The sequence below is a fragment of the Rhamphochromis longiceps genome, linkage group LG1, assembly GCF_057381845.1.
Source record: "Rhamphochromis longiceps isolate RC_006_pf linkage group LG1, R_longiceps_female_GT1.1, whole genome shotgun sequence".
Taxonomy (NCBI): Eukaryota; Metazoa; Chordata; class Actinopteri; order Cichliformes; family Cichlidae; genus Rhamphochromis; species Rhamphochromis longiceps.
The window spans coordinates 3,836,622-3,978,781 of NC_140557.1; the positions used below are offsets into that span (position 1 = coordinate 3,836,622).

The 142,160-nt window shown below is 41.8% G+C and overlaps 8 protein-coding genes and 1 long non-coding RNA gene across 11 annotated transcripts; 7 read left to right on the forward strand and 2 right to left on the reverse strand.

Moving 5' to 3' along the window:
• The first annotated feature begins 18,816 nt into the window (after nucleotides 1–18,816).
• Nucleotides 18,817–35,030, forward strand: zdhhc1 (zDHHC palmitoyltransferase 1). 3 transcript variants are annotated; one of them, XM_085408442.1, is made up of 11 exons: nucleotides 18,817–19,379; nucleotides 20,280–20,631; nucleotides 21,252–21,427; nucleotides 25,964–26,065; nucleotides 26,636–26,760; nucleotides 28,058–28,213; nucleotides 29,337–29,452; nucleotides 29,563–29,651; nucleotides 30,872–30,989; nucleotides 31,171–31,249; nucleotides 33,104–35,030. In XM_085408442.1, the coding sequence occupies exons 2-11, from the start codon at nucleotides 20,413–20,415 to the stop codon at nucleotides 33,610–33,612; spliced, it is 1,689 nt and encodes a 562-aa protein (XP_085264568.1). In that variant the 5' UTR covers nucleotides 18,817–19,379; nucleotides 20,280–20,412; the 3' UTR covers nucleotides 33,613–35,030. The 3 variants fall into 3 exon arrangements, with proteins under 3 accessions (XP_085264568.1, XP_085264631.1, XP_085264702.1); XM_085408505.1 differs by having other exon boundaries at nucleotides 18,817–19,213; XM_085408576.1 differs by having other exon boundaries at nucleotides 33,107–35,029.
• A 7,428-nt stretch (nucleotides 35,031–42,458) lies between these two features.
• On the forward strand, nucleotides 42,459–55,185 carry tppp3 (tubulin polymerization-promoting protein family member 3). Its single transcript, XM_085408680.1, has 4 exons — nucleotides 42,459–42,568; nucleotides 46,217–46,418; nucleotides 50,853–51,006; nucleotides 53,387–55,185. The coding sequence occupies exons 2-4, from the start codon at nucleotides 46,231–46,233 to the stop codon at nucleotides 53,579–53,581; spliced, it is 537 nt and encodes a 178-aa protein (XP_085264806.1). The 5' UTR covers nucleotides 42,459–42,568; nucleotides 46,217–46,230; the 3' UTR covers nucleotides 53,582–55,185.
• A 13,009-nt stretch (nucleotides 55,186–68,194) lies between these two features.
• Nucleotides 68,195–88,813, forward strand: LOC146678131 (transient receptor potential cation channel subfamily M member 1-like). Its single transcript, XM_085411876.1, has 27 exons — nucleotides 68,195–70,403; nucleotides 71,558–71,750; nucleotides 71,831–72,044; nucleotides 72,153–72,277; nucleotides 72,397–72,568; nucleotides 73,178–73,352; nucleotides 73,648–73,771; nucleotides 76,172–76,244; nucleotides 76,627–76,727; nucleotides 76,908–77,072; nucleotides 77,218–77,352; nucleotides 78,415–78,465; nucleotides 78,746–78,886; nucleotides 78,985–79,014; nucleotides 79,092–79,384; nucleotides 79,560–79,788; nucleotides 80,025–80,153; nucleotides 80,224–80,370; nucleotides 81,895–82,023; nucleotides 82,860–83,111; nucleotides 83,414–83,588; nucleotides 83,959–83,979; nucleotides 84,446–84,590; nucleotides 85,912–86,117; nucleotides 86,374–86,506; nucleotides 86,723–87,099; nucleotides 87,188–88,813. Exons 1-27 carry the CDS (start codon nucleotides 70,231–70,233, stop codon nucleotides 87,778–87,780), a joined length of 4,701 nt encoding a protein of 1,566 aa, XP_085268002.1. The 5' UTR covers nucleotides 68,195–70,230; the 3' UTR covers nucleotides 87,781–88,813.
• A 1,684-nt stretch (nucleotides 88,814–90,497) lies between these two features.
• Nucleotides 90,498–105,375, reverse strand: galr1b (galanin receptor 1b). The gene is made up of 3 exons (XM_085408772.1): nucleotides 104,601–105,375; nucleotides 103,134–103,199; nucleotides 90,498–91,907 (listed from the first exon to the last, which is right to left on the reverse strand). Exons 1-3 carry the CDS (start codon nucleotides 105,288–105,290, stop codon nucleotides 91,590–91,592), a joined length of 1,074 nt encoding a protein of 357 aa, XP_085264898.1. The 5' UTR covers nucleotides 105,291–105,375; the 3' UTR covers nucleotides 90,498–91,589.
• LOC146678133 (uncharacterized) lies at nucleotides 99,949–103,900 on the forward strand. Its single transcript, XR_014912023.1, has 2 exons — nucleotides 99,949–101,209; nucleotides 102,508–103,900. It is a non-coding gene; the product is annotated as an uncharacterized LOC146678133 (long non-coding RNA).
• Nucleotides 105,376–120,752: 15,377 nt separating the features above from the next.
• Nucleotides 120,753–122,773, forward strand: LOC146678134 (chymotrypsin B-like). The gene is given in 8 exon segments (XM_085410713.1): nucleotides 120,753–120,813; nucleotides 121,099–121,202; nucleotides 121,289–121,368; nucleotides 121,768–121,849; nucleotides 121,931–122,111; nucleotides 122,352–122,485; nucleotides 122,613–122,679; nucleotides 122,682–122,773. Coding segments are annotated over 8 exon segments (801 nt in total).
• A 5,189-nt stretch (nucleotides 122,774–127,962) lies between these two features.
• LOC146678135 (chymotrypsin A-like) lies at nucleotides 127,963–129,825 on the forward strand. The gene is made up of 7 exons (XM_085410724.1): nucleotides 127,963–128,053; nucleotides 128,187–128,290; nucleotides 128,378–128,457; nucleotides 128,641–128,719; nucleotides 128,805–128,985; nucleotides 129,215–129,348; nucleotides 129,596–129,825. The coding sequence occupies exons 1-7, from the start codon at nucleotides 128,002–128,004 to the stop codon at nucleotides 129,755–129,757; spliced, it is 792 nt and encodes a 263-aa protein (XP_085266850.1). The 5' UTR covers nucleotides 127,963–128,001; the 3' UTR covers nucleotides 129,758–129,825.
• A 5,821-nt stretch (nucleotides 129,826–135,646) lies between these two features.
• On the forward strand, nucleotides 135,647–137,679 carry LOC146678136 (chymotrypsin A-like). Its single transcript, XM_085409018.1, has 7 exons — nucleotides 135,647–135,737; nucleotides 136,206–136,309; nucleotides 136,397–136,476; nucleotides 136,660–136,738; nucleotides 136,824–137,004; nucleotides 137,234–137,367; nucleotides 137,450–137,679. The coding sequence occupies exons 1-7, from the start codon at nucleotides 135,686–135,688 to the stop codon at nucleotides 137,609–137,611; spliced, it is 792 nt and encodes a 263-aa protein (XP_085265144.1). The 5' UTR covers nucleotides 135,647–135,685; the 3' UTR covers nucleotides 137,612–137,679.
• Nucleotides 137,680–138,018: 339 nt separating this feature from the next.
• On the reverse strand, nucleotides 138,019–139,281 carry agrp (agouti related neuropeptide). The gene is made up of 3 exons (XM_085408893.1): nucleotides 139,098–139,281; nucleotides 138,682–138,779; nucleotides 138,019–138,577 (listed from the first exon to the last, which is right to left on the reverse strand). The coding sequence occupies exons 1-3, from the start codon at nucleotides 139,234–139,236 to the stop codon at nucleotides 138,386–138,388; spliced, it is 429 nt and encodes a 142-aa protein (XP_085265019.1). The 5' UTR covers nucleotides 139,237–139,281; the 3' UTR covers nucleotides 138,019–138,385.
• Between the last annotated feature and the right edge of the window lie 2,879 nt (nucleotides 139,282–142,160).

Below are 142,160 nucleotides of genomic sequence, written 5' to 3' on the forward strand. Positions count from 1 at the left end.
GATCTTGTATGCATTGCACATTTACTTCAGGATTCCTTAACTGAATGTGTTTCACATGCAGTTTTGGCTCCAACACATTTGAAGGCAGATAACTGTATATAAGCCAACGTGTTGCATGGTCAACATTTCTTTGAGTTTAATCACCACTTTGTCAATGCTGGATTTTCTCTATTAAAATAAGTATCTTTGTAAAGAAATAAAAGGCCATTGATTTGGTAACATGCATTAATATCTATTGCCAGCAACAGTGGGGAAGACGAAGCTGGATATTGAAGGGGTGATGCTGAATGCTGTCAGTGTGCGTGCTAGAAACCTTGGATATCAGAGAAAAGGGAATGATTTTTAATGGAAAGTGGATAGAGTGGTAGAGAGCGTAGCCGCTGGGGAGTGACAGGCTGTTGAAGTTTAGTAAGAAGAGAGTTGGTGATCAGTGAGATGGAGTATGGCTTCATGCTTCAGTACTACAGATGTGTTGTTTGCTTTGAGTGTGTTAATGTAAAGGACGAAGGAGCTTCACTGTGTCTTTGTGGATGTAAAGAAAGCATAGGATGAGCTGCTGAGAGAGGAACGGTGGTTCTGCATTCACAATAATTGATGGTACATGACATTTGGAGAAAAGAGGAAAATCATGTCACCAAGTGTTCAGCACAACAGTCCCAACAATACTGAGTGCTGAATGTGGCAACCAACTGCTGGGAAAATTGCAGGGACAGAGGGAGGAAAGGATTCCAGTAAATATAACAAGTCTGGAGGCAGATATCCCACACTCAGTCCAGAAATCAAAACAGTAAAAGGATTCAATCATTTAAAAAAAGCCAAGCTTTTACCACAGCTCAAGGATCCAAACCAGATCTCAGAACCAAATCGACTCAAATGTGTAAGGTGGCCATCCCTCACATGAAATTAAAGGAATGTACATTTAAAAATGTACTTCCTAAGTTATATATATAAGGACACTAGGAAAAAGAGGAAAAAGACAAAGGTATCAGATAAAGCATCCTGACCAACTGTATAACAGTCTGGTACGGGAACTGCTCTGCCTCGGACCGGAAGGCGTTGCAGAGGGTCGTGAAAACTGCCCAGCGCATCGCCGGAGCACCACTTCCTGCCATAAAAGACATCTACAGGAAGCGGTGTCTGAAAAGGGCTGGGAAAATCATCAAAGACCCCAGTCACCCATCACATGGACTCTTCACCCTCCTGCCCTCTGGGAGGCGCCACAGGAGCCTCCGGACTAAGACCACCAGGTACCGGAACAGCTTCTTCCCCACAGCTATCAGACTCCTGAACTCTGCCTCCTGACATCTGACCCACGTTAAACTCATGGACTGAACATACACACACCCACAATGGACAACTGTACCCTCAAACACACAATAATAACATGGACTGAACCACCACTCACAACCACCAGCACTTTATATAGCCTCTGTAGAAACTATCTACACCCTCACTTATCTTAACTGCACTACTGTATAGCTCTGTGTAAATAATCATTCTGTACATTCGATAATCTTTAATCCTACAACTGTTTACAACTTGCATAGTTCCCATTTCTGTATAGCTGTATATCCCAGATTCTGTAAAGTTATTTATTTCATATTCTGTATAGTTTTTCATATTTATATCCTGTTCATATCCTGTACATAGCTTGTACTCACTACAGCCTGTACATACTTATAGTTATAGAATATTCACAACATACTTCATACCGTGTACATTATAACATACCATAATAGACCCATTTCTGTAATATACTCACATATCTATATTATTGCTAATATATATTGTAATATATCTATATCACTAAAGCACTTCTGGATGGATGCAAACTGCATTTCGTTGCCCTGTACCTGTGCATGTGCAATGACAATAAAGTTGAATTCTATTCTATTCTATTCTATAAAAAGAAAAATGCACAAAAAGGTAAAATCTGTAAGAAATAAAGAAAAATGTGACTGCTAATTTCTTCAGTTTCTTCAAACCACCCGCAGAGCTTTACTTTACCAATAGGAACACAGCGGATCTGGTTCTGGTTCTGGAGTATTCCTTTTTAAAGATTCTTCCAGGAAACTTTGTTAACAGAGTTTGATTCAGTCGTAATACTGTCAGAAATTTATGGCCTTTTGGCTGCAAACATGAGACATGAACAGCTGAGGACAATTATGGGGTTTAATTTAATGTTTCTGATTTCGGAAAACAGCTGCTAAAGCTGTTAGAGGAATTAAGTAAAGAGTTTTCTTTTATCTTTTTATCCCACTGGAACACACTGCATGTTAAGCCAAACAGTATGGTGCACAACTGCTTTTGTGAAACCTGCATGGTGTAGACCTCTGGTTCCTAACACTCTGAAAAGATGACAGGACAGCAAAAAACAAATCAAATCAGGTTCATGAAACCTCCTTTAATCTTAGCCAGGACTGGATTATGAAGCGCAGTAGGTATCTGCCTGAGGGGCCGGGCCTGGACTCCAGTTATGCACAAAGCTTTTGTCGTCATCATTATTTTTCTGTTTTTCTCTCCAAAAGTTGTAAAGCTTATGTAACACCAGCAGAAACTGATATGAGCCAGAGAACAGGCGAATCTTGGGCATTAATATTAGCAGGGCCACAACTGGAGCTCAGCCTGAGTGAGACACTGATTGGAAATGTGCCACAAAACCAAAACTAGGAGCTAAAAGAAGTTAAAAAGCAGCAGCAGCGTTGGATAAAAAATATCTCAGACCTATGTTAGAAGTATTTTGTAATGCGTGTAATTTCAGATGAAAACATGAGGGCGAACATGTTGCTGTGCTTACTCCAGTCTGACCTCCAGCAGACAGCCTTGGGTACTAGCAGACAGGGAGGAGGTGTGGTTATGTGATGCCCTCCAGATTTTGCCCCAGAGAGTTCTGGGAAGCGGGAATCCACAGGCCCCCTGGAAGGTCCCCTCTTTGTCCCAGCATTCGTTATCACGCAGCGGAGACCTCTGCCCCAGATATTTGTCCCATCACTCTGACCAGAACAAGAAATCCACCTCCTCACAGGAGTAAACAGTAACCAATGACTGGTTGATATTCACTATTAGTTCACCAGTTGGTGGCTCATTGAACATCTGGAACTAGCAGTGTATTCTTTCACATGGTCAATTGCTAAATTACACTTCTTGGGTTTTTAGACGTTCATCTCTTTTATCAGTTTATACTTGAAATCTTTCAGTTTTGATGGAGCCACTGATTAATCAGGAATGTTGGATTACATTTCCCACCAGCTCTTTGATCCTGTAATTGTAGTCTGCAGAGTTCACCAGAGCTGGTCTGAACTGGACCGACCTCCTTCCTGAGGAAACCACAACATTGCTGTTTGTTTGAGTCCCTCAGGTCTCACATTTTCCTTCCTCCATGCTCACTGGATGTCTGAGAGCAGACAAGGTATCAGGTTTAATAAAGTCAGTAAGACTCTGCCATAATGAATCAGTATCGCACAGCACAAAAATACCCAAATGCTGTTTGGGTAGTTAAGTGTAAGGAGCAGCAGCTTTGGTGGCTTCTGCTATAGTTTCAAAAGACCCAGCAAAAATACTTTTGTTAGGAAATTGTCAGAGTAATATCATAAGGGGGAAAAAGGCAACTGAGTGATGGATCCTACCAAAAAACGTAATATCATATACAACACTGTGTGGGGCTTCCTTCTCAGAATGGTACAAACTAAGGTAACTAGAACAAAAAGAGAAGTGTGTTAGAGACCCAGTTTTACACTTAAGCACATTTATGTAGCCCGGCAAAATAGTTGCTACATAGGACACAATAGCAGGGGTTCTTGCAGCGATTTAATGGCTTAGAGATAAGATTCAAACCGGAAAGAAACACAAAATACCCAATGAAAAAATTTGCACAAAAACATATGGCAGTGGCTCTGGCTACATACAAACAAACAAAAGAACAAATTATCGCCAAGCCGAAACCACCAAATCATTGCAAAATGCCTACAAGCACTTACACTTCAAGGCAGTTTCTCTAACTTTATGGGCTCAAAATGTGGTCATAAATATTTTGTACTTGTAAATCAGGATTTGTATGTGTAAAAAAAAATTGTGTGTGCGTAAAAAAGATTTGTATGTGTAAAAAAGATTTGTATGTGTAAAAGAAATTGTGTGTGCGTAAAAAAGATTTGTATGTGTAAAAAAGATTTGTATGTGTAAAAAAGATTTGTATGTGTAAAAGAAATTGTGCGTGCGTAAAAAAGATTTGTATGTGTAAAAAAAATTGTGTGTGCGTAAAAAAGATTTGTATGTGTAAAAAAGATTTGTATGTGTAAAAAAGATTTGTATGTGTAAAAGAAATTGTGCGTGCGTAAAAAAGATTTGTATGTGTAAAAGAAATTGTGTGTGCCAATCACAGAGTCCAATTTACCATCAGGGTGTATACCTCACCCCTGACGTCGTTGCCCACCTCTCAATTTTAAATACACGTAGACATTGAGGGCTAGCAGGAGGGACTATGCGCTTACCTGCTGCTCCATGGCAGGTAGCTCCATGCCCTCCTGGGTTTTAATTGCACCTTAGAACACATATGCATCAACACTACAATGAGCGGGTGGAGGGAGGTTTGGAGTCTTCTCCCACCCCCATTCTCTGCGGCCTGCTGGAGCGGGAGGGCTAGTAGGAGGAGTTGGCCGTCCGACTGCGGTCTGGGGTGTGGGGCCTCCCTGCTGCTGCGGAGTCGGGGTGGTCTGCTTCTCCCCACCGCAGGGAAAAGGGTAACACCACCTGGGTCTGGGTGCAATTCCCCCCTCCAGGGGCAAGGGTACCTAGACCCGGTTTGTAGAGTACGCTTGGGGAGTGTGATCGTGTGTACAGCGTCTCTTTATGTCTGTCTCCACGTTGGTTGAGTGTGGAGTGAGTGCATATGAGAGCATGAGGGTGGGAATGGATGTTTGTGTCTGTGTGTGCCTGTATGTCTGTGTCTATATGTCAGGTTGGGTATCAGACGCCACCTCTCTGGGGACACCTCAGGCCCTCCAAGGTTTGGAGGCCTATCTCCACCCACCACCACTTCCCCTGCCGGTGGCGGACTCCCTCAGGTGTCGGTGTGTTGGTGGTTCTTTGTGTCTGGGGGTGGGCGTCCGGGTACACACCGGCTCACTCCTTGGCGGCCGCTTGTCGGGGCCTGGGGCCTGGGGCTCGCTCGGGCCCCTTTGGAGGTGGGGTGCCCCCGGCCTCTCGGCCTGGGGCTCGGTCACTCAGGCACAGCTGGGGGCTGGCGGAGCTCACGGGCGTGTCACTGCAACTCCCCCTGACTTCTGCTCCGCGGCTGCTGGGCGAGCCCTCATCTGGGACTCTCCTCAGCTCTTACTGGAACAGTGGCGCGGCTGCCCCTCTGTTGGTCTTCCATGGTCTCTTGTGTTCTGGGGGCCTCTGGATGTCTGGAGTTTTGATCTCCTCCATACCCGCTTCACACCCTGGAGGACGGGGCTGTGGCCCCCCCACACTCCCTAGCAGATCATTACATGGAGAAACCTTTGGAATGCAAGCATGCTGATCCACACAGGTATGCACACATGGGTATTCACAGACGCGGACTAAAGCTTTCTTGGCTGCTACCTCAAAGCACACTGTGCGCTGTCTATCTTGCGTGCTGCACAATATCGTTTATTATTTAGTAAATATTGATATCTATGGCTAGCTAGTTTATTGTGATGGTGCTTTGTTTTCTCTATTATTATGTTGCTCTTTGTTGTTTGCTGTCTCCTCTGTTTGTTTTTTTTGTTTGTTTGTTTTTTTTTTCTCCATACAGGTGACCCAGGAGTTCTTTTTTTTTTTTTCTCTCTCTTCCCCCCCCTTCTCACCGTCTCTTCTCCCCTTTGGTTTTCTTTCTTTCTCTCCCCCTCTTTCTCTCATTCATTCCCCCTGTCCTATTTATTAAAAAAAAAAAAAAAAAAAAAAAAAAAAAATGACAAAGGATGAACTGAAGCTCTGCCATCACGTAATGTCGCATACTGCTGTTTCTGATGTCATTTTAAAAAAAAAGAAAAAAAAAAAAAGAAATTGTGTGTGCGTAAAAAAGATTTGTATGTGTAAAAAAGATTTGTGTGTGGACTTAGCCAAAAAAAACCCTGCAAGTTACAAGTACGGATTTTGACCCTATTTTTCTTCCTTTCATCTGATTGGTCAATGTCATGTCAATCACAAATGTAACAATCCAATCAGAGAACAGATGGGTTTGGCTGTCGGAGGGGCGCTTTTTTGAACTGCAGGTCCTTGAAGGGTAGCAGCTAGGTCCCCTAACTTTCAGTAGTTGTTGAAAGGAAAAATGTGGTACATCAGTGGTTAGAAATAACATTATTACTTTAGGATTAGTTTAACACAACGTCAGGGCTGACCCGGGACCATTGCTGTGAGTCACAGTGCGCAGCATAAAAGTCCTTTCACATCAGACGCAGGATGTGCTGCTAATGCTAACTGCTAACTAAAAGCAAAGGATCCAGAATTTGTTGCTGGCTGCTGGGCTCTGTGGGTTTTTGCAGCAGCTCTACCTGTACTAGATGCACCTGCTCCTTGTCTTTTCTATCTCTGACTTTATGTCCTCTACAAGAGTTTCTGTTTTTTTTGCTAGTTCTTCAAATGTTCAATAAAAACATGTATGCTAATTCATAACGAAGAAAGCTTTGTAATGAAGACTGTCATTTCCAAAACACTGCCCGCCCCCACCCCGCGGTCCGCAGCGCTGTTGAAAAGGCTGTGGAAGTCCCTGTATTAAACACGTAGACCTGTGACACAAAAATCACCAAACTCGGACAAACACAGACTGTTTTCCTTCGTGGTGATGAAGGAAAATGCTGGGTTGGCATGTAAAAGGGCATTTATTCCCTTCAAAGACCTGCAGTTCAAAAAAGCCAAACCTATCTGTTCTCTGATTGGATTGTTACATTTGTGATTGACATGACATTGACCAATCAGATGAAAGGAAGAAAAATAGGGTCAAAATTCGTACTTGTAACTTGCAGGATTTTTTTTGGCTAAGTCCACACACAAATCTTTTTTACGCACACACAATTTTTTTGTACACATACAAATCCTGATTTACAAATACAAAATATTTATGACCACATTTTGAGCCCATACAACTTCACATTTAGACACACTGGAACTGCAGACTCTGCATCTTGCTACACACGTAAAGACTCGTGTTGCAGATACCGATTGCTAACAACGGCTACAACATATACACAGTCTTGTTAAAATATTGCCTTATAACTTTTTTAAATCAGAGCTGGCAAAAGTACAAAGATTCTGTACTTAAATAGAAGTAACATACTACTGTTCCAAACTACTCCAGTAAAAGTACAGGCCCTGAAATGTACTCAAAGTAAGAAAGTAAATAGTAGCTGTTTGGAGGACGTTTCTATTTTTGTGTAAAGTTAACTGAACCTTGGGCTGCGTTAACATAATGATAAAATATTATCAGTAGACAGGAATAAAAACGTTAGTCTAAGTAAAATTAAAAAAAAAATCTAATTACACTCAGCTTGAATCTACAGAAAAAGAAGGAAAATAAAAAATATTTTCCATTGTCTCCATTGTAGAGGGTAACTTTTCCTCTAAACAGGAAAACGTGTACAGTCAGGTGTTAAAGTGGATTCAGCAGGTGGGGGAACACTAAACTGGTTGTAATGGCTCAGTGTGGGGAACAGAATCAAACTCACAATCATTTCTATTGACAGCTCGAGGAGATTTTCTTAGTGTACAGGCTGTGATCAGCTGGCCTGCTGCTCTTTGTGGATGTGCACAACTGAATTCAACCAGATGTGAGCAGATGTTTGATGAGTTGTCCTGGCTGATTTCCATCCCCTACACTGACAGTGCAACGTTTATGCTGTCTGTTTTCTAGATGGTATGAAGTTGGTATGAATGTGGAATTCAGTCAGTGGATCTAAGCATCATTCACACCGTTCCTTTACTTTAAATCCAGACAGACCCAATATCTGATTTTAAAACATGCAGACTTACATGTAAACTTTAAATGAGCAGTTCCTTCCCTTTAAAGCTAAGCTCTCTTCTTCCTCTCTTGTCTTTCTCCATCTCTGAGTGAAGTTAGCTCTCTCTCTTTTCCCTTCCTGTGAAATACAGCAGCTGGACCTTTAGCTAGCAACACACTGGGAGACAAACTGCACACAGTTTGTGTGTTTGCTGATGTTTGTTGAGCTGATAGTAACGCTGCATTTGAAATTACCTGAGACTTAAAAAATAAAGTCACTCCCTTCATGTTTGCTCCTCTTCTGTAGAGCTAGCTTGATGCTGAAGTACCAGGAACTTACAGACACCTGCAGCTGTTCTGGTGTTGTTACAACCCCCCCACATAAAAACTAAAAATCACCGTCCCACTTTTAACCCCTGACTTTGTCACGTGATCTCTTTTTATGCAACATCCTCTGGCGATTAATAAACAAATTGTGTGTTTCTGTTTTTCTGTTTAGAATCAATCATTTTGAAGTTTGAAGGCTCACACTGATGAAACAATAACTGACCAAAATGTGTTAAAGCAAAAGTAACGAGCATGTTTTGAACATGTAAGAAGTAGAAAGTGAGTTTGGCTTCCCTTCCTAACTGTATGTGTTATTTCTAATGTTTTTTCCAAAAGTTACCTTGTGGTTATCAGCTCATTTGGTCATGAATCAAAACCAGCCCTCCTCCTCGTGGCTCTTTCATGCTCATTAACTTGGTTGTTTTACTTTGGGATAAAAATAAACCAGTGCTGTTGCTAAGAAATGCTATGCCAGATTTTCAAAATAAAAGTTATTTGCTTCCTTGACATTTTTACAGAAGCTCTGTGTGTTTTTTTAATTGTTTATTTTATTTTATTTTAGAAGTAACACATAAGCTCTGTGTTACTTTGAATCCCAGTGACACAGATTTCTCTTTTTCATGTCACACTGTTTCCCACTGGACTGAGAAATGGACAAGAGACAAAAAAACAAAGCATGCAACTCTTGGCAGTACGAACTGAAAGGTCAAAGGTCAAGAACTTCAGAAATCAGAGCTGATTCAGAAAGAACGTGTTGCACAGCCACAGTTTCAGCTGAGTGTAACCAGAACCGGCGCTGAGAACTCAGCATGAGGACACAGGCTGCTTCCAAAACACCTGCTGCTTTTCTTCTGCACTACAGTGTCCTTTTTCTACATTTAGATGTCAGGAAAAACACGCTGACGTGCTCGTCCGCACGCCTATGTTTGCCTGACTGAGCAGCTTTAAGAAGAAAACAATAAACGGGACAAGAAGACGTCAGTGAAGCAAGAGCTTCTTTATTTCTGTTCAACCTGCTACAATCATCACTCGATGATAATCCAATAATAAATAATGGTTTCGGTGGTTAATGTGTCAGCAGGGTGAACATGTCCTGTACATGTCCTCTGAATCATCTCTTTTACAGTTAATGTTTGTGAGGACAGCAGCAGGTGATGTAATGAGTTCAATAAGAGCACATGAGCTCACGCTGTCCTATATTCACCCTGAGCCAAGAGTATAGTGCCAGCACATGAAGAAAAAGAAATGACTCTGACTCTTTGTTAGAGATGAACTGAGCGACCCTCATGGACAGCTCATTAAACTGTCACATCTCATTAATACGCCGATAAGTCTTCAGTTTCAGTCAGTCCCATACTTGCGACCGTCTCAGAGTGATTTCTTTTTATAAGAACAATTAACTCCTCCTGTCTGCTTCCACACTCTCACAGGGGCCGCGGCATTTTTAGCATAACTTAGAACAAAGACTGGAAGCAGGAGGAGACTGTAGGACATCCACAAGTAGGGATACAGTCAAGAAGTCAGGGGTCATCCTTTATTCTGCAAAGAACACGCACTGATTGGAAGATGACCCAATTTTCCAACATATGTTTAACACAAAAAGCTTTTTTGAGAACTGAGACCAGTTGGACATTTCATTAATCCGAGAGAAACAAGAGAGTCATCTTCACTGGATTTTTTTCTCTCTGCTAGGAGTGAAACGTGTAACACATCCATACGTGAGTTCCCCAGTATGAGTGCAACCTAACAAACCAGCTTTTCCACAGAGGCTGAGCTCACACGGTCCTGACCTCAGGCTTCACTTTGTCTCTTTTACGCTCCATATTTTACCCCATGGCTCCTCTGCCTGGCTCTCAGCAACTCCTCCCTCTCTTTATAATATTTATAGATGTGCTGATTATTTAACACAGTTTGCTGCCAGTGCTGACACAGTATTTACTTCTGTTCCCCTAGATACTGTATGTGCTGCTTGCAAACCCACCTGTGCAGCAATCAAACTGGAGGTCAGACACTGCACAGGTCACCTCGTGGCAGACTCTCAACGCCTCTAATCATTTCCCTCTTCTTGCCTTTTTCAGCTCACTGTCTGTGACAGATGTGTTTCTGCTTCATTTCTCTTTCAGTAAAGACATCAGGAGCATATGCTGATTAGCACATATGCTCATAGACATCATGATGTTAGTCAGTGGTTAGTAGACTTCTGTTGAGAGTGTTTTCACAATCACCATCTTACTAGTTTGTAACTGGATATGCTGACACTGCATGCTCACATGGTAGTTGGTAGTAGGGAAGGCCCATCTGGTATAACACCCTGCTTTATTGTCCATTTGGACTCTAACAGGGATCGTAAGTTGCAAAATAAACACCATGTTTTATTAAGGCTTAGAAGTTGCAATTAAGTCTGCAGAGCAGGAGAAGTTGATAGATAAACAAACGTGTCTCTCCAGACTTCATTCTGCAGGTTTAAGGCTTTTCTGCATTGGCTTTACTTTTCAGATCCCAGAAGCAGTGTTGGGAAGGTTACTTTTAAAATGTATTCCACTACAGATTACATGCCCCAAAATGTAGTTTGTAACGTATTCCGTTAAGTTACTCAATGAAAGTAACGTATTCTGAATACTTTGGATTACCTAATATATTATCATGCTGTTTACAACTACATGAATGTACTATTGCTGTGTGATTTATTACTATTACTGGAGGTAAAGGGACCTCTGGCTAATACGTCGGGTTCATGTCAGGCTCATAGCCGAAAAATAGCTTTACTTTGTTGTCTGGGTCAACTTTGCTAACGAGAGACAGAGAGAGGCGTTGAAAGGCTGCTCCAATGGAACTTATTGTTTTGGAGGAAAACACGAACACGGTGTACAGTCGAGTCTTAACAGCTTACTTACAGCTGGGCTCGTCAGGCACTCTTCTTGGCTGCAGTGGTTATTATTATATTTACATGCTTCCAGCTCCCGTTTTTCCTCGATGACAGCTCGTACTTTTTCACTCTCCTCGCGCTCACAGACACATAACGTGTATGGCAGTCCATTCTCCCTGCAACACGGACTACACTGAACATGATGCTACATTCTTTAGAGCCTGTAGCATTCTGCCTATTAGCTTAGCACAACAACAACAAAAAAGCGCTCTCTCACCCAGGAAACACACAGTCGCAGAGAGAGCTTTACCCTGTAACCAACCCTGTAACAGAACATAGCTGTCAAACAAAACCCAAACAGTCCTGACCCGCAACAATATGAAACAGGAAAATACTGCCGTGTAATCCCTTTATTTCAACAAAGTAACTGTATTATAAATACCACCTTTTTAAATGGTAACTGTAACGGAATACAGTTACTCATATTTTGTATTTTAAATACGTAACGGCGGTACATGTATTCCGTTACTCCCCAACACTGCCCAGAAGGGATTTAAATTCATCATGAATGTGCTTAAAGGACACCAAATTTCCTCCCCTTTTTAGGAGAAAAGGATTCAGAGTCAATTTCTCTAAATTCCAGAAATTTCTTATAAACCCTTTGCTGGTCAAAGAAAAGTTGGCCTGCTCCTCGAGTCAGAAAATTGCTGATGTAGGTTCATCCACAGCTGGAGCTCAAACAGGCCAAGAGAGGATGTAAGTCTGTGTTTTAGGAGGGGCATATTATTAGAAGGGGGGATAATAATAAATTGCTCTGTGGGGATTTGCGTTCCTTTCTTTGCACAGTGAGAATTAAACTCTGTGACTTTGCAACGCAGCCAGTTGGTATCCCACAGAGCTTTGAACAATGGGAGTTATTTCCATCACTTGGCTCAGGGCTGCTGCTGCTTCTGCTGGAGGTGGTGGGCGTGGGGGGTGCAGCAGGATCGTCCGACCACATATTTTAATCAAGAGGAACATTTGAGGTCGTCTCCCCCTCCGCGCTGATGGAAACGAGCTGGATTTCCTCCACTGCTATTCTGCCAGAGTAAACGCTTACATACACGGCGGCCAAGCTGCGTGGAAACACCGACTGTTGCTCCCAGCATCTACTGCGTTTGCACTGTCCAGTAAACTGCTGCTTCATCTCAGTGGAAACAAGCAGCTGCCAGCAGCTCAACCCACTGACCTAGCTAATTCTGGACCAGATCCACTGCAAAACATCTGAGGACACGAACCGGACTGGAACTTCCTACAAACCGAATAACGAACACCATTTAACCCTAAACTTGACCTATTTTGTTTCCCCCCTATTTTCTGTCATATACATGCTGTTACAGTGGTACTCATATTAAACATGGCCAGAGTTTCAAATCATGAGGTTAACATGCATGCAAGTAATTCCTTTAAGGATGTAAGTGATCCTTGTGATGCCAGTGAGAGTGAAGATTATGGAGATGGTAATCTTGGGCACACAGCTCTCCCTCTTATTGGCACCTTATACATAAATAAAGAGTTATCTTATCTTATCTTATCTTATCTTAACTTAAACCTCAAACGTTATTTTATAGCCACAAGCAGAAAGTCTAAGACTCATCTCAGTGAATACAACATCTAAAGAGGATGCCACACCCATGTTTTGGTTACTAGAAGAAGTTTCTTCCTCTAAACAGTAAAAGAAACTAAAGGTCGAAAAGAAACAAAAAAGTGGAAGAAGCCTGAGCCAGCCAGGCATCGGGCCGTAGGACCCAGAACTTCCCTCTCCAAACAAATGAGGTAACTGAAGCAACAAATAAAGCAGCAGAAAACAGGCTACATCCATCTGAGGAGTAAAGAAAATGAATCCCCACAACGAAGCAGGGATCTGAGGATGCAGCTTGGTCAGTTTTCCCAGCATGCTTTGAACATGGGCGGGGGGGTCGTTGATCACTCCACCTGGCACACCTGAGAAAAAGAGACGAGGTGAGAATAAAGCAGAAAAGAAGAAGCAAAGAGGAAGCAAACACCTTACATTATATGTGTCATTTCATTGAGATGCTCGCCAAACCATCTCCCAAGAGCTGATTGGTTCGATGGCCACTTCTTGCGCAACATACAGTGGAGCTGTTCCCACATCTTAGTAGGGAGATCCAGTAACCATGGTAACCTAATTACCCGTGACCTCATTACATATAGAATACCAACTGCCTGCTGCAAAGTTGGGAGCTGTGATTTGTCTCATTGTCCTGTTGTAAGAGGAAACTGGTTCCAATAAAGTGAACTCAGATTAAGCGTATGGTGTTCCAAGACAAACAGCCTCTCTCATTCAAGGTCCCTTCATCCAGTGCAAACCTCCCACTTTACTACAACAAAAGTAACCCAACACTATCAAATTACAAGCTTTTTAAAATCAAATTCTGGCTTCAGGGCTCCTGCAGCATCTTTTCATTTGTTGAGTCTCACAAACGTACTTATTTATTTATTTTTTAACTCAGAGCCTTCAAACTTAAAGTTGTCCTTTGCTCATGCTCAGTGCGCTTTTCTTTCCAGCTCTGCTAAAAAGGTCAGCTCCAGATTTATCCAAGGGCATCTTGGTCTATGGTTTTGTCATGTTTGACAACACCAGAACAGCTGTGTTGTTTAAAGACTGCATGAAAATCATCTGCAGGTTTGTGCTGGATAAACAGGTTAGTTTGGTGTACTGTGATGGATTTAAAGTAAAGAACTGTGTGTGACTGGTGCACAGTGGCTGTAGTTTCATGCTCAGATGAAGTGTAGCAGAGATTCATATGAATTTTAGCTGATGATGCTTAGATCCACTGACTGAATTCCACATTCATACCAACTTCATACCATCTAGAAAACAGACAGCATAAACGTTGCACTGTCAGTGTAGGGGATGGAAATCAGCCAGGACAACTCATCAAACATCTGCTCACATCTGGTTGAATTCAGTTGTGCACATCCACAAAGAGCAGCAGGCCAGCTGATCACAGCCTGTACACTAAGAAAATCTCCTCGAGCTGTCAATAGAAATGATTGTGAGTTTGATTCTGTTCCCCACACTGAGCCATTACAACCAGTTTAGTGTTCCCCCACCTGCTGAATCCACTTTAACACCTGACTGTACACGTTTTCCTGTTTAGAGGAAAAGTTACCCTCTACAATGGAGACAATGGAAAATATTTTTTATTTTCCTTCTTTTTCTGTAGATTCAAGCTGAGTGTAATTAGATTTTTTTTTTTTAAATTTTACTTAGACTAACATTTTTATTCCTGTCTACTGATAATATTTTATCATTATGTTAACACAGCCCAAGGTTCAGTTAACTTTGCACAAAAATAGAAACGTCCTCCAAACAGCTACTATTTACTTTCTTACTTTGAGTACATTTCAGGGCCTGTACTTTTACTGGAGTAGTTTGGAACAGTAGTATTGGTAGTATTTGTATTCCTACAGTTCTGTATGACAGGGGTAGGCAACTCCAGGCCTCGAGTGCCGGTGTCCTGGAGGTTTTAGATGTGTCCATGATTCAACACAGCTGATTTAAAGGGTTAAATGACTCCTCAGCATTTCTTGAAGTTCTCCAGAGGCCTGGTAATGAACTAATCATTTGATTCAAGTGTGTTAACCCAGGGTGCGATCTAAAACCTGCAGGACACTGGCACTCAAGGCCTGGAGTTGCCTACCCCTGCTGTATGAAGTCACAGAACAGAGCCTGTGATTGTGGATGGTTGTCAGTCTCTCTGTGTTGGCCTGTGACAGACTGGTAACCAGGCCGGGGTGTATTTTGGTTCCCACCCTTCCCAACTTACCTGAAAACCTCCCTGACCCACTCTAACATGGTCTCAGTTGCAGACTTACCTGCCCTAATTTAGAGGGCGCTTACCTGAGTGAAATCTTGGCGCTGGAATGAATTGAACTTGAGCATAACCAGTTGTTGCTCCTACCTGAAACATTCATTAAAGCTCATTAAACAGTTTCTTCCAATATTATATTATTATTCTGATTGAATTGTCATTTGCTTTAGTTGTAACAAACCTTAAGAATAATTAAAACAGTTGAGGTGAAGGTGTATATACATTTCACAGCAAGAGAAATGTGGCTGTGAAAGGTGCTTTTAGATCAAGTCTAGCAGCTCAGCATAATGCCCATCACTGGGTATTTTTTGGCTACTTTGAAATATTATCTAAATTTGCTGTAATTTCAGTGATCATAAAAACAGAAAAGTTGCTGACTTTGCCCCAAGATATGATTATAAAAGCTTTTATTCACTTGACATCATGCTTCTACCCCAGCTTTGCTGTTACACAATCCTCTCATCGATTTCATTTCCTTTCAGTGCCATGCCTTTCTTTTATAATTTCTCTACTGCTACCACCGTCTGCCCTGCACTCATCCATCATTCTCCATCACTGCAAACTATACCACAATACTGCAAACTACCCAGTTTAACCTGTACTGTCTGTTCAGTATAAACTTTAAATAACATAGAATTATCATAATTAGTTTGTTTTCAAAGACGTTTCTCACTCTGAAATAACCAGATAACTTCAGCAACACATCATCTGCAGAGCCACTCACTGATTTAAAAAGTCTAACATGAGTGAGGACTTCACATATGAGCTTTAAATGTCCAGTTCATCACAAAATATTGTGTCATATTCCTCTCCTGTCCTCTCAGCCGTACGCCTCCCTCCAACTCTGAGAGGAAAGTTATCAGAGATTAAGGATTTGATTCTTCCTGTTAAATACAGCCGCTTTACATTCAGCCATCAGACAGGCTGTGATCCAGACTGCATAGAAGCAATTAGCCTTATATTATATGAGCTGTTCCAAATGTTGCAGTTAAATTTATCTGTGACTTGAAAAAACTTAACTCAGTTTCAACTTGTTCATCTACAGTAGAGTAAGTGAGATGCCAAAGTATTGTGACCACAACTTTATTGACATCTGCACAGAGGAACACATGACCTTTAACATGCCACCTGAGCTGCGAGCCTCCCGGACTTTGGGCTTGTTTTAAAAACCTTTTTGCAAGTTTTAACAACAGCGTAATATCAAAAGCTCAACTTGTGCTGAACATTTCTGCAGTGCGGCAAAAGTTTTATTTCCTTTTGGTCATAAAAAGTATAACCTAGTTTAACGCCATTGTAAGAGTGTAACATCAGTAAAACAATGATGTTAAAATAAGATAAGATCAGATATCTTGAAGGATCGTGCATTCTTCACGTTCGCTTGTGTGCATAAAGGTAGTTTCCTCTCTGGAAACTCAGTGCTGGCCACCTTCCATCAGACCTTGAATCTGTTATGTAACCTGCAGACGAGTCAAAGAGCCCCGTCATATGGCACCGCTGCAGGCCCCTGTGGGACCCACATTTGTCAGTGAGGTGCATGTTTGTCGTTTTCTGCTCACTGTGGGAGTCAGAACCAGAATAAGCAGGTTTTGTAGGAGATCCTAAAGTTTCCATGTGGAGCATCCGACAGCGGCACAGCTCAGGGGTCGGCTGGACCGAAGCTACATAAACAGTTAAATAATATCAGGAGAAACTTTTCCTGCATCTTTTATCACATGTTTCAACAGAAATATGAAGCATCTGCACTTTGGATCCCAATTTCTTGATTTTCTTCTCACAACATGACGATGAATGAATCTTTTGACCTTTCAGGATGTTGGTTGAGGAACTTATTAATTTGTTAAATAAAAAGGATCTAGGGTGGCCCAGTAGATCATGATATGAGATTTTCTGGGGGGGCAAAATTTCCCAGTCTTCCCTGCGTATCCTTGCCTTTCCCTCCTCATTGTTTCAGTTTATACATCCTCAGTTCTCTTCTCACCTCCTCTCCTCATGTTTTCATCACTCCCACCAGAGAAACGAGTGGAGGAGGCATATAGAGGACTCCAGGAGAGAGGAGTTGAGGCAACCCCCACATTTAACAAAATGATACATCCTTGCTTTGGACATGCCAACAAAACAACTACAGCCAGCCTATTTCATATCTAATGTCAGGATCAGCTGCACGCATGCTGCATAAAGAACACCCTTCTCCTTTGGAACTTGGAGAAATTTTGCAGAGTTCTCTGGAAAGAAAGTCAAATGAGAAAATTGGATAGAAAAAGCCACATTCCAGATGTACCCACTCACGTTGGCTACTGTAAACAATATGCCAGCAAATGAAATATTACCAGAGTCCACAAGAGCCATGAAAAAACAGTGTAGGAGGCTGAAGGTACGTAAGGCAGCTTTAATCGGATTAACTGTACTTTTTCATGTGCATTGTTCCAGTATAGTATCTGGGTTAGGTCATGTCTACAGGATGCCAGATATCACGGCTGAGCTCCTCGGGGTTACTTCATTCATAAAGTTACATGAACCAGTAAGAATTTCATTTTGTGAAAAAACAACAGGTCAAATGATAGATAGATAGATAGATAGATAGATAGATAGATAGATAGATAGATAGATAGATAGATAGATAGATAGATAGATAGACTTCATATAACCGTAAAAGTCTTTACTTCTTCCTACTCCCTTTTGAGGATTACATTTGAATTACTCATATAGAGATAATAAATACATTGGGTAATTTTTAAATGTCCATTTATGTCAGTTGTATTGTATTCTTTTGAATATTCACAGTAAACTTGTATATGTGCATGTCACAAGCTGTTCAACAAACTTCACGCTTTTTTCTTTCTGCTCAAAGAGTGAAGAATGCAAAAGAAAAGGACAGAATTTGCATAAAACAGCTACATTCCAGATGTGTCTGTTCAAGTCGACTATTGTAAATGTGCTACGCTCCATGCCAACAAGTGAAATATTACCAGAGTTCACAAGAGCCATGAAAAAACTGTGTAGGAGGTTGAAGGTATGTAAGGCAGCTTCAATTGGATTAGCTGTACTTTTTTTGTACTTTTGTATGTAGTGAATCCGTGTTGTAATCTTTTTTAAATTAATTGCTTTGATCTTAAAGTAACAATTTAGTGTTGCATCAAAAATATAAATGTGAATGTATGAGATTAAAGACCTTACATCTTTCTTTTTATATGCTGTATATGCTGTATTTGCACATAAAAATACAGCATTAAAATATATAAACACTTTTTAGCTTGCAATACTTCTCAGCATTTATCTGATCATCTTATAATGAGAAACTTTTCAAAAAACGACCAAAAACTGAGACTGATTTAGTTTATACTAAAAAAAACAGCACCCTTTTACCAACCACTGACAAAACTGAGGTTACAGCAAAGGGTTTTTGAGACGAATGAAAAAAATAAACAAAACTAAGTGAAACATCAAATATAACACGGGTGGTAAAATGACAAAAATAAAGTATTAATAATTAATAATTGATAATCATATTAAAAATCGAAAACTTTAACGAGATAACAGTGGATAATAATAATAATGCTAATAATAATGCTAATAATAACGAAAATTGTAAACGCCTGAAGAGAATGGTTCTAGTTCACATATACAAATATCAACATAAATAAATACATAGCGGCGTTCTGTTGGTCGTGGATGTGCCGCCCTCTGCTGGATGCACGTCACTAACACAACTATCAGTTCCCGGAGCTCGGTTTTTACATTCATATAGTAGGCGGGGTCAGCTCCAGTTACCAATAGGTGTGGACCTACGGCGTTACCAGGGAAACGGTTTACGAGGCTGGAAGACGCTAGGAGACTGTGGAAGGCAGCAGCAGATAGGCTAACGGGTATCATGCTAGCAGGCTAATGGGATCCACAGCGATCTTAAATTTTTAAAACAGTCGTTCACCTTAAATATTAAACGTTACGCTCTGCGGTTGATTTGCGGTTACCCTCCCCCCTCCGTCTGCCGGAGTGAGAGCAAGCATGGCAGCAGCGGTGTCCCGCTAGTCGCGTCTCGTTAGCAGCTTAGCACGCTATCTGGCGAGCTAATCAGAATTGTATACCAATCACAGTTTCTCCCTGAGCACCGGTCTCGGCGAGGCCGCTCGACAGTGGATGAGCTCGGGTCCAGGGATAAAACGAGGACTGCGGCTGCCGACCAGGATGGATGTGAGTTAACAGCTGGAGTACTGGGACGGTGTGGCCCAGATCTGTGGATCTCTGGTTTACCCAAGAGCAGCCCCCTTCCCCTGGGACAAGGGGGACGGCAAAGCTTCACGCCGCTGCTCAGGCCCGGGCTCCGGGATGAGATGAGGCTCGGGTACCGGTTAACCAGGTGGGCTGCCCTCTCGTAGAGCAGGAGGTCCGGTGGTGAGATGAAGCCAAAAAAAATTGTCGATAAATTATGTGATGCTGTTGTGAGGACTTCATTTTTTTTTTTTGCACCATTCACTCGGTTACTTAATGAATGAACTGCTCCTCAGCTGCAGCATGTAGAAGGCAGTGTTGTCTGGTTCCAGCTGCTCAGCAGGAACGTTTGAAAAAAAAAAATCATGCATGTGGAATCAAACACATAAACAATTTCCCCCTGATTACACTTTGATAAATTCAGGTATAAGCCAGTAAAATAACAGTCTGTGAAACCATCATTACTCAGATGATGGATTAGTTGAACAGAGACAGGAAAAACAGGAGCTGGAAAACTTACAGCTGAGGTGATTGGATTACGAAAATTATCTGCATCTTTTCTGATATTCAATTAAAGACCTCTGCTGTTTAATAATCTGTTTACTATCTCAGCCTGCTTGGACAAATCCAAGCTGTATGCAGACTTTTGTCAAAGACAAACTGATAAAGAAATTAACCAGCAGATGAACTGATCATGACAATAATCAGAAAATGGACCCTGGATAAAAAAAAACAACTCATAACTCAAATACCGGTAAAAAATGTAACTTATTTGATGATATGAATAATTTAGGGAAAGGGTATAATTGTTTTATTAAGACTTCAGAGACTCCACCTCACCCCAGATGTTCAGATTACAGAAAGGTGGAAGCTGAGGGTTTGTGGAAAACTGATTGTGGCTAATTGGGCTGATGGTCTCAGATCACTGCTGTTTGCAGCTGTGTGTTGTACAGTGGGACACACGGTTGTGATGCTGCAGAGCTGTTGTTGGTCTGTGTGTTGTTGTTTGAATCAGAGCCTCTGTTCTCTCTCTCGGTTTCCTTTGCAGCTCAAACTCATTGATCATGAAGCGGCTCTTTATGCAGCTTCAGCCTGCGGTTACTCTCTCGCTCATGTGATGGAGACCACGCTCTGTGCCTGACAACAAACGGCAGCTCTTTGATGCTGGATGCGCGTTCGGGATGGACGTGTGCTGTAGGAACCCGAACCGGACGGCGCCGGTCGGTGAGGACGGCCCACGGCGAGCTGACGTGCTGCTCTGCTCTCGGACCAACGGTTGGAGCTGGCCTCCGCACCCCTTCCAGCTGCTCGCCTGGCTGCTCTACATCTACTTTGCCGTCACCGGGTTCGGCATATTCGTCCCCCTGCTGCCTGCACATTGGATCCCTGCGGGCTACATCGTATCCTTCCACTGCGTGGACAGACCACCACCGCACCACTGGTAGCGAGGTGTACAGATAAACACATGTGAACTTTCTACACCAGTAGCATTTTTTTCTATGGAAAAAAAAGGGAGGTTTTCCTCAAAATATAGTAAAACGTCTTTCCTTAAAATATAGTGTTAGTTTAGTCAAAGAATAGAGCAAATTGTCTTTCAAAAGCTGACGATGCTTTTCCTCAAATTATTACAGCTTTTATCTAAATATTTCGCGTTTTTGTCTTCTAAAAATTCCAGTTTTTATTATTTTAACTGGATCGTAATTCAGGTGAGTTCTCAAATTTGTGTCCCAGATACTTTGGTTGTACAGTCGACAATCTATAATTTATTCATTCTGTCTGCTGCTTTATTTAGCACAGCCAGTGTAAAGTCTGGCAGTGTTAGGGAGCTGTTTTTGGTAGTGTCTGATGCCTATGAAAATATGAAAAATGACCCCTATTCAAAATGTAATTTCCATATTGTCTGATAGCATTGAGTTATTGTTACTGAGGGGACAGACAGTGATTTCAGGTCTTTTCTTTAGGTGAGGTGTTACAGTGTTGCTCTGGCGTATCTGTGTTTGATTCCTGATCTCTGTGTCAGTGTACGGGCATCATGTTTGTGTGTCACCTGTTTGTCCACGTCATGGCCGTGTCCATCGATCCAGCCGACTACAATGTCAGAGCGAAGAGCGTCCGAGGCCCGGTCCCCGTGTTCGACCGCTCCAAACACGCGCACGTCATCGAGAACTGCCACTGCTACCTGTGCCAGGTCGAAGTGTGAGTAACAAACAGAGGCTTTTCAACGCATGTATGCTGCATCATGTTATCGTTCCCGAAACTGCCGGATACCTTCATCCCAATGATAAAAACTCTCAAGTGCTCTCTAAGCTTGTATTTTAACATTTAGCTGTTTTATGGTCATTGTTGAGTTTTGTTGATGAGTCAGCAGCAGCGGTGATAAATCTGAAAGCTCACAGCCTCTTCAGATGGGATGCTGTCGGGTTAGTTCGATGCACTAATCTCAGGGTGAGTCTCAGCGTGCTGTGGAATATTTTTTTTAAAAATAGGGATGTGTACAGATCATCTTCAAATTTTGTAATTACACTTGCTGTTGAGCAATTTACCTTTTAGAGCAATACACATTATTTTCTTCTTGTTTATTGAAATGTAAAACAAGTGATTTTCACTTTTTATATAAAATGTGTTGTTTGTATGATTCTAATGTATTAATTATAGTGATTATATTGTTTCTGAAGTGGACGCTAGGGTTTGGTAAGGATATAGCTTCCAAATTCTGTCATGTTTTTTTAAGGGAATTTGCAAAAATTATATTCATGATATAAATTATATTTATGAGGATACAGACAAAAAAAAAATTAAATGATCTGTAATCGCTTGCAGGCAGCTGCATTTTTTATGCTGGCAAAATGAAAAATATTTTTCAGTGAGTTACTGTGACCACCTAATGCAATGGGTGAATCTATTGCTACAAGGTGCAGCAGCAGCATTATAGTGCAGTAGTTTTAAAAGAGATGGTCGCTGAGTCATTTGTTTACTTTTGGGTCACACGTCACCAGCTGTTGGCTGGTTCAATTTGGAGGTATATCTCTGGTGAAACATATTTGCCACAGTTGTCCATCTCCAGCAGGAGCAGTTTTCTTGCTTATTTTTCTAGTAGTACTGTGCTTTGTTGGAGGTTGAGGTGAGCACTGAATTGTAAGTGGATGCTGACACGTGGCTTTCGCTCTCAGAGATCCCTGGGCTCATCTCGTTGTGCACTAGGAAAAATAAACACATGATCTTGCTATGATATCATGATATGACACTTTTATCTAACTTCAAAATTTAAACCGATGTTATTAGGGGTGATTCAGTATGGCACACCCTATTGGACCCAGACAGCTGCAGACGGATACTCATTTGTGTTGTAAGTCTTCCAAGAGATGCAGGCACAGTTGTTGCATTTTAGCCTAAAAGGCCTTTATACCCCTTCATGTGCAGCAATATGGCCCAGGCAGCTATTTCAGTTGATGCCTTGGTGTTGGCTGATACCTTTAGATGAAATCAGGTTTTGTCTAAGGTCTCCAAAAAAACAAAACAAACAAAAGGAACCCCATCTGTTTTATATTTTTTGTCATTAACCCTGAATGATCTGGTTAATCAAAACTACCACACTGTGGATTGCTGCCAGCAGATGGTGCTAACACTGGCTGAAACTCTTTCTGATCAAGTTTCCCCATTGGCTGTTAGTAGCTGAGATTTTGTAGCTCAAATTGTCCTTTTGCTTCCTATCAAGCTAACATTGCAAATAGGTCACGGAGGTATGTTTACTTGAGCTGCTGTTGGAGTTTTTATTGGCATGTCCCTGCTGGGTGTCTCTCACAGGAGGACAGTCTCTGCAGGTTGCACAAACACACACATGCAGACACAAACTGCTTGTCAGCTGTTAGCAGCTTTGGTGTTGTTGGTAGCAACATGAACATGAACTGAAGTTTGCTTCATCTTCTGAGCTGCTTGTCACATGGTCTGGATTTGCACTGTCCAATCAGACTCCGGTGTTTTTAAGTATTTTTTTAAGCATGTTTGTTTATCAGGGGTCTCTCTGCATGCACAGAAAAGATTTGTTCCATAACTAAAGTGAAGGTGTCATGGATTTATTTAATTTACAGCCACATACTTTGCATTTATTTATTAATGCCACAAAGTGTTACTGATCTGAAGTCGAGGTCACAAAGCTTCAGCTGAAAGAACTGAAAATGTGTCATGTTAAATTTAATTTTAAACCCATGATGGTTCCTTCCCTCCAGTCCACCGCTCCTTGTAACCTTTTTAAAGCATGCTCTGCAGTCATGAACCCTTTGAGATGTTACCTAAGTGTCCATCTCCGTTAGATCAGAGCTCATATGGTCTTTAACCTGCCAGGCTGCTTGCATAAAGTCAGTGTGATGTTCAGGACATTTTATGTCCTGAACATCACAAAAATCGATTTTCCGATGAAAATCGATTTTAGCTTAAATAAAGCGATATCGATTCATTAAAATCCTGAATCTATTTTTAAAAATGTAGGTTAAACCTCACAAAACTATTTCAGCAACCACCAAACAGCTAAAACAGTAAATGAGAGCAGGTAAACGGATTCTGCAAAAAGACGTAAACACAAAGCGTGGACCTGATGCATCAGAATCAGTGAGCTGTGGGCTTTCTCACCAGACGGCACGTATGCGGTCGGACACATCGTCGGGGCTGAAAACTGTCACCTCACACATTCTGATGCGTCAGGTCCGCGTGTCGTGTTTACTGTTTTTTTTTGCGCTAGATTCTGATGCTGCAGGTTTCATCTCTCTCCAACCAAAACTGACTGAACCAGCAGCAAAAGAAGATCCAAACTAAGCTTCACATTACGCTTCAGATAAGCATCGTCATGAATTCTGTCTTACTTTTGCGGTTTTGCTTCCACCACAATAAATTCACACTTCCTGCACAGCTCTTTCTCTCTCTCTCAGTGTACTTTAAGAACAGTTTCCCATCTAAAAATCACAATTTTCTGCATTATTCGCTTGCTTATTACCCACCAGTTTACCATTGTGCACAGCGCTGTCGGCCGCTGTTTTTTTTTTAAAAAGACCTCTGAAAGAAAAACTCATTTCTGCTGTTCAATTCCGAAGAAATGTAAACTTTTCAAAATGTTCTACTGCAGAATATTTTTAAGGTTATCTGCTATAAAAAGCCAGGCCAGGAAAATCTCCTTCATGTTTTTTGTTTTATCCTCAGTTACTTTGACACAAAGACATCTGCTGTGATGCTCACACCTCTGATGAAGTCTCAGAAGTGTCAGTACTGATAAATAATCAGAATTATAATATTTCTGACTGTTTGAGGCAAAATTTCCCTGATTTGAATCGAAATCGTGGATCAAATCGAACCTTGTCAATCAGAATCGAATCGATTCTAGAAATTGATACCGGGCCCTATTGTGCACACTTAAATCTAACAATATTTCTTAGAATTTGAATCTACACAAAGACTCTGAAAGGGTCTTTGTGTAGATTCACTGTAAAAACATTAGATTTTTTTTCAGACTGTTGATCTAAAGAAACAGTTCAGGCAGTCTGGTGACTCTCCAGACTCTGCGTGTTTAGATGTAAGAAATGCCGAGAGGAATTAGCTGTTTCACAGTATGCTCACACAAAGGAGGTGCACATGTTTCGGTTTAGCGTGAGCTGATTGTCATCTTTGATATGAATCAGAACTGACCTTCAGAGAAACAACAGTTTGGGACTTGCTTCCAGTTGTCTGTACATCTGCACTGCAGACAAGAGCTCTTCACCACTGAATTCTGCTGATTTTAAGTCTCCATTTAAATATTTTACTGGCTTCATTAATTGCAGTGTTGCATAGTCCTCAGCAGCTGAATGCAGCTCAGTTCCTGAGTAAATAATAGAGCTGCTCATTGAAGCCAGGAGGTGATGAGCTGAGCTGAACTGCAGTGACAACCTCTGAGGAAAAAAAAATATGGGTCAGTGGGCTGGTCTCAGGAGGCCTCAGAGAACTGGGTCACAGGGGCTCTTACAGACCGTAAACCCCCTCTCAAACCTGGATCTGATCTGACATTGCTTTGCGCAGCACTCCCATTTCAGAATAAACATTGGGACCGGATATGAATACCCACAATCCTCTGGATCTGCTGCAGAGAGGGAGCTACACATTGACTCAGAATCTGAAAACTAATTTTAAAGGTGGTTTATTATGCTTGTTGTGCTGCTCCATGAGTAGCTTTGCATGACTCCCAGTTAAAAATGATGTTATTTATCTTTGCAGTTCATCCCCTGTCTGAAACGAGCTTTTTGAGCTTTTTTTTTTGAGCTCTTTTCAGTTTTCTATTTTTCTTCTGATTGGTTGCCCCTCAGAAGTTTGTGCAGCTGGTGGGCGGGGCTTCTCACACAAGTAGAAAAAAGACTTTTATCTCATGTGCACTGACCTCATTATTCCTCAGTTTTATTTGCATATACGGCCTATTTACAACGCCAGGATGTGAACTCTGGGATTGGCTGTTTAAATAACAGTTATGTACCATTTTGTGTATTAAGAACCTGAATTGTGTTGGAAGTAAAAAGTTCTCATTCACACATTAAACATCCACACACATTAAAACAAACTTGACTGGTACTGTTTTACCAAAGCAGTAAAGTCATCAAACGTGAATGTGTTTCAGTTAGATTTGTATCACAATGCGTGCTGTACATTCTGTATAGTAGTGCTAGTACTAGGCTGCACTTCGTTGTAAACACAGATATATGTATGTGGTTGTTTCAGGGGACCGAAGTCGAAACATTGTAGCGCCTGTAACAAGTGTGTGGCGAACTTCGACCATCACTGCCGGTGGCTCAACAACTGTGTGGGCAGCAGGAACTATAAGTGAGTACTGGTTAATTTTCTGTGGAGTCAAACAATGAAGGATGCTGTCACCTGACACTGGTTCACTCCCAGTAAGACAGCTGTCTCTGACAGGGAAGTGAGGCTGATATACAGCTCTGTGCAAAGCACTGAATCTCCTTTAAGAAAAGGAGATTCTGTTGCACCTGTACGTGCACATCTGAGTCTTTCCAACATTAAAAGTCTTTAAAACAGGAAAGTCACGACCGCAACACAGACAAACTAACAGAACGAGGCAGCTGCCATATGATGGGAGTGATGAATCAGAGGAGGATGCGTCGTGTCTGATGTGACTCAGTGAGGAGTCGGTGTCTGTCATTGTTTTTATAATTCTGTGCTTCTGCCTGTAATGATGAAAGTGTCATTAACTGAAAACCGAGTTAGAAGCATTTCCAAAAGTCTCTTCTAAAATACTGGAGCAACATAGACATGGGCTGCAAAGATAGCAAATGTTATGTATTTTAAATATTTTAATCAATGTTTTTGAAATATATATTTTGTACATTCATGCCCATTAGGCGTGTGTGCTGAGCAGTGCTGTGTGTCCTGCAGGTTGTTCCTCCACAGTGTGATCTCAGCTCTTTTGGGAGTTTGTCTCATTCTTGTTGTTGCCTCCTACGTCTTCATCGAGTTCTTTCTGGACCCCACTAAACTCCGCACCGACAAACACTTTCTGGGTAAGATTTGACCTCTGACCTTGTAAAAAAGCTGTGAGTCTATAGTGTTTATTAAAAATTTTAAAAGAAATCTCAGTTAGGGTGTTCAGAAATCAAGAAGTGGAAGCTGAGGATCACAATGGGAAAGAAAGGTGATTAAAGTGACTGAATGCAGCATGGTTGTTTGTGTCAGGTGGGCTGGTCTGAGTAGTTTGTTTCCTACACAAACCATCTGTGGGTTTACAGAGATGGGTTGAGAAAGAGAGAAGAGAAGAGAAAGTATTCAGTGAGCAGCAGCTCTCAAGGGGAAAATACCAGAGGTGAGAGGAGAATGGCCTGGCTGCTTTAAGCGGATAGGAGGGTCACAGTAACGCAGAAAATCACTTGTGACAACCAAGGTATGCAAAAGAACATGTCTGAATGCACAACATGGGCTACAGCAGCAGAATGCCACACTGGGTGCCACTGTTCAAGAGAGAACAGGAAACTGAGGCTCCTGCAGGCTGAACAGAATTAGACCAGAGAAGATTGGAAAACTTTTGCCTGGTCTGATGAGTCTCAGATGGTAGCATCAGAATGTGGAGTGAAAAGCACGGCGTCATCCTGCCTCATATCAACGTTTCGGGAAGTTGGTGGTATTATGGTGTGGGGGATATTATCTTGGCACACTTTGGGCCCCTTAGTACCAGCTCAGGATCAGTTAAACCCCACAGCCTACCTGAGTGTTGTTGCTGACCATGCCCATTCCTTTGTCAAGAAGCACAGGTGAGTGATACTCTGAATTTAGCAGCTTCACAGTGAATGGAGTAACCTGCAAACTGAACTGAACTGTGTGCAGTCTCAGCTGCAGGATGAGAAAGCATGCCCCCTCCTCTCAGTGTTATCTGCAGGCGGAGAGTCCACATCCACAGCAGAGGGAGGAAGATCAGGAGAGTGAGATGACTGATGTCTTTGTCCTTCAGTCTCGTGTTTTCATGTGAGGAAGATTATTTAGTTTGTCGACAGCTTATAGTTGTTTCAGTGAGTTTAGGGTGATTTTTGCTGTTCAAAAGGTCACTGTTGTCTCTCTATAAATGACTTTTTATTATGTTTCATCGTGAACCTGAAATTTTGTTAAACTAAAAAAGGAGGAATATTAGAAAGATCATTCTGACGCCCCCAGCCAGCTCACAGATACAACGACAACAACTTTTAAAGCTAAACAAACTCAAAGTTATACCTGATGTGCTTGGATTTTCCTGATATATTGGGGTTTGGTTATTCAGCCATTAAATGAAGAAATGCTGTTTTCACAGTTGGCTCTTCTTGTGTCCCGCAGTGAGGAATGAGACGGGTGTGTGGTTCGTCTTCCTGCCCGTCGCGCCTCTCCGGTCAGCTGCACCAGTGATTCCCGTCCTGGCTGCCATCACAATCGCTCTGGGTCTTCTGTCCTGCGTGTTGCTCTGCCACTTGCTTTGTTTCCACATCTACCTGAGTAAGAAATAACACACCTGCCTGTCTGTCCACGTGTCAAATCTTTGACAAGAGGAAGCTTTTCTTTATTTTCTGCCCAGCAGTTAATGTTGTAATGTCTGATGTTCATAATAAATATTTTCAAAATTCAAAACGTATGTAAAAATGATCCCAGTGAAGCTCAGCCTCAGACATATTCTATAACATACCGATTTTAGTACATCACAGATTTAAGTTTCTGTGGTGATCTGCTGCAGGTACAGCATGCTTATGAAATGCAGGCAGTGCAGTTCACAGGCAACACGTCACGTTAGTCTGTAGAATGGCTTCTGTATTTATGACAGTGGGGCAAAAAAAAGGTCCCTTCAAAACAGCATTTTCTTTCAAAGTAACTAATAGGTTTTCCTGTTTCAGAATCCATTTGTTGTCTTTAGGTTTTATAAAGAGATAACAATCCACAAAACTGTGAGTTTGCATCAGTTTTACTACTATTTTTATTTTGTAAACAATCAGATATTTACGTGAGCATTTTATAAAGGTTTTGAGGGGTAGCACTGGGGGGCCATCAGCATTTGTATTGCTTTAATAATTCCTTTTCTTCAGATTAGACCTGATGTGCTGCTCAGTGGGAATTGAGCATAAAATCCACAGTCTGCCTTCTTTGTAAAGATTTATTGCAGAGTTCATTTATTTAAAAGCAATATGAGGCTTCAGCAGTCTGAGTCAGACACATCACTCGTCTGCAGCTCGATAAAACCAAGAGAGAAAATTCAGTTAAAAAAAATTCTCTTTAATAACTTCACTCACATTCAGGTGATGCTGCCAGCATATCATACGTTTGGATATTTATTTGTTTATTTAGCAGCATGAAGGAGCTATAAAGAGCTTTTCCTTCCTCGTGCTGTCTACGCTCTCACAGAGGTTATTAAATCTTTGTTTCTGACCTCATGGTAATGCTGCAAGACCCCGTCAGTGTTTCAGAACAAATCCTGTGGGTGTGTGTTTTGTGTTATGTGTGTGTTTTTAACTGGTCCTCTGAGGACATTTAGTCCACTTCCTCTTTCTCTTCACAAAGACGGACCTTTAAAGGCCATGTCGGGGTTCAAGGGTCTGGGGAAATGTATGTTTACGTATGTGTGTTTCAGTGTGGAACAGGCTCAGTACGTACGAGTACATAGTGAGGCAGCGCCACCGTGTGGACAACAGAGACTTGAGGAAACCGGGATCTGTGAAAGAGACGGCAGCTCCTTCAGTCCTCAAGGTGACTGACTGGCAGGCGAATAAGCTCTGTTAATAAAGGGAGAAAGAGTCTGGTTTGGGTGGGGTTGAGTTCAGGCTCTGAGTCTTTGTCCTCTGCTGTCCCCTCATCAGGATGTGAACTACTCAGGGACTCTGGGTTACACCAACCCTCAGCTGGACGTGCAGGAACCTACTGCTGTGGCCGTGCGAGGAGAGGCAGAGTAAGTCTCTCAGCTCCTCCTGTTCTGGTTCAGATGGCCGGGTCCTACTTAAAGCCGGCGCGTGTGATTGGCTGAGATGAACTGACCGGGTCCCGACACGTCTCAGTAAACAGCTGGCAACAGTTATTTCACCACACGAGGAGGCCGGACCTCGTCGCCATGGACACGGTTTTCTTTGCAGAAAACAAAGTGCAACATGAAATTCTTTGGCTTCAACTTTCAGGAAGCAAACAAAGTGTGGATTGTGTGTGTGTGTGAGCTAAAGGGAGGAGGCTTTTTGTGTGTGTGCGTGTGTGTGTGACAGAAAGGCTTGATAAATAATCCCACTCACTTTAACACTTGCTCTGAATCCTGTCTATCTGAGACGTAGGAAACCTTTTTTATAGTGGAGCAGGAACAGTCAGAGAACAACGTGGAGGGCACAAAATAAAACACTGACAAACAGGGAAACTAGTTTAGATACTTAATCACACGTAGAATCTGTCGTTGTCCAGTTAAATTGTTCTAGTTCCAGTGTGTCGGGTCATTACAGAAGCACAGCGTTAGTGTGATCTGTGAGCGACCGACAGGTAGATTATTTACCTGCACTGACAGGGTTCATTGGTCGACGGTGAGACGCTGGAGTGCTGACCCTGAGCCACATGCCTCTCCACAACAGCTGTAATAACCTTTTTCTTTTTTCTGAGCACGTGTCTTCTTTACCTGAGGTTTCTCCCAGTGAAGGAGACGAGTGTGCTACTTTTTATTGACATTATTACCTCTTTTACACCAACACGGTGCCAATGCAGATCTAGCTCCGTGTTATTGGTTCCAACTTTGTGCTCCACAGCTTTGTTGTACCAAGCTGGTGTCAGCTTTTTAACATCAGCACCAGGCCTTTATTTATTTATTTGGTGGAAATCTGAGGAACTGGCTCTAGATCGGGCACCAGCACTGTGCTGGTGGAGAAGGAGGTCTCTGTATTAAGGGGTGATCTCTAGTGTTCACAGAACTTTGTGTATGTGTTTCTATTCTATAGTCATTAAAGGTAAAGTGAAATATTTAAGCCCTTTTGCTGTTGATGATTATGGCTTATAGCTCATCAAATCCAGTGTCTCAAATTATTAGAATATTTCCTACGATTTGCACAGTATCCAGGTACTTTTTTTTTAGATGCACTAGTACAGCCTGTAGTACGCAATCAGATAATCATGCATTGTGTGTGTGTTTGTGTGTACCAGGTTCCTTGCTAATGGTAGAGTGAGGACTATGTCCAGTCCTGTCATGGAGGAAGAAGCTCCGCCCACTGTCTCTTCAGAGATGAAAGCCATAGCGGCACACACACATCGACACACACAGGTAAAAGCCCACAAACCACACACCCGATAACAGGTTCAGTGTGATGTTGCACAGACTGTGGAGGTCTGACGGATCAGGAGAAACTTTGGATAAATTTGTGTATATTTGAAGCGAATATGAGAAAACAGCAGTGAGGGAGACCGCACTTAAAAACCTGCTTTGTATTTTTATTCTTCTGCAGAAGAAAAAGAAGAAGAAGGTACGTAAAGTCCCAGCAGAGGTGACCAGAGAGCGCTGCCCAGCCACAGCCCCGCCTCCCGGTATGGCCTCACCTGTCTGTACATATGAAGGCACTTTTGAACACACCGTGTTCTCTAACCTGAACCTAAAGGCTGTCAAAGTTCCGCTGCTCTGTAGCAAGCGTCTGCTCTGCTTTCCACTTAAACGACCTCCTCTTTGAAATTTACTGGTGTTAACCTTGCGGTCCTGTGGTGCGTTCACACACAGAAGTGAAAGTCTGACAGCAGAAGCTGCGATGTTAGAAAACGGGCTGACACAAATGTCATGACACAAAGCCTTGGGCAAATAAAGGTGCTTCATTTGACCTTACAGCAGAGGGCAGTTTCAGTCAGTTCAGTTAGCATAGCACACTGAACTATAAATATTTTCCTAATGTTGTTTTTGGAAACTAAAATAAGAGAAATTTGTTTACAATTACAGATCCGAAATCTTACATTAAAGAACAAATCCATTCACAGAATTTGTTTGGAGAGGTCAAACTTATTGGCACCAGCTGATTAAACAAAGTGAAAACAAGTGAAGGCTTAAAAAAAAGAATAGAAAAGAAAGTTACTGAAAAGCTGTTGGGATGAAAGAGCTAAACTAATCAAAAGACAGAGTTTGCAACATTTTGAGTTTGGTCATATCCAGGCTGCTTAATTTAATTAGATTTTCCTCTGAAACTGTTCAAAAACAGGAACACTCAAAGCTTCTGTCCGTCTGCCCGTCCCGTGTTCACACAGCAGATCCTGTCACCTTAAGTCAGGGAGGAAGAGCAGCTCGACAACGTAAAAAAGCAAAACAAACTGTTAGATTTGAGGTGGGAGCACTGATTGACCTAAACCTGAACCCTTCCACCTGTTTTGTTTCTCCCTTACTTCCACATGTGCAGCTGTGCACACTGATGTTTCAGCTGCACATGTGACCTGCCTCGGGTCACTGAGTGCAGACAGTCTTCAGGTAGCTCCCGTCTAAACTTTGAACTCCTTTAACAAAACATGTACCTGTTCTCAGGATCCCAGCTGTCATTTATTAATTTTAGAGTCACACCAACAAAGGTTTTACTCTTCTCATAGATGTTCACAAGCATCTTGTTCAGACCTGTAGTGATGTTGGAGCAAGTCCAAACGTGGTGTAGATTTGTGGTGCTGCTGTTTTGGTTATTTCACTTCTCACATTTGCTGGAAAAACCTGGAAAAATTGGGGGGGGGAATAGATAACCATAAACAGATGCTATCTGTAGGACAGCTAAAATGTTGCTCGCTGTATTAAATCAGAATAACAGACAGAAGTACCCTATGTTTGTTTTCTCTCCTTATTTTGGATGATGAATCATTGTAGCTGCTTCCCAAACATGCATTCATTCCAAGAGCAGCAAGACTCCTAATGACTCGTAATAGGGTGATCATTTTAATTTAATGTATTAAAGAGAATGGTTGGGTGGGATGAATGGGCACATATGCTAAAAATATAGCTCGATTGGCAAGCTATTGGTGGCAATTCTGACCATCGTTAATAGCCGAGATCTTCTTCCATTCACACAGCCTTAACCTCGAGGGTCCCCAACTCTCCAATCAGGAAAACATTCAGGTGTTTTCCTTCAGGTTAGAATCAGAGTCTCAAGTGGCATTCAGTCAGGACATGCAATGACTCTGAGCTGTGGGATTTGAGCGACTGATATCAGGTAGCGTGGGAATGTGTATTTTTCTGTTCCTGGATCACAGAGCTGCTCCTGCACAGAATAAAGCCTTTACAAATATGAAACAATTGCATCGATGTCTGGCAGAAAGCCTGAAATATGTCCTTAAATGTTCTAAAAAAATGATGACATTAATAATTTCCTCTTTCTTTCCTAAGAAAGTAAATTGTTTCTGACTCTGTCTCTTTCTCTCTAGCAGAGCCCAGCAATGTGTCCACTGTGTCCTTGGGTCAGCGGCTTCCTTTCCCAGCATTCCCCCTGAGGGCCACGCTGCTCCCCCTGGCCCCCACTTCAGGCCCCGTCCAGGCTGCCGCCCCTCCCGCCGAGTACCACTCAGATTCTGCTGAGTCTCTGGAGGAGATCCCGGTGGCGTTGGCCAAACTGGGCTCTTCGGCCTCTGCTGCTACAGCAGACGCGTCTTCACACAGGCCTGTCCCGGCATTCCCTCTGCCCTCACCACAGCCCAGGACTAAAAGGAAGGGCGCCTCCTCCCGCGCTAAGAACGCGGCGGAGCTGAGGTTCGAGATGGCCACCACGCACCCTCCCTCAGTGTTCGTTAGCCGGGCCAGCGGAGAGGCCACTGAGCCCCTAGAGGAAGTCCTCAGCCTGGGCAGGAGGAAGACTGGACTGAGGCCCAGACCCGGGTCCAGACCAGCGTCCCGGGCATCGCTGGGCTCAGGCGCTCCCTCTTGGATGGAGCAGTAATAAAGCAGACTGCTACTCTTTATCTTTTTACAATCACTTACTGGCACAACTATTTTACTTTTATTCTGAAGGGTTTATATTGCTCTATTTATTGATTTACTTTAATTTTGAAAGCCAAAGCCTGACTTCCTGTTTAGGTCTCGGTAAATGAAGTGTTTGTGGATGTTTGTGTGTCTGTTCCTGTGGAGACTTTATGGACACCTCCCAATTGTTTTTCACTGTTTCCTGTCAATCGGTCCTCTGCTACTTAACCTGGTCTCCATGGTAACTGTGGGCCACAGAGACACCAGGTGCTTAAGAGTTTAAATTTGAACCCCAAAAAGGCCAATAATGAGTCAATGAAGTCATCAGTAACTAATCCGATAAGTACCACTAAGCTAGAAAATGAAGCTCAAAGCTTCAGCAATTACATCTTATCTTATTTATCTTATGTGAAATCTGTAATTTGGATTTTCTGACACTCGTCATTTTTCAGCCAATCACAAATGCTTTAAACGTCTGCCGGGTGTAGCTTACACCCGCTGCTACACTGCAAACTGCGACACCAGGTTGAATCCTATTAAAGGAGCACTTCAGCATTTAGTTCATTCCAGATATCGAACATCTGAATTGGTGATCTTTAGTTTTCTTAACTGGAAGCTAACAGGCTGTTGCTGCGTAGGTAGTGTGCAGCGTGGGCGTGGGATCAGAGAAAATGTCACCACGTAGCTCTTTCAGCCGTCACGTGTGAATGAAGCAGCATAAAGACATGAAAGCTTAGAACGGCTCTTTCTTAACAGGAATTAAGTTTTTCAGTAAATGTTGAACCGCTCCTTTAAATGTTTCATTTTTTCAGACTCCTCCTGAAGTCTGTGTGCAGCTGGACATGCTGAGGATGCTTCACCTGTCAGCTGATTTAACAATAAAGAATGAAAGCTGGTGCATTTGTTACACGTTTATATCCAGATGCTGGTCCGGAGATTTAATTCTTCTTCGTTTGCTGCACTTTCAGCTGTGCCTGCTTGTTCATTCCTGAAGAGTCATGACAGCAACTGGGTTTTCAGATCAGAGCCACAGTAATTAGTTGATTAAGAAGCCTAAAATCAATCAATTCATAAAAATCTTCTGTAGCCTTATCAACACACATGACTACGATAAAGCATTAAGCTACAAATTTTGGTTTTGTATATGTAAATGAGTAATCCATCCACATAAAAAGAAGAAATTAAATGCAAATGAAGATTTAAGCTTGTATCCTGCTAGTGAAGCACTCAGAGTATAGAAACATGTATATAAAAGATGGGCACACACCATGACGTCACTCTGTTCTGTGAACCTTTTTCTCACTGTTTTAAGCTTTGATTTGAGCATTTTTGTGATTGCTGTCTTTTTTATTTGGAGTCACAAGTGACCAAAATTGTTAAATAAATTTGAAATAACATGTAATTTCAAACTTACTGCTGTGTTTCCATCCTTTCTCTTAGCTACTAATCCAGTTCAGGGTTGTGGGCATGCTGGAGCCTGTGCCAGCAGCTATGGGGTAAGAAGCAGGGGTAGAGCCTAGATTGGTCTTATCAAAGGTGTTTTATTAGAAATAAGTTAATGTAAATCATTCCCTTTATTTGCAATAAAAGGTCACAAGAAATGACTAAAGAAACAGCCCAGGGAAGTAGTGCAGAGGAAGACGGAGAAAGCGATGGTGTGAAAACATCAAGAAGTGAACATGGAAAACTTTTCCAGATAGTGGATTGGTATCCTGCTCGTGTGCTCAGTGCTTTTATAACTCCACGGGGAATTAAGGGATCAAGACATGACAGGATGGGAATTTAAATGACCTCGTGTAGCCCAGTTGCAGATCCTTCACAACCTTCCAGGCAACTCTGGCCCACAATTTGGAAATCATTAATTTAGGCAAAAGAAATGCTGCTTTTCTTTCTCATACAGTTTGTGGATTAAATATTTTCTGAGTTTGGACTGTCGGTTGTACAAAAAAGCCCATTTATAATGAATCAGAGCTCTGGGGAGCTGTGCTGAACATTTGTGCCGTTTTCTGATGTTTAATAGTTCGAATGATTCATTGTTAGGAAAGTAATTGTAAGTTGCACTGTTTTGTTTTTCACTCTAATGGTCCCATTATGAGTCCCGAGGGTCAGCCTTCATGCTGCAGCTGTTTGTGTTTCCAAAATCAGAGCTGCTCAGCAAGAGGCAAAAGAGCTGAAGGTCACAGGAACACACACACACAGTGGTTACACACACCACAGGGATGATTTAGACGTTAACTTAATGAATCATATTTATCACCACGTATCTGCCAAAGCTTTTATTTTGACAGGCTGATAATGTGTGCGTGTGTGTTGTTGCATGTCATCATCCCTTCACGATGTGAGGAGGAGTTGCCTGGGCAACCGGTCAAGACAACATCATAACAACGTCAATCAAAGAGGAGTGGCAATGAGAAGTATGTGACACACACACACACACACACTCATTGCTGGGTGTTCCTGTGGTGACACCCGAGAGCGGTCACTGAACACACACACACTGATGTTTGTGAGTCTCTGTCAGCAGCCGCATTAACACGCTGCCGCCTCAAACGTCAAATATTGTCATGTTTTTGCAGTCAGCTGTCCTCCAGTTATTCCTCCACCTGCTCCCTTTAGGAGCTGCAACACTACCAGAAAAAACAGCAGCTTTTTTTACAGTACGCGTGGAAATCAAAGAATGACACGACTCTGCCCGTGAAAAGCAAAAACCTTATCTGATTTTAGTTTGCCTGATCTCCCTCTAAGGTCATCCTCTCACACATCTCTGGACAGCTTCCAGCATCTGTAGTATTTTTAGATGCTTCCCTGGAAGTCCTGAGTGAAAGTGGTCAGCAGAGGTCTTCCATGGAGTGATCAAAAAATAGCAGATGTGCTGAAAGTGGTCCAGAGATGGAGCTTAAAAATGGAGATCAGGACATTTGAGTCAAAGTTAGAGACCTTTGATTGTAGCTTGTATGCTTAAGTAAATAGATAAATAAACAGATGTGATTATAGGTGTATAATTGCATATGTTTGTTATATTCATATCAGTGTGTACAAGTAAGGCGAATATTGATATTATTCATTAGAAAGGAAGGATAAGATCTATCTATCTATCTATCTATCTATCTATCTATCTATCTATCTATCTATCTATCTATCTATCTATCTATCTATCTATCCATCCATCCATCCATCCATCCATCCATCCATCCTCTGTTTTTTCATTTGAATATGTGAACAATATTCGATGCCCTCTGACTGAAAAAAATCCAAAATATTGCATTCATGAAGGAAGTCTGGTGACTTTTTTATATTTTTATATATTAATGCTGCCATGACTAAACATGCAGACAAACGAAGAGTGAATATGAACACTCCAGCATGGAGGATGCCAGAGTGCGGCTATGGCTATTTCCTGGAAGCTTTGTTCTGGCCAAAGTCTGACGTCCTCTCCAGTCATATGGCTGTGTCCTCGCAGGTTGTCCTGGAGACCCTGATCAACATGATGTAACCGAACACCAACAGCTGCTTCCTGCCGACACACCCGCTGCCATGAGCTCACTTCCTGCCGCTCAAAGACACACACTCACAGTCTCTGACCTATTGTTCTTTGCGGACTCAAAAAGTAAACAGCGTGTTTATCCTCCTAAACAGGATGAAGAAGACATCACAGCTGAGCTCACTCAGCCCATCAAAGTGGAAAACCAAAATTATTCTGACAGTGACCCGAAAACCAAATAAAGAGCGAGATGATGAAATCATTTAAATTTTCATCAGTGTCCTCAGTATCTGTCAAACAAACACATGATTGTTAAATAAACTCTTGTGGAAGAAGAATCATGCGGTAAATTAATGAGGCAGCAGATAATCTCATCTGTTCTTCTGGAGCTGATTGATCTGCTTTCAATACGAATCATCTTCAGATCAGTCAATGAGGTTATCAGATGTTATAAGAGGCAGCAGCAAAGCAGACGAGACATACTGCAGCTCATATTTCTAAAGAGAGAAACTGATGGAACAGCTTCAGCTTTAGGCTTTGTGTTGAATATCTTTTTATAGGTGATAATTACTGTTATTTCTGTTATATCAACCGTTCTGCTTCCATCAACAGAAAGTGAGCAGAGTCCATTAGCTTCTCTCTGAGCAGCCAATGCTAAAAGTATGTGAGCCGAACAGAGAGCAGGTCAGTGTTGAGTGCAGCAGTGCACCTGTTATACTCTGACAGTTTCCCCACGCTGTGAGAGACAAACTGGGAAGCTGTGTGTGAAAAAACAGGGCAGCAGCATCTGTCCTGTGTGAGGGAACGTTCTCATTTCCACGCTGATGAAAACCACAATAATTTCATTTTATCGTGCTTTTATTAAAGCTGGATCGTGGTTTGGATATTTATCCGTAAAGAACAGAAACTCACTTAATCACGCTGTTAAATGGTCTAGCAGGCCGCTTGCTGAGCCACAGCAGAGCCCCGTGCACCAGTTACTCTGACTGGCTGCTTTGATTTAACCCTTTGTCAGTTTAACCGTCCTTCTTCTGGACGTCGTTCAGATAAACAAACAGCAGTTTTCTTCTCCTACGTACTGTGTGCATACCAAAGTTAACATAGTTAGGCATTTTCTAATTAGGTTTTATTTATTCAGTTTTGTCTCAGTTACTGGGCTTGTTTCACTTTAGTTTTTATTGCTTGAGAATGCTTTGCTTTTATTTTTATTAGTTTCAGTGTTAGTTTTAGTATTTTATTGTATGGAGACATGTGGCACAGGCAGTATTTAGGAAAATCAGCACAGTGTGACATTAAAAACACTGAACTTTTTGAAGCAGTTGACTCTCCGCAGATCACACTTGAGTAGCTTAATAACCTCCAAAATGAGGTCAGGTCCAAGGGCTGGACTGAAAATGAACAAAAAAGCAGCCAATTTCCAAAGAAAAACTGAAAGACCTTCAAAAAGCCTGGAGAACTATTGCTCAAGACCACTTTAATAATTACAATTAAGTCTCCTTGGAAACAAAATATTAAAAAATAAAGAGTGACTCACTAATTTTGCACATGACCGTACATGCATCTTTTATATACAGTCTGTGAATGAGAGCCTCAGAAATGTAGTTTCTGTGGTATTCACAGATATTTACAGCGTTTAGGACGGTAGCCTCCTGAAACTGTTGTGGTTGTTGGTTGTTTCGTATCATTCACTCTCGTTTATTTGATCTGATGGCAACAAAGGGGACGGCCCTGCATTTTTCTTTCTGTCATCCTGGCCCTTCATGCAGCACTTCCTTTCTGAGACAAGCTGTTTGAGCTTCTGCCTCACTAAGGCCTTTCTTCTTCTTCTCTCAGCTTCCCTTTAGAGGTTGCCACAGCAGATCACCTGCTTCTATGTCATGCTATCCCAGGATCCTCCTCTGTCACACCAACCCTCTGAATGTCCTCCTTCACTACAACCATGAACCGTCTCTGTGATCATCTTCTTTGTCTTCCTGCCTGGCAGCTCCCTCTTCCACATGCCTTCACTCTCTTCTGATTGTTCCACTTCAGGAAGCCTGATGGAGGGTTTCCTGAAGCTGGTGGTGCCTCAAGCAGAGCGCCATGTGACTAAAACTAAATAGCTAAGAATTCAGGGTGCCTTTGTTTCAGCTTCTTTTAAAATGCTGCCTGCCAAATCGCTGTCAGCCACTTTGTTTACATTTTCAGCGATCGGTCTTGAGATGTCTAACTTGGAAATTTCCAGTTCAATTTGGTTTCCACTGAACAAGAAAGATGCTGAGATTAAAGTGCTCCCGATGAAAGCGTCTCAGCTGTTCTTTGTCTTTGTCGGCCTGTTGCACCGATCAACCTGAAGTTTCATTAATTTCTGTTATTAAGGTGACGACTGTCTGCAGCGTTATATAAGGAGAGAAATGTTTATGTGAATATGGTGCTGAGAAGAGAGACGCATTTCAACCGTTTCAAGCAGAATAAAGAGCTTTGTGTTTTCGGTATGAATGTCAAAAATGCAAAAATGCAAATTTGCACATTTCCTTTTCCCCTGCTGAAAAGAGAAAAATATAAACCATAAAAACTTCTGGTGTCTGAGAGGTTCCTTTCTTTAAAATCAAACAAATACAATTAAAGCGCATTTTTCTGTTTTTAACAAGTTGAGCAGGACATGAAATGCACTGGAGTACCTGCAGATGTTTGCAGCAGCGTGTAGGCCTGCTGATCCCGTCTTACTGGATTCTACATGACAAACATCAAAACACTGTTGCCATGACAACAGAAACACAAACAATGATTTAATCTGTCATTGCATGTCCAGCAGGAAGTTTCAGTAAAGTTCAGTTTCCTGCCACAAGAAGAACTGTTTGTGCTGCATCTATATTTCTAAAAACGTTCTGCAGGTTTTTTCTCTGCAGATGGAGAAGGGGAAATAAAACATCACGTTTGTGCTGCACCGTGACCTTTTGACCTCTGCATTAACTTCAGCTTCTGGTTTAGTTTGAGTCATATCCTTGTATTTTTTGTTTTTGAAAGTTCTCATTGACAAGTTCAGCTTCACGTTTTAGTCTTATCTTCTGTACAAAAGCAATAATCAGTGAATTCTGTTCTGAATAACATAAACAAAACAGTTAAAACCAGGTGTGTCAGTCTGGCCTATCAGGAGATGCAAGTTGGCCCACTGGATGAAAATTGAAGACAAGTTACTATTATTTTTTCAATAAAATAAATAAAATAATAATTCAATAAAATGCACTGTTATGTTATTTCACAGTGAAGTAAAATAATGTTTCATACTGTCCTGTTTCAAAACACAATATATGTGATGGTTTTGTGCCTTCAAAGAGTTGCTGTAGTTTCAAATGTTTGTGTAAAAAACATGGAAAAGTCACACTTATTTTCTCAAGAGATGTCACTCAGCTCATATTCTGTTTTATAAATATGCATAAGGTAATGCAAAAGTTTTCCTGGTCCAGACGTGCCTGAGATCAAATCAGGGTTTACGGTGCACCGTGGAATAAAATGAGTTAAAATAGTTTCACCCTTCTGCTTCTGCAGCTTCTGCTCTGAAACACATTATGAGTCTGCACATGTGTAGCACCAGCTGATCCCAGCGCAGCGAAATCGGTCCGTGTTTGTGTTTCGCTCATTTATCAGTGTGTGAATGAGTTTGCAGTTGTGCTTACACAGAAGATGTCAGCCGAGAGCGTGTGCAGACATTCTTGCACACTCAGCTGTAAAAATGTGATCGTATGCAGACCAGACTGCCTCCAGGGCCTGAGACTTCTCAATGGATGCAGGCCTCGGTGCATTCTGGGAGTGTTTACACCTGTAGTAATGCCATGAGTTTATGACATTTCACCAAGCTATGATTTTATCACGCCGTCTGCCTGTGGCTTTTTAGGACTCTGCACTCAGTGAGAAGCGAAGTACAGCTTCAGTAGAATCAGTAAAATCATCGTCAGCAACAATAACGTGAAGCAGTATGTTTTTTATGATTTTATCAGTCTCATAGTTGTGGAGGAGTTTTGGCCCACTCTTGTTTACTGCATTGGCTCAGATCATTGAGGTTTGTGGACATTTGTTTTTGCCCAGCTCTTTGAAGGTCCCACCGCAGCGTTTCAGTCAGACTCAGGTCTGGACTTTGACTGGATCACTGCAGCAGCTTGATTCTTTTCTTTTTCAGCTACTCTGTGCGAGATTTGCTGCTGTGCTTTGGCTTAATCACCTGCTGCATGACTCAGTTTGAGTCAAGCTTTAGCCATCAGACAAATGCATTCACGGGCGAGCGACTGAAAGGCCGTACCACAGTGACTGCAAATTATCGAGGTCCTGTGGCTCAAAACAAGCCCAGTTCATCAGCCCTCCATCACCCTGATTGACAGTTGGCATGAGGTGTTTGTGCTGATGCGCTGTGTTTGGTTTTCCCACACATTGTCTGTCTGAGGTGACACTGATCCAGAAGGCTTTTGTTCAGATGCATCTTTGCATGCAGCCGTGCTGCAATCTTCTTTTAGAGAAAAGAGCCTTTCTCCTGGCAACCCCCTGAAAACAAGCCATACTTGTTCAGTCCTTTTCTAATTGCCCATTTCATGAACTTTAACATTTAATATGCTAACCGAAGCCTGGAGAGTCTGAGACAGAGCTCTTGGTTTTTTGCAATTTCTCTGAGCATTGCATGAGCTCAGGGCGAATTTCTGGGACATGGCAAGAAGATTACACGTGTTTACACACATGTAAGTCGTCCAGAACATCAAACTGATGAAACTCCTGCTTCTATATAGGTGCTTACACTTGTTGGTGATCAGTTAATCATGTGCACTTGATCAGCAGCACCTGGCTTCCTATGGTAGAAGGAAGGGTGCACTTGCTTTTTCACATGACCGCATGTCTCCTTTTTACCTTAGAAATTCTCCAAAGCACTCTGTGTTTGCCTCTCTGTCACTGGCAGCAGTGATGCTGCCTTTCAGCCACTCGCCCGTCATTACGTGCAGCTTTGACACAGAGAGGAAGGGGCCAGACTGCAAAGAGTATTTACTCAGAAATCTGTCATCATAACTTCATTAAATCTTATTTTCAGCCAGTGTATTGAGCAGCTGCTAAAACCTGCCAAAGGCTCAACAGAGTGTTTTTCTTGTTTTATGTTTACACTTTATCCAGCCTTTAATTTCAATTAAAGCATAAAAATCTGCATGCAGCATTGTTATATGATCATTATGGCCTCTGACCTTTGACCTGCAGCTGTGGGAAACTGCAGGAGCCTGCATAAGCGCCCTGCCGTAGGACCAACCCTCCCTCTCTCTCCCCCTCTTTCTCTGTTTTATTGCCCTCCCCTGATGTTGGACAGGATGTCGCCAAGGCGACGGGGTAAACAGATGATAACAAGCCCTTAGCTCTTCAGAACTCATTTGAATGCTGCCACCGCTGCTGAGGGCCAGAAGAGGGAGAGCAGAGGCAGACGGAGGGGACTGAAGACAGACAGGTAGGAAACTGCAGGAGACACATGCAATAAAAAAAAGAGAGAAATCGTGGAATTTAAGAAAAAAGTTTTAGAGAATAAGACTCAAAGATTGGTTGTGGTGCAGATGTCAGAAGTGCAAAGCAAAGAAGAAGAATGGAAAAATTAAGAAGAACAAAAAAGTAGAAGTTGATGTGTTTAATATAAACAGAAGGACAGTTTTCAGATAAATTTTTAAAATCTTCACGCAGTCAGTGCTGGAACAACTTTTTAGTTTTATTCCAGAAACTTTTTCTGCACTGATTGAAGATCAGAGTCGGTTTAATTTCAGACATGCACAGAGAGCAGAATGTTTGGAGTCTGCACAGCTGGAAGCTTCAGTGATTCATCTGCTGTGTCTTCAATAATGCTGCCACTTATCAACTTAAAATGTCTGAAAGAAATAGCCATGAAGCGTTCTCGCCAAACAAATATTCAGATCTCACAAAAAACAGCAAACAGCAGGATCCTTCACACCAGACAAGATGTTTGATTACAATTTGCTAAAAATTGCTGGCTTAAAAAGTACAAAATTAGAAAAGCGATGTGTGCATGGGATCTGCTACTGAACACAAACTTGCAGGGATTTAAAGTGCAGCCACATGCTGTCATGTTTTATGAATTTTAAAAGTGTGGACAGTCGGTAATCTGTTTATTTGTCTTTGCATAGTGACACACACACACACATGCACACACACTGACTGGCACGCCCATACACTTTACACAGTCTGTGTGGCCCCATGACTAAAACGCACTCAAACTGAAGGAGAGCTGCTGCTAGAAACAGAGCGTGTGAGCCTAGCTGAGCTTTGTTTTTAACACTGAGACAGGACTGAAGTTCCTACTATTGATTAACAATCAAGTTTTCAATATCTGTCTGTGCGTCTCAAAGCAAAAACATAAAGGAGCAGTGAAGTGTCAGAACCCAGCCTTTTTTCCTGGGTTTCACCCAGGTGCAGCTTTTCCTACCTGCCTGCTGATAATTGTGCATAGAATATTTGTTTTTTCAGGAAACCCAGGAATTACAAGTGCAAGTGATAGGCAGATGCTTTAGGCAGTAAGCTACAGTCAGGATGCTTTTGTAACAGGCTGTTGGTCACTATGGGCAGAATAAAGACGGCGAGATGTGGGCAGCCCAGTCTATCGATGGTTAAGGAAAAAAAAAAGTAATTTTCACACATAAATATTGGACAATTTCACAAGAATTAGTTCAGGAGAGTGTCTGAAGTTCCCCTTTCTCACATGGAGCACCCAACAAGTGCTAGCATGAAGCTAACAACGTTCTCACTACAAGAAGTCCTTTTGCAAATCTTACGTCACGCTGACTCTTTACCACTGTTCCACTGTTTAATGTCCCATATAACTGCGTTGAATGTTTGTGTCGGGTGGTATCGTAAAAAGTTCCCAGCTGCAGTGCATGTTTTAAATTAGCGCTGCAAATTTTGATCTGAATTTATGTTTTTGTGTTTTTCATTATTTCTGTCAACGATAATGCTCAAGAAACACAATGAGGATGAGAAAAAAACTGCTACGCTTCAAACTGTTAGTCTACCTTTGCACAGGGAGGTTTCGCTTGCTGTTTCTGCCAGATGTGATGTCACAACTGCTGGCGTACCATTTTTTTGGTGCCATTTCGGCTTGTTGTGCACCACCCAGATTTTAACTTTAACCTTACTGTTTCATCTTTGTTTTATTCCTCCAAGTAAGCAGGGAATTTTTCTGAGCAACGATACGTGTTTCTTAGGAAAAGACTACAGTGAGTTAAGTTCAAGTACGCTGACGTTAACGTTTATGTAAGCAGTGACCTTGGTTTTAACCTCGGGGCTGCAGCGATCTCCCATGTCACCTTCCTCTTATTTCTAGAATTTCTAGAATCGCATGTACCATGATACATCCGATTAATATTTGGTTATAGTCTCCTTTGTCTCTAACGCTCCTGCATTTCTCCTCAACCTCTGTGCTCCTGTTTTAACAGTTATTCATAGATTTGAATGTTTTAACATGTGATCGTTAAATGTCAGTCTCTGTTGGGATTAGTTGGCTTGGGAATGGTTTGTATCAGAGTGAATCATTCTACCACAATAACAGCTCAAACTTGACTGAACTCAGAACAGTCTTAACTTGTTGATGAGACCAGATTAAATCCTGCTTTGATCTGTCTTCAGTTTTAACTGCCGTGATTGTGGGATTTGGGTTCAGAGATGACCGACTTTCAGTCTTGCACCTGAACACATCTGATAGATGTTAGACAGTACCTGCTGTGAGCTAATCCAGAGTCTGACTCCTTGCAATTAAACTATCGGTTGATTTTTAAATGTGTGATTTTGTGCGATATTTTCTGTTTTCTAAAGAAGCGATACAAATCGCTGCTCATCACAAGAGGTCAGTCCCTGAAGATTGTTACAAGAGCCAATTGAATGCAGAGATGCTTCTTATGTTGAGACGTCTAAAAAGAGACTGCAGCGGAGTTGCACTGATCACTCTTCCTAAAAACAAAAAGCAGGTTTAATGAATCAGCTTCCAAATAGAAGAGATTGCTTCACATTAAAACTGCAGCTGCCTCCACTGCCTGGAATCTGACACCTACACACCAGTTTTAATGCACAGATGCACTTACACCTTTCACACACTGTGTGTGCGTGCGTGTGCGTGTGTGTGTGTGTGTGTGTGTAAGCAGGGCTCATATTAACTATCTGTACTATAACTTCAGCCGCTATGGCCTGCAGCAGCTCTGATTCAGAGTTGTGCAAGTGGAATTTTCACCAGAAGCAGCATGACAAGGAGACACAAGTGTATTTGGACAGAGATGCAGCCAGTTCTGTTTCCATGAAACCCACTGTTTGGGATTGCATCAATGTGTGTGTGTGTGTGTGTGTGTGTGTGTGTGTAGTCGCACAAGCCTGAGAAACCACAGTGAGGTCACGTCTCACACCCTACACACACACACACACACATATTCTGTGGGCACATGCACACTTCTGCTGGAGCTGCAAAATGATCAAAATGATCTTCATGTCCAAAACACCTACACACAGAAGCAACAACTTCTAGCTGCTACTGGCACAGCAGAAGGTTTCCCAAAGGGAAAACTAAGCATTGTTTCCAAGAACCATTCAGAAAGAGGAGCTTTGCACAGAGAGGAGGAAATATCCACTCTGGTTTATTTTACAAAGTGCTGTGCACGACATATTGACCTTCAGGAAATAACAGGATAGAATCTGTAATGAAGCTGTGCCAGAAACTGCAGTTCCTCTAATGGCCACCGGAGGGTGACTTCAAAAGCGAATCAATCTCCACAGACGCTCATACATGAAAAAACATAATGGCAGCCTGATCTGGGTGTGGTTGCTCTGACTCCGCCGACACAGTCACCTGTTCTCTTGGCCCATCTGAACCACTAAACTGGATCTGTCAACCACAACTGTGATGTTGGTAACTGTTGAAGCATTTTAATTAGAATTATCTGACAGTGTGTGTGGCTCCAGGTGACTACAGGTGAATAAACTAAATGAACAGCTGTAATACATATGGCTTTGATTTATAAACTCAAAATGCTCTCATAAATCCTGTAGGGGGAGGAGATTACCTTCACACACGATCTCCAGTGTTGTCCTCTGCTTAATTTTATTGTAGATTATCTTTTCATCATGGCGGAGAGTGCAGACATGGAGCAGCTCCTCACAGCTTTCAGGAAGTTTGCAGTCCATGGAGACACAAAGGCAACAGGCAAGGATCTAACCGGGAAGAACTGGGCCAAACTGTGCAAAGACTGCAAGATCACTGACGGCAAGAACGTCACCGGCACTGACGTGGACATCGTCTTCTCCAAAGTCAAGTGAGTGTTCACATCAGCGCCAGTGTCAAAAGACTGCATAAAATGCAGTTCCTCTAATGTCCACTTGAGGCAGGCTCCAAAAGTGAGAGTCCCATTTTATAATCCCCAGCCTCACAGTAGAAATGAACTGGTTAACTGTCATCATTAAAATGTGCAGCCTGGAACAGAAAGCAAATTTTTCCCAGCTTTATAACCAAGTTTGTGACCATCGGCTGATGAACTAGCGTCTCATCTTAACATGGCCAAATCTACGGAAGAGGATTAGGGCCACTGGGGAAAAAATAATAATTCTGACTTTAATCTCAGAATTCTGACTTTTTTCTCAGAATTCTGACTTTAGTCTCAGAATTCTGACTTTTTTCTCAGAATTCTGAGAAAAAAGTCAGAATTCTGATTTTTTTCTTCCAGTGGCCCTAATCCTCTTCCGTACAAATCTCTCTCCAGAAACTCAAAAGGATTACAGAGGTGACTTTACACAACACCCTGCTGGTGACATGTGCCTTTTGAGTACTGGAGATATTTTACTGTGGTATTTGAAGACCTGCTGGTCCACACTGAATTTGAGGAAAATTGAGTACCATTATGCTGATGAAACAGCAGTGCTCCACTGTCAAGGTAGCTGTCACATTTTTATTGCATATGCACATTTAATGTGGATGATGGGGAGCTCAGTGTTTGGTGCAAACCTTGAAGGGCTTTGTGCTCGGACACGCTACAGATCATGGCTAATCTGGAAACGCCCTTTTAGAAGCGCCGTTCAAGCCTTGCTTGTAATGTGGGACAACAGTGCGTGCAGGGAGTGAATGTGTCCTGCTCTTTAACAAAGGTGGGGCGATTATTCGAACTTATATTTGTAAAACCACCTCCCTTAAAGTCTTTTGTTGCCATATTGTATGGAAACACGTGCATAAATCTTACCTCTGAAAGACTTTTTGCTCCGTATTTAGTTTTTAAGTCAGTGTCTCCTCCACACGCCCTGATAAAACTGCAGCACTTTAGTCTATATTCGAACACAAATGTAGCACATAATTAGTTCAGGCAGAGCGCTGAAGTCATACTCCGAAAACTGATGAGTGTCATCCATCACATGGGTGTAACATGGATGGGACTGGCGGATAAAGACAGTCGTGGAACTACATTATAAAACTTAGTAACAATAGTACATCATTGTTTTGGGGGACAAAATGTTAAGCACTGGATGAAATGATTGATGTCAAGTATTTCTTTAGAAACAATAACATACTGGAAAAATAAAAATAATCTTAATTCTAACCAATATAGAAATTATCTATTAGATTACATTAGTCTTGACACAGCCTCTGCCACCACATTAGATCAATTGCTCTGGGCCCCTTTTATCAGCTCCATCACCTAGTGGGGGTGGGGGGTCATAGTTTGGTCCCGCCTTCACTGTTGTGATTGGTGAGGGGGTAGGGACAGGCTTAGGGCGTCGGGGGGTTCCCCGGAGGCATCTTCCTTGGGGAGCTCAACCCGGGGTAGCGGTCACGTCCGGTTGGGGGCTCTGTTGGCTCTCAGGTGACTGTTTCCTCGCGGCTGCGTGCAGCGGGGCTAGGGGAGGGTCTGTGCTGACGGACGTGGGTTACTGACCTGGTAGCCTGGCTGCCCCTGGGTGGGTCCGGGATGGGCGTGAGGTTCTGGGGGCGCTCCGTCTCTGGGCTGGGGCCCGGGCCGGGCCTCGGGGGCTTGGGTCCTGGTTGGTGTGTTGCCGGGGTTGTGGGCGGGTGGGTGCATGGGGGCCCGGCCCTGGAGCAGGGTGCCGCCGGTGCGTCGAGCCGCCTGGGGGGCTCTTCAACTGGTGGGGGGGATGGTCACATCTTGCAGGAGCTTTCTTCTCTTCAGGAACTCTCTGCAGGAGGGGGAGATACAGGAGAGGTGGAGGAAGATCTCAGCCTGGGCGTTTACCGTCTTATGTAGTCTGGAAGATGTGTGGATGGTGGGGTGGGTGCAGTTTTCTCTGTGGTGGGGTTGGGTGGACTGTCCAGGGCTCTGTGGAGCCGGGGGGCGCTACTGCACTGGGCCCCGGTCTGATGGGCCTGGGCCCCCCTTCCCTGGCGGGTCGCGGAGGGTGGGAGTGCCTACTGGGGTCAGCGGGGGAGCTGGCCCCAGGGAGGGGTTACCTGCCCCTCCCTTCCTTCCCTCCCCATCTCCAGCTGCCTCCCTCTTCCCGCTCCTCCACAACCACCCACACATGCAGGGCCTTGGAGTGGGGGTATGTCACCAGGGTGCAGAGGAGGCTACCCCCCCCCCCCCCCCCCCCCGTCCCCTTCTGGCTGCCTCTGCCTCAATTTTATCCCACAACTTAGACATTCACATTATTCACACTCTCATTACACATACATATAGGATCTTGGGGGTGGGCACAATCACGGAGTCCAAATCACCATCAGGGTGTATACCTCACCCCTGACGTCGTTGCCCACCTCTCAATTTTAAATACACTTAGTCATTGAGGGCTAGCAGGAGGGACCATGCGCTTACCTGCTGCTCCTTGGCAGGTAGCTCCATGCCCTCCTGGGTTTTAATTGCACCTTAGAACACATATGCATCAACACTACAATGAGCGGGTGGAGGGAGGTTTGGAGTCTTCTCCCACCCCCATTCTCTGCGGCCTGCTGGAGCGGGAGGGCTAGTAGGAGGAGTTGGCCGTCCGACTGCGGTCTGGGGTGTGGGGCCTCCCTGCTGCTGCGGAGTCGGGGTGGTCTGCCTCTCCCCACCGCAGGGAAAAGGGTAACACCACCTGGGTCTGGGTGCAATTCCCCCCTCCAGGGGCAAGGGTACCTAGACCCGGTTTGTAGAGTATGCTTGGGGAGTGTGATTGTGTGTACAGCGTCTCTTTATGTCTGTCTCCACGTTGGTTGAGTGTGGAGTGAGTGCATATGAGAGCATGAGGGTGGGAATGGATGTTTGTGTCTGTGTGTGCCTGTATGTCTGTGTCTATATGTCAGGTTGGGTATCAGACGCCACCTCTCTGGGGACACCTCAGGCCCTCCAAGGTTTGGAGGCCTATCTCCACCCACCACCACTTCCCCTGCCGGTGGCGGACTCCCTCAGGTGTCGGTGTGTTGGTGGTTCTTTGTGTCTGGGGGTGGGCGTCCGGGTACACACCGGCTCACTCCTTGGCGGCCGCTTGTCGGGGCCTGGGGCCTGGGGCTCGCTCGGGCCCCTTTGGAGGTGGGGTGCCCCCGGCCTCTCGGCCTGGGGCTCGGTCACTCAGGCACAGCTGGGGGCCGGCGGAGCTCACGGGCGCGTCACTGCAACTCCCCCTGACTTCTGCTCCGCGGCTGCTGGGCGAGCCCTCATCTGGGACTCTCCTCAGCTCTTACTGGAACAGTGGCGCGGCTGCCCCTCTGTTGGTCTTCCATGGTCTCTTGTGTTCTGGGGGCCTCTGGATGTCTGGAGTTTTGATCTCCTCCATACCTGCTTCACACCCTGGAGGACGGGGCTGTGGCCCCCCCACACTCCCTAGCAGATCATTACATGGAGAAACCTTTGGAATACAAGCATGCTGATCCACACAGGTATGCACACATGGGTATTCACAGACGCGGACTAAAGCTTTCTTGGCTGCTGCCTCAAAGCACACTGTGCGCTGTCTATCTTGCGTGCTGCACAATATCGTTTATTATTTAGTAAATATTGATATCTATGACTAGCTAGTTTATTGTGATGGTGCTTTGTTTTCTCTATTATTATGTTACTCTTTGTTGTTTGCTGTCTCCTCTGTTTGTTTTTTTTGTTTGTTTTTTTTTTTTCTCCATACAGGTGACCCAGGAGTTCTTTTTTTTTTTTCTCTCTCTTCCCCCCCCTTCTCACCGTCTCTTCTCCCCTTTGGTTTTCTTTCTTTCTCTCCCCCTCTTTCTCTCATTCATTCCCCCTGTCCTATTTATTAAAAAAAAAAAAAAAAAAAAAAAAAAAATGACAAAGGATGAACTGAAGCTCTGCCATCACGTAATGTCGCATACTGCTGTTTCTGATGTCATTTAGAAAAAAAAAAAAAAGAAAAGAACAATAACATACACCGGGGGACCAAGAAAATAATGGAAATGTTTAGGGACCCGTTTTGAACTATGCCAAAGATTTAGACCTGCAATAAGAAGACTTTTTGCTGTGTTCCTGGGATGGACGTTTTTGAGGAATTGCAGTGCGGTGTATCAAAGGGGCAGCTGTTGTTTGTTTTCTGTAGTTTTGTTGCTCTACTTTTAGTTACTTGAGTTCTTGTTGAATTCCCAGTCACCACAATTACTCTGACAGTTGTGCCTGTGTTCAGCTTCCCAAACTTTTCTCGATGAAACAAAATATCTGTTTAATAATTTAAAAACAGCTAAAAGACATTTTCCAACCAAGAGAATTAATAGTACAGTTTAGACTCTGAACTCTTCCATGTCTGTGTTCCTTTTGTGTATTTCTGTACAGACAGAAGACGTCTCGGGTCATCAACTACGAGGAGTTTCAGAAAGCTCTGGAAGAGCTGGCTCCAAAGAGGTTCAAAGGTCAAAGCAAAGAGGAGGCACTGCAGTCTATCCACAAGCTGGTGGAAGGCCGAGAGCCTACCAACGTTGGTGTGACGGTGAGACAAGATGCTTGTGTGCCTGTTGTTTTAAAGCTCTAAATCCCACAATAAAGATGCTCAACAGTAAAACAGGAAATTGTGATTCTATGCTATGTATATTTTGTGAAATGCATCATTTTTCTTTTTGTGCATATGTGTAAAAACAAAAGCAATGAGTCTCCAAAAGAAAAGACTTAAAGGTAAGTGATAATGTAGTTATATGGATTAAACCACACTGTCATACTAAGCCACACCCATACTTATATATAATAGTCCCCTCCATGAATCGCCACCTTACCGTGGTGGGGGGGTTTGTGTGCCCAAGTGATCCCAGGAGCTATGTTGTCCGGGGCAGTTTGCCCCTGGTAGGGTCTCCCAAGGCAAACTGGTCCTGGGTGAGGGGCCAGACTAAGTGCGATTCAAAACGTCTATGATTGGATTCATTAAGGACTGAGGACCAGGGATACCAGGACTCCACCCTGGAGCTACACCTGGGGTAGGGCCTCATTTGAGAGGGCAGTAGATAACACAGTGTATTTAAAGTAATGATAAAAAACATCAAGGGGCGAGTGAAGTCGGAAGTTTTATGCAGATGATGCATAAAACTGCATCATCTGCATAGAAACGAATTTTTCTGATCAGTTTAGTCGATTTCCCAGCTCCACACTCTGAGCTACAGTTTGGACAGAAGAGTGTCTGTCTGTGAAAAACAGCAGCATAATCATGAAAACATGATTAGACGAGTATGATTATGTGCTGCTCATATTTTATATTTAGCTCAGCGTTTAATCACCTCAGGCTCATCTTCTCAGTTTTCAGCTGTAGAAAAACAAGTCCTGAGCTGCTCCACAAACAAGCGTCTTACTCTGCTCTAATATTTCAGAGCCATGGCTCAATCACAGCTGGTTCATCCATCAGATCACAACTGCACACATCAAAGAGCTCTTATTTTATAATGATGAGGTCCTCAGAGCCTGAGCCAGCAAGAGAGGCAGTCTGGATCCTCTCCAGATCATTAAACGCTCTTCAGTCATCAGAGCAGATACAGTCAACACTAACCTGACTGACATGCATGCATTACAGATGACAATCCATGAGTAAAAAACACGATCAAGTTACAAGCTTTTGTGTTCATGAAGGAATCAGCGTTATATTATCTATCATATGTCTGTTATCGATTCAAAGTTTTAAAGTTTTCATGGATTAAAGCAGAACTTCATAGTAAGAAGTTCTTGGTGGCTATCTGTGGAGTTACAAATGACACTGCATGTCATTTAAACTTTACCTATCAGCAGTACAATATGGGACTGTTGGTGAAATCCATTGTTTTCCTGAGGTGAAAAAGAACTGTTTCATATCCAGATCTACCCATTCACTCACTATTGGTTCTCACACTGATTTGATAACTACACGACTGTAAAAGGCTAAGGAGCAGGCACCTCTTGCTACTTGCTAATCAAGTGGGAATGGTGCTAAATACATGTGACTTTAAAAACTATCAGATGCTTTATTTAAATGTCCATATTCTTTAAACTTTGGTTTCTACTACCCTTCCTGTTTGCCTTGTTTTGCCTGCTCTGACATTGGGCCTTTTTTTCATTCGCTTAGTTTCCAGTTACTCTATCTTATCCTCATTTCAGCTACCTGAAGAAAACTAATGAAGAAAGCAGACATATTATTCTTGTTGTGGTTTTGCAGTGGAGTCTTCATTTGATGCCCTGGGGCAGAGAGGATTGCATAATGAAGGTGCAGTTTACAGGGACTCAGTGCAGTTAAATGCAGAGGGCTCCGTGTTATCTAAAATGCTGTGCAATGATCAGAATCATAGCTTAAAGCAAACAACAATTTTAATTCCACTTTAAACTAAACGTGAATCAGTAAGAGTTGCTTTCTAAGTGGCGTTTGCGTGTTGCACCCATGGTCGTACAGAAAACATAGAAGTTATGAAAAATAGTTGTAGCCACTGTGATATCACTTGTTGACTTCATGATTTTGCATTTTGATGATTTTTGGAATCACACGTTATCATCAGTGAGTTAAAAAGCAGACGAATAAAACACAACAAGCCAGAATATTTATTGTGTCATCTATTAAAATGCTCTAAAAGGCTCCAACGCCCAAACACACGATCAATAAATAATGTTTAGTGACCTGAAGTAGTGGATGGTTTATGTTAGAGGCTGTAAACATGCTTTGTAATGTTGGATATGTTAACATGGAACTCTAGAAGGGCCAACCTCATTGTGGCCTCAAGTGGTCATTAGAGGAACAGCAGTTTGTGACGCTTCTGCATTGTCTTCATTTTTCCCCTCTTGTTAAAAAAACAGAGACGCGTCCTGAAGCAGGGAAGATATTTTTTCTTTTACTGACTTTAATCTAATTTTTCTACTTCCATCAGAAAGTGGCAAAGACAGCAGCGGTGGACCGTCTGACCGACACGTCCCGTTACACTGGATCACACAAGGAGCGCTTTGATGACAGCGGCAAGGGCAAAGGTCGCGAGGGTCGTGAGGAGATTGTGGAGAACACGGGCTACGTGGGAGCGTACAAGAATGCCGGGACGTATGACACGAAGGTGAAAGCTGAGAAATGAGTGAGCCGGAGGCCGCGCCCCCTGCTGGGAGCTGACTGGAAGCACAGCTCCCCAACAGCACTTAGTCTGGACCAAACCTTGAACTTTGACCCTTCTATGTCTGTGTGGATGCCTGTGTGTTTGCACTGGACAGAGCTTTTGTTCATTCTGATTTGCAGATAAAGATGTGGATCTGACAGAGGTGAGGTATTGGCCTCATATCAACTCATCAGCGCCCCCCTTAGGCTGAAATATTCATCACACATCTGGACTTCTTGTTCATTCTCACTCAGAGCAAGGAGGTGGGTGATGTAATCAGTACCTGCTCTGCTCAGTGATGGTAATCCAGTCTGCAGCATGTGACTCAGTGTTCAGCTCAGTAATAATGAGCTGTTTCTCTGACCTGGCTTCTCCTATTGTGCTTTCAACCCTGTCCAGAGCCTCATTCATGTGATTCAGATTCTTTCATTCTCCCTATGAAGGCACCGGTGCTGCTGCTAATCTGATTATCTCTATAGTTTTTATTTGGTTACACAGAAGCAGACTTAAAAACAGGAAACAGCTTCTGCATTTTCTGGAAGTCATTTTAAATCTAATGATACACGTTTAAGTTTGTTGACTAAATTCCATCTCTGAGGATAACTGCACACACTTTGCTTCCCTTTGAGTCAGTAGCGCCCCCATGGGGAGGCTTTTGTATTTGTCCAGCTGAATGTCCACTTCTCTTACGAGTCCACTCATGATACTATGCTATCACAATAAGTCACCTGTGATAATGATGGTATCACGATACAGCAACTCGTGATATTTGACACAATGTGCAACAATCAACGATGCAGAGAAAAATGTATTTATTCTCTGCTTTCATCTTTAATAACACAATAACACAATAATTCGCTGTCCACACTGTTCTGGTTCACTGCAGTTTAGGGAACGTCCCTGCTCCCTCTTCCATTTCCATGAGGAGTCATGAAATGCTGATTCCAGGAATCCATTTAGCACACCTGCATGTTTGAATAAAAATCTCAGTATGTGCAGCTGGTGTACCAATAGCATCACAGGAGGAAGCAATAAAATATCAGGACTGAAGAAGCTTCTTGGATGAGAAGTGAGACGTCTTCACGAAACTTAAAGGAGTCCAATCGCTTTATTCCCAACCTCCTTAGACTCTCTATATCGCATTATTGAGACTTCACTCCTCTGCTGTTAGCCTGAATAACTATAGTGACGGCTTCATTGCTCACCTCCTTCTATGAGGTTCATGTGTCTGAATGGGGCTGTAATTTGTGTGTAAAGTCGTTTAGCAAATTAAATTCTCACTGCCCATTACAAAAAAAGGTGTTGACTTATGAATACTTATAGTACATATAGTATATTCAATCTCCTGCAAAAAAGAAAGTCAAACAAACCAAAAAGCTCAATCATCTCTGGATCCACATCAGATTAAGATCAAACTGTTTCTGCAGCGCTGAGGCTTCTGAAGCCATGTTTGCATTTTTTTAAATCTTTTTTTTGTTATATATAAGTTTTCAGCCTGATTTTTCTTCTGCAAAACAAATATTTTGCATCTTCCCCAAGAGCTTTACATGTTAATTATTGTTGTTGATGCAGTGTAAGTAACTTTAGTGAACAAATAAAAGCTTTAAAATGGTTTTCTTGTTTCTTGTTTTTTTTTGTCCCAAAAGGCATTTGCAGGTCAGTTTTATTTAAAGTAATGAGAGAAGACAGTCAGGGGGATGAGGAATAAAGATTTTTGCTGCAAGAGTTCAGCTTTTGCATTCTTTTATTTACATTTTACAAGCCGTCCAAACTTGTTTGGGAACAGGTTTTGAAAATCCTAAGGCTTCCTTGTCTGCATGATGCTGGGGCTAGAATACAAATACATTTCACGTATTTGTAGTTTATAATATACAAATAAGCCCTTCAGGTTTCAAATCAAATCAAATCAAATCACTTTTATTGTCACATCACATGTGCAGGTACATTGGTACAGCACATGTGAGTGAAATTCTTGTGTGCGAGCTTCACAAGCAACAGAGTTGTGCAAAATACAATAATGTAAACAAGCAAAATACAAGAATGGCTACATCTGAAACTAATAAATATATGTACAATATATAATAGTATATGCATTTCTGGATGTGTATACTAAATATTTTTCTACGTGTGTGTGTGTGTGTGTGTGTGTGTGTGTGTGTGTGTGTGTGTGTGTGTGTGTGTGTGTGTGTGTGTGTGTGAGTACACATATTTTACAAATTAAATAGAGTAAACAATAAATAAAATATATAAAATAAAATATACAGAGTGAGACATGTGCAAAACAGTGGCGTTACTGTACAGTGTGGAGTGCATAATGTTGAAGTTCCAGTAGTGAACTGAGGTGTCTATGACGTGTTCAGCAGTCTGATGGCCTGGTGGAAGAAGCTGTCTCTCAGTCTGCTGGTACGGGATCGGATGCTGCAGAACCTCCTTCCTGATGGAAGCAGTCTGAACAGTTTATGGCTGGGGTGACTGGAGTCCTTGATGATCCTCCCCGCTTTCCTCAGGCACCGCTTCCTGTAGATGTCCTGGAGGGAGGGAAGCTCACCTCCAATTATCCGTTCAGAGCACCGCACTACTCGCTGGAGAGCTTTGCAGTTGTAGGCGGTGCTGTTGCCATACCAGGTGGTGATGCATCCAGTGAGGATGCTCTCAATGGCACAGTGATAGAAGGTCCTGAGGATGCGGGGGCTCATGCCGAATCTTTTCAGTCTCCTGAGAAAGAAGAGGCGCTGCTGCGCCTTCTTCACTGTTTTGTTTGTGTGTACTGACCACGTAAGATCCTCAGCCAGATGTACTCCAAGGAACCGGAAGCTGCTCACTCTCTCCACAGCAGCGCCGTTGATGGTGATGGGGGTGTGTACTTCTCTGCACCTCCAGAAGTCCACTATCAACTCCTTTGTCTTTGCGACGTTGAGGGTGAGATGGTTGTCTTGACACCAGTGGGTCAGGGCGCTGACCTCCTCCCTGTAAGCCGTCTCATCACCGTTGGTGATAAGACCCACCACTGTAGTGTCGTCCGCAAACTTCACAATGATGTTGGAGTTGTTAGTGGCCGTGCAGTCGTAGGTGTAGAGTGAGTACAGGAGAGGGCTCAGTACACACCCCTGTGGAGCACCAGTGTTCAGTGTGACGGGGGATGAGGTGATGCTGCCCAGTCTGACCACTTGGCGTCTGTCAGACAGGAAGCTAAGGATCCAGCTGCAGAGGGAGCTGCTCAGTCCTAGATCCTGCAGTTTCCTGTCCAGCTTCGAGGGAACGATGGTATTGAATGCTGAGCTGTAATCTACAAACAGCATCCTCACATACGTGTCTCTCTTCTCCAGGTGTGACAGGGCAGTGTGTAGTGTCAGGGCTATGGCATCATCAGTGGACCTGTTGTGGCGGTATGCAAACTGTAGAGGGTCCAGTGAGTCGGGTAGTGCAGAGCAGATGAAGTCCCTGACCAGCTTCTCGAAGCATTTGCTTACGATGGGGGTCAGGGCTACAGGTCGCCAGTCGTTCAATGAGGAGATGGTGGAGGATTTGGGTACAGGGACGATGGTGGCCATTTTGAAGCAGGCTGGGACTACAGACAGAGAGAGGGAAAGGTTGAAGATGTGCGTGAACACTCCAGCCAGCTGAGCCGCGCATGACTTGAGGACGAGGCCGGGAATCCCGTCCGGACCAGTAGCTTTGCGTGCGTTCACCTTCCTGAAGCACCTCCGCACATCCTCCTCAGACACAGTGTGCGCACTGACGTCATCCGCGGTGCGCACACTGTCCGGTCTCATGGTGTTCGCTGTGTCAAATCTAGCGTAGAATACGTTTAGATCCTCACACAGAGAGGCCGTGGTCTGCGGTGTTTCTGGACAATCTGACCGTATTTGTAAAAGACAGAGGACCTTTTCAATCAGATGACAACCAAAGATCCAGATTGACAATTTATTTAGAATAAAAGCCTAAAAACATTAAATGACAAATAATAAAATCACACAGAGCAAACTAGCTGTCACGGAGTATTTTGTGTCCATAGCTGAACCTCCATGGATACGCCATGCACTGTGTATCTGAAGCATAATACCAGCAAAATCACTTCTAATGACGCCTCTGATAGAAGATGCTAATATATATGATAAGAGAGAAACACCCTCATCAATAATCCGGTGTGAGAGTGTAACATTAATCCTGAATCTCTGTAATATAAATCATGTAACACCTTTTACTGAATCAGGTTTTATTTATGTGTGTGTTGCTGGATTATAGCCCAGAGCGACTCCAGGTTATGGTCAAGCATTCAATAACATTTTTTTCAAATTAAATTCAGTCGTCAAATAAAAAGTGATTTGAATGATAGACTGTGTATGCAAGGTGGAAGCAGCTTTAGTTATGAAAAGTAAAGCCTTAAATTTTCTTATTAATGATCAGCTGGAGGAAAATCCTCAAAAGAAGTCTGATTGCATAGAAGTGTATGAAAAAATGACAGAACTTTTTACTTGACTTATGACCTCAATAAACATTTTCCTCAGACATTTGTGATCTCAGTCACCAGTTTTGGGTCTTACTGAACAAAACGTTAAAGTTCACTTTGTAAATTATTTTTCCAGTTAGAGTGAAATAGATGATAAAGCAGGGGATGGTTTAAGGCGTGGCTACTTTGGTCCCTTTGCTTTTTGCACGCTTCATCCATGACATTTAGTTGCAAAACACCAAGATGGTTTTGCCAAAGTGACTCATAATTGTCGTGTTTTCAATAAAACATCCGTAGTAGTTAGCAAGCTTCTTTATTTTAACGTGGCTCACATCCATGTACGTAAACATAACCTGCCGCTGCTTCTACGACACAGTATATATCACAATTTGGTTAGACAGCCCCCTAGTGGTGAAGCTGAACTACCCACATAACTCCTATCAACACATCCCCTTTTCTTTAGATGTTATCTGCTGAACAACACTATGGAAACATACCTAACATTGCATAGCTTGAATAACATCACAAACACTTGTGACAGTGTAAACTACGGAACACACAATAATGCAGAAAGTTCCTTTTTGATATATGCATATATATCTAGCTATATATGTATACACCAACATATACATATATATATATGCTTAAAGGTTTAGTCTATCAGGTGGCTTGATAGAGCGTGCTGATCTTCTGACAATGGGTGACTGGTCTCTTTGCTCCACACTGTCCTTCACGGGTGTTGTTGGTTCAGGTGGTGTGTTGTTGTCATCACACTGTCCTTCCGATGGTCCCATTGTCTTTTGAGTGTACAGTAAACTCCTCCGATTTCTCCTTAATATCAGTCCATCTTCAGTTTTCACATTGTACGATCTTGGGTTTACCTCCTCCAGTACAGTTGCTCTCTTTTCCCAGATGTTTGCATCTTCCACTCTGACTGCTTCATTGGGTGCGAGTGGTTTTAGACTTTTTGAGGACTTGTCAAAGTTGACCTTTTGTCTCTTCTGCAACTGTTTCATTTTGTCTCTCACTTGTTTATGTTTCCTGGTTGTTGTGTAAGGAAGAGTGGTCCGTAGTTTTCTTCCCATTAATATTTCTGCTGGTGATGCTCTGTAGCTCAGTAGTGCCAAATAAGGATCTGCCTTACCATCTTGTGCTTTCTTTAGTAACTGTTTCACAATGTGCACACCTTTCTCTGCTTTCCCATTGGACTGTGGATGCAGGGGGCTTGAGGTCACATGTTTAAAGTCATATTCCTGAGCAAATAGTTGGAATTCTCTACAACTATAGCAAGGTCCATTGTCACTATGAACAATCTGTGGTATCCCATGTCTAGCAAATATTGATTTCATGTGCGTTATGACACAAGTAGCTGACATGTTGGACAATAATGCCATCTCTGGATAGTTTGACAAGTAATCAATAACCAGCAGGTAGTTTTTTCCTCCTAGGTGGAAAATGTCTGTTCCGACTTTCTGCCATGGTTCCTCCGGTATGTCTGTTATGGTCAGAGGCTCTTTTGGTTGTTTTGCCTGGTGTTTGATACACGTATCACAAGTGGAAACCATTTGCTCAATGTCTGCATTTATACCTGGCCAATAGACTGCTGTTCTGGCTCTCCGTTTGCATTTCTCTATGCCTAGATGTCCCTCATGCAGTCTTTTCAGGATGTCTCCTCTCAGTGAGTGTGGAATTACTACTCTGTTTTGTCTTAGCAGAAGTCCATTCACAACACTTAGTTCTGCTCTTATGTTGTAGTATGTTTTGCATTCACCTCTTGGCCATTTCCCATTCAACAGTGTTATAACTCTTTGCAGACTAGAGTCCTTTTGTGTTTCAGCCTTGATCTGATGTGATTTTCTGTCTGACACAGGAAGTGACTCTGCTACCAGGTTTACATGTATATTTACATCCATCTCTGTGGAGCTTTGCTCTTTGTTTGGGGTTGTGGCCCTAGAGAGTGCATCTGCTAACACAATGTGTTTACCTGGTGTGTAGATCAAGTTGAAATCATAGCGCTGTAGTTTCATCATCAATCTTTGAATGCGTGGAGACATTTCACTTAAGTTTTTCTTGATTATGGCTATCAATGGCTTGTGGTCAGTCTCTGCCACAAATGTTGGCAAACCATAGACATAGGTGTGGAACTTTTCAAATCCAAAAACAAGCCCCAATGTCTCTTTTTCTATTTGGGCGTAGCGAGATTCTGTCTCTGTCATTGCTCTTGAGGCATATCCCACTGGCCTCCAGTGGTCTCCATAAGCCTGCAACAACACTGCGCCGATCCCGGCCTTCGATGCATCTGTTGACACTTTTGTTTTTCTTTTTGGATCAAAATACGCCAAAACTGGCTCTGTTGTAAGTGTCTTTTTCAGTTGTTGCCACTCGTTTTCCAGTTCTTCATTCCATCTGAACTCGCAGCTATTGTGTAGAAGCTGTCTCAGGTGCACTGTTTTGGCCGCCAGGCTTGGGATGAATTTTCCAATAAAGTTAACCATTCCCAGGATTCTCAACACACCTTTTTTATCTTCAGGACGTGGCATTTCCAGTATAGCTCGTAGCTTTTCCTTGTCCGGCTCGATGCCTTCGGCTGTCAGCTTGTCACCGAGAAAGGTAATGTCACCCACGCCAAACTGACATTTTACTCTGTTCAGTTTAAGTCCATAACGTTTCACCCTTTCCAAAACCTTTACTAGTCTCTCATTGTGCTGCTGTAGTGTGGATCCCCACAAAATGATGTCGTCCATATAAACTCTGACTCCCTCGATTCCCTCGATCATATGCTCCATGGTCCTGTGGAATATCTCAGGAGCTGAAGAAATTCCAAAAGGCATTCTCAAGAAGCAGTAACGCCCAAATGGCGTGTTGAACGTGCAGTATTTTGTACTGTCCTCATGAAGCTTGAGTTGCCAAAATCCTTGGGACGCATCTAGTTTGCTAAAAAATTTTGCACCAGCCATTTCACTTGTTATTTCTTCTCTTGTAGGTATCTGGTAATGCTCTCTTTGTATGTTAGCATTTAAGTCTTTCGGATCCATGCAGACTCTAAGAGCGCCGGTTGGTTTTATAATGCACACCATGGAGTTAACCCATTCAGTAGGTTCTTCAACTTTTCTTATGACTTCCAGTGCCTCCATCCGCTCTAGTTCCTCTTTAAGCTTGTCTTTAAGAGCAGCTGGAACACGTCGAGGTGCATGAACCACAGGCTGAGCTCCTTCTTTCAGCTTTATCTTGTAGGTGAAGGGTAAGACTCCAAACCCCTTGAATATGTCTGGGTACAGATCCACGATTTCTTTCACACTTTTGGGCTCAGAGCTGTTTATACTGTATACCCGTCTGACTAGGCCGAGTCTCTCACATGCTTTATCTCCCAACAGAGATTCATGTCCCTCTGGCACAATGATAAACATCAGACTGTGATATTTTCCTTTTACTTGTACCCGGAGCCTGCATTTACCTTTGGTTTTGATTGGTTCTCCATTATATGCTTGGAGTAAACTGTTATTTTGGAATATGTGTGGTTTCGTTTTCATCGCTTTCACATCCAGCTCATTCACCAGATTAGCCTTGGCTCCTGTGTCCAGTTTGAAAGTTACCAGGGCTCCGTTCACTGGTAACATCTCTGTCCATTTGTCCTGCTTCACTGTACTGACTGCAGGTTGGTCCATGGGTGTATCTTGCTGCATTACCATTCCCACAAAAAACGTGTCACTGAGAGCAGTTTCTTCTACTGTGTGTACTCTTTCTTTTTGTTTATTCTTTGAAAAACATTGCTTGGCAAAATGGTTTTGTCCATTGCATTTTTTGCATATTTTACCATAAGCTGGGCATTGTTTCCTTCCATGTTTTGTGCCACATCTTTTGCACAAGAAAGTGTCTTTTGATTCTTTCTGTTCTTTTTTGTACGTGCGCCCTGCCTGCCGTGTATTAACTGCAGCTACAGCTGTGCTTTCCGTGTCTGTTTCCCTCGGCGACCTGCTGAAGGTTTTTGCATGTTGTATGGCGAGCTCGCTGGCATGACATACTTTCACAGCACTTGCTAAAGTCAGATCCGCCTCTCTCAGAAGCCTCTCTCTTATCTTTATATCTTTTATTCCAAATACGATCTGATCTCTTATCATAGATTCTTGCAGCTGTCCAAAATTGCATGTTCTTGCCTTTAACTTGAGGTCAGTCAGAAACGTATCAAAACTCTCTGAAGGTTGTTGTATACGTGACCGAAAGACGTACCTCTCAAATGTTTCATTCTTTTTGGGCGAACAGTGTTCATCAAACTTTCTCACTACTTCGTCAAACTTTTCTTTGTCTTCTGCAGTTGCGAACACAAACGTGTTATATACTTCCACCGCTTGTGGACCTGCTACGGTAAGAAGCAGTGCAATCTTCCGTGTATCAGGCTTACTATCTAGGCTGACAGCTTGCAGGTATAGCATAAACCGCTGTTTAAAAGTTCGCCACTCACAGTCCACATTTCCGTTCCAGTTGACGGCATCTGGTGGCTTAACACTGTCCATGATGACCTGCTTTACTACCCCACTCCTGGTACCATGTCGTGTTTTCAATAAAACATCCGTAGTAGTTAGCAAGCTTCTTTATTTTAACGTGGCTCACATCCATGTACGTAAACATAACCTGCCGCTGCTTCTACGACACAGTATATATCACAATTTGGTTAGACAGCCCCCTAGTGGTGAAGCTGAACTACCCACATAACTCCTATCAACACAATAATCATAATCAAGATTCAGTGCAGAGTCACTGATGTCATACCACTTGGGACAAAATGCAGATCCTTGTTTTTCCCTTCCACTGAAATTCAACATCGCTTCACACGGGATGAATCGCACCCCAAACTCCATGCCGATGTTTCCGTAACAAAGATTCAGCAAAGACTATTTTTTATTCTGCTGCCACTGTCATGGTCCTGGGTCGGTGACCCAGTGTTTTTGGTTTTGTGCTTTTACTTTTGATAGTTTTGTATTATGACTGTTGTTTTGGGTTTCCTAGGGTTTAGTTGTGTTTCCTCTGTTTGGTGTCTTCCCTGCTTGTGTATCTCCTTAGTGTATTAGGTCTCTGTGTTTAGTCCGCGTCTCTGAGTCTGTGTCATTACGCGTATGTGTTTCCTGTTTTACTCTGAAGGGCTCTGTCTTATGTCAGTGTGTTCTGTTTACGTTCCCCCTGCCTCGTCAGCTGTGATGTCTTCCAGGTGTGTTCCCCTCCTGTTTCCCATCCCTTGATTCCTGGTGTGTGTATTTATAGTGTGTGTTACCTCGTCCTCGTTCGTCTGCTTCTCGCCGTCCGGTTTCCTGTGTATTTTCCTGTGCCTCCCTGCATCTTCGTTTCTGGTTGGTTTTGTTAGTTTTGCCCAGTTTAGGTTTTCGTAGTTCCATACTCACCTTTGCCATTTCTGTTTGTATCTACTTCTGTTTAATAAACTCACTTGCACTAGAGCTGCCGCATTTTGGTCCTAAATAACTCCCACACGGCTTGCCCCGGCAACCCGTGACAGCCACTCTATTTTATAGAAGTTTTATTAAATATGTTTTAATGTTTTATTTTTAGTCCTAATTTGTTAAGCACTTGTTGACTGTGTGAAGGAAGAACACCCTTAAAACAGGAAGAGACCTTCTGCAGAACGATGCTTGCGCGAACTGCCGCAAATGGTTGGGGCGTGAGAGGACAGAGAAGAAAAACAGCGTATAGGCAAATAGTATGGGAGAAAGCAGCACTTAAGGCACATGGAGGAGAAGTTCTCAGTGCATCAGGGGAAGTCCTCCTGCAGTCTGAGCCTCTTGCAGGGTCACCTCATCCTGCCTTATGCTGCAGAAAAATGATTAATTGGAGCAACTGATATGTTCTTGTCATGAATAAATTTGTCATGTTCAAGTCAACCTGCAGATGGAGCCTTTACCTCTCATTAATGCTATCAATGCAAACAGCAGTGGGGAATCTGACCCAACTCACTCTCATTTAAAATTTCACAGCAGTGAAAGTGCTGAGGTGGAGCTGCACATCCAAATATGTTGGAGTGGTACTTCAGTTTTATGAAAGAATAAAAGACAGAACTTTATCCTGTCTGCACTGAGTTAGGCAAGGTTTAAAGTAGATTTACCTCCAATCATCATTTATTAAATCTGCATCCCTCGTAGAGCACCACCCTTGGCCGTCTGTAGCATCCACTAATCCTGATTACACATGGAGAGACAGGATGGGGTCTCCACCCACCACACCCCACCCAGAGATGAACGCATCACAGACTGAGGACGGGATTGCGACGACCACAAGAGGACACGGGAGACAGAGAAGAGACAGAGGACACGCGTACAGAAGGGGAGATGGGACGATGAAGGTGGAGGAAAGCTAAACTTTACCAACATGGACAGCAGAGGGAGGAGAGGAACTGATGGGTCTTTCAAACGCTCATCCATAAAACGCAGCGCATCCTCTGCATCACAGAAGGTAGGATGGAAAACTCACCTGGGAAGGTGACAATATTTACTGCGGTGGCCAGGATGAGATCGTTACTTACAGCATCAAATGGTCAAAAAGTACCTGAAATGTTACCTATAGTTCCTCTTTTTGAACTGTTAAAGAAGCTCATCCATAACTGCAATTAAAGCAGGTGGTTAAACAAGCATTAAGAGAAAAAGCTCTTTAGTAGTCACTGCAGGTAACATCAGCTGTACACATGCACAGCCTTCTATAGGATGCATGCATGCTGCAAGACTTCTGTTCTGTCACTGGACCCACCTGGCCACTATTTGGCTCCACCCCTGCACCTCAGACTTACCTTAACTCTCAGAACTTGAATATCCTGCAATCATTCCCCTTGAGATTGTTTAGCATAATGCTGCCTCTTACAGATGTTTTGAGTGTAAGTTAAAATTAGCTGGTGGGTGTGAACCAGAGTGAGCTCTTGGAGAAACGTTTCCTGGTCTCTCAGTTAAGATGTTAAGATGAACTCTGTGAAGCCTGTTTGATTTTTTTCTGGACTTTTTTTGGTGTCAGTGTTTTTCAGCAAACGTTCTGAAACTCATTTGCAGTTCTGAAAACACTCACTGAATATCTGAAGGCCTCCTCGTGCTGGTTTGGTCCTTGTTTGTGGTTTGCGGTTTTCTCTCACTGGTGCCATTGTGCTGTTTTAATCATTTTTCTTTCAGTCTTGCATTTTCTTATTTGTCTGATCATCATCACCACCACCGCCTCCATCTGACTCTGAGGTTTTGTTCTGAGAAATGTTTGAAAAACTCCACAGAAAATTATCTGCAGACACTGAATCCACAGGGAGACAGCCAATCAACAACAGCATGAACACAGAAATCACTCTTTGCACTCTTTTATGACCGAGGGTTGTAACAGTGCAAGGCCCCCCCCGGGTCAGAACAGGAAGCTGGGTTTGGAGGTCAGTTAGAGGACAGTTAAACTGGTTTAAATAAAGTGCTACTGCAACTTCACATTTAGTAGAATTAAAAAAACAAAAAGACAAATATCTGAACAAAACAAAGAAATCAGATTTTTGTTTTTAGGTTCAGGGAGGAAGCAGCAGCACCTTCTCTCAGACCATGTGACCTACTCATGCCCTTCTCCCCTCCTCTTCCTCCTCAGATCATGTGGCCCGCTCACTTCACGGTTCATTGGCTTCATGTGATTTTGCTCAATGAACACAATCATCTGTTTATTTTCCCTGGAAAACATGTGACTGTGAAATCAGACACATTAAAGTGCGAACAGCAAAGGGTCTAATTAATAAAACAGAGACGCCAACGTCGCACAGATGAGTAACACGCTCGTCTTAACACTCGAACCAGATCCTTTCTGTCAGACGCAAGCTTCACCTGTATCTCCTCAGTTAATCAGTTTCCCGTTAATTTGATGAATGAAAAAAATGGGAAAAAACGTTGCATATTGTGAAAAGTTTTTAGAAGTTATGAAGAAAAGGAACAAATTAAATTGACTGAATGTCATCGAGGGTTATACTTGTTTATAAAAACTAAGACAGGCACTTTTCCTATAGGAAGAAAAGGATTGCACAAAGCCTTTTGTAAGATAAAGTGCCAGAAAGGCAGAAAGAACATTCATTCATAGAACAACATAATTAAATTAGAAAAAAATCCTAGAATATCCTTCTCCCAAACTGGAGCAAAGAATTTTTGATATTGATATTTATCACAGATTATACTCATATATAAAATGAGTTTGATAAAATTAATAAAATGGATTCATAATTGTATGAAAACTTTCAAAAGGCATCATCATAGTAAACCTGCATGGGACCCAATTCAGTAAATCAAATTAGTGGTAACCAGTTAAACATTTCAGCTAAAACCACCTTTATAAGCATCCAGCTCAGACTTAATAATGCCAATTTTGAGCCTTAATGCAACTGAAATACGAAGTAGGTATTATATAAAGAGAACCCAAAACTGTTTCACATCGCAGGCTGTAAACATTATTTTTAAAATTTCTGCTGTAAAGTTGGACATTTTAAAAAAACGGAAGCCCGTGGCGATCGTGGGAACTGCAGGTTTTTTTGGGGTTTTTTTTGTATTTTTGGCACAAATGCTTGATTTTTCTTTTCTTTTCTTTTTAAATTCTTCCAGCATTTTTTCATTGAGGTTTTTATTTTAGCTTTTTGATGCTACTTTTTGAGATCTTACAGAAATATTTTTGTTGCTGTTTGTGTGTCTGTCAGAAAGATTGTGTAACAACTGCCCCGATGAACCTCAGTTAAGTGTAGATGCAAGTCCAAAAGAAGAACTTTACACATTTACTTCTGGCACAGGTTTATCAGTTTCCTAAATATTGCTTTCACCGTTGAACGAATTATCATCAGTATATATTTTTAATATGTTTTCATACAATATTTATAGAAATAAATTGAAATAGGCTCCAGTTCACATGGAAACACACATGCAAACTAGAGACCACCAGGGATTGTTGTACAACCCCAACTGGTGTTGGTACTACATATGTGACATGCACTAAATCTGTTCAAAAACAAAGAATAAGTGTTTGATTTTTGCTGATTCCTCCCCATCAATGCATTGTGCTGCTGTTGTGCCGACTGAAGAGATTTGCTGTTTATTCCTACCTTGTTATTCTCTGATTGGTTCAGAGCTGCGGTCCACTTCCTGTCTCTGAATGAAATAAAATAGAGCATAATACAACAGCTCATTATGCAAACAAGTAGTTCCTCTGAACAGCATTAATCTCATTTAAACCCCTGATAATCCAAATCTCCAGGCCTCTCTCACACACCCTGTGCATTGTTGCTGAGTCCTTCCTTTTTTCTGTTTTCGTTGAGAAAACACTCCTTGATTTTATTTTATTCACTTTAAAAGTACTTTAGCAGAATATTATTGCACAGAAGAACGGAACAAATACTCCACTAAATTTTCAAGTATAAGTACTGCAATAAAATCCCTGTGAAGAGGTCCATCAGTATTATTTACAGTATCAGAAGTAAAAGTACATGTTCTGATCGATTAAACTGTCATATGAACTGAATGTGTGTTCGGTCTGTTGTGCAGGCAAACTTTGTTTTCACGAGTGTTTCCCAGAATCCAGATGCAGTTATATCAGCGGTGCTTTTCGTGCCATGATAAAATGTTAGAAAGTCTGGTTGGTCCACAGGTGAGGCCGTCCTGAATTAAAGTGGGCTCTGCATTTCTAAACTCCTGTGTGGAGGTGACCGTAGTGAAGAAAAGAGCACAGAATTCCTCTCTGAGATGCAGTGGAAAAGCAACCAAATGTAAAAACTGGAGTAAAGAAGCAAAACGATTCAAACCAAAGAAGATGGACTCAGTTTCCATGAAGACAAACCGAAATCTTGAGGGGGAGCAGGTTCAACAGGTTTCAGTTTAAAGCTGAGCACATGGAGGATCAGGGTTTGGGAGGTTTTGGGAGGTTATGTTTTTGGGGGATTTTTAAAAGCAGATTTATTGAGTCTGGTCCCAGCAGCTCATGAAAATGCTCTTGTGTTGAAGCTTGATGGGTCATGAGACTCCCAGAAGGATTACCTCGGCCTGGAGTCATGAGACCAGGTCGAACAAAGAGCCCTGCTGCCTCACATGCTTGTCACATGAACTTGCTCAGCTGCATAAAGTCAACTCCTTTCTTATCTGCTGAGCTGCACCCAGACCCAGTCCTCACAGGGTCCTCGCGGAGCTGGAAGCCAGTGGGAGCTCACAGAGCTGCTGGGTCTGCAGTTCACTTCAGGTTTAGCACTGAGTGAGATGTTTGGACGTTGGAGTAGATGTGCAGGCTGCTGCTGGTGTCCACACAGACTTCTGACTCTTCTTCGCCCGATCTGAACATGAAGCATCTGAGAGGTTTGTTGGTTTCTGAAAGATTCTGTAAGAATGATATTCATAGTGGATAGAAATAGAGCGAATGTACAACAAATCTATTTTATCTGTTCAAAGATTAATTTTAAAAAATGTCTAAAAAGTACTTTTTTAGGTTTATCCCTGTCAATGTGTTTACGACCTCGACACACTGAAAAAACTGAAGAGAAACGAACAAGAAGCAAGATTTTGTCCACCATAAAATTTGGCTATTCTTGAGGTTGACATCCTTCATTGCCACTAGATAATTTCGAGCTGCTTTCTGGGTTTGAAAAAACAAAATCAGACAGTTGTCACGAATCAGTTGCAGTCCATCGTTAGTGGTGCTGGCTTCAGTCATTGTGCAAAGGTACTGTTTATAAGGTTGGGGAAACCTGCAGTCAGCTGACACTTGGATAAGTAAGGAAACGTTTCTCCCACTGAATCATTACGTCCAAATGAACAGAACTTTTTGGGATTGGTTCCGTTCCTGGGTTTTTATTCTGCAGGCTAAAACAACTGCAGAATCCTAGCTAGAGGCAATGGCTCACCCACTTTCATTTAACCATTTCTCCCTCTAGCTGTTGTCACACAGGAAACTCTGGACAATTTGGGGAGAATCCTGATGGGAACAAAGTCAACTTTTCCCACATGGAGCTCTCTGAAAAGCATTTTTACTACTGGAAACACTCAGTTTGCTGCAGGTGTGGGCACTGCCTGGCTCAAGCATACATAAAGCAGCATACATTAGAAAGTTATTTTCTAATTTCTAATGTTGGCCTTACTGGATATCAGACGGATTTGTACTGAGGACTACATTTGAATTCTCACACACATCCTGATGTGAAAATCATGCCCTTTAATTGTGACTTCTTCACATCTGAAGTATTTTCTCTGACACGTCTTTGTTTCGTTTAAAGTTAAACCCAGAACAGTAACTTTGGTTTCCTTCTCTACAGAACGTTTGCTGCCTGATGAATCACTGAATTTACCTGATTCTCTTCCTCTTCTTCCTCAGCTGTCAGGAGGATGGGGAGGGAAAGATAATGATGATGATGATGGTGGAGGGTTATCGCTCACGTGAAATAGACAATGACGCTGAGGCTCATGTGCCGTTCGGACGTTAATCCTCCATCATCCAGAGTGCAGGAATTTTACAAAGTGCAGACACACAATAACAACCAGTCATTGGTGCTGTTTGGATTTAAACACACAGGAAATAGAGCTTTAAAGGGGAGTTCCGTGTGTTTTTCTGTGCAGCTCCAGGATTAGGACGGAGGGTAAGAGGATTGGGTGCATAAAGAAATGGAAAGCTCCACTCTCCCAGAAATTAGCCAGATATATTCAGACATGAGCAGTTTGGTGTTTCATTTGAGTCATTCTGCAGCTGAACACAGAAACAAGAATGAACCACAGAGAGCACCGACACGCTCAGCTGACTTCCTGTTTATAGTTTTCTATATTAGTGACTGAATAAAGTTTTTGTTTTTATTATAAAAACTTACTCTGATCCACGACTAAGTTTATCTTGTAATCTTGCTGATGTGAGACATATTTAATCCATAATATCCACCTTAGGATACACCACCAAATAGTTATTTATTTATTTATTATTAACAGCAGGAAAAGTGGAATAAATCATTTTCTATGATCAAACTGACAAAACAATGATTCTGTCTCTTTGCCTTTTGTTACCTTCTTTGTGCAGATGATGTGAATTTATCAGTAGAGTTGGAAAAATATAGTCCTTAAATTAAAAACATCACTGTGTTGGATGAGTGAAGTTTAATTTGATAAATTAATAATTAAAGTTCCTTTGAAGATGAAAGGAAGCAGGTGTTTCTCGGACATTCGGTTTCATGTTTTTCTTGATGACAGTTAACCTGTTACTTTGTTACTGTGAAGAAGGAGAAGCAGAGTCATCCTCATGTTTCTTCGTAATCACATATTTTCAGATCCAGAGAGCTTGGATCGACAGAACCTTCCAGAAGAGGGAATGTATCCAGATCATTCCCAGCAAAGACGCCAGCAGGTAACGACACAATCGAGTGCAGAACCTCAGAGAGAGAATTTTCTCTTCTTTTTAATTTCTCTCACCGGACAGAATGATTATGAACGAGGAGACGAGCTGCGTTCAGTCACTTTCAAGTGATCTTTATCAGCTGGTCCTCCTCATGCAGCTATAATTACAGCTTCCTCTGGGGTTTGTTGTGTTATTTCTTTTCTTTTAAATTTTTTAACCCTCATTTTCATTTTTGGAGTTTGATATTTCAGTTAGCTCTTCGTATTTTTTGTGTTTTGGTCTATTGTTCCAGCCTCTGTTTTCTTGCCTTTGTGTTTAGTTTATTTCCTTTTTCCTTTGTTTCTTTTGTGTCTTTGAGCTAATCCTTAATGATTGTCCTTATTGTCTTCACCTGTGTCCCTTTTCCCCAAGCTGTCTCCACTTCCCTGATGAACTCATCTGTATAAACAGACCAGTCTTTCACCTTAGTCTCTGTGTGTTCTTGGCTCTGAGCTTGTGCTCGTTGGTGTTCGGGTTTTTGAGTGTAATGTAAATTAAGGCTGGTTTTCTGGAATCGCTCCCGTCTGCCTGAGTGTTGTAATTGTGTTGTACTTGAGGCCATGAGTGCGGCTTTCTAACTTGTTTTTGTTACAAGCAACTCAAGTTCCAGAGGAGCCAAAAAGCTTTCCAGTGACTGGAGTCTTTCTGTCTTTATTAGCTGCTTCTCTTCTACACTGATCGCTTCATTCAGTGTAATGTGACTGGTCACTCGCTGTTGATTATGTGCTTTAGTCATATGACCTCATGTCTGTTAAATGACAAACGAGACGAGCTTGATGGTAAAAACGAGTTGACCACCGGTTTATAATGTGAGTTCTGCTGCTATGAAGAATTCTTGGAGAACCTGTACTATTAGTGTTTAACTTCAGGTTCAGAAATTTTATTTGCGGTAATGTTGCACAAAACATTCAGTTCCTGCAATTTAATGAAAGCCCGTCTGCAGAGTTGATATCCTATAAAAGCAAAAATGGTTAAAGTGGAAATGATAGTTTCTCATCTCGTCATATTATAGTAGAAACGACAGTTCCCCCCCCCCTCTGCTCAGTGCAACAGTTACCTTACACAGTGAGGCGGTAAATGAACATCAGTGCCTGTAACCTGTTTGTACTGCTGTTTTTGTTCAGGTGCAGCTGTGGTCAGCTGGTGGCACAGCACACCGCCATCCCTCTGGGGGCCAAAGAGGACGGGGCCCCACTGGTCCAGCTGGAAGTCCAATCTACGGAGAGATGGAGTGCCCTCAAACACACCCAGGTCTCCCCCACTGATGCCTACGGGGTGCTGGAGTTTCAGGGAGGAGGACATGTCAACAAGGCCATGGTAGTGTGCCTGAGGAGTGACACGCCAGCTTCACTGCTTCTGTAGCATTCTAGCACTGACACCTCTTCTTCCTCCTGCAGTACATCAGGGTCTCCTTTGACTCCAAACCAGATTCCCTGCTCCACCTGATGGTGAAGGACTGGCAGCTGGAGCTTCCCACACTACTCATCTCTGTTCATGGAGGCCTCCAGAACTTTGACCTGCCTCCCAAGCTGAAGCAGGTCTTTGGTAAAGGGCTGATCAAAGCTGCTGTCACCACTGGAGCCTGGATCTTCACTGGAGGAGTCAGTACAGGTACAGCCTTCATTCTTTATGCAAAGATGACTTGATGCCATTGCTGTTCTTTGACATCAAAAAGAGTCATTTTGTATATCATGACTTTTTTTTTTTTCCCCCCCCCAGGAGTCATCCGCCATGTTGGCGATGCTCTGAAAGACCATTCTTCAAAGTCCAGAGGGAAAGTTTGTGCTATCGGGATTGCACCATGGGGGATTGTGGAGAACAAAGAAGACCTGATTGGGAGAGATGTAAGACAAACCAGACGGAGTCTAAGCCGACAGTGTTTGCAGATATTTATGTAGTAAAACACCTGGCAGCAGAATGTGCTGTTCCTCACTTGGGTGAAACATGGGGTTTCATGTTTTAGGTGACCCGGCCTTATCAGACAATGTCCAACCCGCTCAGCAAGCTGTCAGTCCTGAACAGCAGCCACTCCCACTTTATCCTTGCTGATAACGGGACGTGTGGAAAGTACGGCGCTGAGGTTCGCCTCCGCCGGCAGCTGGAGAAGCATATCTCTCTGCAGAAAATCAACACACGTGAGTCAAACATGTGACCTACCCAAAATGCACAATTGCTTTTAGTGTCAGTCTGAAGCTTATCAGTCCATCAATCTGTGTGACCTGTGGGTTTCCCTTTGTCATCCTATGCCTGGAGCTGTCTGTAAGGCAGGGACAGCAAAGGGGAGCTCAGCTGTCACCTCTCACTTCATGAGGCCACCATAAATGACCAGAAAATCAAGACTTTTTTTTTTTTTTCCTATCAAACCTTAACTGTATCGAGTCAGGTAAGTCTAAGTGAGGCGGCTGTTTCACACTACTTGTGGCAGAAATGTTGTCTTTAACAAACCATTTTTAGTTTGAGCACAATGCATGGCTAGAAAGCAGTTCCAGAGTGAAAGGGGTGCTGGGTTTGGGTACGTGGTCCTGCATAACGGTGGAAGACCATGCATGAGAGCAGTTTTCTGGTGGGTGGCTCAGCAATGCTAAAGCTGCACAGCACTCTGTGTGAATGAGTGACTCTTCAGAAAAGGAAAACCAAATTGGTGCAAGTGAAGCTAATCACTGAATGCTAAAGGTCATTATTTTGAATTGCAGATGCTGATAGAAGTTGGCCTTAGAACTTATTTTTGTGTATGGTGGTTTCAGGTCTTGGTCAGGGGGTCCCAGTGGTCTGTCTAATCGTAGAAGGTGGTCCAAATGTTATCTCAATCACACTGGAGAGCTTGAAGGAGGAGCCCCCTGTCCCAGTGGTGGTCTGTGATGGCAGTGGTCGAGCTTCAGACATCCTTTCGTTTGCTCACAGATACTGCGAGGAAGATGGGTGAGCTGAACGAACGTAAAAGCCAGGCTTAACTAGACGATCACACCTGGTGGCAGTTATGGTATTGATACAATCACTGAGGATTGTCATCGACAGATTGAAGTTAAATAGCCAGACTACAATGTCATGTAGAAAATCACATTTGCTTCTAAAATGCACAATTACTAATAATTCAATTTATCAGATCATGTGAGACGCTCATAGTTTTCCAGTTTTAATATGGGAATATCTTTATCGTTATACCCCTCTGCGTTCCTCAGTTTAATGTGGCTACCTGGATGTTTCTCTTGCGCAGGTTGGTTAGTGAGAGTGTCAAAGACCAGCTGCTGGTCACCATCCAGAAGACCTTCAACTACAGCCGCAGCCAGGCACAGCAGATCTTCCTCATGGTGATGGAGTGCATGAAGAAGAGAGCTCTGGTAGGTTGGGGGCAAATTGAAATTAAGGTGTGTGTGGGGTTTTTTTTTTTTTTTTTTTTGGGGGGGGGGGGGGGGTTCATAACTGCATTTGTCTGTCACGTATGTCCTCATCAGTTCATTAATAAACCTGATCTCCATCCCCAACCCATCTCGTCTCAGTCATTTATCACAAACCAGCCCTACTGCCTTCATACACTGTGTTACTGTTGGGGACGAAATAATCCCTGCCTGGATCGGAGTGGTTCAGGAGTGCATGAATATGCTGCAGACTTACTAAAGACAACAACCGAATGTCAAACTGTGATTTGAGTTCACAATGAAACGCATTAATTTTTCTCAAAATTAAACTGTCTGCGCCAGATTTTGGTTTTTATTTTTCCTTCGTCTTGGCTATGCACCATTTTTCTTTTGTACTGTGTAGGGCAGGGTGTCCTGTAACAGTCCAACCCTGCAAAAGAATTAAAGCCATGTAGAGGCCTGATGACCGAACGCAACCAGGGGGAGCTACCTTACATGCCAGGGTGCACAAGTGTTGGTGCCAATTTGAGAACAATGGCTTAAGTCTCTGAACCAGCACTGAGCAAACACTTGATTGTAATGACAAAAGCTCAGGTGTGTGTGTGTGTGTGGGGGGGGGGGGGGGGGGGAAACTTAATTTAAACATTGTTTAAGTTCTTTTAAACCTCACATGTGTAACTGTGGTACGTTAACCTACACTACTGGTTGGGCACAGTTTCTGCAGATTACAGATTCATGTTATACAAACCTGTTCACTGTGACATTTGCACAATGAAGGGTTTCCCTTTGAACTGACACTGCAGCACTTAGTGGAGATTGTTCTGTGATCCTCCACCATTTATTTAATCCCACAATCCTCTGCTTCTTCCAGAGAACAGCTGCAACAGCAGGCTGCCCATAAATGTAAAAATCTGAACATCAATTCACTTAAACTGATCTGCTGTCAGATTAAAATTGCTTTGCTGCAGGTTCACATGTTTGTCTGCAGACATGACCTGAAGTCAGAAACATGAGGAAAATAAAGCTCGTGTAAATCACACACGTGAAAATGCCTGTTCAGATTTTGACTTCCAGTGATGATATCATTATCCATTAATCTCTTCCAGAGAAGAACCTGCCTTTTGAATGTAAATCAATTAGTAAATAAGCACAAAGACCAAATCAACAGAATACAGATGGGATGGGGGGGGAAACCAGCAGTGCAACGCATCTGAAAACCTGCCGCACATGTCCAAACAACAGATTCTCACTCCAGATTCATCCTTTACTGACACTTACTGAGGGTCCTTCATATTTTACCACACTGGGAAGCCTTCAATGTCATTTTAAGTGACACTCAATGGTCTAGCTGAGATCGCCAGATAAGGGGGTTTAAAAACCAAACGGTTTCCTCATGAGTAGGCTGGATTGATGCTGCTGGAATATATTAGAGGACGTCATCAGATGACCTATTCTTTCATTTAAGGTCTTTTTAAATAAAATAAAAAATAGATGCACAATCGGTGTTGATTAAGAGTTGAATGTGATACAGCCTGCATCTAAAAATAAATACAAATAACATTATTGGCAAATGTCACAAGACATTTGTGTTCAGGTTGCTGCATTGGACACCACCTCTGCAGGAGAGCTGCTCAGACCCTGGTCTGCTGCATAAATCAAGACCAACGTCTGTTAGATCTGGAATTCTGACAGTTTCATCACATTTACATCTAATGTCTGCATCCAACTTTTATATCTGATCAAAGGAAATAGATCCTTGGAGGCTCAGAGATAACAGGTACAGATTTACCAGATTACGTATGCCTTATTCCATCTCAATCACATTTTTACGACCTGCTTTATCGTCTCCAATTTGCATAAAATTGTTATTGTAGATAGTTTGAAGATAAATGATGATTCCTGTGAAATTTTAGCTTCATATATTTTTAATCCTTTAAAGATCTTTTTGAATCCTTTAAATGATCAGCTGATCCACTTTTCATGAACATCTCAAAAAGGCTAAAAATGTCACTGTGTGAATGAATGAGTACTATGAAAACATTAAGGTCTCTTGTCTAATATTTGATGCTAAATAAAATGCAAAATAAAGCATGCACAATTCTTTCTGACATTAAATTAATTTATGTTGACTCAAAGAAAGAATCTTGAAAAATATTAGATAAATGAAGCTAAATTGTCACAGTAATCAGTCTATATGTGTCCAAGCTTTGCACCATAAGATTTATAAGTAAGTTGGAGCCAGCAAAGCAGAAGATGCACATTGATTTGAGACGGATGACCTATAATGGGACCGGTTCTCTGCCCTGAGCTTTGCCTCTCAGGCTCTGGGTGTCTGGTGCGGTTTGTGTCGCTCACTGTGCTGTTTCTTTGTTGATTGTGTAGATTACAGTGTTCAGGATGGGCTCAGAGGGACAGCAGGACATTGAGATGTCCATCCTCACAGCTCTGCTCAAAGGTTGGTGTGTGAAAGGGTTTTAAGAAGGAAACGCACAACAATGTTAATGCTGTTGTGTTAGGTAACATTTTAGACAGGCGACTGCCTAAGAGAAATGTTGGCCTGTGTTTCAGTTCAGGATCATTTCTCTGATAGGTCTGAGTACATCAAAGCAAATTATGCTTTTCTCCACTTAAATTGGGACATTTGGTGTAATGAGTGTCATGAAAGCCACATGTTGCTGGCAATACAGATAATTTCTTCAAGCATATGGAGTCGCAGTGATTTCACATGGTTTAATTGGTCAATGTAACAGCAACACATTCATATTTCTAATATTTATTCCAAAAACATGTCTGTGTAGGGACGGAACTGAGGGTGAGATCTTTTTTCCTGGTTTCAGGTACAAATGCATCTGCGTCTGATCAGCTGAGCTTGGCTCTGGCCTGGAACAGAGTGGACATTGCTCGCAGTCAGATCTTTGTGTATGGACTCCACTGGCCTGTGAGTTCACAGATACAACAGCTTCAGTCACTCCGTAAACTTTGTTTTTCTTTCAAGAGAAACTTTTTTCTTTGACATCAGCGTTCTGTCATCCATTTGTCTGCTTCCTCAGCCTAGGTGTCTTTTACTTATGTGTTTGTGGATTATTGATTCCCCACTTGCGTTTGCTTTCTGTTTCAGCCTGTGCGAACTTCACCTTCTGACCGTCCAAAGAGCCCGGTAGCCCAGCGACCATCAGCAGGAGGGGCTAAAGGGAAACCCCGGGGGAAGAAGGGAAAAGGAGGAAAAAGCAAACCTGAACCTCCTGAAGAGACGGACCCTCGGAAACTGGAGCTGCTCAACTGGGTAGGAGACTGGACTAAAAGTGATGTTATCATCTTGAATAGCCGCCACCAGCATCCGCTCAGTGACTGACACATCGAGGCAAATCTGTGATCCAGAAGCAGGTGGCAGGGGATGATTGTCATGATGGTGTTTTTGTGTGGGACAGGTGAACTCACTGGAACAGGCCATGATGGACGCTCTGGTGTTGGACAGGGTCGACTTCGTTAAACTTCTGATTGAGAACGGCGTCAACATCCACCACTTCCTCACCATCCCCCGTCTGGAGGAGCTGTACAACACGGTGAGAGGAGGACCTACTCCATGACACCTCCCGTGTGCAGAGTCATAGTTGATTTACAACGAAAAAAGTGCTCTTTGCAAGAATTATATGATAAATAAAAATTAAAAATGACCTTGAATGAAATCAGCATAAAAATCCATCAGCAGCAGAAAGAAATAACCCATTTTAAACCCAGTACAAAGCATCATTTTATGACGGGGTAATGAAACTGGGTAACCGATTTATGGTGGTGTTAAACTGGGTGTGATTATCCTGAATCAAGATGTTAGATGTAGCAGGGTGAGAGCCCTGATTATTTGGTGCTCACAGCAGGCTGGTAACACACACATAAACCTCAGGTTCATTCAAAATACAATAAAGAGTTATTTTATCTTATCTTCAATGGGGGCTGGAAGAGCATTGAACTAAGCTGCAGTGGAGCTTGAGCACACCCTGCTGGTAATACATGTTATGTCACCTTTCAAATGTTTTTCCCAGTCTGCCTGTTTGTTATTGATGCAGTAATGAGGGCTGGTTTGTTGAATATGAGAGTAAGATTAAACTGCACTGTTTGAATCAGCAGAAACCTTAAAAAAAGTTTTGGTTTTATATGATGCATTGAAAAATCTTAATTCTCTCAGGGACACTGCTCATATACATCAGGCAGAAAATGCTCCAATTTCTTGGTACTTCACCATTTGTTACTCTTCCCTTGTAATATAATACCTTCATGCTTGTTTGATCTCAATAAAATTTGGACATCTGTTAACAAAACAAAAGCTCTGCTCTAACCACTTTACTCTCGCTGACACGTTGCTCTGCAGCTTAATGTCCTTCTTCTGTTATATCACTGCTGCTGTCTCTAATCTAGCTCTGATCCACAGACATAAAAGCTCTTAAAACAATGGTTTAACCACATTATTGTCAGATTACAAAACAGCTCTCTGCTGCTGTCTGCGTGCATCCCGCTCATCACGTCCTCTGGTCTCTAAGTGAATCTGTTAATTTGTATAAATTGTATTAAGCAGAGAAGCCACCACTGTTTTTATTCGCATCACCTTGTTTTGTGGTTGGTTTCTACAGAAACTGGGACCAGCCAACACTCTGCACTTTTTGGTCCGAGATGTCAAAAAGGTGAGTACCGTGCTCTGGATTCACCGAGTTCATGAAATATTTAAACTGCAGTATATGCTTTGAGCTCAGGCTGCTTGTCCCCAGAAGGTACCAGGGCAGAACCGCAGCTGCACATCATAGAAAATATGTTCACGACCTTTAAAAACGAGGTATAAGTGTCCTGTTCACTGAAGGAAATCGGCTCTTCTACACTGCATCTGCAGAAAGAAAACTAGCAAATCAAAGAAAATATGAGGAATGACTGAACAAAAGATGCATAATCCAATGACATGTGTTTCAGGGGAATCTTCCTCCAGATTACCAGATCACACTGATCGATATTGGACTGGTCCTGGAGTTCCTGATGGGTGGAGCGTACCGCTGCAAGTACACAAGGAAGAGTTTCAGGACTCTGTATAACAACCTGTATGGCCTCAAAAGAGTGAGTAAAGTTGGTGGAGCTGCGATAGAAATGACCTTGCATCTGCTGTAGCATCAATACACTAATATTTACTCACATTTTCATCTTGTGTCTTACAGCCCAAAGCGCTGAAGCTTCTTGGCATGGAGGTATGTACATGTAGATCTGAAAACTAAAGGTGATCTGCTCTGAGAGGAAGACTTGCTGACCTGCTTGGTTTCTGCAGGATGATGAACCCCATCCAAAGGGGAAAGGAAAGAAGAACAAGAAAAAGGAGGAGGAAGTAGACATTGATGTAGATGACCCTGAAGTCAGCAGGTTCCAATACCCCTTCCATGAACTGATGGTGTGGGCGGTGTTGATGAAGCGCCAAAAGATGGCATTGTTCCTGTGGCAGCGAGGGGAGGAGGCCATGGCAAAGGCTCTAGTAGCCTGCAAGCTCTACAAGGCCATGGCTCACGAGTCTTCCCAAAGCGAGCTGGTGGATGACATCTACCAGGACCTGGAGAACAACTCCAAGTGAGTCCCACACACAATCCTGGACATCGTGTCCAGCTTCTGTTTATACTCTTAAGGCCCTTGTTATCTTTTAAACCTTCTCAGTTGTGTTTGTTAAAGCCACATGCTGGTTTTCCAGCTTTAAAGTATCCACTGTGAGGCAGCCTAAGGAGGGTGTTGGCCTTTTTCTTTGCAGGGACTTTGGTCAGCTGGCCTATGAGCTGTTGGATCAATCCTACAAACACGATGAGCAGGTGGCCATGAAGCTCCTGACCTACGAGCTAAAAAACTGGAGCAACTCCACCTGCCTGAAGCTGGCTGTAGCTGCCAAACACAGAGACTTCATTGCCCACACCTGCAGCCAGATGCTGCTGACCGACATGTGGATGGGCTGTCTGAGGATGGGCAAAAGCAACAGCCTCAAGGTACCAGCAGAATACAGCAGCAAGGTTTTCTCAGGAAAAGGGTAGAATAAAGAAACTGGATAGACAGAAAAGGTTAAGAGTTTGTTTGCTTTTCAGAACTTCACAAGTTAAAATATAATTTTTAAATTAAATGGGCCCAAGGATAGAACCCTGAGGGATCCCAGCAGTAGAGGCATCTATATGTTAACATAATTCTGTTAAGCTTGACCTTTGTCCCCTCCTCACCCTGTCTCCAGGTCATTTTAGGGATTATTTTCCCTCCTGCCATCATGCTCCTGGACTTTCGTCTTGGGGATGAAGCTCCTCATCATTCATCCAAAGGAAGCAATGATGGAAAAACTAAAGATGACAAGAAGTCAAACAAGGTATAAAACTCTCGTGTCGTTAACATCGGCATAAAATCAGGCTGTTTGAGTAACTAAGACTTTGTTTCAGGATGCAGCATCTAATGTTGACGCTACTTCAAAGAAAGGAGATGAAGAAGAAAATGAGAGTGACAAGAAGCACGGGAAGAGGGTTCCTATCGGGAGGAAAATCTATGAGTTCTACAATGCCCCATTCACCAAGTTCTGGTTCAACACGGCAAGTGCACATTTCAATATTTAAAATGAGAAATATATAAAAGGGCATTTCAGATAATAAAAATAAGTATCTGGTAGATATAAAAAGACTGAACATTTATGAATATTTTCCCTGAAACTTCGTGTTTAACAGAACTGCAACAGACAATGTTTTTTTTGTTTTTTTAAAATTTATGTTTTATTAGTTTTCTTATTTATACAACATGTACAACAAATTCAACTTAATCACCGTGGGGGGGAAAGCAAGGCAAAACAAAACAACAACAAAAGAGACAAACGGACCAAAACAAAACCAAACAAAACACAAAAACAAACGAAACAAACCAAGAAATACAATGACATTATACAAAATCGGGCCTCCCATTTTGTACATATTTCAACCAATATTTGTCAAATGAGTCCACCTGCCACTTTCGCCTAAAAGTTATTCTTTCCATAACAAAAATATTATATATCACATCAATCCATTCATCTATAGTAGGAGTATCCTCTTTAAGCCAAAGGCGAGTTATGGCCTTTTTGGAAGCTACCGACAGCACACTGAACAAATATTTATCCGGTTTGCATAGATTAAGACTCTCTAGGTTACCTAGGTACAATAATGCAAAATGAAATTGTATTTTCTTTTGGAAGATTGTTTCCATGACCTTATGTATTTCCTTCCAAAATGGAACCACATGGGGACATTCCCAAAAAATGCGGAAATGATTTGCTGTTGCATGTCCACAATGCTTCCAGCATGTTGTATTCTGAGAATAATTGGATTTTCGAGCTGGGGTAATAAAATAACGAATTACATTCTTCCAACTGAATTCCCTCCATGAGGGGGAGCTTGTTACTGACCACTGCTGTCTACAGATCCCATTCCTCTCCTGTTAGGGATAGGTTGCTCTCTGTTTCCCATCTTGCTTTAACATATCTTGTATCATCACCCCGTAGATTGATCAGTGAACAATATAATTTGGAAAAAATTTTGTAATAGGGTCCATCTCTATATACATTCTCGAATATATATATAATCTCTTCATTCCCAGTTGATAACTGAGGATTTTTTAACTTTTTATTCAGAAAGTCCCTCAGTTGCAAATATCTAAAAAAAATCTTGATTTTGCAACCCAAACTTTTTCTTAAGGTCCTGGAAACTCATCACTTTTCCATTTTTCAACAACGTACTGTATGTGGTGAGACCTTTATTTGCCCATGTTTTGAATGTTGAGTCGATCTTACTAGGCAAAAATTCTGGGTCATATGCAAACCACTTAAGGAATCCGGCCCTCTGGTTTAATTGATACTTTTTAAGTACTCTTTCCCATATCTTTAATGAACTTACTATCCAAGGGTTGCCCGGGTCTCCCAGGAGTCGTAACTCTGAAGGACAATGTTATGTGCTTAAATAAATTGGCACATCAAGACTCAGAGGTCTTAAGAGTCTGAAACGTTCCCAATTCTAGCTGTCCATCATAAATCCAGAAGCTGAATTTTTACTTTTAGATTCTATGATCCTTGTGTTTTTTGTCCATGCCAGATCTCATACCTGGTGTATCTGATGTTGTATAACTACATAATCCTGGTGAAGATGGAGCGGTGGCCGTCTTTGCAAGAGTGGATCGTCGTCTCTTACATCGTCACTCTGGGCCTGGAGAAATTCAGACAGGTGAACATCAAACACACCTTGGCTGTTTAACCCCCGCCTGCTTCTGTGACACTCACTCAGCAGCAGATTTCAGTCCCTAACTACACAAGAACTGGCCCAGGTGGTTAAATCGATCCACATCAGGTTCTCTTCCAGTCTGTGAAGGTGTGCAAGAACAACATTATCTCTGCTGCTCCAAGTTGCAATTTATACTGGTATGCCAGTACTGTGTTATATAACACAGACACTGCTCTTGTCTGACAAGTCTATTTTTTACATTTTCAGACTGAGTGTGAGCTTGTTATGAACTCTGGATTCTGCTCTGAAGGTCATTAAAATTTTGAAGGCAAAGCAAAGTTTGTGCCTGAAAAACAAACAAACAAAACAGCCATTAACAGTTAGCATGAGCTCAGTAGGTGTGAGGACAAAATGAAATCTGATCGGGGTGCAGGGTGAGATCTGAACAGCTAATAACATAAAAAGAACGTTTTATTTTTGCCTAATTAGAATTTTACACTTTACTGAAGAAACTACATGAAAAAATGTAACCAAATGCAACTGAAATTATGCTCAATGGCGGAACCTAAAGGTTTAATCCTCTGAGCTGACAGGTTGAAAGGTGATCTCATATTAAAGGGTCTCTTCTTGAATTACACTTTTAACACAACATTTGATCCTTAATTGTTTTGTTCCATTAGAAATGCATTAGACTGAATTACATTAGCAATATTGATACTTTAGGAAACTTTTCAAATCATTACAGTTCAAGCGGGTTGTACAGTAACGTGTTTACAGTCTCTGAAAAATGAACTTCTGACCTTTTCTTCTGACCTGGATGAAAACACTTGCTTGGTCAGATCCTGATGTCCGAGCCTGGGAAGCTGAAGCAGAAGATCAACGTGTGGTTGGAGGACTACTGGAACATCACAGACCTGGTGGCTATCTCGGTCTTCATCTTTGGGTTCCTGCTGCGGCTGGAGCCTGAGCCCTACATGGGATATGGCCGCGTCATCTATTGCGTCGACATCATCTTCTGGTACATCCGAGTTCTTGACATCTTCGGAGTAAACAAATACCTGGGGCCCTATGTCATGATGATCGGCAAAATGGTAGGACCCCTGGTGTGGGTTTCTTCTTATGTTTTCATTCAGGAAACCGCACTTACAGTCAGGCCAACGCAATGTTACACAACCTTTTGTAAAGGCACCAGGAAATCATAGTCTTACATTTAAAAGGACTGTGATGTACTGGTACCTCACAGTACACAGCTACATGTACACTGTATTATCAGATTTATGTGGGGTACCAGCAGTGCACACAGGTTATTGTTTATACGTGTGGTATAATATTGATATCGTCACAGAGTCCACATTGATTGGGTTAAATGTCTCGTGTTCCCACATGTCTCCAGATGATCGACATGTTGTACTTCGTGGTTATCATGCTGGTGGTGCTGATGAGTTTTGGTGTAGCTCGGCAGGCCATCCTCCACCCAGATGAGGAGCCGACGTGGCGTTTGGCCCGCAACATCTTCTACATGCCCTACTGGATGATCTACGGAGAGGTGTTTGCCGACTCCATAGACCGTAAGACTAGAATCCATAGTAAGACAGCTGTTAGTCCCCTGTCCTCATGCTGTCCTTACCCCGTCCTCCCTCCATGCTGTAAACTATCAGTTAGTCCACACACCCTGCTGTCCTCTCCCTCCAAAAACAATTGATCTCTGTATTTACTTTCACTGTACTTATGCTTTTTATTAATCATTTGGATACTACAAACGAATTTTATTTTTTCCCCTGCAGTTGATTTGTTGTGTTCATTGTGACTGTGATTGTCATCCTCTCCTTTGTTAGACATTATCTCCTTCAGTGGTTCCAACATGAAGTCTTCTTCACTTTTTGAGGATTTTCAGCTGATTATTTTTCTTCCTTCTTTCCTTCCGCTGCTCCTGGACAGTTTACGCGATGGAAATCAACCGTAAGCATCTAAAAGCACTAACCCACTCAAACCAAACAGTCAATGTGCTCATCTGTGCATTTGAGGTCATACAAGGCTAATCTCATAGTGTTGTGAAATCTCAGTTGTATTATCTACTGACCATCATTTGTTGAATTTATGCTTTTAAACTCACTGATTTTCTTTTAACTCCCTTCGGTTCAGTCTCATTGAACCAGAAGAGGCTGAAATGAGTTTAGCAGCTGAAATAACTAAGCTACCCTCACAAAAATGTGTCATTTCATAAGTGCTGTCTATGAAACAAGGAGGTTCTGAGGGTGGGTGTTACAGACCCTATTTAAAATTTCTTTGGTAAGACTCATAAAAACTCAGTTGCTCATAAATGCTGTTGCCTGATGTTGTCTTTTGCATTGTTATAGTTTACTCTTTATGTCAGATTTAATGAGTGCTGCAAGTCTATGCGTGTGTGTGTGTATTTGGGTTTCAGCTCCTTGTGGAGAAAACTTATATGATGAAGATGGGAAGAAGCTTCCTCCCTGCATCCCTGGAGCCTGGCTCACGCCCGCCATCATGGCTTGTTACCTGCTGGTAGCCAACATCCTTCTGGTCAACCTGCTCATTGCCGTCTTCAAGTCAGTACACCGAGCAGTCGTTGCAGACACGAGCTGTAACATATGTTCCGTCGTGGCTTAAAAGTCACAACATAAAGAGGAAACAACATTTAATTTTAAATCCGTTAGTAACCCGAGCTACACATGACAGCCCAGAGAGCACAAAGACAAAAACTGGCATCCCCCAAAGCCAGCCTCAGGCATGCCTTTATCCACACCTTGTAAGGTGTAGACAACTGTCAATTAAGCTTTGACACTTGCACTGCAGACAAGGAAATTAGGGGTTGCAGACACTGACTCAGACAAAACCCACTTTAAAAACACTTGTCATATTTTTCAAGTTAAATGCAGTGAAGAAGAGTTGAGTTTAGTTTCAGTGTCGAAAAAGGGGAAATGGGGGAAACAGAAAAATATGTGGACAAAATACTGAGAATGATCCGTATGTGTCCTAAAAACCATTTGGCTGCTGATTATGGCAGTGTTTACTTTGCCGTACGTACATACTTAGTATGTGACGTGAGGTTCATTATCAAGTGGTGACTGCCCAAGTACACAGCTGTTCATGTCCACAAGCATGTATAATCCCGGCCTTATACTCACTCATTTGCTCGGAGCTGGAGGATGAACACACTGTTTGTGCCCTTATAGTTCAAACTCTGTAACATTAGTGTCGCGACAGACTGTAGAGCATGCTGACATCCAAAAGAAGCCTCATGTTCACCCCATTGATGACAAATTTTTCATCACTCAGACCCAAGCAGACTTTTGCACACTTCCAATTTAACAAAGCTTTTAAATGAACTTTGACCTTTTAGCTTCTCTGCTCTGATACAAAGGGCTGTGTGATCAATAGAAACAAAGTATCCATCTGGCAGCAGGAACACGAGTTGATGTTATTGGTGCTATACTGTGTCTATATCAAGACCTTGAGAGGAAATCATTTTGTTGGAAAATTTTCTATCCAAGGAAACATCTGAGGACAAACTGCTTAGATCTGCAGTGTGTCCCCTCAATTGCTCTACAGAGGTACAGTAGAGATGCACTGAAAACAATAGCCCGGGCTGGGAATGTCACTTCCTGTGTAGATGTCACCATAATCTATTAACTGGTGGGAAGGAAAAATACCTAGAAACCATTTTCTAGTTAGCTCACGGTTCCAGTTGATAACTTCACCTTGAACTTTGAAAACCTGATTATATAATGATAAAGTGATAATTAACTCATTCACTGCCAGCCATTGGCAGTGAATGAGTTAAACCCATTGACTCATACACTGCAATTGACGGCTATAGACGTCAATGGCAGTGAATGAGTTAAGAGATTTTCTCCACTTGCTCCACAGCAACACCTTTTTTGAGGTGAAGTCCATCTCTAACCAGGTGTGGAAGTTCCAGCGATATCAGCTGATCATGACCTTCCATGACCGCCCCATCTTGCCCCCGCCGCTAATCGTCTTCCCCCACATCTACATTGTACTGAAGAGGCTGTGCTGCCACTGCAGACGGAGAGCAGAGGGTGGAGAGTACGACGACCGCGAAAGACGACTGCGTAAGACAGAGACCGCCATAATCAGAACCTGAACTTAAACTCTGGATCCTGTTCAGTTTTTTTCAGTATCTGATATCTAAAAATGTAATATGTTTAAGCACATCACTAACAGAAGCTAAAGTAGGTTAAAGGCTCAGTATGAATACAGCATAATCCTGGTATTTCTCGAGCTATCAGAACCACCTCTACCAGTCTGAGGCACACATTGCAGTCACGTGTGTTTGTGTGCCGAGTTTAAAATGCTGTGTTCCCTCAGAGCTGGTGCTGAATGCAGATGAGCTGAAGAGTCTGCATGAGTTTGAGGAACAGTGTGTGGAGGAATACTTCAGAGAGAAGGACGATGAGAAGCAGTCGTCTAACAACGAGCGAATAAGAGTCACGTCTGAAAGGTTTGTGTTCATCTCAGCGTGCAATCTGTGGAGGACCAAAACTGCCAGAATCAAAAATACATACGTTAAGAACTGAATAAAACTTAAAATGCTGTTAAATGTGAAAAAAAACAAACAAAAATGTAATGATTTACCCGGCAACTGAAACTTAAGTGAGACAGCATAACTTACAACTTGTTGCCATCACAGCCCTGAGTACTCATGTCGTGTGTTCAGGGTGGAGAACATGTTCATGCGTCTGGAGGAGGTAAATGAAAGGGAACACTCGATGAAGGCATCCCTGCAGACGGTCGACCTCCGCCTGGCTCAGCTGGAGGAGTTCTCTAACCGAATGATGAACGCTCTGGAGAAGCTGGCGGGCGTCGACCGAGCTGAGCTCGTCCGCACGCACTCCAGAGGATCGTCCGTGTGTGAGCCGGGCACTCTGCTGCGCCAAGGCAGCATCAACAGCGCTGACGGGTACAGTCTGTACAGATACCAGCTGGAGCACGACGACAGGACGTCGGTTTTCGGAGACATGGAGGGAAACGACAAGAGGGTCCAGCAGAGTCCAGAGAGGCAAGGTGGGAACAGCGAGGGAAGAACCAAAACAGGTAGGACAGGAGATGAGTCTTTATTGGACGCATTATATCAGAAGAATGAAGGTAAACAGTTATCCTCTGTTTGAACTTCTCTTTTTAGGTGAATTGAAAGAGTTCTGCTCAGCTCTGGAGGTACAAGGACTTAAGGACACTCAGTCTCTTTCAAACGTGGACATTCTGATCTCTCCCTGTGACCCAGACATCAAATCCCCCAAGATCTGCTCCATTTCACCTCAACGTGACTCGGCTGACACTAACAAAGATAAACCCATAGAGAAGGGCCGACTGGAGGCGGCTGTGTCCTTCCCTCTGGAGAGGTCAAAGGTCACACAGTATTTATCCTCTCCAACCCTCAGCAGCTCTCCATCCTCCAATAAGAAGTATGTCAGCAACATCATCTATAGCCCCGGCCAGCAGGACCAGAATTGGGCCACTGAATTGACCAGCAAGGAATCCAAAGAGGAACTAGATGAGACCAAGCTGCAAAGCCATGAACAGGAGGGTCAGAATAATAATGCAGAGGAGGAGGAGGAGCTGCTGGTAGGGGAGGACCAGATGTATCCAACGCTGCGCTCCAAGAGTCTCAATGCCAACCCAAGAAAGATGAGGAAGAAGAAGGAGGAGGACGAGGAAACACCACGTACAGCCAGCAGCGTCAAAGATCTGGTTTCAGCATTCAGTGGGGGGCCATGAGGACACGGGGAAGGACCAGGTCCAAGAACTCTTCAGACGACTGTTTATCCTGAAGGACTGAACCCTGCTCTGAACTCACGGGAGATGAATAAAGCAAGCATGATGCTTCAGTATTCCTGAACCAATAATAACTCTGAAATAACTGCTAAACCTGAAGCTGCAGCCCCCCCTCCTGCCCAACACAAAGCTCCTGCATTTGGTTTGTTAAATTCCAGAAGAAAAAGTAAATGTAACCAGTTGCAACAAACATAGTATCCTTAACCTAACTGATCGTTTCCTCTGTCACGATCTTGACAGACAGCAGCACAAGAAAGGAAAACTGAAGAGATCGCATGCTCATTGGCTACGGGCTTGTGACCCGTCGTTAGCCAATGAACATTCCCTGAATAACACTACTTTTTTTACTCCTGTATTGATCATATTTTATAAACTACAACAATTTCCTTGAAATGAATTCAGTTTTATTCACAACAACATATATCACAAAGGCAACTCATACTTTAAGGGAAACACATTACAGTCTTACCTCAGTGAGAAGCTCAATGATGAGACGATCATGTGCTTTCCTTTGTGTCTGCATTAAAAACATATTTGTCTTTAAACTCAGCAGCACAGCGAAATCTTCTACTTTATTCGTTTATAGCAACTGTGCAGGACTGAAGCCAAAACACAACGAAACCTGACTGATTTTTTGTTTCATACAGAAGCCACGTGTGTTCTTTCTTGCTATGCACTAAAGTGCTTCATTAAATCTGCAGTAAAATAAATATAAAACTGTCTAGAATAATAAGATTAATTAACATAAAATCTTGCTGTAGACTTGAAATTTTCACTGTTTATCGTTTGCCTTCATTATCATAAGAATCTTACCTGTTTTGTAACATTGTTTAATTTAATCCCTGACCACCTCTCACTGAGTAATGAACAATTTAAGAAAATGTTTTAGTTTGAACTTTGTGTCAAAGCATTTCTTCTATCCCAGTACGGCTCTGGACTGGAGACTGCTTCATGTTTCATGGTCACCACAGGCACTGCTGAGAGAGTGGAATGAACAGCTTTATATGGCAATTTTATCACCCTTACAAATGCTGAACATTCTTAACTTTTTTCTTCCTGTTGTCACCCACGTGACATATGCATTATGTCCTGTGGGTGGCACAGTGGTGCAGTGCTTAGCCCTGTCACCTTACAGGAAGAAGAGTTCTGGTTTGAACATCAGATCTCTGTGCCTGCACAGATTTCCTCCAGCATATTATACATATATGCATTTCAATAAGGCGAGATCACTTGTAAGAATTTGATTTATTGAGAAGGAGAAATTAATGTATCTGGTGATTTGACTCCTATGACCCATCATGGCATGAAGGAATCGCAGCAGTGATAGGATTTAGGACATGAGCCCCTGGAGTCTGGATGCTGACGGAGGTGAAGATGAGGACTGAGGTCTGACTGATTGAGGCGACTGTCTGGTGGAGATGGGAAGGAGGGTGGGTTCCACGAGTGTAAAAAGGAGAATGTGATAATAAAGGACGTATTCACACAGCGTTACACACTCAGTGTTTGTTTTTAAATTTCGATCGCTTTCTGCAGGAGCTTTCAAGCTGCCCTCCTTCAGCTTCACACCACGCGCAGTTCTCTCTTCAGTTCCTAGCGACATACGCAAGTGGGGAGACATGATCAGATGATTGGGGTCAGGTTTGTGAGTCAGCCTCACCTGACACCACACCCTAAACGCACATCTCCACCCCTCCCCTGCAGATGGAGAGCACAGATTTAAACTACGTGAATTGGAGGCAGAGTGGCTCAAAGAAGGTGGGCAAGAAGACGATGATTTGACTAGATTAATGATGACGGTACTGAGGCTGACAGCATGAGAAAGAGGTAGTGATGTAAAGAACAGAACTAACACCCAGGAAAGTAGTCAGATGATTGATTACAGATCTTCCTTACTGAACTTACAGAAATGCTTTATATTAGGTTAACTGGTGATTCCACATTGGCTGGCAGGTATAGAAAGCGTATTGAATAAAGCACTATATGAATATGTCGTTATGTTTGGTCATACGTGTAGTCTAATGCAGCGGTCTCCAACCTTTTTGGCGCCACGGACCGGTTTATGCCCGACAATATTTTCACGGACCGGCCTTTAAGGTGTCGCGGATAAATACAACAAAATAAAACCAGTACCAGTACCGAAAAAAAGAAGATTTATTCATAACACACATGAAAAGACCCAGGAAAACCGAGTTAACGATAAAAACGGTAACAAACTAATGCTGAAAACCGATAAAACCCTGAAAACCAGACATTTCACACCTGAGCCTCAACTCTCGCGGCCCGGTACCAAACGACTCACGGACCGGTACCGGTCCGAGGCCCGGGGGTTGGGGACCGCTGTTGTATAGTATACACAGTATAGTATAATAGAATACAGCGATATACTTGACATCACCATGTTTAACCAAACAGTACGAGAGTACAGAATATTACAATTGCTTCCCTTTGTTATGCTTTTACGTTTTAATAAAGATGGTAGTTTTATTCACTTTTATTTGCCAGGTTTTCATTTGATGCCATATATATGTTTCTTCTTTTCTTCTTCGCTCTGCACATATACTGGCACTAAATGTCGGACAATGCCCTTCACATAGACATGAGAGTCCAACGCTTGTTGAAGTCAGTTCATACTTTATTTACACACAAAGAAACTGTGGTCAAACACCTGTGATTACACACACTATAAATATTACACAGATCATCAAATACAGACCTTGCTCACTGCCTAGTTAAGTCAAATCATTGGTAGTACGTTGCTAATGTGGAGTAATTGTCCATAAACATGTGTTATTGTCTTTCATGCACACACATTCATCACATCCAAATGGTCATTTCTGTTCTCTGTCCCCTAAAAGAAAGGAAACACAAAGTTTGACTGTGGACCAAAGCTGAACGAGCTTCATTAATTATTAATACATTTTTAATGAATCAGACCTAATTTCATAACGTGAGACACAAACAAACTCCAGATGTTATAAATGTCATTTGAATCGGGATAAATATTCAGATTTCATGTTTTCAAAGGTTCGAAAAGGTTGCCAATGAATAAAAAACACTGAATTATAAAAAACTGAAATTATAATCTGAACCAGCACAATTATTATAAATAGATAAATAATTTTACACCATTAAAACTGAAATACAGATTTAAAGGTTTTTTTTAAGTAATTAATTAATTTTTGTAAAAACAAATTGCAGAATTATTTATTATATTTTAAATATAATTACATTTTTTAACTGATCTGGTTACTTTAAACTCGCATGTCTTTCTTTTAGACTCTCGGTCAGTCCAAACAAAATGAATAAAAATATGAAAAATGTAAACGTTTATGTATATTTCGTTTGTATACCGTATGATATGATGACAGTTTACATTTTCAAACTGAAAGATTTCAGGTTGCGTTAATGGTCTGAAAAAATTCTTCTTATTTAAAAAAAAAAGCAACAACAAAAAAAACATAAAAGTATGAAAGTTTCAAAATTTTCGATAAAAAAACCAACACATCACAAAATGTTTTTTTAATATTAAGTTTAAAGCTTAAAAACAATATCTGAAATATCTTTACACAAAACTTAAAGCAGTCCAGCAGGCTCTGCAAGTTTCTGATGAGTCTCTTGTTTTCTTGTGAATAAATCCTCCAATCACGTGCCGTCTTATTTTCATGTGACCTGCCTGCAGCAGATCCACTCAGAAAAAGCTTTCCCTCATTTACTGCTAGATAAGCACCCTGAGCGTCATTTATCTTGGCCCTTCATATGTTGGTGGTGGAGTGTGTGGTGGAGAAGTTTTCCATGCGAAAACGAACCACGTTTTCTGTGGGAGGCGGCGGGTACAGGAAGTAGCAGGTAAAGACCTTGCGACAAGCTTTGCGGAAGTTCTCAGACAGGAAGGCGTACAGGATGGGGTTAACACAGGAGTTTCCATAGGACAGGCAGTGGGACACGAGGCGGAAGACATAGGTCCCCTGGGTCAGGGGGAAAGTGCCGAACTCCGCCCACATGACGATGATGTGGTGGGGCATCCAGCAGATAGTGAAGACAGTGACGACCAGGAGGACCGTCTGAGCCGTCTGCAGGGAGAGATAACATATGTCGTACAGTATATCAGCACGCCCCTGTATACTCCGGCAGTAATCTCCTAAACGTCTAAATACTTCACCAGTGCTCCACCATCACCATCACTCAGCCAGTGACTTCTCCAACACTCCACATAGTCCACAAACACTCCCTAATCACTTTACAAATACTCTCCGAGCTCCCCACACATACTAAACCAAAACTCCATAAACAATGTGAATTCACTTTCCAAACACTTAGAAATATGCCCGACAAATATTGACCAAACACTCCTCAAAGATTCCTCAAATCTCCATTAATATTCCTCAATATTATCCTCTAAAGTCCACCACCGCCACCACTCAAAGTAATCCTGTTATTCTTTCCTTATTTTCTGTATATACTTTTTCAGTGGCGGATGTTCATATTAAACATGGAAAAATATTTGAATGATGAGGCCAAAATATGTACAACTAATCTCCGCGAGCCAGGAGGTAAATGGACTTATATAGCATTGTTCTACTCTGAGCCAATAACAAGCCACTTCACCCATTTACACAAATATTCAGACAGCACTTTCTTATTATCACACACTCCAATGGATCCATCAGCGGTAATTTGGAGTTTGGCATTTTTCCCATTGATGCTTCAACTTGAGGACTGGAGGAGTCAGCCATCGTCAACCCGCCACTTGCAGCTCAGGCTTCAGACTGCTCTGCACACTCACTTTCAGACAGGTTTTTCTTCTATTGGATCTGCATGATGTCCTAGAGGGAGAATATTGTTAAAATGCCATCTCGGGCACATGCCTCTGACTGTGACCACGGCAGGCTGACTCACCTGTGGTTCAAAACCCTTTGTGAGGTGCAGCCAATCAGAGGAATTTTGACTTAAAGTGAATGATAAACTGCAAGAGCAGGGCAGCATAATTGCAGAATAAAATAACAAAAGCAAATCTATCAGAGTCCATGAATAAATGAATGAATGTGCTAGAAATTAGAATAATTGGTCCCCTTTTAAATGCTCATTAACTACAGTATGTTACCATTATATCTGTGAATCACTAGAATCACATTATTTTCCATATTTTTGTCTTTATTTTAATACAGAGCTTTTCTCTCTTAGTTTATTCTTTTCAGTTATCAGAAATCTTATTTTTGGTGCGATTATTGCAAAGCAAACAATAACCACTCCAACTGCACCTCCCTGAGCCTGTTTTTTCCTGTTAAAATTCAATTCAGTTCAATTTTATTTACACAGCACCAAATCACAACAACAGTCGCCTCAAGGCGCTTTATATTGTAAGGTAGACCCTACAATAATACATACAGAGAAAAAAACCCAACAATCATATGACCCCCTATGAGCAAGCACTTTGGCGACAGTGGGAGGAAAAAACTCCCTTTTAACAGGAAGAAACCTCCGGCAGAACCAGGCTCAGGGAGGGGCAGGGCCATCTGCTGCGACCGGTTGGGGTGAGAGAAGGAAGACAGGATGAAAGACGTGCTGTGAAAGGGAGTTTTTCCTTCCAACTGTCACCAAGAACTTGTCTGATTGTTGGCGGTTTCTCTGTATTATCGTAGGATCTCTACGTTACAATATAAAACAGAAATTTAGGCTCCATATGACCATAACCAGCGAAAAAGTAACCCAAGATAGATCAAATATCCCTCTGCATCATCATGAGCGCATTACACTCAAACTCACCTGTCACCACTCATCCTGCTGGCTCCCCAGCTTATATTCCAGTGGTCCACGATCACTCTTTGTCAGACTGTTTTTGTGTGTTTGTCACAGTTATCTGCCTAGAGTTTTTTTCGGTACTTTTTTAGACCGCTAAGTCATCGTCAGCCCTTCTCTTATCATCCCAGTCTGTTTTGGGACTTTGAGTTTCCTCCGCTGTGATAGTTTATTTAAAATATCTTTTTGAAACATACCAAAGACCTAAATATTGTTTCATGAACTATTTCTTAATCTGTACTTTACCCGTAAGATGGTAATGGCTATTTATTTTACCTTTCATGTTTTATGTTATCTCTTGTTACTGTAGTCACTTGGAAACTAATGGAGATCAGAGTTTGTCCTTTTTTGAGAAGCAAGATTCAAACCGCGTGATGTTTCCAAGGGTCACAGGGTTAAGTGTGAATTAACTGTGTAAGGTCCACATTACAAAACCGTAAGCTATCACAAGTCTTGGCAATCACTGGACAGTAAATGCATCTTCTAGCGACCAAAAAATCCTAAACAAAAGTTTGTTTCTTTGTTTTTTTTAAATAAAAATCTCCAAACTTGGGGCAAGGAGATGATAACTATTAATTATTAACTGTCAGAAGGCAGGTCTGGACTTCAAAGACTCGGCCAATAATGCAGACACCGATCCTGCTCCACTTCACCTGCACTCGGTAAACACATCACTTAACAGTGTGTCGCTGTTTTACTGCTGAAATACTTCACAGCAGAAACTGAACATAGGCCTGATTATAGATGGAGCTTTAACAAGCTGTTCTCAAAGAATATCTGCATTTCTTGTAAATCTTTGGCAATGAAGAACTGACTTTAAAAAAATGAAAGTAATAACAGAGAAAGTAATAACCCATCCCCAGACACTACATCCTGAAATATATATGAGTTCAGTGTTTGTCTTAACAGCTTCAAACCAATTTTTTTGTTGTCATATTTTTACCGTGACTCATCTCCAAAGTCAGCACATCACATTTCCGCCCACAACCCTGGAACCGCACATTTATCCATACTCAGTTCATGTCAATATTTAATCTAATTAAAAAGCCTCTTCTCCCACACAGGCAGCTGCCATTTCACACTTCAACTCGGCAACAAAAGCTTCTCAGCTCTCATTTATTAAGCTTTCGCTCTCCCAAAAGTCCTCACTGCTTTGTCCCAGTTATGTCTGATTTTTTTAAAATGTGTTCACACTCACTTAGTATCCCGTCTGCAAAGATTCTTTCATTATGCTCTCATGAAAATGTTCACTTCACTTGATTTCTACAAGTGTCCTGACTGTTCACAGTTTCCATGCTCTTTTCCATAAAAGGGTTGTTTTGTTCTTGTTTGCTCTCACAAAGTCTAATCCTGTTACAGACAGCACTTCATTCATCCTCCAAACTAAAGCACACCACTAATGTTTACATGGCTACACTTTCAGAAAATGTTGCAAATTTCAAGTTGCAAAAAAACAAACATTCGTTAAAGTGTCATCTTCTCTCCAGAAAAACTCCCACATGTCCTAAAATATTCTCACGTTGTAATCTCTGTCTGAGAGACCCAAAAATATTTGTTATGCTTGTTTTTAACGTCTGTCATACTGTATATATACTATTACATTTGAAGATGATCATAACAAACATGGCCAAAGTACTCCCTGAGAGCCAGAAGCTCAGGCTTCAGACTGCTTTGTTTCCACTCCCACCTGCTGTCAATGAGGGCGGATATCTCTAATATGATCATCTCAGGCACACAGCTGTTCCTTTTTTTTTTGTTTGAAAGAAGCACCAGTTAAAGGGAGCTAAAGCATCTTTTTTCAGACAGAAGATGACCTGAAAGCCTGAATTAAGGCCCAGTGTAACATTCAAGGATTACTTTGAACTGTAAATCAAGCAAAGCTGATGTAGCCAAGACTAAAACTGTGGAGCCTTTGCGACTTTTGTGGGTTTAAGACTAGTCTGATGCAAAAGCAGGTGAGTGTGTTAGCTGATGGACAATGATAAAATACGCAGGGCTTTATAATATATCCAAACAGAGCGGCCGACAGGTGATAGATGACAGTCTGTCCACTTCAGACGTACAAACAGACTCTGAGCGCTGAAAGCAATCCAGCTACGCTCACTTTTACATTTTCCACAACTGAGTCTCACAAAAATAAAATTTCTCTCAGGTGAAGGACGGTGCTCGGCTGAATCCTGGGTTTCAAACATCTTCAAACATCAACTAATTTTATATTTGAGCATTACAAGATGTATTCACTCGTATATTTAACTTCTCCTCCATGACCATCAGGAGGCATCTGAGCCCAACAAACCAAGCAGAGTCCTGATTTGAATATCACTGAATCAAAGCCAGCGCTAAACCTGAAAATCTCTTGAAGACATGGAGACAGAGTAACTCCATAGAGGCTGCGAGACCCTTACAAGAAGTAGGAGACAGCTGATGAAGGTGTACTGTGGGGATCTGTTGTTGATTTAAAAGTTCACACAGCGAACACTGATTCGATTTAGTTTTTTCTCTCTTTACTGCACAAAGATCAATAAAACTATTCATCCTCAGGACTGTGGGCAGATGAAACTGACCAGCGACCGAGACGTCTGCGTTTCATTGTATGAGACTGAAGATAACAGCTGACTGCGTGTCTGACAGCGAGGCTGGAAATGGCATGTCCTCCGAGATGATCTCAGTTCCAAAGTAATCATGCCGGGTCTTCTTGTTTTTTGAACTCTTGTGTTGAAATCATTGTTTTTTGCAGCTAAATCTGCGTCGTAAAATTTTATTGCAGTCTTACGTGAAGAGATGAGACTCAGCACTCAACCCGAACATCTGCTGAAACATTATACTGTTTATATGGAAACAATCTCTCTGTTTTCAGCTGCATTAAAGATTCCACGACCTTTCTAAAAGGTTGTACAGAGCCACATGTCCACTGCATGCTCAGCGTCTGAATATGGACACACTGGATTCTATTTTAAAGAGCTGTTGGACTAATGTGTTTTTCTTTATAACAGTAACCCTGGCAAGTTAAGAGCAACAGACTCACTAATGCCACCGACAGACAAAACTGCACTAAACAGTGCCCAGATGGAAAATCTCAGCTGATTGCTTAATATGGAGTTGAGGACTTTTCCAAGAAATATTTTGAAAAGGTTGTTTGGTGTGCTAACCACTGCAGCATGCTCGCCTCACAGCAAGAAGGCCCTGAGTTCACCATCAGGTCAGGATCTTTCTGTGTGGAGGTTGCATGTTTTCCCCGTGTTTGCGGGAGGTCTCTCTGGTACTCTGGCTTCCTCCCACAGTCCAAAGAAATGCAGTTAGTGGGGTTCACATCTAAATTGCCCATAGGTGTGAATGTGAATGCACAGACTGGTGACCTGTCCAGTGTGTACCCAAAGACAGCTGGGATAGGCTCCAGCGCCCCCGCGACCCTGAATCGGACAAGCGGAAGAGGATGGACGGATGGATTCTGTTCCACAGGTCCTCTTATTTCATAAGTTGATGCAAATATTTGTAAATTCAAACAAACTAATGTAGTCCGGATGGAAAGCACTGAAAGGTGCCAAGTTTCCAGCCCCTTATTTAATTTCAAACATAATAAATTCACAGGTGTTGTTTAGTCATACGATGCGTTGTTATATTTTATTACATGGTTTTATTGTCTTTCTTGTTTGTGTGAATTCATATGATGTTTCTGCTCTCACACTTTAATCAAGTGTGTTATCTAACCATGTCACACCAGCATAAAACCTTGCACAAATATTGTAACAGGAAAGAACTGATGAAACATTTCTTGGTTTATTTATGCCTATTTTGGGTGTTTTGCATATTTCTGACCACATATTGTGTATATATATATGTGTGTGTGTGTGTGTGTGTGTGTGTGTGTGTGTGTGTGTGTGTGTGTGTGTGTGCGTGCAGTGTTAGGGAGTAACGAAATACATGTACCGGCATTACGTATTTAAAGTACAAAATATGAGTAACTGTATTCTGTTACACTTACCATTTAAAAAGGTGGTAATCAGAATACAGTTACTTTGTTGAAATAAATTTAATACACGGCGGCCATCTCCGGTTTAATGTGTTAGCTTAAGCCCTCTCTATGCCTTCTCCAATTGTCGTTTAGCTCAGTTAGATGAGCATACGGTCATATATCACATGCCTGAGAGTAGCAAGCCCGGGTTCGAGTATGACCCATGGCCCTTTTTTTTAAATGGGTCAGTTACACAATGGACCCAGAGCCAGCAGTGCACGGGCAGACCCGCAGCCCGCACAGCCGGTCCAGCTGCTGGGCCAGATGCTTGCGGAGATCATGGCGATGCATAAAGATGCAGAGAGCAGAGATTGACAAACTTCAGTACCCAGCCAAGAGCCAGACCCAGGCATTGGAGAGGATGGATGGGGCAACTGTGCACCCCCTCTCTAAGGGGTGCCTAAAAAGTAGTACTGAAAGCTATCTATATCTGAGGCCTTAGAAGCTTCTATCCCTCTGGTATACCATAGAGATAGAATCTAGGACAATAAACCAGATGTTCTCCACTGAACCATCCAAGGTAGGGGAACAGTATGAGAACAGCCCCACTACAGCTGGAGACAGAGCAATACTTTAAGAGCATCTGGGATGAGGACGCAACCCAACATGAACGAGAAATCAATTCACTGATACACACCACAAGGAGGTACAGCAATCACATCAGAATGTCATTCGGACTACAGATGTGTAGTCAGATGGTAACAGAGAGAAGGAAGGTAGCCAGAACTGAGGGGATTGCACTACCAGAAATTTACACTACACAGCAAATTCAAAAGTGTTAAATGTTTTGGTGTTAATAGTCTTCTTGCAAAAGTAGAGTTAATTTTACTCTAAGCAGAGTCACATTCTTTTAATGTAACTCTGAGGTGTAAAATGATAGTAGTTAAAATCGAGTGTTAAAAATGAGTGTTTCTCTGTCAAATCTGGAGGTGTTACAATGGAAACATTAACTCTTGACCTCTTAACTCTGAACTCCTACAGGGGCTATGACACCAACAGAGTAAATTCACAGACTCCGCCCCCAGCACGGCTCCAATCGAAGCTGAAGTGAAGCCGTTTCAGAACATTTTGCTCTACATATTTGAGTTGTTTGCCATGCTTGGTAAGTCATTTTTTCAAAGATTGTTTAAATTATTATTATTAACTTTTACTTCTGTGGCTCTTTGGAGTTGAGACAAAGCTGTGTGAAAGGCATTAGCCATGTTGCTCGGTGATAGCATAATATTCTGTTTTAGCTAGCTGAAAGGTATCGTTTGCGGGCAAATACCACAGCCTTGAAAAAAAGCTTGCATGTGAATTTTCAGTCAAACTTTTGGTCAAATACACCTAAAACAATGTGTAGAATGTGAAATGTTGGTATAATGGTACTACTTGAAGCCTGAAAACGATCGCCCATAAAAACAAACAAACAAACGAGCAAAAAGCAGTAGCAGGCGTCCTGACTGGGTTCTACGTTAGCATAGATCCCTCCAGAGTTTTGTGCACACGGTTTAGGTAAAAATGGAAAAAGGTTGAGGTTTTACATTTAGTTCAGTATTACCTGTTGCCTGTGTCTTTGTCTTTTGGGAAAATACTTTACACAAGTAGTGACTCAAAGAGGATTCCTTTTTCTTTTTTACTGTGCTGCAATTGTTTACTGGATTATTTGTGCCATTAATTAGTGTCAACTAATTTTTATTCAATCTCCACACAGGATATGCTTGTGAAGATGGAATATGGGGGAGAGCAGAAGTGCGCTGAAGTTCCACAAAGGGATGAATGAAGGACATGCATATTGTATTGAAGAAATAAGTGATGAGAATGCTGTTATTTGCATTTACCATGTCAGACCTTTTGATAAACACAATTCTAATGAAAGTGAGAACATGTACACTGTTACATCTTTCAGAAAATGTTTTGAAATTGTGGTGCACAGTTCAGAATAAATGTTTTTCAAAAACCATTGCATCTTTTTAGTAAATGTTTATTTCCAAAAGAAATGTCTAGAAGTTCAGAACAGTAAAATTCCCGCTTTTTAGAATGAATTAGAAGATAACTCTTACGTAGTTAAACTAAAATACTCTTTGAGAGTTAATATATAAACTCTTAACACCAAGTGTTAAATTATCAACTCCAGACAGATTTGGTGTTTAACACTAAATCAGAGTTAACGTACCAACTCTCCAAAAAGAGTTAAATTAACACTCTCTGGTGTGGACCCATATAGACACTTTAATAGTGTTGAAATCAAATCCGACAGTGTTAATTTGGACATGCTGGATTTGCTGTGTACAGACATCGAGGGCAGCTGCAAGTGCCTGGGAATAGGAAAATGAAGACCATGAAGAGGCCACAAGGAAAGTCACACCCACCAAAATCCTGCAGAGAATAATGCAACTTCTGAGGAGTGAGCTGTAGAGGAAGAACACGACCCAGGCAATCAACACCTACGCCAGGGGTGGGCAACTCCAGGCCTTGAGGGCCGGTGTCCTTGCAGGTTTTATATGTGTCCTTGAACCAACACACCTGATTTAAATGGCTAAATTAGCTCCTCAACATGTCCTGAAGTTCTCCAGAGGCCTGGTATCGAACTAATCATGTGATTCAGGTGTGCTGACCCAAGGTGAGATCTAAAACCTGCAGGACACCGGCCCTCGAGGCCTGGAATTGCCCACCCCTGACCTACGCCCTGCAGGTGATCCTTGGGTTGTTGAGAATGACCAAGGCAAGATCCTGTGGGACTTCCAGATACAGAGGGACAAACTGGTGAGGGCTAACCAGTTGGACATAGCGGTGGACAAGCAGAGGAAGACAGGATAACAACATCAGGAAGAAGGAACGTGAAAAGTTCAAGAAGTACCAAGGACTGAGAAAGGAGCTTGAGAGATGTGGAGGGTGATGGCAAAAAATGGTCTGATCTGAGCACTCGGGGCAGTGACCCTCAAACTAGGCTGTTGACTCCAGCAGATCCCAGAAACGTCATCCAAGGAATCTGTCCAGAAGAGCGCAGTCCTGGGAACGATACAGCCCAGGACCCTCAAGGCCCGAGTCCTCTGGTTGACTTGGGTCTGGTGGATCCGAGCTTGAAGGATAAAGACCGTCCACAGGGCGAGCTGGGATATATTTATATATACAGCAGTATGTCCTCACAAAGAACTCAGCTGGCTGGTGTTTCCGTGACACTGAAACATCAATCTGACGTGAGCGCTTACATAATTGTTATCAGTGTTATGGTGTCTCTTGTTTCCACAGAGGATGGAACTGGTGTGAATGAAGGCCCAACATTTCTCTCCTCTTCAGACTTTGTGGGAATCTCCTCTATTCTTAGTCCTGTTGTCTAAATATTTACCCAGTAGCGTTTATTCCTGCTCCACTGACCCGAGAAGCAGCAGATACTTTGTTGTAAATTGCCTGTAGCTAATGTCTCTCTGATCTGTTGGTACGGGAGATCTGCACACTGTCGCCTGCCAGCTAGGACCAAGTAACTCAATCTTTGAGGCTTGTCGCCCACACCTGTCATGTTGAACTTCTACTGCTCCACAGCTGTCACACTCTGGGCAAACTATGACCTACATGATGGGGCAGGTGAGCTAACACAACTGAGCTGCTGGCTGAACAGGTTTGACTGTGATGGTGATGTTTAATCATATTATATTGATTTTTTCTTGTTCCCTCAGTGGCTTTAAACCTGAGGTTCCATATTATGCAGACCAAAGCATACATTTTAAATAGAATAACAAAAATCAACTTCATTAGTTTCAAATACCTCTCCACCCTTATCATGGTGTGATGGGGGTGTCCTTGCTCAATTAATCCCAAGATCAGTATTGCTGGTGACAAATGCCCCTGGCAGGGTCTCTGAAAGCAAAGTGTCGGCAATCTGAAAAAGGAGACATAGCCCCCTCATAGAGCCATGCCTGGTAAAGACGCTAACTGGCCCGCCCCCAGCAAAGAGAAAAGACATTCAGAGTTCCTCAGCGTGACAGAAAACTGATGTTCAACTACAGATGTAATCAGTTTGATATTCTAATACAAGGGAAAGAAGTCCAATTTCAAAAATACATCTCTTTTTTTCTATAAAGAAATGCTGATTTGATTTGGGCTTAAATTCTAAGAAATAAATGTGTAAAATTACAGAAACAGTTCTATTAGCACATTACGCAGACCGTCCCGTAATCCAAAATCAGACATTTTTTAACTGGCAGAATCTGTATTTTGTTTTGCTTTTTGTTAATGTGAAAATTATCTGTTTTTATGGTACATAGTGAAAAAACACAAATTTTCTGATATTTTATTGTTTATCTATTACTTATTTATTTTGGCGTAGTATGAAATGCCATGGGGGAGGTCCACCAGACCTAAAAGAAACAGGTGCTGTCTTACACCAGACTCTTTGCTCTAACAACTCAGATGCTGTTTCAATTAAGGATTACAACTTATTGTAGAGAAGATAAAAAGCTAGAGAACCCATGCAAACACGGGGCAACATGCTCCAGAAGAGATGCTCGAGATGGGCAACGTTTCCCCACATTTCAAATGAATGCGGTTCCTTTTTACCACTAAACATTCTAGTTTGTGAAGAACTTCTATATGCTAAGCACCAGAGTTATAAGCGTATGCATTTCTAAAAAACAAAATATATGCAAAAACAAAAAAATATTTGCTGATAAAACAAGATGGCTGCATGTGCATTCAGGTAGGCACCACTTTTTTCTTATTTGTTTTTTTAAAACTACCCTCTCCACGTCATCCCTGATACAGCTTCTTTCTCCCGAACTGAGCTGTGTTTCCTGTAAGAAAAACAGATCAACGTTCAAGCTCTGCTAATGCTCCTTTTCTTATCTCTCCTTTAAATGTAACTGTTCTCTCCATGTGGCTCACAGAGAAAGAAGACAGAGAGGACAGCGCCAAGAAGAAAAGACCACCTTCAGTGCCAGCTGCTATTGTTTTAGAGGAGCTCATAAGTTTCTTTTTCAGGCAAAACCTTTTAAGATGAGCCAGTTCTTCATAATGAACCTGTTTCCTTTTTTTTTTAATTAAAGAACCTGTTTATATTCTGGGAGAAAAAAAACAGCCTGGCAGCCAAAAGTTTCATATAAAATAACTCATTTCTTACAGTTAATACAGCTGCCAATCATCCTGTTACAGGGAATCCTCCTCAGCATCTCTTCATCGTAACAGTAACAGTGTTCAAACAGCCCGCTGGTGCTCGTTTTCAGTTTTGACTCTCTCTTTTTCCTGTATGGTTTGATAATACTGTGCACTGGCTTGCTGCTGTACCAGTACCAGACCCATAGTCCCTACCAGTTTGGATGAAAGTTTACTTACAGGAAACAGCAAGCTGTCTTTCCAACAACTCATTAAAAATAAAAGCTGGAACACCTGCAGCCTTTTTAATTCACGAGCCATGTGTAATGCATTTACAACTGAGTGATTCTTCCACAGAAGGTAATCGTATGCTTGGTCTCCCTGCATGCAGCGCAGCACAGAAGGAAGAGGAGACCCTTACTTTTTTTTTGGAGCGCTCAGACTTCTTGGACATGTTCTTCATTTTTTTATGGAGATGAAATAAAATCTGGAGAGAAAAAGTAGAGCAGACAGATTAATTTTGAAAGAAATACTTCTTAATGATTTATCAAAAATGGATCAACTGGTCTGTAAACAGCAAATGCATCAACTTGGTCAACTTGTACTCATATCAGCAGCTGAAGGTTAAAGTTACACAGTTAGATGCCAGCTGGAGGAAGTCACAGGCCACACCAGAGGACTTTTATTGTGACAGTCGGCTGTTACATAAACACAAACTGACTCTGTGCTACTTCAGCTTGACACTTTTATCTGATAAGTGACTTTAACCGTGAAAAAAATCCAAATAAATGAACCTGGAATTTATTGTGAATTTATTTATTAATTAGTTCCCTGGTAACCGAATTACAGCCACTTTCAGGAAGCAACAGAAATGTTCATTTTAAATCTGTTTAATCTAATCAATGTGTAGTTCAAGTCAACAATCTGTAGGTATTAAAAGCACTTCGCCAATAAAATAAATACATTTTTCACATTCCAGTGGCAAGCTGGGATTGGTTCCAGCCCCCCTGTGAACCTGAAGGGGATAAGCTGATGGAAGGACGGACTTGTACTCATTTAATACTTATTATTTTGTAAGTTTTGTTTGTTTATTAAATAAGTGAGAGCAAATGGTTAACCCATCAGAACTGAATTTATATGTAAAATTAATATTTTTGTATTATTTGTTTATTAAACAGTGCAAACGTGTTCAGAGATTTTTCTTTGGCTGGATTCCAGACTTTTATTAGCAGAAAATGTGATTAATTGCGTTTTAAAGCAATTAATGAATGAATCAGAAAACATTTTACACATAAACTGATAATAACTGCTACAGGTATCGCTGAACGGTTATTTATGACTGACTTATAACAGATCAGCTTTGACGCTCACAGATCTCTGACAGTCTGATCATAAATTTAAATGCAGAGGATGGATATTAAACCGGTTATCAGGGGTCTAGGATGCTGATGTTTTTACTGCCTGGTTTAAAGAAAATGAACCATATTTGATGTTAAGTTTCATTTAAATAAAACAGTTGGGGAAACGAATATTTAACCTCTGGGAAATGTCTCGATAATCATTACGATGAAGCAAAAGCTTCTTACCTGCGTCTGGTGCGTTTATTCTGAAACTTCAGCTGGGTATTTTGTATGATGTTATCATAGTTTGGTCATATCGGTTTATCACATGTGACCCACATTAAGCTGACCTATTGAATTGGTTTTATTCTGAAGCGCCACACCGGTGCTGGTGAGTGCGCGCCTCACGCGCGTTTTTACGCACAGCTTTTATGATCTGCAGGACTTTGTGCACGGCCTTTGGACCTTCTGCTCTGTTCTTAATGCCTGTTTTACTGCAGCTGGGAGTCAAACATTACCCTGTTAAATGCCTCCTATTTTGAACTGACCTTAGTGTAACAGCAGCTGATGAGGAGCAGCGGTAGCAGGTACCCCAACACCAGGAGGGTCACTTTGTAGGCGTTTTTGGAGGCTCCGGCCCAGTCCTCCCAGCAGAAAGTTCCGTTGTGGTAGCTAATGAGGCCCTGGTGCTTGGCCACCGGCACCGAGCACACCAGAGACATCGTCCAGATGACGCACAGCCCTGCCAGTGCGTTCCTTGGGCTCCGGACGCTCAGAGATTTGTTGGAGCGCACCACGGCAATGTAGCGGTCCACGGACATGGCCACGAGCGTGAAGATGCTCACAAGCATGTTGACGGTGAAGATGTAGTGTACAAACGTACAGAGGAAGGCCCCGAACACCCACTCCGGCAGAGTGTAAATGGTGGCTTGGAAGGGCACGCAGAAGAGCAGGAAGCCGAGGTCCGCCACGCTCAGGTTCAGGATGAAGATGTTGGTCGGGCTAAGCGAGCGCCTCCCAACTCCTCCTCCACTTCCACCGCCGCCTCCCCCACCTGCGCTGTACCCCACCTTCCCTATCACTACTAGCACTAAAATGTTCCCCACCACCCCCAACACGAAAATGATCCCGAACACCACCGGCACAATCACCGACTCCGGTGTGTGTCCGTCGTCCTCTGACCGATTGAACTCGGGGAGGTCAGGCACGGAGCAGGAGTCGTTTACCGGGAGCGCCATAGTGGGGCAGCTGGAGGGTTAGAGGTGCAGAGAGGGACAGGCTGACAGAAAGACCAGCTCCATGATCCCGATCAAACACCTCCAGCAGCGGAGTCAGCTCTGAGACTCTGAGGACTCCTGGAAACACTGCAAGTTTAGGGAAACGTTGAAGGCTGTTTCCTGTCCGGGGACTTCAAAGTAAAGCCATGTTATTCAAAAGGTAGTCCTCTATTTCTTACTTTTATTCGTGCTAATAAAGAACCTAGATGTTCAGCAGTGAACAAAGCATCTTCATTTCATCTTGAGAAAGAACAAAACAAAACGTCACTGAGAACCAGAGCACATAAAACAGTATTAGAGTGAAGGCACAAAAAGCAGGTGAAATTTTACATCTTAAAGATGTCAACAGATTCCTTTAAAAGCTCAGGAGATATTTAGTTAATTGAAATTATTTATAAAACAAAAAGTTCACTTTTTAGGGAGTAATGCAAATAAAAAAATAAAAAAGCTCCAATGCAGTGTGTGTGCAAACATTTTATGAAACTCAAACAACACTTTTTAAAACAAAAACTATGGACCTGTTATTATTTACATCAGATGCATATTTTTAAAGATTTGTGTCCCAGAGATAATGTCACTTTTTAACATGTTGTGATATAGAGACTAAAGTGCATGGCATTTGTTGTTGTCACTGTATATTCTTGTATAATAGGTTTCTGGTCACTTTATATAGTTAAACGCTATGAGTGTGGAGTGTAAGAGTTCGACCTTTTGCAAAAATGAGCAGGAATGAAGCTGAACTACTAAGAGTTGGTTTGATATTTTGTGCTTTTTCCTCATTATTTTTTGTCCATTTTTGTATCAACTCATGTTTATACAATATAGATTCTGTTTATGTTCTTTGATAGGTTTAAAGTGCTTTTTTATTTATTCGTATCTGTTTTTCTCTCCTAATAACTAACAGAATATCAGTGACCTGGGTTTCGTGATGTTTCTCCTCCTCAAAACTTTCTGTGTCGCTCCCAGCTGTCTTGACCAACGAGGCTTTTATTTTGTTGAGCAATTTGTTTGCCATTTCCCGTTCAGAAGTTTCGAGGCGTGTCTCAAGTTCGATTGATTTCGATGGCACTTCGTACACGCTGAGCTTTTACTGTCTGCTACGAGTCACCACAGCGTTTCATTCACGTCAATATTTAGTTTAAAAAACGAAGTTTCTGTGAGTCTAAAATCGGACTATATCTGATCACTTTTAAACTTTTAAACTCGGTTACACTAAAATCCTCTCGTGCTGATAAGTCTAACTGTGGATCATTGCACGCACAGATTATGTTTTATCTGGTGAGATAACATTATCACACATTACATCACACATTTTCTACGAGTGCTTCTCAACCTGCAGTCTTTACTGAACCAAGAAGCCTGAGAAAAAGTACTGTTCTGCTTCAGAGCAACACACCTGTGCTCAGGATGCTGTGGAGAACTAAGTAGGAGCCGTGGCCTGTTAATAATCCATATTTTAAACCGACCACTTTATTAAGAACACATACGCAGTCTAATGAAACCCAAAACAACAGCACAGATTCCAGTTTTGTTCTTTTATGCTCATTAAAGTTGCAGTAGGAGGTGGTTCACTGCATATTGAAAAGTGTTCCTAATATTTTTTCCTAGTATAATAAACGTGTAACCCAGGTTAAAACCTGTTGATGAATCAACATATCACTTCCTCTCGCATTGCCTCATTACTTTTGGACCTGTTTGGTTTCTGCTACCTGGTGCTCTGAATGGGTCAGTTACCATTTTATATTTACCAGCCTCGCTAGTGCTGTTTATGTTAAATGAACACAGATATTGTTGTGTAATTAAGGTTTTTTTTTTATGCTTTCATACTTATACTTTTATACAGCTTATAAGATTATATTTGGACAAAACTTTACTTAATTTAATGTTGTGCAACATCAGTCAGTCACTGTTACTTGAGCTGGTCAAGCATGAGGAAAGTCATGTAGTTTAAAAAAAATTTTTTTACAGAAAATGTAAAATAATTAAACAAAAAAAGTCAGATTTTTGGTTTTGGTGGAGCTTTTAAAGGAGATAAACAAAACAAAACTTACGTTGTAGTGCTAACATATAACTGAGTAATAAACTAACTGCTCAGATAAACTCACCTAACATCCAAGAGAAGAATGGGAGCTTGAATACGTGTTGATCAGATAAACTTGAGCACGTATTGGTGACACGCACTAATACATGACCTGATTACAAAAAACGAAATAAAATAACTTACTTTTCAATTATTACTTTCACTTAATGGTTATCAAACCCAAAATATCTAAATAACTAAGTCAAATGATATGAACAACATATTTAAAGTAACTAGTTTCATCATCTCTTCCACCCATGATATCGCAAAAATTGGTACAATCCATTCATAACTTCATGTATTTAACAGCCAGTACCGATCTGCTCCTTTCACTCCCTCAGCAGCTGTACCCCCCAGTGCAAAGAAAACAAGAGAAAGAAGTTAAGACAAAATAAGAAAGTAGGTTAACAGACCAGGACCTTTAATTAAAAGTGTGCACTCTAAATATAACTAAGTGTTTTCATAGGTTACGAATTATGGTTAAGGATAGGCCTGCCCAGTAAAGTCACTGTGAGCTTCAGCTGAATTCTGTGCTTCAACTATAACTTACATTAATTCATACAATTTCATAATGAAAACCTTCGACACACATACCCCAGATTAGTTCTTGCAGTGCAAGCTTAGATTAATTATTCGGTTCAGAGTAGTTTAGCATATCTTTGGCTATCGCAGTGAGCCGCATGACTCAGGAGGACATGTGGACCTGTGCAGGTCCCACTTTGGGAAGTACCCCTCATGTTTCTTTGACACTAAAAAGAGCTCATTCATAATTTGTTCAGCTAGTTTTAAAGAATAATGCTACTAAAATTGCTAATACAAATATTCTGCAGTCATAATCAACTGTTCTAATGTGTGGTGAAAATGTTTCTCCTGTTTGTTGTGACTTTGCAGCAACAGATAAATAAACTTGAATCTGTAACATGAAATCAAAAATCACGTGTCATTTGTGTGCAGTGGAAAATTGGTTTTATTTAAATGAGCCTATCACTTATGAACTGGGCTTTAAAATTCAGCAAATCCCACTTCCTGGAGTCACTGTTCCACTAATTAAAACTGAAAATGTGGAAGCTTTGAGAAGTTGCTGCAGAGCTGTAATGCTTTCCTGATAAAGTTGACGCATGTCACAGGTGACAGACCGGGGAGAGGCAGCGCTAGCATAACAGATTAATTTAAGCAGCAGCTCACCCAGCTGAGCCTGAAAGCGCCACCATGATTAATATTATTATTGTTCACACACACACACACACACACACACACACACACACACACACACACACACACACACACACACACACACACACACACACACACACACACACACACACTTCTTCTTTTTTTTGTATTTCCAACAAACCTGCAACCTTCAGGCAGGACCTGTTAAACATCACATCATCAGTGCAGCTCATTCAGAGTCAGGGCCATGCACTCCATCCTGCTGCTGGAAACAGAATTTTATTCATCTGTCAGAGATACATACAATTATAGGAAACATTTGTAGGAAATGGAATAACTTTAATAACAATCAAATTGTGTATTTTCAACCCAGTTAAAAAACGTATTGTCAGTAGTAATGAGTGAGCTGAAGGCCGAGAAGGCCACAGACAGACTGACAGTCACTGGGAGTCTGAGATGGGCAGATGCACTGATGCTTTTTCCACTTGATAACTATATTTTTCTCTTCGTGCAGCTGATAGCACTCTCATGGAGAGTAAATGTGATTAAAACCTGACGTAATCAACAAAGCAGAAGGTGATCAGACAACATGTTTACCAATGACAGGGTTCATTTCCTGTCTGATTTATGGCATCAGACATTTAATAACATGACTGTGAGTGAGAGGTGGTAGTGGTGTGTTTGTCTGTGTTTGTCTGTGCATTTGTGTGCACATTTATCTGCTTGTTCTTGACGTATCTTACTCTTGTTTCTCCCTTGTTACGTCAAACCTTTCTAGGATTCCTGTTTTTATTGCCTTCTGGGAATTCTAGTTTTTAGTTAATAAAAAGCTTACGTATTATTGTTCAACCAGCCTGCTGGGTCCTCTCTGCAGCTTATTATGACACTAGTGTCCTTACTTTTGAATACCCCCAAAGGAAGAAGAAGAAGAAAAAGATGCAATAACTCAGAAATTAGTTCAACTAAGCAGCCAGCTGTGAGCTCAGCTCCCTCAAAGATAACTCACACCACTGTGCAACAAACAAACCACATATGAAGAAAGTAAACATATCATAAATGCACTGATATCTTGGAGTAAGCAAAATAATTAGATGCAAACATATGAACATATTATGTGAATGAAAAAAATATTTACCCTTGTCCTGATATCTTAGAGCTTTTGATTTTTGTAGGTTAAAAGATCTCAAAAAGAAACATCATTCCTTGATCTAAAGAAGCTCAAGAACAACTGAGAAAGAAAGTCAGTGACATCTATCAGCCTGGAAAGGGTTACGAAGCCATTTCTAAGGCTGTGAGACTCCAGTGAGCCATGGTGAAGACCCCAAAGGTTGATTCTGTTCATCTGGACGCAGCGTTTTCAGTGGCAGAAACGTTTCGTCACTCATCCAAGTGACTTCTTTGTTCTCAGCTGACCGCAGCTTTCCCCAGCCTTATAAACAGGACATTTGCACAACATCGGAAACCAGCCCACCGAATGAACAACGGGCTGTGAGGTCAGTTCCTGGATCATGTCAAGGAACTGACCTCACAGCCCGTTGTTCATTCTGAACAATCTGATCATCAAAAAGTGTTGAAAACTTGTAACAGTGATGAACTTATTCCCGAGTAGCTAGCCTCCCAAAATTACACCAAGAGCAAATCAACGACTCATTCAGGAGGTCACAAAACTCAGAACCGCATCTAAAATACTGCAGCCCTCACTTGCCTCAGTTAAGGTCAGAGGTCATGATTCAACAATAAGAAAGAGCCTGGTAAAAAAAAGAACACTGTTCACAAAAAAGAACACAAAGGTTTGTCTCACATTTGCCAAAAACCATCTTAAAAATCTCCAAGTTTGGAAAATATTTGGACTGATGTGACAAAAGCTGAACCTTTTGAGTTCAAATCACACATAAAAACACATCCAGCATTTCATAAACATACCCATAATACCACCAGTCAAACTTGGTGGTGGTAGCATGATGGTCTGGTACTGCTTTGCTGCTTTAGGACCTGGACACTTGCTCCAGCTGATGGAATCATGAATTCTGTTCTCTCTCCTCAAAACGTCAGAGAAGGTCTGGCTCAAGTGCACTTGGGTTTTTCATCGGACCCAAAACACACCAGCACGTCCACCTGTGATTTTGGAGAGGCCTAGTCAAAGTCTGACTCCGAACCATTTTAGATGCTTTGGCCTTAAATAGGCCGTTCATACTTGAAATCCCTCCAGTGTGGCTGGATTTAAACAATTTACAAGGAAGAGTGGGCCAAAATTCCTCACCAGCAATGTGTAAGACTCAGTGCCAGTTATCACACATGTCTGGTTGCAGTTTTTGTTGCCAACCACTTATTAGGTATAAGGGGGCAGTGACTTTCGCACAGGGCCAGCTAGGTTTGGTAAAAAAAAATCCTTAATAAATGAAATAGATTTCTTCAAACCTACATTTTGTATTTACTCAGGTTATCTTTGATTAACGTTAGAATTTGTTTGATCTGAAGCATGCAAGTATGACAAATATGTAAAACACTAATAAATCAAGAAGGAGGAAAATTCTTGTTCAAGCCGCTGTACAACAACTGAAAGGATAGGATTTCAAAAGAAACATAATGTGATTAACCAAATTTTTGCATGCATTAAGAATTAATTAATTCAAAAGAACAAATGATGGGGCCTGGAGAGACGCTGCTCCTGCAGAGCCTGCTGCCTGTGAGACAGGAAGAAAGAATTTTAAAATCTCTTTAGATACCACTGACTGTTCAGGAGCTGTTGTTGATTGGACTTTCTGAAATATAAAACAGAGCCATGCTGGTGGCTGCAGCATCAGATGAATATTAATAATATGCTGCATTTGCAAATTAAATTTGACAGATTAGGTGTCTTTTCAGGCATCGCCATTCGTCAGTGGAGACAAAAACACAGCAGCAGTCTCCTCCTTTGAAGGGGCAGCGCGAAGTAGAGCAACAGCATTTAAATGGCAGCAGGAACCAGTACCAGCCTCGGCACTGGTTCAGTCTCTGAATGCTGCATGTTCCAGGACTCCAACAAACACAATGTGTCCAAGCTTTGACTGTTTTTACTAGAATGAGGGGTACATAAAAGTAAAATCCGGCGCTTCTGTTAGTCTTTACCGTTTAAAACATGAAATCTTTTTTTTGTTTTGTTTGTTCTTTTGCTGTTCTGTTACCACACTCTGCTTTTCTGATGCTGTAAAACTTTCAGAGCTTTCATTGCTGAATTAAAACATGAAATTCTTTTTTTTTTTTTCTGAGTGCAGGAACACCGCTGATTTGGGCCATTTCCCCTGCCAGCTTTCATTATCTTCACTCTGATGTTGTTCTCACGTCACGAAGTCAATCAGAGGAGCCGCAGCAGCTTCACGCCTGCAGCAGCAAACTGAGGAAAACACAAATCACAGGTCTTATAATGCTGAAATCAAAATGAATCATATAGGTAATGTGCTGTAGGCCCCTGCTTACAGTCAGCATCAAGAGCTGGAGACCAGTTACCATGGAAACAGAGGCTGAGTCCCTGATGACCTGCGGTCTGAACTGAATCATCTGTTTATTTGACTCCGGTTAAAACAAGCCAACAACAAATCTACAGATTGACTCTGACATTTTATTTTCATCTCTGCACAAAGAAGAGCTTAAACAAGCCCCCCCAGCCCCCGGCCACCATTTGTTATCCACTTCAAATATAATCATTATTGATCAGGCAGGATTCTCAGAAGCAGTCCGGCCATGTGTATTTCCTGGAAACATTTAATAAAGATATAGTGTGCAACATTTGAGCGTGATGTTACCTTTGGTTTTTAAGCTCTGCTCACTTTGGAGTACCTTTTCAGCTGTGAATGAGTAAATCAATAAATAATAATAACTTTCCTAATAAAACAGGCAGTGGATGCTTTCATTTTCAGGACCATCGACAGCCGAAAGCCAACACCCTGTTGCTTCACACCCCTTCAGAGAGGACTCAGAATATGAGCGATTTCTACTAGACTAGGGCTTAAAGACAGACTTTTCCATCGTTAAGAGCTCCACATATGTCAGGAGGTCAGCATGTGACTACAGTTTAACTGAAGATGGGCATACACAAAGCAGCTACACTCTTTAAATCTCTTCTACTACCTAATCAATTTTAATTTAAAAGCAGCAGCGAATAAGCAATTCTGTTTACATTATCCATGCTTCCCTTCAGCAGTATAAGTAGAAGGCGCAGTTCCCTGTGGTGCTCCTGTGCTGCTGATCACGTCTGACACTGTGGTCAGCAGCACAGGAGCACCACAGGGAACTGTGCTGTCCCCTCTTCTCTTCACCCTGTACACCTCTGACTTCTGCTACAACTCTGAATTATGCCATATTCAGAAGTTTGCAGATGACACGGCCATCATGGGGTGTATCTGGGATGATCAGGAAGAGGAGTACAGAAGTCTGGTGAGGAACTTTGTCGCATGGAGTCACACAAACCACCTGCAACTCAACACCTCAAAGACTAAGGAACTGGTTGTGGACTTCGGGAGGTCCAGAGAAGGTCCACTGCCGGTTCAGATAGAGGGGGAGGAGGTGGAGGTGGTCAACAAGTACAAGTACCTCGGGCTGTGGGTGGACAATAAACTGGACTGGTCATGCAACACAGAGCACCTGTATAAAAAAGCCCAAAGCCGACTGTACTTCCTCAGGAGGCTGAGGTCTTTTAACATCTGCAGGAAGCTCCTGAGGATGTTTTACCAGTCGGTGGTTGCTGGAGTACTTTTCTATGCTGTGGTGTGCTGGGGGAGCAGCACAGCAAAGAAGGACTCATCCAGGCTGGAGAAACTGATCAGGAGGGCTAGCTCTGTGGTCGGCATGAAGCTGGACACTCTGGTGACAGTGGCAGAGAAAAGGACATTAAAGAAACTGATGGACATTATGGACAATGCCAGACATCCTCTGCACACGGTCGTAAACAACCAGAAGAGTCTGTTCAGTGACAGGTTGCTTCTCCCAAAGACAAGAACTAACAGACTTAAAAACTCCTTTGTCCCACACGCCATCAGACTGTTTAACTCCTCCCTGGAGGGGAGAGGGAGGGGAAACAGGAGGACAAAGGAGGGGGGAACAACTAAGCTGTAGTGCCTCTTCACCTCACTGTGCAATACCTTTTGTGCAATACTTTTGTAAATAGTCAACGGTGCAATAGACTCAATACTTGAAATGTGCAATTCACTTGTATTTTTATTTTTTATTCCTATTTATTCTATTTATCCCCTTTGTATATTTTATTTATATTGTCTCTGTATTTATATATGTGTGTGTGTGTGTGTGTGTGTATATATATATATATATATAATATTCTGTAACTCTGTAACTTCTGTCGGTGCTGTGCTTTTTCGGAAATCGAATTTCCCAGAGGAACCCACCCGAGGGATTAATAAAGTTCTATCTAATCTAATCTAATCTAATCTAATTTTCATTGCTATGCAGATGATACCCAGATTTATTATTCCATGACTCGACACATAAATTAGCTAAACTGCAGGAATGTCTTAAAGACCTAAAGACCTGGATGACCTCTGATTGTTGAGGTTATTGTTCTCGGCTCTAAAAATCATAGAAACGTGCTGAAATCCCAGAAAGTTAAATCTTCATCTTCATTTGTGTCTCGACTGAAGAAGCCACTGGGAAGGGTGACAAAGCCACTACCACTGAAAATGCAAGGCCCAAATGAACAAAATCAACTTTCTGGGATACTCTGGATTAGGGGTGGGTTTTAATAATCGATTCATCGATTAAAATCGATTCGGGCTTGGATAACGTGATATCGATTCATTAAAATCCTGAATCGATTTTTTAATATAAATGTATTTTGCCTGAAATTCCAGAATCTCAGGTGAAACGTCACAAAATTTCGACAACCACCAAACATTTAAAACAGTAAATGAGAGCAGGAACACGGATTCTGCACAAAGACGTAAACACAAAGCGCCGACCCGCCGATCAGAATCAGTGAGATGTCGCCTTTCTCACCGACGGCACGGACACGGTCGGGGCTGAAAGCCGACAGCTCGCCGATTCTGATGTTTCGGCGGGTCCGCGCTTTGTGTTCACGCCGTTTTTAGTTTTATCTCTCTCCAAACAATACTGACTGAACCAGCAGCAAAAGAAGATCCAAACTACGCTTCACATAAACATCGTCATGGATTCCCTCTTACGTTTGCTGTTTTGCTTCCACCACACTTCATGCACAGCTCTCTCTCTCTTTTTTTTCCTTTTACTTACTTCCAAAAAGAAAACCTAATTTCTGCCGTTCAACAGGCTTCTGAACAAATTTAAACTTTTTAAAATTATGCAAAATGCAAAATGCCGTGTCTCTAATAAAACCGTTGTAACTTCCGAGGTAATGTTCATATGCTGATTAATGGTTTTCTTTCGTTTTTGATGTACTGTGGAATATTTTTATAAAATCCCAGGCCAGGAAAATCAGCTTCATGTTTTTCTGTGTTTTATCTTCAGCTACTTTGACACAAAGGCCTCTGCTGTGATGCTCACAGCTTTGATAAAGTCTCGAAAGTGTCAGCTTCCTTTTTATAGATACAAAAATATGTAAATGTAATGATCTGAATTATAATATTTCTGACTGAGGCAAAATTTCCCAGATTCAAATCCAATTGAATCAAATCGAATTAAATCGAATCGTGGATCGAATCGATTCAGGACCTTGTGAATTGGAATCGAATCGATTCTAGAAATCAGTGACGATACCCAGCCCTACTCTGGATGGTATTGCCGTGGTCTCCCATGACACTAGTTACTAGTGCATGCATTTATTACTTCTAGGCTGGACTACTGTAGTTCATTATCATCAGCCCTAAAACTCCCTGAAAAGACTCCAGTTAATCTGAAACACTTAAGCAAGAGTTCTGACAGGGACTAGAAAGAGAGAGCAGATTCCACCCATACTGGTTTCTCTTCACTGGCTCTCAGAATCAAATTTAAAATCCTTCTCATAAAAAAAACAAAAAAACATCTCAAATAATCAGGCCCCATCTTATCGTAATGACCTTGTAGTACCATATCACCCTATTAGAGCACTTCGCTCTCGCTCTGCAGGCCTACTTGTTGTTCCTAGAGTATTTAAAAGTAGAATGGGAGGGAGAGCCTTCAGTTTTCAGGCCCCTCTTCTGTGGAACCAGCTTCCAGTTTGGATTCAGGAGACAGACACTATCTCTACTTTCAAGATCAGGCTTCAAACTTTCCTTTTTGATAATAGTTAGGGCTGGACCAGGTGACCCTGAATAGTTATGGTGCAATTGGCTTTGGCTACTGGGGGATTCCCATGATGTTTCTTCTTCACTCACTATGTGTTTATTCACTACTTTGAATTTAATTAGTTATTATTAATCTCTGGCTCTCTTCCACAGCGTGTCTTTGTCCTGTTTCCCTTCTTTCACACCCAACCGGTCGCAGCAGATGGCCCCGCCCCTCCCCGTGCCTGGTTTTGCAGGAGATTTCTTCCTGTTAAAAGGGAGTTTTTCCTTCCCACTGTCGCCAAGTGTTTGCTCATAGGGTATCACCTGATTGTTGGGTTTTTCTCTGTATTTTAAAAAAATATAAAGTGCCTTGAGGTGACTGTAGCTGTGATTTGGTGCTATCTATATAGTTTAATTGAATCAAATTATACTATACAGTGCCTTATTCAAAGTTGAAAAACATTTAGACTGCTCTATCCATCCATTTTTCTTATACTCATTCAATTCAGGGTGGTTACAGAGGGCCTGGAGCCTGTCCCAGATGGTTTGGAGGAAGAAAATCAGAGTACACCCTGGACAGGGAGTGACATTCATGTTTTGCATTCATATTAAAGCCAATTTGAAATGACCAACTCATCTAACGATGCAAGTAGGCACAAGGCGAACGTGCCGACTCTACCCAGAAATGCTCCAACACATTCAAACCCCACACCTGTGGTTCACTTTGGTTCTAACAGAGAACAGAATAAATCTTTTAACTGTCTGCAGTAAAGTTTGGTGCCACTTTGTGTTTACTGACAAGAGTCATCGTGTCAGATCACCAGTGAGCCCAAAATTCAATTTTCTATGAACAAGACAAAGTGCTGAGTCGGTGCTTTGAACTCTCCTCATTTGCTTTTACTTCCGACGAACTGCCGATGTCATTTTTCAGCTCACTGAGCCGCCTTCTCTCAAATTAATTTCTACAAATTTCCAGAAACAACGGAAATTCTAGCTAGAATAAATGAGATTACTGAAAGAGTAATGTGGGTGTTGACAAGCAGCTGCTGACAAACTCAGAGTGTGAAGTATCACGACGGTTTTAGTTTAGCACAGAAAAAAGCTAAAGCTTACGGTTATGGTCTTACATTTATTTATCCCCCATTTCTGACCTTTAAAACTGCTGTTAACTGTTACTTGCGCTGCTTCTTTTGAGCTCAGTACACCCGTTCACCCTAAGAGAGGCACATCTCTTCTGAGTCACACTTGACAATTCTAACAATTTTAAGCCATTGTAGGAGTCTCATTATCATGTCTCATGCAGATTTTTAAAGAATGTGTTATTTATTAGAGTTTTTTTTTTCATTCTCTTCCATTTGGGGAAAGAGTTGGCAGCAAAAGGTTGGCTGTCACTTCTCTGGTTTCTTTGCAGCCACTGAATAAAAGCCAGTCTTTAGGAAAGTGCCCTGTAAGTGGTGCTGGCTTTTGTACAATAGAATGTCTTAATATTTGGAACAAGGTGCAAAAATGCTGTGCCACAGAGGGGGTGTGTCACCATTAAATTGACCTTAATGTAACCCCTATTTCAATTTTAGAAGTTCAATAAAACTTAGTGTTTTGAACCACGCTGTAAAAGTCTCTATTCCTCCTGTAGACAAGTGAATCTATGAGAGACTGACGGCAGGCAGCTTCAAGTAGGCCCTGGAGGAACTGCAGTTACTAACATTTCTGACTTGGCTTAATTTCTCAGATCCAGAGGTTGCTGCTCAGTTTTTCCTGCAGGAGTTTAAAGGCAGGGATCCTCCAAACAGAGATTAGATAAACCAGCCCCAAGGTTTTTTTTGTCTGGCTTTCCTGAATCTATAGCTTCTGTTTTTCTCAGTCAAGAAAGCCCTGAGTTTGAACCGAGGGCACACAAGATGAGAAACTGGCAAAATAAGATCTGAAGTAACAAAACATGAAACCTACACTAAAGGAGATTTAACATGAGATACGCAGCCTAACAAAGATAACAAGACACAAAACTAAAAGACCCAAAGCAGAAAAATAATAGAAAATAAACATTACCTGAAACTCAGCACATTATCCAATAAGAAAACTCTTAACTGAGAACCCAGGAGTCATAAGCTCTAAAAAAAAGGAATCAGGACATAAATGCCCTTAAAACGCTATTCTGACTGACATGAAATCACCTCAAAGGCCTTAAAGAGGATAAATGGGACTTAAATTAGAGGACAACCAGACTAATCATTAACTTTTGACTTTGTTTTGTTAAAGTTTTAATTAATCTTGAAGTTCCTGAATTTGCTGCATGTGAGCTTCTTAGAAAACGTTTCAGGAGATTTAATCAGACTCTCTCTCTCTCTCTCTCTCTCTCTCTCTCTGTGTGTGTGTGTGTGTGTGTGTGTGTGTGTGTGTGTGTGTGTGTGTGTGTGTGTGTGTGTGTGTGTGTGTGTGTGTGTCTCTTTCTTTGCTTTCATTAATTATTTTAATTAATTATACATTATAAATTATAAATTATTGTTTTTATACATTTATAAAAACAATAATTGGTTATGGGACAGGTTTTATTTGAAAAAGAAAAGATTTTAACTGCAGTGACATTTTTTCTGGAGCAACAACAAAAGGAAAAAATGTTAATGTTCATCATTTATTACAAATTCATTAAGAAAGTTTAAAAGACTCAGACGCAGCGCGCAGGATCCAACGTGGCTGAAGTCTTTGTTGACTCCGTGTTGCCCCCTGGTGTCAGAGAAGTCTTACTGCAGTTATCGTGGTGGATTTCAGGAGAAGTGATACAGCAGTCCTCGGCAAAAGTACAAAAAGTACAAAAAGCTGAGAAAAATGTTTGTCATAGAGCCTTTGAGATTAGATGAACCAATGAGTGATCTTCCTCCACCTGCCTCACTCTGACCAATCATTAACCTGGTGCATGGAAACAAGGTTTCCCAATCTTCAGGTGCTGACAATCGAGCGTTTCACAGCAACACTTTCAGGACCAGCAGAGGCTGGATCTGGATCCTGATATTCTGAGGTGAAGCACTTTAATAGCCCAGGCAGAATTAAAAAAAGAGATCCAAATAAACACTGTGGTCCAGATAAACAGAACTGAATCAAGTGAATTTTAAACCAAAGCCAGTCAGTTGAGATACTGTATGAAAGTGATTCACATTTTTGTGTTAGAAAAACTTGAAACAACAGAAACTTTTGGCAGTTAAAATGTTCATATTTTTAATGCTAATTTTAAATGTGTTACTTTTCTTGGTTCACATCTTATTAATAATCTCACAAAAGCAACATGTCAGAGTCACAGCTGCCCGACTGTACTGTCTAAATATGCAGCGTGCACCGTCAGCCTGGTGGAAATAGACTGTTTGCTCAACCATTAAGCAACCCAGATATTTTAATGAACTAAAGGAGGGGAGTTTATTTTATTTATGCAAAAAAAAGGGGTAAAAACCAAATTGTTCAAACACATTTACATTTATTTAAACAGTCTGTGTCAGTTACTTCTTACAAAACAAATATTATATGTATCACTAGTGAAAACATGATAAAACCTATGGCAAGTTTGAGTAAATTATTCATTACCTTTGGCTAGTATTTATAATATGAATATGTGACCAGGTAAAAGTTTGATGAACAACAATTAGTCCCACTCTTTCTGCATAGTTTGTTACTTCACACTTTATTAAACCATAACTGTGGAAATAATGACAAATTTTAAAATAGTTAAACAAATTCAAAGCAAATCAATCAACAAACAAACCCTATGATACTCCCTGTAATTTTAGCTACACTAATATAATAAAATATAATACCTGTGAAAACTGAAACTGACAGGGAGCATTTTCCCATTAAATGATCACAACAGCACATTTTAACATACAGCTGAGTCATAAATGTCCACTTGTGGTGATTTGAAGGTTAAAATAATTGAATTTATCTTGTTTAGCATCATAAAAATGATGTTTTAATCCCTGCAATTCTCCATTAAAAGGTTAAGCCTTAAGGTTAAACAAAGCATTAACAGTGTTAGTAGAATAACATAGACATGACAGGGGAAAAGAGACTAATAAATAAATACTGCACTCTTAATCAAGGTACAAAAAGGGTTTTATCATTTAATTTATACAAAAAAAAAATGTTGTGTAGTATCTGATTCACAGAAACATGAATCATTTTGTTTCCCAATAAATAAAGTGATGGGTGCCTAATAGTTTTATTAGACCACAGATATCTGGTGCTCTGTTATTCAATAGAAATTCTATTTATTTCATCTGTTACTCCAAGTGGATTTAGCAAGCACGACACACTCAAATCAAAAGCTGATTCATTCACACTGAGCTGCGTTGTTCCAGCTCTAAACTGAAGCTCCACTAATAGAAAAACAATATGTCATATCGAGACGCGTTTATTCCAAGATTACATTTATAAGCAGCGGTAGATTACCGCAGAGCGAGCACGTATGCATTTTAAACAGGAGATAAATACAGAAACATGATGGAAAACACAAAGCAAAGCAAATAAAGATAACTATATACTATGAAGACAAGTTAAAATGCAGTTAAGATACTGCTGAATATGACTCGTTTCTGTATATAATCTGGTTTTGATTAAACATATATACACTCCATATACTTGGTTTGATTGCAGTACATTGTTTGTATTTAAACAGCAGGAAATTAAACCTGTTTTCAGCCTCGTTTCTCATCGTTTTCTTGAATTTTCCATCTGCTTAATTTAACAAACTTGGGTTTTGATAAAACTACATGAGCACCTATAGATGTTCCCGAGTAAAACAGTCGTCAACATTTTGGTTTTTTACGTTTTTCAGCCAATCACAGAGCTGCTCGTCAGGGTCGTGAGAATCCCACGATCGCCTGAGCTCTGATAACTTGAGGAGGAAACTGTAAGACACTTCTGATTGGCTACGGTCCAACACGCTGCAGGGATAAAACAGCAGCTTGACCCTTCATCGCCATGACCACCATGGCCTTCCTCTGGATCGTCTCCTGCCTCGCCTTTGTCAGCGCTGCCTACGGTGAGAGTGCCAGGTTCAGTTTTCTTTCAAAGTTTGAGTTTGACTCAAGTTTTCTGCACTTTTATTACTTTTTAAAAGTTAAATGTGTAACTGCTGCATGAATTAGAAGATCTGTGAAACTTATTTTTTTAATAAAAAGTTGATTATTAGTTTAGGCGGGCCACAGTAACTGCATGTGAGATGATCAGCTCTCAGTTGCAAAGATTACTGTGCAGTTAGATATTGAAGTACTTCAAACGGTCAGTGTGACTCTGCTGGTTTGTTCTCTTTGTGTCAAAACCTCAGGCTGTGGCACCCCTGCCATCCCTCCCCGGGTCACTGGCTATGCCCGCATTGTCAACGGTGAGGAGGCAGTGCCTCACTCCTGGCCCTGACAGGTGTCTCTGCAGGTGAGTCAGCTGACCTCAGCAATCGCAAGCAGCTTCTTCTCCTTCTTCTTCTTCATTATCTCAGTTTGCTCTTGTTTTCCTCACAGCAAACCAACGGCTTCCACTTCTGTGGAGGATCTCTGATCAGCGAGCAGTGGGTGGTGACTGCTGCTGACTGTAACGTCAGGTCAGCACGAGAAAACCTCAGCACATCAGCTCACACATCTGTCTGCGGCTGGTTGCTGCTTAAGATGCAAAAGTTTAAAAAACGAGTCAGACAAATATCATGCATCTATTCAAACCGACAGTGCGACTTCCATTGTGTGACTCAGTTCTGCACAAACATACAAACCCATAAAAACAGCTCGAGGTTTACAGTTGGCTTATTAAATTCCTAAAACAGCTGATTATTGTAGACTTTTTGTCTGACAGACAGACAACGTTGCTTTTGTGTTGGACTGCTATGGATAAATTCCCTTTCAACAGGTATTTGTGGTATGAGGATAGCGTGTCTGTGGACTGAATAATAACACTTTTTCATTGTGTGTTTTGACATTTAAAAGTTGCATTCCTATCCTACTGCTAGGACCTACCACAATGTGATTGTTGGAGAGCACAATAAGGGTTATGGCTCCACTGAAAACATCCAGGTGCTGAAGCCCGCCAAGGTGAGAACCAATCATCAACCAACGAGCTTTCAGAGCATGCACTTTTCCCATATCTAACCCCTCCCTCCATACTTCTCACAGGTCTTCACTCACCCCAGCTGGAACCCCCAAACCATCAACAATGATATCACCCTGATCAAGCTGGCCAGCCCTGCTCGCCTGGGCACCAACGTGTCTCCCGTCTGCCTTGCCGACACTACCGACAGCTTCGCTGCTGGCATGAAATGCGTCACTACCGGCTGGGATCTGACTCGTTACAACAGTGAGATGTCTTGCACAGGAGGAGAGGGCAGTCTGAGTTTAACCCTCAGTGCAGTTTATTGCAGTTTCTTTCTTTAGCCAACAAAAACGTTCTGCTAACAGTTAATTCTGCTCAAATTGTCAAGTTGGAAAAGTTGTGGTTCACGTATTTCTCCATCAGAAATATTATCAGACAAACTATGTGTATTATCAGTGTGACAGGCATTTATGACAAAAATGTTCCATGGTTACTGTCCCACAGCTCCCAGTACTCCCAATAACCTACAGCAGGCCGCCCTGCCTCTGCTGTCCAACGCGGAGTGCAAGAAACACTGGGGCAGCAACATCTCTGACGTCATGATCCGTGCCGGTGGAGCTGGTGCCACTTCCTGCATGGTAAGGACCCGCCCACCCACCTGGAAACCATTCCAGATTTTCTTCACACACGCTTTGTCCCGTTCTAGTGTTGGACGCTTCCACGTACCTGTTGGTCTTGTTTGTTGTTCATTACTCTCTTTCTCAGGGTGACTCTGGCGGACCTCTGGTCTGTCAAAAGGACAACGTGTGGACTCTGGTTGGTATCGTATCTTGGGAAACAGCCGCTGCTCCACCTCCACTCCTGCTGTCTACGCCCGAGTCACCCAGCTCCGTGGGTGGGTCGACCAGATCCTGGCTTCCAACTAAAAGCTAAACAGCTAAACCTCCTCCACCAGGGACACCCACAAACCCCATAAGACCCCAGAAGTGTGACATCAGAGTGTGGACCCAGGTCATCGATGATAATAAAAAACCTGAAAATCAGAGACTGTGTTAGACTTTGACTTCTTTCAGCAGAGCCTGAATCTACTTTGCTTACTGAGTTTGCTTTAGCATATTTCATCACTTCTTAAAAGGGCAGCACAGCATGGCGCCCTTCTCTCAGACGCCCACACCATACAGCATGTGAGCATGTCAGCTTGATTACTTTTCCACAAAATTAGCTACATCAGTCTTAAAAGCAGATTAGGGCTGTGCATGTGTGTGTTTCTTGCGTATGTTTGTGTGTCTTCTTTGTAAGTTGTTTCACTCTTTAACAAAGACATTGTACAAGAAAGTGTTTTTGTAAATGGCCTAAAAAGAAATAACATGAGAAAAACCCCACTATTAATAAACTGTAGTATGTTAAACATGTGAACAAGACTGAACATCAGCATCTTTTCATATTTACATCAATTGATTTATTTATAAGCACATTTAAAAACAACACACAAACAACAACAACAAAAAACATTACAAAGAAAAGCAACAATGCGCTCACCTTTAGTTTCCAGAGATGCACAGACTTTTCCAAAGGAATCAAAGTATTTGTTTACAGTTTCACATATTTATTACAGATTAAAATGCCTGCAAAATAAAACTTGGCGCCTGCTCCATGTCACCATTAGGTGGTGATCAGCTGACAGCACAGTCCCTTTCTCTAGCTGAGTGTCCAAGACATTTGATGGTTTGATTACAAAATCAACCTGCAGCATGAACATGGTTTTCCTTATCAATAAGAGTTATTAACACAGGAGCTGAGTAATAGAACATCACTCGGGTTCAGACTACGCTTGTCCCAAGCATGCTCCCCCGATGTCCGTAATGGAGTCTGGATGGGCACCTTCCAAGCACCAAGAAGGCCAGGTACTCTAAAGGAGACGCAAGTATACTCAGCCCTGCTTCCACCTCTTACTGAGGGTTGTAAGTCACAGCAGCTGGCCGCCCCTCCCTGAGCCTGGATCTGCCGGAGGTTTCTTCCTGTTAAAAGGGAGTTTTTCCTTCCCACCGTCGCCAAAGGTCATATAATTGTTGGGTTTTTCTCTGTAAGTATCATTGTAAGGTCTACCTGACTATATAAAACGCCTTAGACGGCTGTTGTTGTGATTTGGTGCTGTATAAATAAAATTTAAGCTCCAGAGTAAAATAGAATCCTGATTTAATTTCTAATAAATTTTGGCTCCCTTCAAACTGTCGGGAAACATACAGTTAGTCTATAATTTGTTGAACAGAGCCATAGATTTTATACTTTTGCCTAAGTAAACCAAAGAGTGGATAGATATAGACGTAGTCCCCCAGTTTAATAGCCTCACAATTAACTGAACAAACCAATAATAATAGTAATTTCATAAGAACTGTTTTTAATACTTGAATAAAAAAATCCTTTGTGATGAGTGAAGCGTAGAACCCACGGACATCACCGATGCTGCGCTTCTTCCCGTCAGCTGCTGCTTTTTTGTGAGTCTCTCTGTCTTCAGTTTTGTGTTTAATAACTGAAACGTGTAAACAGTAGTTCACACCATGTTGTTAACACAGGCGTATTTTGATTGTAGTTGTTGATAGTGTTACACCTGCCACGACAAGCGACTAAAATTTTGTTCTTGCTCTTTTTAAATTGCTTTATTTCCGTTTTCAGGAAAATGATGGCCTCCCTCTCTTGCACTAACATCTCATATTTACGGTTACATTAAAATTATAGTGAAAAGCTATAAAAGACAAGTTCAACACTTCAGATATTGTCTGCTTCTTTAGTCATAATGTCAGTCAGTTTTTCCATTAATTCTATACCTCTGAAAATGGGATTATTTGCTGGTTTCTTAAAACATTCATGGTAAATTTTTGTAAAACAATTAAAGCTGAAAGTCTGACTTTGATCGCATTTTAAATATTTGGTTTAGAGTCCACTGTGCCAGTTTGTTACAAAATAAACAATGGAACAAATAAACCCCCTCAAAACAACAACAATAAAAAAACATCCCAAAAAACCAAAAACCAAACTGCATCAGAAACAGTAGCAGTCACTCAGAGCTGTGAACAGGAGTCACACAGTATACTAGCATGCTTCTGCTGCCGGTCTGAGAAACCTCGACACACTACCATTTGGTTCCCAAAGCAGTAATTCTCAAGTTCATCACTTTTAATTACTCAACCACTTTTGTGTCTTCTTGCGGTAATTATGTAGATATGCTTAAGTTGCCTCTGACTCACTGTAAGTGGCCAAATAAAAAAATTACATTTAAAAACCACAATCTGTATTTAAATGATATTGGAGTGTTTCTTATACAGCACTTTTCTACTCTGAGCACTCAAAGCACTTTATGCAACATGCGTCATTCACACATTCATACAAACACTTTTTTTCTACATAGGTGCTTTTTACATAACATTTATATGACAGATGCTTTGGAGGCGAACTCGGGGTTATCTTGCCCAATGAACACCAACACAGTTTTCTTATATATTGATTCTGTGTTTATTAAGAGACCTGGAATGTAAATGAGGACTTTGGGTGAGCGTCTGTTGTTTAAATGTGCTACAGGCTATAAAGAATAGATGTGACAATATTTTTTCATTTCAAAAACAAACAACAAACCAAAATAAGCTACAGTTTGCTACAGCGGGGTTAGGTCAGTTGGTGATTCAAATTGCCCATTGTTGTGAATGTGAGTGTGTCTGTGTTAGCCGCCTCTGCTGATTACCAGTTAGATGTTCAGTTTGTTCTTGATGACAGAAAACAAACACGAGGACCAACATTCATCTTTTCCAAACAGTTTTACTTATTTCAATAACAGATAAAAACTCCCTTTGAAGGATGTTTCAAACTGAAGTATTCACTTCACATCTATCCAGTTCAGTTATTTATACTCATCACAAGACACACACAAAAAATGGCATCTCATGAAAAGGCTAAAAGGTGTTCCACATCGATTTTTCATTGTAAAAACTAAACAGCAATTGACATCGTAAAGCTTGCAGAGCTGGAACTCATTTCATTTGTCACATAAACATGACTTTTCTTTTTTTTTCTTTCATTTTTAACTCAGGCCAATAAAACTATCCAGGTTCTCAGAGCTGTTTAAATAGGTTAAACATGTTAATGATTACACAAACTCTTCAAAACCCATTAGTGCATCTTAGGGCAGATGTTTGTGTATTTGCTTGTTTTTTGTTTCTTGCTTTGTTTTGTTTTTTTGCATCATCTGATCAGATCCTAACAATACTAACTAAGAAATACTAATAATGAATAATAAGAATGTTGATGTCAGAACACATACAAAATGTTTAAGTCCACTTGCTGCTGATAAACACTCAATGCTGGGAAATGCACACCTGTTTCAGAAAAATGGAGGTCAATACCCAGATAACAGCAGGAACCAACTGGAAACATGAGAGTGGACAAAAATACTAAAGAAGTGCGGTGAAACTAAAGTAATTGTTTCAGTTTGTTTTTAATGTTAACACAACACACTTGAATTAGTTCAATCCCAAATTTAAAAAAAAAATTAAAGTTCAATAAATCAATCAACTGAGAGCTCTTACAGATGCATTTACAAATAATAACAGCAATAATCTACATGTTACATTTAAGTGAATTATATATAAAAAAAACAGTTTTGTTAAACATGCAGATCTGCTTTCAAATTTCACAAATAAATTCAATAAAGTAAAAAGTGCAGCAGTTAGTCTTGTGAATATTAATAATTTAGCTATTAATGTATGGGTTGTGTTTATGCCCTCATTTTTTTACATTTTGTTAATTGATTTCAAACATTTGGAATTGAGTTAAAAATAAATCAAAAAATGTATTAGTTTCACAAAAATAAGAGGAGGAAGATCAAGAGTGGGAACAAAAAATATATATGAGGATTTAGATTTTCTAAATAGTTTTATTTTATTTTAACACTATTTTAAAATTTTCCTTTACTCATTTACTAACATTTGTCAGGAATCACTGACTAATGTTTGATGTAACCCATGAAAAAGTAAATGTCAGGCAACAACAGACGTTAAACAGCTAAAAACAGGAGCTACGGACTGACAGCAAAACAACTAGTAGGTCAGGGGGGAGATACTTTCATCCCCACCCAAGATTGAGCACCAAGTACGGAGAGCGGCTGACCCAACAGATTGTGGCAAAGCTGGAAACCTGAAACCTGTAGTCGGTTACCAAAACAATGTGAGGGATGTGAATGCTGCATTACAGACAAGCAGAAGGAGAATATCAAAGTAGAAGGAAGGAAGTTAGCCAACTATACAGCAAGCCAAGCTAAAACCTCTTGGCCAGTCAATGCTCATAATGGCTGGTCTAAGAGCAGACCATAGCAACCATCACGGGGGCAGACATCAAAGAAAGGGTCTCCAGTATAAAGCACCAGGCCTGATGCACGCCAACTTGCTGAAGAAGCAGACTGCACTCCATGAGCATCTATGACGCCCATTATGGCTACCTGAAGGATCCCCAGAAAGAAGGACAGGCCCCGGCACAGGATGCACCAGCAGATAAAGGAAGTGGCTGACATCCTGAAATTCTACACAGCATGGAGGCACTAATCATGGCACGATCTCTCATAGAGGATATAAAGTCAGAGAGATGCATGTTTTGTAATGACAAGGAGCAGGCTCATCTGGTAGAGTGGCTGCAAAAAAACATGGCATGCAAGCAGAGTGCAGCAGCCAGTGCAACACAAATTTTGGGTCCTTTGCTCCAACTAGTGGTCAGCGCAGAGCATTCCATTCCATCCACTCCTATGTGAAGGGCCTTAAGGATGCCCTTGAGACCACCCAGCACGTAACAGTGGGGTGCAAGATGCTAGCAGGCAGGGCATACATGGAACGCCATAATCAACTTGCTGGCATATTATACAGGAAACACGAAAAGCTGGAGAAGCACTGAAGGCTGAGAGAAGAATTCAAGAAGACCTCAAGATGGTTCACATGTAAAAGTCTTAGTCCCTCACATTGGAAAATCAAACTTTGCAGCTTGTCAGCATCACCTGCTAAAACTCCCACTGTCCACTGATAAGATGTTGCCTATAACAGCCCTGGTTCCATCCAATCACACCATATCCCTGTTGTATAAAAGCTCCTCCAATAGGTTGCCCTGACATGATCTAGCCATGGCCTTCCTGTGGATCCTCTCCTGTCTCGCCTTCATTGGCACCGCCTACGGTGAGACAAACTCTCTAATGTTACAGCTCATTGGGTGAAACATGTTGTTTAATTTTACAGTTAGTGCCAATGTGACAGTTACATTAATTTTATTTTCATTAATGGCATAATCCTGATGTTCTGATGTCACCAGGGTGCGGAGTTCCCGCCATCCGTCCTGTCATCACCGGTTACGCCCGCATTGTGAACGGTGAGGAGGCAGTGCCTCACTCCTGGCCCTGGCAGGTGTCCCTCCAGGTAAATGAAGAAACAAAGACGCTGTCACAGCTCACCACACAATCAGATGGAAATGTCTAACCGTTGATGTTCATTTTGCTGTAACAGGACTACACCGGCTTCCATTTCTGTGGTGGTTCTCTCATCAATGAGAACTGGGTGGTGACAGCTGCTCACTGCACCATCAGGTAACTTTAAGCTGGTTTTGACTGAAAACTCCAATTAAGACGTAGAGTCATGTTTGATGAGGAGAATCCTTGTTTAGAGGGCATTGCTGTGTATCTGGGGTAGACTAAAACTAAGTAAAAACAGTTTTCAGGTAATGTGGTGATCTCAGAAATGCCCACATGCTTCTGTTCTTTTCTGTGCAGGACCTCCCACCGTGTGATCCTCGGAGAGCACGACCGTTCCTCCAGTGCCGAGAACATCCAGACCCTGGCTCCCGGCAAGGTGGGTGAAACACTGCATCAGCTTTCATCGCATAGCTACATGTCAGGGTTTGTTGGCCGCTCATAACGATGTCACTTCCCAACAGGTGTTCAGGCACCCCAACTACAACAGTTACACCATCAACAACGACATCACACTCATCAAGCTGGCCACCCCTGCCCAACTGGGCACACGTGTTTCCCCAGTTTGTGTGGCCGAGACTTCCGACAACTTCCCCGGAGGCTTGAAGTGTGTGACCACTGGCTGGGGTCTGACCCGCTACAACGGTAAGAGCTCACCCACCTGTTATTCTTTGTTATTATGTCCTCGTAGACACTGATCGGTTAAACAATTATTAGATAGGGATTCATTCCAAACAATCACATATACCGTAAGTGGGTTTGGACTGTAATGAGACCACCAGGTGGAGCTTTAACAGTTGTGCTAAAACACGAGGAATGATAGAGCATGATAAAAAAGTCTCTAATGTCTGATGTGTTTGTGTGTGTGTTGCAGCTGCCAACACACCACCCCGTCTGCAGCAGGCTGCCCTGCCCCTGCTGACCAACACTAACTGCCAGTCTTACTGGGGCAGCCAAGTCACTGATCTGATGATCTGCGCTGGAGCCTCCGGAGTCTCCTCCTGCATGGTGAGTGGGACCTCCATCAATTACAATTACAATTTGAGCCCTGGTTGCTAAAGTCTGCATGCCAAATATCCTTCGGCAACATACAAAGCTGCGCTCCGATGCATCAAAAGAGCATTGACAAAAGGGCGTGGCCGAATGGGTGAATGAGGCAAGTTGTGTAAAGTGCTTTGAGTGCTCAGATAATGTAGAAAACCAGTCCATTTACCATTTAGCTTTTTATAATGTCTTATTTATTCTTATTTCTCAGGGTGACTCTGGTGGTCCTCTGGTCTGTGAGAAATCTGGAGCCTGGACTCTGGTTGGTATTGTGTCCTGGGGAAGCTCAACTTGCTCTACCTCCACTCCTGCAGTCTATGCCCGTGTCACCAAGCTGCGTGCCTGGATCGACCAGACCATCGCTGCCAACTGAGCATGTCACATATGAGAGGTTTCAGCACCAAGCTAGTCCTCAATAAAACACAGAAAATCTGAAAAACTCTGACCTACTCGTGAAGGTGTCATTTTCTCCTGTTATTCATTTTCATTTGAGACATCGAGCATTTGGTGAATGAAATGTGTTGAACTCGAGAAGAGTTTTGTCACGTTGGACTTGTCTGGTGTTCCTCAGTGCCAGAATCAGGTTGGCCTAGCCATACATAAATCCTGGAAGCAGCGAATAACAAATAGTCTGGCTCAGTTTAAAATGCACCTAAGTCATTAGTAGTGATAATTCTAACCCTTTGTGTTCAGGAGAAAAGCAAAACTTTTTTATGGTCTTTGTCCTTCTTAATTCAGTGATTCACGTATAAATACATCTTCGGGTTACACTGAGCAGATTACACACACTGTTGGGTTATTTTTCTTTTTGAGAAAAGACAAATAAACTCAAAGTATAAGTTTTCAAAATGTATTACACAGTTAGTTAATGTAATTAGTTAATTACAAGTTTCAAGTTAATTTTACAAGGCGCCACAGACCTCCTTCTGTCCAGACATAGAAAGGCCACTGCACACAAGCAGCAAGCACTTTTATTATGAGACACACAAACAGAATTCTAATATGACTGGTTAAAAAGTTGAGGCGTAGCCACTGTTTAGACTTGGCTTCTCCCTTATTTGCGACGTAGTCCAGCCCTTGGCTCATCTTACATCTCCAGGAGTGGACATCTCCCTGTGAGGAAAGGAAAGACAACTCCTCCCTACCTATTCCAACATGTCCTCATCAGTTATTTATGACAGCACATTTAATGCAACACGGAACAAAAACATCACAGATCGTATTTGCTGTGCAAGTTTCTGCCTTCGCTTCTAATCACAGCAGCTTGTTATCAGGTGCCTCTTGGTGGGCACACGGGGCCAACTCGGCGGTGGTAGCAGGTTTTTATTATATAAACTGTTATATAAAAACCAGCGTTATCAGGAAATGTTCAGACAAGAGAGGGTTTTCAGGAAACACCACTAAATGTTCAGTTTCTATACTATATGTTAGAAGAAGATGTTAAAATCACCCACATTGATTATTGTATCTGAGTTGAGCACTAAATCAGATGAAAAGTCTGAGAAGTCAGACAGAAACTCTGAGTAAGGCCGAGGTGGACGATAGATAATCACAGACTGGTTTCTGAGTTTTCCAGCTGGGGTGGACAGGGCTGAGCATCAGACTTTCAAATGAATTGAATGTCTGTCTTGGTCTTTGGTTGATTAATAAGCTGGTCAGGAATATTGCTGCCACCACAGTTAGTATGACTCGTGGGGGGTTTATTCATTTAAAGTAACATAATCATCCTGCTGTAACCAGGTTTCTGTAAGGCAGAGTTCATCGATTTGTTGATCAATTATTAAGTGGCTCATCACTGATTGAAGAAAATAAGAACAACCCCAGGTTTCTCTTCAGCACTGTGGCCAGGCTGACAAACAGTCAGAGCTCTGTTGAGCCAACCATCCCTTTAACGTTAACTAGTAATGACTTCATGAACTTCTTCACAAATAAAATTTTAGTCATTAGAGAAAAAATTACCAATAACCATCCCACAGATGTCATATTATCTACAGTTACTCTTAGTACCATTGATATTCATTTAGACTCTTTTTCTCCAATTGATCTTTCTGAGTTAACTTCAATAATTACTTCCTCCAAACCATCAACGTGTCTTTTAGACCCCATTCCTACAAAACTGCTCAAAGAAGTCCTGCCATTAATTAATTCTTCGATCTTAAATATGATCAACCTATCTCTAATAATCAGCTATGTACCACAGGCCTTCAAGCTGGCTGTAGTTAAACCTTTACTCAAAAAGCATCTCTAGACCCAGCAGTCTTAGCTAATTATAGGCCAATCTCCAACCTTCCTTTCATATCAAACATCCTTGAAAGAGTAGTTGTCAAACAGCTAACAGATCATCTGCAGAGGAATGGCTTATTTGAAGAGTTTCAGTCAGGTTTCAGAGCTCAGCACAGCACAGAAACAGCTTTAGTGAAGGTTACAAATGATCTTCTTATGACCTCTGACAGTGGACTCATCTCTGTGCTTGTCCTGCTAGACCTCAGTGCAGCGTTCGATACTGTCGACCATAATATCCTATTAGAGCGATTAGAACATGCTGTAGGTATTACAGGTACTGTGCTGCAGTGGTTTGTATCATATCTATCTAATAGACTCCAGTTTGTTCATGTAAATGGAGAGTCCTCTTCACACACTGAGGTTAATTATGGAGTTCCACAGGGTTCAGTGCTAGGACCAATTCTGTTTACATTATACATGCTTCCCTTAGGCAGCATCATTAGAAGACATAGCATAGATTTTCACTGCTATGCAGATGACACCCAGCTCTATCTGTCCATGAAGCCAGATAACACACACCAATTAGTTAAACTGCAGGAATGTCTTAAAGACATAAAGACCTGGATGGCCGCTAACTTTCTGCTTCTTAATTCAGATCAAACTGAGGTTATTGTACTCGGCCCTGAAAAGCTTAGAAATATGGTATCTAACCAGATTCTTACTCTGGATGGCATTACCTTGGCCTCCAGTAACGCTGTGAGGAACCTTGGAGTCATTTTTGACCAGGACATGTCCTTCAACGCACATATTAAACAAGTATGTAAGACTTGCATATGAGAGCAGGAAGGTGGGAATGGATGTTTGTATCTGTGTGTGCCTGTTTGTTTGTGTCTATATGTCAGGTTGGGTATCAGACGCCACCTCTCTGGGGACATCTCAGGCCCTCCATGGAGGCCTATCTCCCCCCACCACTCCCCCTGCCAGTGGCAGACGCCCTCAGACATCAGTGCATTGGTGGTTCTTTGTGTCCGGGGATGGGCGTCCAGGTACGCACCAGCTCACTCCCGGTGGCTGCTTGTCTTCCTTGGTCTCCTTTGCTCTTTGGGCCTCTTGATATCTGGAGCCTGGATCTCCTCCATACCTGCTTCATGCCCTGGAGGACGGGGCTGTGGCCCCCCACACCCTCTAGCAGATCATTACATGAAGGAACCTTTTAAATACAAGCACGCTCATGCTCACAGGTGTACACACGGGTGCTCACACACAAACTACACCCTTTTTGGCTCCTACCTCAAAGCACACTGTGCACTGTCGATCTTATGTGCTGCACAATAATGTCTAATATTTAGTATTTACTGTTATATTCCCATATATCATCATGATGTTGTTTATTGTATTGCTCTCTTTTTCTTTGCTTGTTTTCTCTTTTTTCTTTCTCAACAGGTGATCCAGGTGATTGATATCTGTATTTTTTGTCTGTTTGTTTTGTTGGTTTTTGCCCTTTATCACCATTCCTCTTCCCTGCTCTTTTTCTTTCCCTCTTTCTTTCTCCCTTTTCTTTTCCCCAGTCAAGTCTGTCCCGTGTTCAGTAAATGAAAATAAAATAAACAATTAAAAAAAAGAAGACTGCTTTCTTCCATTTGTGCAACATCTCTAAAGTTAGAAATATCCTGTCTCAGAGTGATGCTGAAAAACTAGTTCATGCATTTATTACTTCCAGGCTGGACGACTGTAATTCATTATTATCAGGAAGTCCTAAAAGCTCAATGAAAAGCCTTCAGCTAATCCAAAATGCTGCAGCAAGAGTCCTGACAGGGACTAGAAAGAGAGAGCAGATTTCTCCTGTTTTGGCTTCCTGTTAAATCCAGAATTCAAAATCCTGCTCCTCACATACAAGGTCTTAAATAATCAGGCCCCATCTTATCGTAATGACCTTGTAGTACCATATCACCCTATTAGAGCACTTCGCTCTCACACTGCAGGCCTACTTGTTGTTCCTAGAGTATTTAAAAGTAGAATGGGAGGGAGAGCCTTCAGTTTTCAGGCCCCTTCAGGCTGCAATAGACGTAGGCTGCTGGGGATTCCCATGATACATTGAGTTTTTCCTTTCCAGTCACCTTTCTCACTCACTATGTGTTAACAGACCTCTCTGCATTGAATCATATCTGTTATTAACCTCTGTCTCTCTTCCACAGCATGTCTTTATCCTGTCTTCCTTCTCTCACCCCAGCCAATCACAGCAGATGGCCCCGCCCCTCCCTGAGCCTGGTTCTCCTTGAGGTTTCTTCCTGTTAAAAGGGAGTTTTTCCTTCCCACTGTCACCAAAGTGCTTGCTCATAGGGGGTCATATGATTGTTGGGTTTTTCTCTGTATATTATTGTAGGGTCTGCTTTACAATATAAAGCAATTTGAGGCGACCGTTGTTGTGATTTAGTGCTGTATAAATAAAATTGAATTGAACTGAAAAACTGAAAAAGTCATGTACTACCAGAGACTTGGAAGAGAGAGACCTAATGTTTTATATTCCACATCTCACTGTTTTACTCTGTGGTGCAGATGTGGATACTGTATTAGTCTTTCTTTGTAATTTTTCATGTTTATCTTGCAAATTTCGAGTTTGCTTTTTGGTGTTTGGGAGCTGACACAGTTTCTAAGGGGATGGGATTTTAGGGGGATAACAGGAGGAGAAAGGCTGCAGAGAACATGTAAGACTGTAACTCTGCTTCCTGGTCCCAACTCTGAATAGTCACATTTTGGGGGATTTAATAACTTTGGCCAGATTTTTATAAATGAGAGCTGCTCCATCCAAAGTGTGATGGATGCTGTCTTTCCTAACAAGACCAGGTTTTCTCCAGAAAGTTTTGCAATTATCTATAAAGCCCACATCGTTTTATGGACACCACTAAGCCAGCAATTTAAGGAGAACATGCGGCTAAACATGTCGCTCCAGGTCTGATTGGGGATGGAACAAGAGAAAACTAAAGAGTCCAACATTGTTTTTTCAAAACATTGACAGGACCTTTGTCAAGCGGTAAGTTTCCATGAACCAGCGAGGAGGCGAGCGGCAGCAGACCGAAGGACCAACAGCAGAGCAGCACAGTGCCAAACATCCTGCTGCTGGCAGACAAAAGAAGAAGAAAAACCTGCACCACAACTCCCACAATCCTCAGTTTCTCCAACAAGAGTCTCTGAAAGGAGGAAACAGACACAGCCTTCAGTTTACCTGAAAGAGGGGGAACGCCAAAACTTCCAAGTCACATTTTTTATTCATTCTCTGCATTCAAAAACCTTCATTAGTTGATACAAAGACAACTAACATGTGTGAAATTTTCTACCAAACAAGATTTGGATTTGGAGCTTGTTGGAATAAGTTTGATAACAGATATGATCTGATCCCACGTGAAATAAACTAACCTGCTGGTTTGTGAATTTCTCTTTATTTTCAGCACATAAGTTTGAGTATGTTAGTTATAAATTTCAGCACCAGGTGTTTTTTTTTCTCCCTCAGATAAGAACCAACAAATTATTATTCTTATGTATAACTGAAGTGGGTAACATCTGTTGAAATTTCCACTCTAAATAAAGAAGGATTATTTCAAAGTCTAAACCTTGGAGAAAAAAACAAATTAAATATTGTTCAGTAAAATATTTAAATACATCTCCCTTTCTTTCTTAGCAATAACACACAGTAGATGTTTTCATTAAGCACACTGTCAGTTACAGCATATATATATATTTATATATATATATATATATATATATATATATATATATATATATATATATATATATATATATATATATATATATATATAAAATAAAAGATTAGTCAATGGTGATGTAAATCTTTATTTTTAGCCTCAGTCAAGGAGTTCTTTCACTCCTTTACAGTGAATCAGCTGCACGTGTAAATGTCATGGTCCCTCACATTGGAAAATCAAACTTAGCTCTTTGTCAGCATCACCTGTTAAAACTCCCACTGTCCAGATAAGATGTAACCACCCTGGTTCCATCCAATCACATCACACTGCTGCTGTATAAAAGCTCCTCCAATAGGTTGCCCTGACATGATCTAGCCATGGCCTTCCTGTGGATCCTCTCCTGCCTCGCCTTCATTGGCACCGCCTACGGTGAGACAAACTCTTTAAGGTTATAGCTCATTGGGTGAAGCATGTTGTAAATTGTCTTTTTTCGAAGCAGTGACGGATATATTGTAATTTATTCTCCTTTTTTTCCATTTTAATGACTCGTTTATTGACTTACGTTAAGAATTACATGCGAAGAAAGAAAAAGTAGAAGACGGTATAAAAAAAATGTTCAAGAATGGGGAAATCAAAGCGTTATATCAGTTTAATCACATAATGCAACATGATATGAAAATACAATAAAACTTTAACTGTGGAAAAGTAGCTCTCAGATTGTGGATTAAACAATCTGGTCCAGCTGAGAGATCTGTGTGGCGTATATGTGTCATTATGTTTTAAGCAGATCAGCATTAGAGAGAAACATTTGTTTAATTTTACAGTTAGTGCCAATGTGACAGTTACATTAATTTTATTTTCATTAATGGCATAATCCTGATGTTCTGATGTCACCAGGGTGCGGAGTTCCCGCCATCCGTCCTGTCATCACCGGTTACGCCCGCATTGTGAACGGTGAGGAGGCAGTGCCTCACTCCTGGCCCTGGCAGGTGTCCCTCCAGGTAAATGAAGAAACAAAGACGCTGTCACAGCTCACCACACAATCAGATGGAAATGTCTAACCGTTGATGTTCATTTTGCTGTAACAGGACTACACCGGCTTCCATTTCTGTGGTGGTTCTCTCATCAATGAGAACTGGGTGGTGACAGCTGCTCACTGCACCATCAGGTAACTTTAAGCTGGTTTTGACTGAAAACTCCAATTAAGACGTAGAGTCATGTTTGATGAGGAGAATCCTTGTTTAGAGGGCATTGCTGTGTATCTGGGGTAGAATAAAACTAAGTAAAAACAGTTTTCAGGTAACGTGGTGATCTCAGAAATGCCCACATGCTTCTGTTCTTTTCTGTGCAGGACCTCCGACCGTGTGATCCTCGGAGAGCACGACCGTTCCTCCAGTGCCGAGAACATCCAGACCCTGGCTCCCGGCAAGGTGGGTGAAACACTGCATCAGCTTTCATCGCATAGCTACATGTCAGGGTTTGTTGGCCGCTCATAACGATGTCACTTCCCAACAGGTGTTCAGGCACCCCAACTACAACAGTTACACCATCAACAACGACATCACACTCATCAAGCTGGCCACCCCTGCCCAACTGGGCACACGTGTTTCCCCAGTTTGTGTGGCCGAGACTTCCGACAACTTCCCCGGAGGCTTGAAGTGTGTGACCACTGGCTGGGGTCTGACCCGCTACAACGGTAAGAGCTCACCCACCTGTTATTCTTTGTTATTATGTCCTCGTAGACACTGATCGGTTAAACAATTATTAGATAGGGATTCATTCCAAACAATCACATATACCGTAAGTGGGTTTGGACTGTAATGAGACCACCAGGTGGAGCTTTAACAGTTGTGCTAAAACACGAGGAATGATAGAGCATGATAAAAAAGTCTCTAATGTCTGATGTGTTTGTGTGTGTGTTGCAGCTGCCAACACACCACCCCGTCTGCAGCAGGCTGCCCTGCCCCTGCTGACCAACACTAACTGCCAGTCTTACTGGGGCAGCAAAGTCACTGATCTGATGATCTGCGCTGGAGCCTCCGGAGCCTCCTCCTGCATGGTGAGTGGGACCTCCATCAATTACAGAAGCACTGATCCTGAGCTTCTTATATTGTGTTAAAAATCCATGTGTTATTTCTCAGGGTGACTCTGGTGGTCCTCTGGTCTGTGAGAAATCTGGAGCCTGGACTCTGGTTGGTATTGTGTCCTGGGGAAGCTCAACTTGCTCTACCTCCACTCCTGGAGTCTATGCCCGTGTCACCAAGCTGCGTGCCTGGATCGACCAGACCATCGCTGCCAACTGAGCATGTCACATATGAGAGGTTTCAGCACCAAGCTAGTCCTCAATAAAACACAGAAACAATGAAAATGACCTGCTCGAGAACGTGTCTTTTTCTCCTTAATATTCATCTTCATGTTTTTATTATGTGACCAGACAAATTATCACAACTATTAAAGAAACATTATTAATGTATTCATTGACAAAAATGGACAAATGACCCAACATAAACTCTTCTGTAGAAATTCATTTTAAGACATCGAGCATTCGGTGAATGAAGTGTGGTGAACTCCAGAAGAGTTTTATTACGTTGGACTTGCCTGGTGTTTAGCAGCACCAGGATCAGGTTGGCCTAGCTATACATAAATACTAGAAGCAGTGAATAAAAACTATTTTTTATGGTAAAAAACCAAATATTTTATGCTCCTTAATTGATAAAGAAACACACGTTAATATGAATGAGATATAGTTAAGAGTTATGATTGTGGGCATCACTTTTTGACTTCCTTACAAGATTAAAGCACAATCCACACATAGATTTCTTTGTCTTTCTTCATTCAGTAATTCATATGCATCCACACACACACACATATATAATATATATATCTATATATATACATATATAGATAGATATATAGAGATGTGTTTTCACATCTTCAGGTTACACTGATATGATTACACACACTGTCCTCATCAGTTATTTATTACAGCACATTTAATGCGACACAAAACAAAAAGATCACAGATCATATTTGCTGTATGAGTCTCTGCCTTCGCTCCTCATCACAGCAGCTTGTTATCAGGTGCGTCTTGGGGGGCACACGTGGCCAACTCGGCGGCAGTAGCAGATGGCGTTGAAGAAGCGGCAGTAGCAGGTGTCACAGGGATCACAACAGGGAAGCGGGTAGCCCAAACAGGACTGCTGGTGAGGGATGCAGCGACGAGGTGAACGCATGGCCCGACCCTGCAGCTGTAAGGCTGCAGACGTGTCCTGCAAACATAAACGCAGCAAGCAGATGAATTCATTTTGTTAAGGTAAACCTGTTAACAGGGAGTCACGAGGTAAAGAGTAAACTGCTGGTTTAAATGCTGCACCTCATCATAGGAGCCTGTATCCATCAAAAAATGATCTTCTACAGAGTCCACAGGGAGGAGGGCAGGCTCGTGCATGCGGTCAGGTACTTGACTTCTTTCTGCAAATCAGAAAACACAGCAGAATGTATTTTGCATTTTTTTTGCTTACCGTAATCCATTGTGTTTAATCTGCTGAATGTGAAAAATCAATTTCAAAATACTTCAAAATAACTGCAGTCAAATGTAAAAGATTGGGCTTACTAGATGTGATGTAAAACAAAAAAAATAGTGACAAAACAGAAAACTATATGTTCAGAGGTCTACTTTTTCTATCTATAAATATTCATGCTTCCACTGTTAAACGGATTAATCCTGCCAACCGTGGTGTGTTGGAGAGACAGTGGTTGGAGCTCTCTGAATGAAGAGATGTTACTGACCGATTTCAGATAGGAAGGAGGTTTCAGTGCGACGTCCAGCGACAGGACCTTCATCGAGCGGTAAGTTTCCATGAACCAGCGAGGAGGCGAGCGGCAGCAGACCGAAGGACCAACAGCAGAGCAGCACAGTGCCAAACATCCTGCTGCTGGCAGACAAAAGAAGAAGAAAAACCTGCACCACAACTCCCACAATCCTCAGTTTCTCCAACAAGAGTCTCTGAAGGAGGAAAACAGACACAGACATTCAAAAACCTTCATTAGTTGATACAAAGACAACTAACATGTGTGAAATTTTCTACCAAACAAGTTTTGGATTTGGAGCTTGTTGGAGTAAGTTTGATAACAGATATGATCTGATCCCACGTGAAATAAACTAACCTGCTGGTTTGTGAATTTCTCTTTATTTTCAGCACATAAGTTTGAGTATGTTAGTTATAAATTTCAGCACCAGGTGTTTCTTTTTTCAGATTAGAACCAGCAGAGTATTATTCTTATGCATAACCAAATCTGTTGAAATTTCCACACTGAGCAGATTGCAAACCTTGGAGGAAAACAAATTAAATATTGTTCCGTAAAATATTAAATTACATCTCCCTTTCTTCCTTAGCAATAACCCACAGCACTGGTTTTAATCACTTTCCTGTATGATGAAAACAAGTCATGCATAAAGCAAGGAGAGATTCTCATTAAGCACGTTGTCATTTACATCCACAGTGAAGCTCGTCAGCAGCTAAAAACAAAATCATTCCTGCTGGGTTTCATTAGTGGTGCAAAGGACATTTAGTACTAGGCTGCATAGTTCCACTTTGTTTTATTAAAATAATTTTACACTGCTGAATTTGACTTTTTATTAAACTTATTTTTTAAATTATCAAAAACACAACTGTAATAATAAAAAGATAACTGTGGATGTTTATTTCTACAACAAAATTGTATCCCTGGAAAAATCTCTTTTACAGCATAATATTCCTGTTATTGTCACTAATACACCAGAAGGCTTAAATAAAACTTCAGTTTTAATCATAAATAAAATCTTATTTACTTCCTACATAAACTGAATCAGAAGAGAACCAGACGGAGATGTGACTCACCTGTTGCTGTGACTCTTCACTGTGACTCTCTGAGATGACGAGGGGCAATTTAAAGACCCCTGGACAGGAAGAAGGTCACATGACCCACAGGTTTGGTATGGAATGGCACCCGCTGTGCATGTGCATCATCCCGCGACCTTGCAGAGATACATCAAATGGAGCATGATGGAAGCTCTAAGGCTAATTTAAACTATACGTGAGACTGTATAGCAGGGGGTTGGGGCATCTATTAGTATGGTGATTATGTCGTAAAGGTCACTTCTGTCCATTTTCATCTATATACGACAAAAACAAATGAGGAATATATCAAAAACTGGACAGACAGTTGAGTGTCTAATAGAAAACACAATATTCTTCTATGTGGAAACTATTTATTTTATCTTTTTCTTTATTTTCTAGTACAAAATCAGAGCAAATATCACCTCAGGGTACTTAGTCTTGTAAGATAGAAAGACTGGCAGCGGGCTGTTTTACAGAGGGAAACCCAGATACTGCCTGGGTAAAGGTAAAAACTCCCTTTTAATAAGAAGAAATCTTTAATAAAACCAGTTGTGGGGAATGTGAAAAAGACAAGGAGACAACAGAAAGGCAAAACAAACAAAAAAGCAGAGGCTAGTAACCGCAGATACGACAGATAAGCCCTGGAGCCAGAGATATCTGCAGCAAGGAAAAGGAAGAGCGAGGTCAGAGAGAGCAACACATGAACACAGAATCACTGTGTTACTGAAACACAGTAATCCTGCAGAAGCAGCAGCAGATGTGACACTTCAGGTCTGCAGAACCAGTTTTAGAAGCGTGTGTTCAGGAAACCTTCTTCTCCCAGTTGGAGTAGATTTGTGCTCCACCTCGACTCTGAGAAGACCTAAGGTCCTCAGCGTTGGGCAGATGACCCAGTACGGATCTCCCTGCTCAAACTCTTCCCTGGTGTGATTTTTTTGGTTCTTTTTTGTCGTTATTTTTGAGATATTTGGTACCTTTGTTTGCAGAATAGATGACAGAGGAGGATATAAAGGCAGGCTAGGTTCTTGTCCAGCCTGAAATGTTTTCACATAGTGGTTTAACTGAATTTGGTCTTCTTTTTTCTTACCAGCCCAGAGTGGTAAATGAACTGATCTAGGAAACAGGACCGATTGATTCGATAAGCCTGCGTGAGTTCAAATAAAAATAAAAAAAATTAACTATGTGGATAAAAAAAGTAAATTGTAAATTTATTCAATGTGCCTTTATTTTGTTCCTTAATCAGTAAAAGTAGTCGTGTTTGCCTCTGTGCTGTCAGTTATGATCTGAGTGCTCATTAGAGCTCGGTACACTCAGTAATAATCCTCTCAGGGTGCTTTAATGGAGAACATTAGATCAGCTGCTTCCTTCATGTTTCTTCTATTATTGTCAATCTGCTGCTTTGGTTAGACTTCCTCCTCCTCATCCTCTGTCTGCCAACATGCTGCCAATTCTCTGAATAGTGACACACTGTTGACATCATCGCCGCACTCAGTACAAATGAGATCGGACACAGCTGCAGTTGCACATAGCATCTGCGCTCAGAATCAACTGATTACAGCCCATCAGCAGGAAATGGACTTAATAAACATGTTTGTCTTCACATACTTCCTGTTTCAGCCTGAACTCTTACCACAGTCATGTGTGGGTTCTGTTTCTTTCATGTGATCATAATACAACTACATACAATTTAAACAATTTTAATATTTGCATAATCTGATTATGTTAACACTGTGACAGTGTTGCATAACTACTTGCACTTCTAAATAGGTGCAAGTAATAAAGCGAGTGTCCATAGCACTCGCTTTATTCTATTATTTTTTATGCTTAGAGTTTTTTTTATGTTTTTTTTAGTTAGTTGTTTATTTAGTTGTGTTAAAGGGAACTCGCAAAGTAAGAATTTCATTGCAGCTTAACATTTGTGTTTTACGGTGTATGCGACAATAAACTTCTTGAATCTTGAATATATACAGGT

What these genes read in the sequence shown, in the direction of transcription:
- LOC146678131 (XM_085411876.1), top strand. Translation starts at nt 70,231, where the DNA reads ATGTTTTTCTTGATGACAGTTAACCTGTTACTTTGTTACTGTGAAGAA. An exon ending in TGAAGCTTCTTGGCATGGAG is followed by an intron (nt 79,015 to 79,091) that starts GTATGTACATGT and finishes TGGTTTCTGCAG; the next exon opens with GATGATGAACCCCATCCAAA. An exon ending in TCATGATGATCGGCAAAATG is followed by an intron (nt 83,112 to 83,413) that starts GTAGGACCCCTG and finishes ACATGTCTCCAG; the next exon opens with ATGATCGACATGTTGTACTT.
- LOC146678136 (XM_085409018.1), top strand. Translation starts at nt 135,686, where the DNA reads ATGGCCTTCCTGTGGATCCTCTCCTGCCTCGCCTTCATTGGCACCGCC. An exon ending in CCTGGCAGGTGTCCCTCCAG is followed by an intron (nt 136,310 to 136,396) that starts GTAAATGAAGAA and finishes TTGCTGTAACAG; the next exon opens with GACTACACCGGCTTCCATTT. An exon ending in GGGTCTGACCCGCTACAACG is followed by an intron (nt 137,005 to 137,233) that starts GTAAGAGCTCAC and finishes TGTGTGTTGCAG; the next exon opens with CTGCCAACACACCACCCCGT.
- tppp3 (XM_085408680.1), top strand. Translation starts at nt 46,231, where the DNA reads ATGGCGGAGAGTGCAGACATGGAGCAGCTCCTCACAGCTTTCAGGAAG. An exon ending in ATCGTCTTCTCCAAAGTCAA is followed by an intron (nt 46,419 to 50,852) that starts GTGAGTGTTCAC and finishes ATTTCTGTACAG; the next exon opens with ACAGAAGACGTCTCGGGTCA. An exon ending in CTACCAACGTTGGTGTGACG is followed by an intron (nt 51,007 to 53,386) that starts GTGAGACAAGAT and finishes TACTTCCATCAG; the next exon opens with AAAGTGGCAAAGACAGCAGC.
- galr1b (XM_085408772.1), bottom strand. Translation starts at nt 105,290, where the DNA reads ATGGCGCTCCCGGTAAACGACTCCTGCTCCGTGCCTGACCTCCCCGAG. An exon ending in TCAGCTGCTGTTACACTAAG is followed by an intron (nt 103,200 to 104,600) that starts GTCAGTTCAAAA and finishes TTTTCTCTCCAG; the next exon opens with ATTTTATTTCATCTCCATAA. An exon ending in CTGAGCGCTCCAAAAAAAAA is followed by an intron (nt 91,908 to 103,133) that starts GTAAGGGTCTCC and finishes CTCTCCCTGCAG; the next exon opens with ACGGCTCAGACGGTCCTCCT.
- zdhhc1 (XM_085408442.1), top strand. Translation starts at nt 20,413, where the DNA reads ATGGACGTGTGCTGTAGGAACCCGAACCGGACGGCGCCGGTCGGTGAG. An exon ending in CAGCTCCTTCAGTCCTCAAG is followed by an intron (nt 29,453 to 29,562) that starts GTGACTGACTGG and finishes TCCCCTCATCAG; the next exon opens with GATGTGAACTACTCAGGGAC. An exon ending in ACACACATCGACACACACAG is followed by an intron (nt 30,990 to 31,170) that starts GTAAAAGCCCAC and finishes ATTCTTCTGCAG; the next exon opens with AAGAAAAAGAAGAAGAAGGT.
- LOC146678135 (XM_085410724.1), top strand. Translation starts at nt 128,002, where the DNA reads ATGGCCTTCCTGTGGATCCTCTCCTGTCTCGCCTTCATTGGCACCGCC. An exon ending in GCTGCTCACTGCACCATCAG is followed by an intron (nt 128,458 to 128,640) that starts GTAACTTTAAGC and finishes TTTTCTGTGCAG; the next exon opens with GACCTCCCACCGTGTGATCC. An exon ending in CCGGAGTCTCCTCCTGCATG is followed by an intron (nt 129,349 to 129,595) that starts GTGAGTGGGACC and finishes CTTATTTCTCAG; the next exon opens with GGTGACTCTGGTGGTCCTCT.
- agrp (XM_085408893.1), bottom strand. Translation starts at nt 139,236, where the DNA reads ATGTTTGGCACTGTGCTGCTCTGCTGTTGGTCCTTCGGTCTGCTGCCG. An exon ending in CTCCTTCCTATCTGAAATCG is followed by an intron (nt 138,780 to 139,097) that starts GTCAGTAACATC and finishes TCTGATTTGCAG; the next exon opens with AAAGAAGTCAAGTACCTGAC. An exon ending in ATACAGGCTCCTATGATGAG is followed by an intron (nt 138,578 to 138,681) that starts GTGCAGCATTTA and finishes TTATGTTTGCAG; the next exon opens with GACACGTCTGCAGCCTTACA.